Source organism: Hyperoodon ampullatus (assembly GCF_949752795.1).
Source record: "Hyperoodon ampullatus genome assembly, chromosome: 4".
In the NCBI taxonomy this organism is placed as follows: Eukaryota; Metazoa; Chordata; class Mammalia; order Artiodactyla; family Ziphiidae; genus Hyperoodon; species Hyperoodon ampullatus.
In genome coordinates, this window is record NC_136917.1 from 30,649,295 (window position 1) to 30,782,066 (window position 132,772).

General features: G+C 51.3%; 3 protein-coding genes across 3 annotated transcripts; 2 read left to right on the plus strand and 1 right to left on the minus strand.

The window, feature by feature from the left end:
• Nucleotides 1-5,566: 5,566 nt before the first annotated feature.
• On the plus strand, nt 5,567-97,115 carry ARHGEF18 (Rho/Rac guanine nucleotide exchange factor 18; the record flags this gene model as incomplete). Its single annotated transcript, XM_079703778.1, has 29 exons — nt 5,567-5,624; nt 21,079-21,200; nt 27,493-27,758; nt 28,677-28,827; nt 29,495-29,612; nt 30,279-30,336; nt 30,667-30,711; nt 31,216-31,293; nt 32,214-32,316; nt 32,461-32,602; nt 72,065-72,203; nt 73,716-73,828; nt 73,987-74,127; nt 75,491-75,741; nt 76,481-76,606; nt 78,500-78,617; nt 79,511-79,759; nt 81,517-81,593; nt 82,928-83,106; nt 83,896-83,987; nt 91,710-91,892; nt 92,982-93,110; nt 93,518-93,642; nt 94,392-94,448; nt 94,547-94,597; nt 94,719-95,198; nt 95,548-95,881; nt 96,664-96,780; nt 96,862-97,115. The coding sequence occupies 29 exons, from the start codon at nt 5,567-5,569 to the stop codon at nt 97,014-97,016; spliced, it is 4,257 nt and encodes a 1,418-aa protein (XP_079559904.1). The 3' UTR covers nt 97,017-97,115.
• A 4,068-nt stretch (nt 97,116-101,183) lies between these two features.
• PEX11G (peroxisomal biogenesis factor 11 gamma) lies at nt 101,184-108,678 on the minus strand (the record flags this gene model as incomplete). Its single annotated transcript, XM_079704076.1, has 5 exons — nt 101,184-101,490; nt 102,107-102,169; nt 104,564-104,742; nt 107,088-107,276; nt 108,619-108,678. 5 exons carry the CDS (start codon nt 108,676-108,678, stop codon nt 101,184-101,186), a joined length of 798 nt encoding a protein of 265 aa, XP_079560202.1.
• A 7,846-nt stretch (nt 108,679-116,524) lies between these two features.
• SAXO5 (stabilizer of axonemal microtubules 5) lies at nt 116,525-126,760 on the plus strand (the record flags this gene model as incomplete). Its single annotated transcript, XM_079701479.1, is given in 12 exon segments — nt 116,525-116,782; nt 116,785-117,097; nt 117,727-117,782; nt 118,120-118,206; nt 118,307-118,398; nt 118,659-118,782; nt 118,893-119,000; nt 119,347-119,467; nt 119,470-119,547; nt 120,135-120,220; nt 120,733-120,952; nt 126,723-126,760. Coding segments are annotated over 12 exon segments (1,578 nt in total). The 5' UTR covers nt 116,525-116,527.
• Nucleotides 126,761-132,772: the final 6,012 nt, after the last annotated feature.

Consider the following 132,772-nt stretch of genomic DNA (forward strand, 5'->3'; position numbering starts at 1 on the left):
GCCTTTGTCCCTGCAGTTCCTGCCACCCGGAATGCCCTTTCCCCAGACCTTCATTTATACGCCTGGCTCCTGGGCACTCAGGTGTCAGCTCCCATGGCCTTCCCTGACGCCCTTCCCCCTGTCCCCAGCTAAAGCAGCCACCACCCCCACCTAATCTCTGTCACATCATGATGTTTACTTCCTGTCACAGCAGTTAACACCATCTGAAGTTACGTTGTGGGTCTGTTTTCTGGTTCACAGTTTGCTTGCCCCAATGAACCGTGAGCTTCCCCAGAACAGGGGGTTGCTTCTGTCTTTTTCACCATAATCCCATGCCTACAAAAGTGCCCAGCATACAGTAGGTGCTCAATCAATGCGTGCTGCATTAAACAAATAATCAACTGGTTGCAGGATGTATCATGCGCGTGAATCTGTATTCCTTCGTGTCTCCTTGGTTCCGGGTGTATGTTGCATTTGCACGTTTCTGTGGACTGTCGTGTGTGGGTCCCAGAGGACGAGCACAGGGTTCTCGGTCAGCGAGGGTTTGTGTTGAAGGCCCCTGGGTCTGTGTACTTGTGGCTTTTGTGGGGGGGGGAGGGGGGGTTGTGTCACAAGACAACCAGTGTGTCCGTGTCTCCACGTGTGTTCTCACAGGTGCCCAGCATCTGCCCTTGTGTGCATGTATGTGTGTGTGAGTCATTATGTGGCCCCATGTACGTCCAGGGGTGTGCACTCTGTATGTATGTCCTCATGTCCATCCTGGGTGTCCACCTGATGGCACGTGCTCATGTGTGACCATGTGTGCATGAGCACAGTGGTCTGTGTTAGTATCTCCTTGCCTGCCCCCCTCTGGATGCATCTCTGCAGGTTCATGTTTCCAGGAGTCCAGGAGCCTGCTGTGCCTGTGTGTGTCTCTGGTGTCCTGTGGTGGGGAGGGGGGGCTCCTGCATTCATGTATGAGGTTTCACACGTGCAGGTGCAGTGGTGTGTTAGTAAATGGCGAACAGCTGGCTCTCAAGTGGAGGACGCTGATTTGCCCATTTGCATGGTGTAAATACCCTCACCATGATCAACTTCAAAGTACCAATGTGATGTCACCAAATACAGAATTGCAAAGATACAGTCCAGTATGTAAATATATATCTTGATAGATAGATGACAGATAGATCTATATAGATATATAGATATAGAATAGTATATAATGCCTTTATATACTATTTCCATCAAGCAGTTTCAGTAGATATAAATAACCTCAAGAGCATGAGTAAGATAACATAATAAAGGCCATATATGACAAACCCACAGCCAACATCGTTCTCAATGGTCAAAAACTGAAACCATTTCTTCTAAGATCAGGAAAAAGACAAGGCTGTCCACTCTCACCACTATTATTCAACATAGTTTTGGAAGTTTTAGCCACAACAGTCAGAGAGGAAAAAGAAATAAAAGGAATCCAAATCAGAAAAGAAGAAGTAAAACTGTCACCGTTTGCAGATGACATGATACTATACATAGAGAATCCTAAAGATGTTACCAGAAAACTACTAGAGCTAATCAGCGAATTTGGTAAAGTAGCAGGATACAAAATTAATGCACAGAAATCTCTTGCATTCCTATACACTAATGATGAAAAATCGAAGAGAAATTAAGGAAACACTCCCTTTTACCATTGCAACAAAAAGAATAAAATACCTAGTAATAAACCTACCTAAGGAGACAAAAGACCTGTATGCAGAAAACTATGACAAGGATGAAATAAATTAAAGATGATGCAAACAGATGGAGAGATATACCATGTTCTTGGATTGGAAGAATCAACATTGTGAAAATGACTATACTACCCAAAGCAATCTACAGATTCAATGCAATCCCTATCAAACTACCAATGGCATTTTTCACAGAACTAGAAAAAGAAATTTCACAATTTGTTTGGAAACACAAAAGACCCCGAATGGCCAAAGCAATCCTGAGAAAGAAAAACAGAGCTGGAGGATTCAGGCTCCTGGACTTCAGACTATACTACAAAGCTACAGTAATCAAGACAGTATGGTACTGGCACAAAAACAGAAATAGAGATCATTGGAACAGGATAGAAAGCCCAGAGATAAACCCACACACAAATGGTCACCTTATTTTTGATAAAGGAGACAAGAATATACAATGGAGAAAAGACATCCTCTTCAATAAGTGGTGCTGGGAAAACTGGAGAGCTACGTGTAAAAGAATGACATTAGAACACTCCCTAACACGGTACACAGAAGTAAACTCAAAATGGATTAAAGACCTAAATGTAAGGCCAGACATTATAAAACTCTCAGAGGAAAACATAGGCAGAACACTCTATGACATCAATCACAGCAAGATCCTTTTTGACCCACCTCCTAGAGAAATGGAAATAAAAACAAAAATAAACAAATGGGACCTAATGAAATTTAAAAGCTTTTGCACAGCAGAGGAAAACATAAACAAGACGAAAAGACAACCCTCAGAATGGGAGAAAATATTTGCAAATGAAGAAACTGACAGAGGATTAATCTCCAAAATTTACAAGCAGCTCATGCAGCTCAATATCAAAAAAACAAACAATCCAATCCAAAAATGGGCAGATGACCTAAATAGACATTTCTCCAAAGAAGACATACAGATGGCCAACAACACATGAAAGGATGCTCAACATCACTAATCATTAAAGAAATGCAAATCAAAACTACAATGTGGTGGGCTTCCCTGGTGGTGCAGTGGTTGAGAGTCCGCCTGCCCGATGCAGGGGACATGGGTTCGTGCCCTGGTCTGGGAAGATCCCACATGCTGCGGAGCGGCTAGGCCCGTGAGCCATGGCTGCTGAGCCTGCGCATCCGGAGCCTGTGCTCTGCAACAGGAGAGGCCACAACAGTGAGAGGCCTGCGTCCCGCAAAAAAAAAAAAAAAAAAAAAAAAACTACAATGAAGTATCACCTCACACCAGTCAGAATGGCCGTCATAAAAAAATCTACAAACAATAAATGCTGGAGAGGGCATGGAGAAAAGGGAACCCTCTTGCACTGTTGGTGGGAATGTAAATTGATACAGCCACTATGGAGAACAGTATGGAGGTTCCTTAAAAAACTAAAAATAGAACTACCATATGACCATATGACCCAGCAACCCCACTGCTGGGAATATACCCTGAGAAAACCATAATTCAAAAAGAGTCATGTACCACAATGTTAATTGCAGCACTATTTACAATAGCCAGGACATGGAAGCAACCTAAGTGTCCATCGACAGATGAATGGATAAAGAAGATGTGGTACATATATACAATGGTTGTAGTGAGGTGGATGGACCTAGAGTCTGCCATACGGAGTGAAGTAAGTCAGAAAGAGAAAAACAAATACCGTATAGCATACGGTATAGCATATATATGGAATCTAAGAAAAAAAAAAAAAGGTCATGAAGAACCTAGGGGTAAGACGGGAATAAGACACAGACCTACTAGAGCATGGACTTGAGGATATGGGGAGGGGGAAGGGTAAGCTGTGACAAAGTGAGAGAGTGGCATGGACATATATACACTACCAAACGTAAAATAGATAGCTAGTGGAAAGTAGCCACATAAAACAGGGAGGTCAGCTAGGTGGTTTGTGACCACCTAGAGGGGTGGGATAGGGAGAGTGGGAGGGAGGGAGATGCAAGAGGGAAGAGATATGGGAACATATGTATATGTATAACTGATTCACTTTGTTATAAAGCAGAAACTAACACACCATTGTAAAGCAATTATACTCCAATAAGATGTTAAAAAAAAGATGTGGTACATATATACAATGGAATATTACTCAGCCATAAAAAGAAACAAAACTGAGTTATTTGTAGTGAGGTGGATGGACCTAGAGTCTGTCATACAGAGTGAAGTAAGTCAGAAAGAGAAAAACAAGTACTGTATGCTAACACATATATATGGAATCTTAAAAAAAAAAGGTTCTGAAGAACCTAGGGGCAGGACAGGAATAAAGATGCAGATGTAGAGAATGGACTTGAGGACACAGGGAGGGGGAAGGGTAAGCTGGGACGAAGTGAGAGAGTGGCATGGACATATATACACTATCAAATGCAAAACAGATAGCTAGTGGGAAGTAGTCGCATAGCACAGGAAGATCAGCTCGGTGCATTGTGACCACCTAGAGGGGTGGGATAAGGAGGGTGGGTGGGAGGGAGACGCAACAGGGAGGGGATATGGGGATATATATGTACATATAGCTGATCACTTTGTTGTACAGTAGAAACTAACACAACATTGTAAAGCGATTATACTCCAATAAAGATGTTAAAAAAAAGAGAGAGCATGAGTAAGAGGAAAATGTAGCAAAATAATTAGGAAGTGATGAGTTTTTATTTTATTGTGGTAAAATGTCGTGACACAAAATGTACCACTTTAACCATTTTGAAGCATGCAGTTCAGTGGCATTAAGTACGAGGTGATGGATTTAAGTGGTTATTACTTTTGTCCTGAACAGAATTTATTTAACCATAAATTCATATCATTAAATTTTTATGATGCCTGCCTTTAAAAACTAGCTAGCAAAATTCCTAAACATTTAAGAACGGGCTCCTGTGAGCCGGGACAGCTGGCCCTGCCTGTCTTCATGTCCCGTCACAGGCTCCTTCTAGCCTCAGCATCCAGGTGTCTGTCCCCACGTGAGTGGTTCCCGGACTCTCCATGACTATGTTGTGTGCGCCTATGCACCCACATGTCTCTGAGTGCAAAAGAGCCTAGGTGTGCCTTTCACGCACCCAGGTGTGTCTGCAGGCAGACCGCTCTGTCTGCACACCTCCATGTCTTCGAGACCCACAGTTATCTACACACGTGCGAGCTTGTGGCCCGTGTTACTCCAAGAGAATCCACTTGCCCGGGTACCCACTCTAGTGGCGTGCGGGAGGCAAGTCTGAGCATCTTTTCGTAACCCCACACCAAACAACATCAGGTTGGCAGTTGAAATCAGCCATGATGGGAGTATTTACACCACAGGAATCTGCAAATGCTCACATCATGGCCCTTTTTTTTTTTTTTCTTGTGGTCAAGAGAGGTGGTTGTTAACCCTTTACCAACACACCATGGGGACCCATGTGCCCCATGTAACCTTGTGTGTGCCCACATGCCAGTGCATGTTCATGGGTGTGCATGAGTGCCTGTGCCTCCGTGGATACGCATGACTGGTGTGTCCCCGTGCATCTCTGTGTGTGTACCCACGTGCTCGGGTGAGGCCCCAGCACCCCATACCTCTTCGGCAGTTGGTTCCGCAGGAAGTTGCCTGGGTCGGGGGAGGGTGCTGAGGTTCCCCCCATCCCCTAACCCCAGCTCCTCAAGACACCTGCATGCACAGGTCTGAGCGAAAGAGGAGGGCTCCCTCTTCTAAAACCCAGTCCTGTGCTGTACTCAGACCCCTGCCTCAGCCCCTGTCTGGGAGTGGAGGCGCCAGCCAGGCAGGCGGCAATTGTGGAAGAGGAAGTTAGGGCAGAGTTGGGTCACCCTGCGGTTTACCCTGGGCTCTGGCCCACAGATGCTTCCCCCCAGGCAGGCTCAAAGCCCAAGCCATGGGTCCTGGGGGATGCAGGAGCTTGTAGCCAAGCTGGATACCCACAGCAGCGAGGACAAGGCTTCATCTGGTGAGTGACCATCACTGGGGAGTGGGGGACAGATGGACCAACAGGGACAGAGCGGCAGTGGGGTCTGCGGGGGAGGCCTGAGGGGCAGCAGACAGACCATCCACAATTTCTGTCCACCTTCTGGTCAGCCCACTTCCCGAGTGGGTGGGGGGAGGCTGCTTGTTCTTCTGCAAAAGTCTGTGGTCGCAAGAACTTATACCTCAGGGGGCTGGGGTCCATGATGGGCGACAAAGCCAGACAGAAAGATGGAGCCCCTTGTAGCCAAAGACCGCACAGGGAACAAGGGACAGGGGATGAATGGTGTGTGTGTGGGGGGCGGGGTGGATTAGGCTCCCTGTGACAGAGTCGCCAGGGATGCTTTGCTTCTTAAACTAGAGATTTGGGGTGAAGAGAGAGATCACAGACCTCCCTGAAACAGAATCCGAAGAGTGGCGCTGGGGAGTCTGACATTCAAAACAAATTCCCGCTTAAGACTGAGGTCTGAGAGCCAGTCCCGAGGACAGCCTCACCCTGATCTTCCAAGGTCATCCAAGAAGGAGGACCCTCCACCCGGGCAGCCCTCCAGGTTGGAGCCCTCCCGGTGGCCCACCGAGGGGAGCCTCACTCACCCGGTTGCCTAGGGTGGGGTGAGGTGGGGTGGGGAAGGCTGTGGTTTCTGCAGGGCACACCCAGGCCTGCAGCTTCCTCCCTGCCCTGGTTGCCAACAAGGCCATCAGGCAGGTTTCAGGCACTCTGGGGCCAGGGACGATGGAGCTGGTGGGGTTAGGCTAGGGGGAACATCGGGGAAGGCCCTGAAGGCCGCACTCAGAGAGTAGACTCTCCATGGAGAATTCCACTGGCTGGGTCACCCGCGGTTCTAAGGAAAGGGTTTGACAACCAGTGACAACAAAGGGAATGCTGTCCCTACTACCAGCCACCTTTGAGCTCCCTGGCCACCACCGCAAGTGAGTCCCTGTGGGAAGGCTTCCTGGCAGAGGCAAGCTTTTCACTGGACCTTGAAGCACCAGTGGAATGTCAACCACAAACCCATTAGTGTATCTAGTCTGGGACATTCCCCACATGCGCCCTGGCCCCCCAGCCCCTGACACAGGGCTGGACACCTGCCAGCGGTCAATACTGTTGTGGATGAGACGATGACTGTGTCAGCCAGTTGTGGGTTCAAATCCCTGCTCCCCTGCCTCTGTGTGGCTGTCTGCAAGTGACTTCACCACTCTGGGCTTCCGTTTGCTCCTCTGTAAAAGGGTCGTCGTAGACCTTGCATGTGAAATCATGGCACAGTGCCTGGCATGCCGTAGGTGCTCTGAAACATCGTCAGCCTTGCCTGTTCTCTCTTATTCTGTCCGTGTCCCCAAACCTGGCTCCCCTGAGCAATCCCTGCCCATGCCACAAGCGTGCAACCTCAGAAACTTTCTGTGCCACACCTAGAAAGAGGGACTAATGGTGAGTCTCAATCTCTATCAAGTATGTAGGGTAAACTTGTAAAAAACATGGCAACCACCTCCTTGGACTCTGCTTGAGGTGGGCTCTTCCTCAAGAGGGGTGGGGTTTTAGCATCCACAGAAGCATCGGAACACAGCAGTGAGGTTCATTTTAGAAGCTCCCTTGGGACCACACCCCCATGGAGAAGCAACTGGGTGGAAGGGGATATCCTGGGGGTAGGGAGACCCTCTCAGGAGATGAAAGTGGCTGGACCAGGTCAGGGCAAGAAGGATACAGATGCAGGAGGAGGACCGGGGACAGGACTTGGGGACCATTTGGTGGCTCTAGATAGGGTTCAGGCTGAGAGGGAATCCAGGACAAGGTGCTGATTTCCACTTGAATGAGGGGATGGAGGTGATTTGAGGAGAAGCTGTGTTTAAGATGTTTGTTACTTACCTTCCTTGTGTCTCAGTTTCCTCATTTGTACAATGGGAGTGATGGAAGTGTCACTACTATCATCCCACCGTAGAGTGGCTGAGAAGACTAAATGAGCTATTGCTGTAAAACCTTTGGACTGGGGCCTGGCACAACATAAGCTCTTGTTAAATGTTGGCTTGGGTTGCTATTACTTCATCCCTGGCCTTTAGGCTGGCATGACCCACACAGCTGGCCCCCTAGTTGGCACCCCCTCCCAAAGCCCATCATCTTAACCTGTCCCTACACCTGCCCACATGGACTCCAGGCCCACATACTCTCCCAGAATCTCACCTCTCCACATCAAGAGGTGGAATCAAGGTGGAGTCCCTTGTGCCTGGACTTGGGCAGACCTTCATGGGTCCCTCAACTAATAAAGTCTAGCAGAAGCAATGTGAGATCATAAAAGACAAGGCCACTTATACCGGGCTATAGCTCTCTCTCTCTCTCTCTCTCTCTCTCTCTCTCTCTCTCTCTCTTCTTGGGAGCCCTGAGCCTCCAAGTGAGAAATCTGGCTTCCCTGAGGATGACATGCAGGAGAGACTATGAGAAAAGACCACATAGAGATGAAAAGAGATGCCCATGGAACGCCAGCTCTTTGAGTTTTCCCAACTGTGTGAGCAAAGATGCCTTCTTGATGGCCTAGCCCCAGCCCATGTCTGGCTAGGATCTCATGGGTGACCCCACACCAAAACCACCCAGTCAGGCCACTTACTTCCAAATTCCTGTTTCATGGAAACCTTGAGAAATAATAAATGATTGTTGTTTTAATCCACTAGGTTTGGGGGTGATTGGTTATGCAACAGGGAATAATCAGAGCACCCTGCATTGCACCCCCAAAACATAGTAGCTTCAAACAATAGCAACTTATTTAGCTCATGGTTTTTTTTCATTTTTGGGTTTTTTGCCATGCCATGCAGCTTGTGGGATCTCAGTTCCCCGACCAGGGATTGAACCCTGGGCCACCGCAGTGAAAGCCTGGAATCCTAACCACTAAGCCATGAGGGAACTCCCAAGTTCCTGATTTTTTTTCTTCCAGTTTTATTGAGACATAATTAACATACAGCCCTGTCTATATTTAAGATGTACAGCATAATGATTTGAGTTACATACATTATGAAATTCTTTTCACAATACGTTTAGTGAACATCCATCATCTCGTACAAATACAAAGTTAAAGAAATAGAAAAATAATTTTTTTGTGATGAGAATGCTTAGGATTTACTCTCTTGACAGCTTTCATGTATAACATACAACAGTGTTCATCATATTTATCATGTTGTACATTACATCCCTAGTAGTACTGATTTATCTTACAGCTGAAGTTTGTATCTTTTTGACTGCCTTCATCCAGTTGTTTAGCTCATGATTTGTTGGGTCAGCTGGGTAGTTCTTCTTGCCTCAGCCAATCTCTGCTGGGTTCACTAATGGATTCATGGGACACTGTCATGGAGGCTTCCCTGGAATCTGCCCTTTCTAGGGGTCAGGACACCGTTGTGTCAAGAAAGTACCCTTACCAAGGGTACCCTTACCAAGATGGCAGTCACCATCAACAAGATGGTAAAAGACCTCACTAAAATGGCGGAGACTCTCACCAAGATGATAGATGCCCTCACCAATATGGAGGCTATCCTTGCCAAGATGGCACATACTTCTATCAAGATGGAACACATTCTGGGACTTCCCTGGTGACCTAGTGGTTAAGACTTCGCCTTCCAATGCAGGGTGGGGTATGGGTTCTATTCCCTGGTCAGGATCTGAGATCCCACATACCTCATGGCCAAAAAGCCAAAAACATAGAACAGAAGAAATATTGTAGCAAATTCAATAAAGACTTTAAAAAAAAATGGTCCAGGGACTTCCCTGATGGCGCAATGGTTAAGAATCTGCCTGCCAATGCAGAGGACACGGGTTTGATCTTTGGTCCAGGAAGATCTCACATGCCGCAGAGCAGCTAAGCCCATGTGCCACAACTACTGAAGCCCACACACCTAGAGCCCGTTCTCCTCAACAAGAGAAGCCACCGCAATGAGAAGCCCGCGCACCACAACAAAGAGTAGCCCTTGCTCACCGCAACGAGAGAAAGCCCGCATGCAGCAACGAAGACCCAATGAGGCCAAAAATAAATAAAATAAATTTTAAAATACTACTAATAATAAAATTTTTAAAAATTAGAAAATTGTCCACATCAAAAAAAGAATCTTTAAGAAAAAAGATGGAACACATTCCATACCCTGCACCTCCATTCAAACTCTCCACTAGCTCTTTCTACTATTACCATCCAGGACCAGAAGACCACCCTTTGGCAGGCCAAGGGGCTATTTAAAACTCACAGTAACTAGCATCAGGTTAGAGGAGGCAATCCAAGTGGTAAATGCCATCAGAGCCTCCTTCTGGCACAGACACACAATAAAATCAGAACACTTTAACCTGAGACATTCAAGGTCACTTGGCCCTCTGCCTCCAATGACTCCCACCCATGCAAATCCACCCAGCCTTCCTCCTCTCCCCACAGCATCACAATCAGCTCGACAGCTCAAGGTGGGAACCACTGGTTCCTAACCTAGTACTCAAGCAACACCATGGTCAACTATGGCCCTGGTGAAAGAAGAGAAATTGGGGGGTTAACCACAGTAGAAGTCACCTCCCACTTCTACTCACTACATAGTCAACCCTCCGTATCTACAGGTTCTGCATCTGTGGATTCAGTTAACTGTGGATCATGTGCTGTGTTTATGATCTGCAGTTGGTTGAATCCATAGATGCAGAGGGCCAGCTATGGGACTTGAACATCTGAGGATTTTCGTATTCACCGCAGGTCCTGGAACCAATCCCACGCAGGTACCAAGGGATGGCTGTATATCAGAACTTTCCACTAAGTGGGTACCCTTGACACTGCCCATGGAGAGGATACCTGGAAATATCCCTTCCCCGTGATGTTTTACACCAGACCAACCCATCCCTGTGTCACATTCTGCTGTACTTTTCACCGCAGTATCTGTATCTTCTGTGGCTCTGTCGCTATTGTCAGTTTTTCTTCTGGTTTTAGGTAACGAGATTCTATCTTCTGTTGTGCTTCAATTTTGATTGAATGCCTGATATTGTTTATGAAAAACTGTAGATATCATTGGTGGTTCTTCATGGTGTTATTTTCCTCCAGAGAGGTTTTACTTTTGCTTCTGGAAGATAGTGAAAGTAAAGGCAGGTGACTTTAGTCTAATCAGAGATTAAGCTGACTTGAATCTGGATTTTGGTCTGGGTGAAGGTTGGTCCATTTCTGGTCTCCCCTTGCTCCTAGGGTACAGTCTTTGGTGACCCCAGCTCTCTCCTCTTTGTGAGCCCTGACTTCCAATGTCTATTCCTCCAGCCCCAGAAGACTGCCAGAAGCTACACTCAGTTTCTCAGCCCCTTTCTGGTCTGCTTCACACTTAAGAACTGCATTTATATCAACAATTTGCTTGTGAGGAAAAAAAACACCCAGCATTGCATTATGTCTACCTCGCCTCTCTAGGATTCTGACACCTCAAACCTTGGCTACCAACGCCTTCAAATTGAGAGTGTTTATTTTTCTTCTGATTTTATCCAGATTTTTTAGCTGGATTTACCCTGGTGGAAAGGTAAATCTGCAATAAGGTAGCCTGCCACCATTAGAAATAGTTATCCCTGTTGTATTTTTAACACAAGATTTTTATCAAGCCTCCATTGCTAACTGTGCTTGACTCACTGTGTTTCTGTTTCTGGGCTCCTGGGTCCCTGTCTTTGTTGCCATCAGTTTGATGGAGGTCCCTCCTGGCTTCTCACTGCTTTTAATTTCCCTGAAGTTCTCATATCTGCTCTCCACCCAAAGGTCTGGAATATCCAAGAGGCATTTGTAGTCTGTCCAGGAAAAAGTATGTGGTGGGAGATGAGGAATTAAAACCTGGAACACAGCAGAGTAAGTGATTTTTTAAATCTCCCTGAACTGTTATCTGGATTTCTATGTATATAACTGGCTGTTTGCATATAATTGTGTGTGTGTGATCATATGTCTGACTATTTGCGTGTGTATGTTTGCCATTGTCTACATGCACTGGGAAGTGTATTGGGTGGTGTTGGTGTATAGAGTGTGTGTTTTTATATCTTTTTGTGAGTGAAAGATATGGAGGCCACCTACTCATAATACGATAGCAGAAGTGATCTAAGGACAGAGCCCTGAGAACACAGAGTGGCTAAGGACAGAGCCCTGGGAACACAGAGTTTAAAGGTCAGGCAGAGAAAGGAAGAGGAGCAGAGTCAGGAAGGGAGACTGAGAAGGAGCAGACAGAAGAAGAAAAGGCATGAGAGGAATGGATTTCAAGAAGAAAGTGGTCATACTTGTCCAGTAAAGGTGAAACTGAAAAGCACCCAATAGATTTAGCCCCAGAGAGAGCTAGAAGACTGGCGGGGATGGAAATAAGACTTCAGTGGATGATGGAGTCGAGTAGTATGTGTAGGTAAAGACAGACTTGTGGCTAACCCTTTGAGAAGGGAGGGTGGAGGCTGAGAGGTCACTGAACAGAGAAGGGACAGCCAGGAATTTTTCAGACATTAGTGAAAATGCAAGTAAGGAGGCTTCCACCACCAGGGGGCAGCACTTGTACAGACAGGCGCTGGCTGGCACCCACACAGATGCACACAGAGATAAAGACACAAAAGTAGACACAAAGAAACCCAGGCAGACACAAGCGCCCCCCCCCACAAATACCAGATGCAGATCTCCCCAAGTCCTAGATGAGTCATGTAGATCCAACCCCACAGATACTGATGGGCATTCAGATACACACACACACACACACACACACACACACACAGGGGATCACAGAGATTTTTTAAATTGCGTGGATAATATTATTCAGCCATAAAAAAAGGAAGGGAATCTTGCCATTTGTAACAACATGGATAGACTTTGAGGGCATTATGCTAAGTGAAATAAGTCAGACAGAGAAAGACAAATACTGTGTGATCTCATTTAGATGTGGAATTAAAAAAAAAAAAACCACCACCAGGGACTTCCCTGGTGGCACAGTGGTTAAGAATCCACCTGCCAAGGCAGGGACATGGGTTCGAGCCCTGATCTGGGAAGATCCCACATGCCACGGAGCAACCAAGCCCGTGGGCCACAACTACTGAGCCTGCGCTCTAGAGCCCACGAGCCACAACTACTGAGCCCGTGCGCCACAACTACTGAAGCCCGTGCACCTACAGCCCGTGCTCCGCAACAAGAGAAGCCACCGCAATGAGAAGCCCACGCACCGCAACGAAGAGTAACCCCCGCTCGCCACAACTAGAGAAAGCCCGCGCACAGCAACAAAGACCCAACACAGCCAAAAGTAAATAAATAAACAAATTAATTAATTAAAATTAAAAAACACCACCAAACTCATAGAAAAAGAGATCAGATTTGTGGTTATCAGAGGCAGGGGGTGGGGGTGGGGGAATTGGATAAAGAGGGTCAAAATGTACCAACTTCTAGTTATAAGATAAATAAGTCCTGAGGACGTAATGTACAGCATGGTGACTATAGTTAACACTGCTGCATGGTGTGTTTGAAAGTTGCTAAGACAGTAAATCCTAAGAGTTCTCCTCAGAACAACACAACATTATTTTCTCTCTCTTTTTTTTTTTTTGGTATCTGTATGAGATGACGGAAGTTAACTAAACTTACTGTAGTAATCATCTCACCATATATGTAGGTCAAGTCATTATGCTGTACACCTTCAACTTGTACGGTGCTGTATGTCAATTACATCGCAATGAAACTGGGAAAAAAAAACCTAAAATGCTTATATACACCCCCCCATAGACAAGTTGACACTCAAGACTTGAAAACACACACTCTGTGCTAACACACAAATTCACTGTCAAAAGCACAGAGACAATGAAACACACACACACACAAACACTCAGACATTCATGCATACCCAGGTCCACCTCAGGACCCAGTCTATACCTGTTTTCTGAGGACCCCTCACTGCACCCTTCAGCTCCTCCTGGGAATGTCTTGTCCAGCCAGGGTGAAAAGCCTATAAGGCAGGGGAGGTGGGGGGTGGTGCTAAGGACTTGGCCTCTCCCAAGGCTGGAGTCCCCGGGGCCCCCCCTGCCCCAGCCCCAAGCTCCCATCAGCTGATGCATCTGGCAGCCCCTGCAGACAGTCTCCGCCCCTCTTGCTGGCAGCCCCGTCCTGGCAGATATTCCCAGCCGATTGCCTTCTTCATCCTGCTGTTCACTCACATGCTCGCACACACGGCCCCCATGGCTAGCTCAGCACTCAACCACTCCTGGCCGGTCCTCTCCAAGCTCTGGCTGAAGCGGTGGGCCTTCAAGAGAGGTAAGGGGGCAGGCAGTGAGCAGTGGGTACCGACCATCCAGGCAGGGCTCCCTGGACAGCCTGCCCACCATCCCACCCCAAGCCTTTCCTCAGCCCAGGGGCACAGAGTCTGCCTGAGCCAGCCCCAAATTTCTTGATCTCTGGTTCCCTGGGACCCCAACAGAACATCACAGACTTGTGGGGTCCCTCTTGTCTCAGAGGAAACGTCTCCCCAGGCTCATCCAGGAACTCGTCTCCTGTAGAAGGAGAATCCACCCTAGAACTGGGGTAGCCTGGTGGCTTCCTGGGGGCTCCTGATGTGATATGTTCCCGGATGGCTGCAGGACAGAGGTTCAGAGAGGCAGCAAAAGGAAGGAGGTTTGAGACTTCCAGAAATTCTGGTAGAGACCTCCCTAGAACACACACACACACACACACACACACATTGGCTGGTAGCCCCCTGGGTCCCAGGACTTCAGTTTACTATGTGGGGGCTGGAGAGACCCTTGTATCATATCCCCCAGGGTCTGGGTGAATTGCTTTTGCAAAAAGGCATTTCTTAAATCTCGGCAGGAGTTTAGTCCTGGAAGATAGCCAGATGGTGTCCAAGGCCATGGGGCATGGGGGATAGTGTGATAGGAGCCCCCTGTACCCCCTGCATAAGCCGAGTACTTGTTCATGAATGAGATTCCATGCAGGAGAGAAGTCAAAAAGAAGATTCATTAGCTTGTTCATTACATACACTCTGGTTGAGGACCTGTCGTGTGCCAGGCACTGTGCTGGAGGAGACTGGAATATCGAGAATATCGGGGGACCTGGAGGCTGGGGCTGGGGAGGGAGACGGTGGTGTGCGGACTGAGATGCAACAGAAGAGCAGTCATAATGGTGGAAATTGCTGCCAGATATTGACCCCTTGTGAGGTTCAGCTCAGAAAGAGGAAGTGATGATCTCAGGGTCACACAGCACGTACATGCTGAAGGAGCCTGGATTTGGAACCAGGTCTGTCTCAAGGCTAGGTCTGTGGTGTGTTCTGACCAGTGAGCAAAGCTACCAGCGTGGGCAGCTGGAGGGCTTGGGGAGGGTTTTTAAATCCACCAGTGGATGGTAATGTTAGAGAATTAGGGTATCAGCCATGGATCCCACCTGGGACCCAGATCCTTATGAAGCTCTACCCACTCTTGGCAGCCCAGACCACCCTGTCTCCCCGCCCGGGAAGGTTGAAGCTGTGACTTATAGGTCGACAGGTTGGGGAGTGAGCTGTGGGAGCCAGTGGTAACTCTTAAACCCTTTTATGGCTGGTGCTGCAGGAGCTGCTGTTGGAAGAGGCTGCCTAGAACTTGAATACAGGCTGAGAGGCGGCTCTTTGGCGAGAAGCATAGGGGTGGGGCGAAGAGAGGGACTCTCTAACCAAGTCCTTCCATTCTTGCGCCTTTCTGTGCCCTTCTTTTTTTTAAAATATTTATTTTATTTATTTATATACTTGGGCTGCGCTGGGTCTTCGTTGCAGCACGCGGGATCTTTCAGTCGTGCCATGAGGGCTCATAGTTGCAGCATGCCAACTCTTAGTTGCAGCATGTGGGATCTAGTTCCCTGATCAGGGATTGAACCCTGGGCCCCTGCATTGGGAGCGTGGTTTCTTACCCACCGGACCACCAGGGAAGTCCCCCTCTGTGCCCTTCTTAAGCTCTGTAACTGGCTGTCTGGGCACCAGATGGGACCTCCTCGGAAAATAATGGAGTGGATTTGGAGAGGCAGACAAGACTATGGAAGCGGGGTTGGGACCTGCAGGAAGTTCCCTGGGGCAGAGCCCCACTGGCCCTTCCCCTCAGTTGCTCAGTTACCCATTTCGGCCATACTTTTTCACTCATTCCCTAGTACATAATAAGTGTATATATAATGTGTGCATTCTGTGTCTCAACTTGGTTTCCTTCTTGCCTGGCTTCTCTGTCACAATTCTGCCTCTTTCTATCTATGTTTCCCCCGTCCTCATCCCTTCAGAATATCATCTCCTGAACGTAATGCATCACTGCCACTGGACACTGACACAACACTTATCCCAACTATCCACCCATTCATCCATCCCTGCATCCACACATACATACATCCATTCGTCCATCTAACCATCTACTCATCCATCCATCCAACCACCTACGCATTCATCCGTTCAACCAGACAGACAGTCAACTATCCATCCATGCATCCACATATCCATGCATCCATCCATCCACCCATCCATCCATCTAACCACCCAACTATTCATGCATCTAAATATCTACTCATCCATCCATCCAACCAGCCAGCCAGACAACTTTCCCTTCAGCCAGGCAGCCAGCTAGCCAACTATCCAACCACTCATCCATGTATTCAACAATTCATTCATTCATCCATACAACCATCCACGCTTCCATCCAACCATATATTCACCCATCTATCCATTCATCTGCTCACCACAGGATAGTTTTGTGGTTGTGAGCCCTTGCTTTGGAGCAAGAAATACCTGGGTTCACGTCCCAACTCTGCCTCTTGCCAGTCAAGTATGACCTTGGATGAGTCAGTACATCTCTCTGAGCCTCGGTTTGCCCTTCCATAATGTGGGGACTCAGAGGGTTGTTGTGAGGATAGAAGAATGCAAAGAACATGACAGGCTTAGCACAAGGCAAGGCATATTGGAACTGATCAACACACATAAGATTTTACCACTTGGGGGTGTAAAAGTGGGTTGGATACAGAACTTGCCTCACAATCTGGAGCGGGGGACAGCAAACTTTTTCTGTAGAAGGCCAGAGAGTAAGTGTCTTCAGATTTGCAGGTCATATGATCTCTGATACAACTACTGAACTCTACAGTTGTAGCATGAAAGCAGTCAGACAATGTACACGAATGGGTGTGGCCATGTGCTACTAAAACTTTATTTACAAAATCAGGTGTTGAGTCAGGTTTGGCCTGTGAAACTCCTGGTCTAGAAGCGAACAAGTAAGCCAGTTAAAGTACAACAGGGAGTAGAAAAGGGGTGCAGACGAATCCAAAGTCCTCTGGCTAAGACGGTCTACAGAGGATCAGAGAAAGTCCTTGGTTGCCAAGGCAGGAAGAGTGGGAAAGGGTGGTGGGAACAGCACAGAGGCACACAGGAGAATAGTGAGTTAGGGGCTCAGGTGTGTGTGGGGAGTTGAGAGGGTAGACTGAAGAGGGTTCGAATGTCGTTCTAAGGGGAGTCTAGGGGTGAGGACCAGAGGAAGGGGGGTGACTCTCTGAAATGTCATGCCAAGAAGACATACCAGCTACTGGGACAGAAGAAGCCAATTGTGGTTGCCAATTGTTTGTGCAGGAAAATCGAAACAAGAGCTGTGGTTGTGTAGCAGGAGCTATAATGGAGGCTGACATTAAGATAGTAGCAGAGGCAAAAAGAAAAGAGGATGGAGTAGAGAAATGTCGTGGCGGTGAAATTGACAGGGCTTGGTGTCCTGAGGGGTCGTAAGGAGGCAAGGCTCATCTCCGGGTCTCTGGCAGGGTCACTGGGAAGACAGTGCAGTCACACTGATATGGGGACACAGAAGGAGGAAGGAAAACAAGGAGTTTGGCCTTGACAGCCTGAGATTGGAGTGCGGGTGGGAATATCAGGCAGTCACCACTGGAGACAAAGGCAGAGGCCATTGGAGACAAAGTCTGGAGCTTGGAGGAGATAATCTGTCACCAGAACGAAGGCTCAGTCTGTACCTGGGGTCAGGGCTCAGCACATGATGAGGGTTGGGGTTCAGATTGTGGCTCTAGGATGGGAACTCAGTCTATGACACCAGGATCAGGGCTCAGTCCATGACGCCAGGATCAGGGCTCAGTCCATGACACCAGGATCAGGAGTCAGTCCATGACACCAGGATCAGGGCTCAGTCCATGACACCAGGATCAGGGCTCAGTCCATGACACCAGGATCAGGGCTCAGTCAGTGACACCAGGTTGAGGTTCAGTCTATGACACTGGGTTAGGGGCTCAGTCTGTGACACAAAGTTTGAGGCTCAACATGTGACACTGGGATCAGAATGGAGTATGTCTTCAGGGTCAAGCTCGGCCTGTTCCTGGGTCAGAAGCTTCCATGCAAAGAATAAACTCAGCCCTGGCCTTTCACCTTTAGTCTTTGGATCCCAGACTTTTAGGGTCACAGATGCAAGGCATAAGGTTCGGCCTTTGGCCTCTACAGGCTGCAGGAGGCCTCAGGCCTCTGTGAGGCCCCTGCCCAGGAAAGCAGGTAGAACCTGCATCCTCTCCTGAGGCCCCCTGGGGCCTTGGCTGAGGGATGGGATGGCCCCTCCAGGCGGCTCCCCTTCCCCTTCCAAGCTCCCATCAGCCTCCAGGACCCAACCCCACATCTGGCTTTTCTCGTCCTTCACAGCCTGCTTGCTGTGTTCCTACATTTCCCTGAGTCATAGAAGCTGCCTCACGGGAGATGCAAGGTTGAATGAGGGCAGCAGAACAGAGGCCCTCAACCAGGTTGGGAGAGTAGCTGGGAAAGTAGTGATGGTTTCTAGAATATTTGCAGTGATGGGAATTCCCTGGCGGTTCAGTGGTTAGGACTTGGTGCTTTCCCTTTCACTGCCAGGTCCGGGTTCAATCCCTGGTCAGGGAACTAAGATCCCACAAGCCGTGTGTTGTGCAGCCATCACCACAATCAATTTTAGAACATTTTCATCACCCCCAAAAGAAATCTGTATCCTTTATTCATACCCCAAAGTTTCCCATTTCTCTCCAGCCTTAGACAATCACTAATCTACTTTCTGCCTCTATGGATTCACCTATTCTGAACATTTCATATAAATGGCATCACATAGCATGTGGTCTTTTGTGACTGACTTCTGTGATGTCACATCATGTCTTTAAGGTTCATTCATGGTATAGCAGGTGTCAGAACTCCATTCCTTCTTTTTTTTCTTTTTTTTTTTTTGCTGTGCTGTGCGGCTTGTGGGATCTTAGTTCCCCAACCAGAGATTGAACCCCAGGCCTTTGGCAGTGAAAGTGCAAGTCCTAACCACTGGACAGCCAGGGAACTCCCAGAACTCCATTCCTTATTATGACTGAATAATATTCCATTGTATGGATGGACCACATTTTATGTATCCATTCATCTGTTTATGGACATTTGGGTTGTTTCCACCTTTTGGCGATTGAGAATAATACTGCCGTGAACTGTCATGTACAAGTTTTTGGGTGGATCTATGTTTTCCATTCTCTTGGGTATAGACCTAGGAGTGGAATGGCTGGGTTGTATGGCAACTCTATGCTTAATTTTTTGAAGAATTGCCAAAATGTTTTCCAGACTCCTTGAGTTTTTTATGTCCATGTGATACCTTTTCATTCATCTGTTTATGAAATGTGTTTATTTCTGCCTTAGCTATTTTCTGCTGTTCTTGCTACCTTCCAAAAAGCCCCAGCAATTTTGCATTCACAATTTTGTATTCGTTTTCTTAAAGAAGGCTCCCCAAATTATACAACTGTCAGCACCCCCAAAACCTGGGGCAGTGTTTGTACTTACACAGCTGGGAGGAGAAGGAACATAAGTGGGTACAGACAGCTCACCCCATGTTGGGATAGAAAAGGACAGCATCACCCCTTCCCCTCTGCCAGCTGCAATGGTTATAGGCCGAGTGGCCCCAAAATAGATCACCCCACCTGTACCCTTTGGAGGGTGAAAGTGGGCTAGTGTTAAACATTACTTGACTCAGTAGCATAAACCAGGACTTCCCCAGCAAGCTGAGACATGGGGTCACCCAGCCACAGGGGACCCAAGCTAAGGAATGGATGAGGACCTAACTGCCACTGTCCAAAGGCATCGCAATCCCGCTCCCCACCCCCACCTTGGCCCTTCCTGAAGCTGCTACCGCTCTTACCGCAAACGTGCGGGTCAGTCTATCTGGGTATCACCTCCATTGGACTCCTCACCTCCACCTTCACCCATGATCCTCCAGCCTCACCTCCAGGCACTCTCCCCTCAGCTCCCTGGTTGCAGCAGGACCCAGGATGTTTTTGCAGGGGGTGTGGAGGAGTGAAGGGAGTCCAGATGCCAAGGCAATGCAGTGCAGTGCAGTGCAGTACAACACAATGCAGTGCAATGCAATGCACAGGAGAGGCACCGTAGATGGGGGGGTGGACAAAGATTTCTGGATGGAATAGGATGAGGTCTTTAGGCAGGCGGCCCTACAACAGGAATGGGGGGCTCTTAGGCAGTGGGTCCTGCAGCGGCAGGGACAAGGCACAGAAGGAAGATCCTGGTGAACACCAGTGGCTGGACCAAGACATTTGACCTTCTTCCTGCAGGCGGTGGGTAACCTCCGTGGGGCTTCGGATATGCAGGGGTGACGGGCTCTAGCTGCAGTGTAAGGGGCAGGGGGAGAGAGTCGGGAGTGCCTGTTTCTCCAACGGCAAAAGGCTCCATCCAACACCCAAGATCAAGCCAGGGCACCCTCCTGACCTGAAGGGCAAGGAAGGTGACCAAGCACCCCAGGATCGGGCCCTGAAAGGTGGGCACCATCACACCCACCTTCCAGGTGAGGAAACTGAGGCTCAGAGAGGTGACTTCCTCAAAGGTGTGCAGCCATTAGGGACAGGTCCAGGCAAGGACACAGTCTGGTTGACCCCAAACCCCTTGTTTTCTCCTCTATACCATGCCACCCAGGGGTCCCTGGAACTCAAAGTTACAATATAGGGGCAGAGACAGCCTGAAGTTCTACCATTAGAGACCCTCTAAATGTGGGCACTGGGTACTTGCATTTGGTCTTAGGGACCCATTCTAGCAAATGAGGGCTTTTTGCTAGAGCAGGCATGACTAATCGATTTCATCTCATGAGCTAATTCGGATCAGCTGGAGATGGCTTCCAAAAATGATGCAGTGGGAAGCATTCTGAGGGGACCATGGCTCAGGAAGAAAGAGCCCTGGGATTGAATAGAAATATCTGTCCCAGGCTCAGCATGAGTGGTGTTGTGTATGTTGGCTTAAAGAGGGAATTCCCTGGCGGTCCAGTGGTTAGGACTCACTCTTTCACTGCCGAGGGCCTGGATTCGATCCCTGGTCAGGGAACTAAGAGCCCACAAGCCACAGGGTGTGGCCAAAAAAAAAAAGATCATTGGGACCATCCTCCCCTGCCATCCCATTTTACAGATAAGAAAACTGAGGCCCAGATGTAGCACTCAGGCCCTGACTCTTCAGGCCTCCCACTCAGCCGTGACACCTTGTCCCTCCTTTCCCCACAGGCTCTGAGCCCAAGCCATATGTCCAGCCCTTTGACTCTGGAGCTGCAGACTCAGCCACAAAGAGCAGCGGTGGACCCTGGAGGCCTGAGGACCCAGACTTCTCCGCCATGGAGGATGAGCAGGCATGTGTCTGACTGCTGAGACGGGCAGGAGATGATGACGCCTGTGGCAGCAAGTACACTTTTTTAGCACCTGCAGGAACTTTGTGTGCATTATTTCAGGGAACTCTCATCAAAATATGGCAGAGTAGTTATTATCCCATTCTACAGATGAGAAAATGAATCCTTTCTGGAACAAGAAGAGGGAGGGTGGGATGAGTAGAGGGGAGGGTTGATGGATGGATGGATGGAAGGAAGGAAGGACTGACAAAAGAGATGGATGGATGGGTGGATGGATGGATGGATGAAAGAATGGAGGGAAGGGAGGGAGGGAGGAGGAAAGGGTGGCTAGATGGGTGCATGGGTGGGTAGAGCAATCAATGAAAAAGGAAGAAAAAGCTCCCATGGGGACCTCTGAGCTAGAACAGCCCTGCAGAGTGGTCCTAAATCAGGCTGAGATGGCCAAGCCATTATGTCCCCACATCAATCAGTCGTGGCCTGTGGACTGCCCAGGAAGGGATGTGATTTCCCAGAAGGAGACTGACAGCTGACAGCCATCTGCTGGCAGCCCTCCCCCAGCATCTGGGGCAGCACATCCTCACTGAAGGGGGGGGTCTGGGTGGCATTTTATAACACCCACCACACTAAGGAAGGAGGGTCCATTACAGTCAAACCATATGTAGGAAATTCTGTGTATCTGCCCCTGTCAATTTATAGAAGAGCATACTGGGGTCCAGGCAGGGAAAGAATTGGCCTAGGTGTCAGGGAGAATCCAGGGTAAATGAAGATGGGACCAGGACTCAAGTTCAGTTCTGGATCCTTCCAGGGCTCTGGACCTCTTGGACTGCAGGCAGTTGGGCAGATAGGATGGCAATGGAGGAAGCGTGTACCTGGAGAAGCAGGGAGCTCTGGGTATATACGGGGAGGCTCTACCCCACCACCACCAAATAAGCCCTGCCACCCGCATCCGTGTCCTTATCTAGTTGGTCACCAGAGCTGGAAGCAGCAGAAGGCAACATCTGCCCTTCCCTCCCCAAGCCCTGTGCACACTACACCTGTACAACCCTCAATTCTGTCCATGTCTCTCCTTCCTTCTCCACTGCCCTGGTGGAGGCCACTGTAATTGCTCACCCAGGTGATTTGCACAGGTGTCTTCACTGCTCCAACAGCCCTGCCCCTGTCCAAGCCTATCTGGGCTCTGCATCTTGCATAATCTTTCTGAAGGCAAATCACAGCCCCCCTGGCCTCCATAACACCATTGTTTGGAACTTAGAGATTAAATCCTTCCTTGGCCTACCAGGCCTGCTGATCCAACCCCATTCCCTCCCCCACACAAACCCCTTCAGCCATAAGGAAATCTTGCCAGTTTGTGGGGGAAGCACCGTGAGCTCTCAAACCAACAGGCTTCTGAACATCCTGTTCTCTTAATGTCTGGAACGCCCTCACCCAGAGCCTCTACCTAGCTAACTCCTACTCATTCCTCAGGGCTTCCCTCACTATCACTTCCTCCAGGAAGCCCTCCCTGATTTCTTCCTTCCTTCCTTCCTTTCTTCCCTTCTTCTTCCTTTCTTTCTTTCTTTTTCTTTTTCTTTCTTTCTTTTCATTGAAAAAGATATATATACTGATAAGATGTAAATTATTTTAAAATATATGCAACTTGACCTATATAGCCAGCTCAAGAAATCATTTACATGTCACATAGACACTATTTTATGTGGTTGGAAGTAGGGTTTGGGGGTTTTATTTTGTTACGGAAACTGTCTAAAGATGGTCTAACCTGTCCTAGTTGAGTTGTCCTTAGTAGATTTTGCACACCAATGATTACCCCAGGGTTTTTCCTTTTTTAAAAAAGGAATTCTTTATATGATCTGGCTTAGAATAAATCTTATTTTTCAAACTTAAAAAAAATTAAATTTAAGTTTAAAATAATAATAACAAAAAAGGGATTTTCTAAGTAGAACTCCAAACCAGAATTCCTGTCCCTTCAAACAGGGTCAGCTGGCCCCCCTTCAGTTCTTCTCCAGCCCATTTTCTAGAACATTCGCTCATCCTTGATTATAATCACTGGATTTAGTTGTCAGTCTACTCCAATTAGCTCCATCTGGCAGGGTCATCAATTTGCCCAAAGGGCCCTGACTCCTGAAGTATAAAAACAACAACCATGGTTGCAACAACCAATATCTGCTTCCATTGATCGAGGGCTTGCAATGTGTAAGCCTCATCTCATTTTACCTGCCCAGCAATCCTACAAAAAGGCAACATCATGCCCATTTTAGAGATGAGAAGACTGAGGCCCAGAGAGGGTTAGAAACTTGCCTAAGGTCACACTGAGCTAATAAAAGACACGTGAGGGATGCAAACCTTGACTAAGGCCTTTCTATCATTCCAGCCATCCAAAAACTGTCTGTACCTGTTATTTATTTGCTCTTTTGTTTGAAATCAATTCCCTTTTTACACGATGAAATGGAACCAGAGAAATGATATGCTTGAAATTGCCTTGGTGTGCTATTTTTTCTTAATATACAAGGAGATAAATAACTATTTACATTTTTTATAAACGTTGATCCATGTACTATCTCAATCTGCACACAGCAAGCCCTTTGGTAGAGTGGAATTCCTGGGACATCTCGTCTCTGGGTCTGCCATTGAGGGGGGATCCATCCCTCAAGGTTCCCCAGGGTTCTGGGAGCAGGAACCTGGATTTACTGTATCATCTCTGGGGCATCAGGGTCAGCATACAAATGTTTAGGGAGATGCCTGGGAAGGCCCTCAGTGGGCCGGCTCCCATTTCTGACCCAGGAAATGTTAGAGGAAAGATACAAGTTCCCCAGCAAAGGACAAAGCCCCCTCCCTCCCCCTCCATCTCTGTACCTGCCACAACTGCCCACCATCCCCTTCCACCCAAAGCTCTGGCGGGGTTCCCACTTCTGCCTCCTGTGAGGGAGCCCAGATGTAGGAGAGGGAGTGGGGAGGGCCCGGCCCAGGCCAAGAGGCTGTCCTGATGTATTTATATTTACAGGAGGATGAAAACCAGAGAGGCAAGGAAACTTTTGGGGCCATGGCAGAGGAGACAGGAGTTGGCAGAGGTTACCGAGGCACCAGGGATGGGATTGGAGTGATCTCGGGAAGGCTGCCGCTGAAGTCATAGGAGAACCAGGGGAACCTGGACCAGCCAGGGCCAGAGATGTGGATTTTTTGAACGGAGACTGAAGAAGAGGGACCCTGGTATATGAAAGATACAGGGAGGAAGCAGCAGGCAGAGAAGAAGCAGCCAGGGAGGTGGGGGGAAGCAAGATCAGTGGGTGCAGACACTTCCCTGGCAGTGCAGTGGTTAAGACTCTGCACTTCCATTGCAGGGGGCATGGGTTCGATCCCTGGTCAGGGAACTAAGATCCCACATGCCACGCAGTGCAGCCCCCCCCCAAAAAAGGTCAGTGGGTGCAAAGGAAAGATTCAAGACCATGGAAAACAGTATGGCCGGGGCTCAAAAAGCCAATCACAGAATTGCCGTACGATCCAGCAACCCCACTTCTGCAGATCTACCCAAAAGAGGTGAAAGCAGGGACTCAGACAGACATTGTACATCCATGTTCATAGCAGCATAATCCACAAGAACCAAAAGGTGGAAGCAACCCAAATGTCCATCAAAGACTGAATGGATAAGCAAAATGTAGTTTTGTTTATATCCATACAATATGGTCCATCCATACAATGGAATGTTAGCCTTTAAAAGGAAGGAAATTCTGACCCATGCTAAAATACGGATGAGCTTGAAAACATTATGCTAAGTGAAATAAACTAGACACAAGAGGACAAATATTGTACGATTCCACTTATACGAAGTCCCTAGAATAGGCAAATTCAATAAGACACAGTAGAGTTGAGGTGACCAGGGGCTCAAGGAGGTGAGAATGGGGAGTTACTGTTTAATGGGTACAAACCTTCTTTGGAGGAAGATGAAAAAAAGTTCTGGAGATGGACAGTGGTGACGATTGCACAATAGTGTAAATGTACTTAATGCCACTGAGTTGTATATTTAAAAATGGTTAAAATGGTGAAGTCCATGTTATGTATACTTTACTACGATTTTTAAAAAGAAGGAAGGTGTCAAAACTGTAGAAAGCTCCAAGTGGGGGAGGTGAGAGAAAAATCCAGACCCTGCATAGCTCTTCCACCCTCATTCCACGGCAGGTGTGGACACTGCCACCTGCGTCCTGCCAGGCAAGATCCGCAGTGACCAAGAGCGTGGCTCTTGGCTGGCAGGTGTTTTCCACTTTCAATTAGCTGCTTCTCTGAAAATTCCGCACACCAAGTGTTAGCAGGGACCTTCCTGTTACCCCTCCCCTAGTAAAGGCTGGCCATGACCGGCCAAATGGTCCAGGGATAAATAGGGTTGCAATATTGAGCAGATAAAATTAAAGGATGTGCAGTTAGACTTGAATATTGTAATGTTTGGAATCTACTTACACTAGAAAAAAAATTCGTTGTTTATATGAAATTGGAATTTCACTGGGCGTCCTGCATTTTATCTGGCAGTCCTATCCTGGGGCCTCTTATAGAGCTCATGAAGGGGGCCATGTCTCCTCAGTGGGCCCTTCAGGCCACCAATTGGGACAGTCCATCAAGGGCTGCCTGAGCTCACATAGATGTCTGGGGTCACATCTCAGGGTTGGTTTTGCATGGAGCACTGGTAGAGGACTCCCCACCTACCCACAAAACCCTGTCTGAGGACAGTGCTAACAAAGGCCTGGAAAAGGACAGTTCCTGTCCTGCAGATCCTGACAGCCCAAAGGAGGGATACCTTATTTAGACTGGAGGAGTCAGGAAGGCAGCCTGGAGGGCATGCCCAAGCTGGGTTTTGACGGGTGAATAGGAGTTCACCAGGCTGCCTCTGGGGGACTTGGGAGAAGAGATTCTCCAAGGAGAGGAAAAAGCAGGTGCTCTGGCTGGGGAAAAAAAATGACAAATAGAATGACTGGGAGGGAGAGAGAGGAAAAAGAAATAGAAGAGTAACAAGGGTAAGAAAGAGGATAGAGCTTTGGATCCAGACAGATCTGAGTTTGGGTCTGGCTCTGCGGTTTACTGACTGTGTGGCCCAGGACTGTGTGGTCCTTTCTCCTCCCTGAGCCTGTCTCCTGATCTGGAAAGTGGGACAACAACGCCCCCTGGTGGAGCTGAGGTGGGATTAGGGCTAACACCCGTGTAGTTCTGGGTGCAGATTGGTTGCTGCTTTGGTGGATGTGACAATCATCGTCTACCCCTGTGTATCTTCCGTGTCTAACAGCGCCTAGCACATCGATGCCTCATGGGTGGGTTGCAACGTGAGGCTGCAGACGGGCCAGAAGCGGGAGGCAGCCGACCCTGGAGCCCTCTGCACTGTGCTCACGAGCTCAGGCTTCTGCTGTCCGGGAGCGGAAGTTATTGCAGGGGATTTAGGAGCGCAGAGGTTCCAGGCTACCCTCTGGTAGGATGCAGCAGGGCCGGAAATAGGGGGAGGCAAGCGAGGTGCGGGGTCCGAAACTGTCATGTCTTAACATTTTGATAATTTGCTCATCATGGACCTCTTTGCACTGTATTGAGTTCTTTTTAAAAATATTATATTAAAGTATGATTTTCTTTATTCCTGAGTTTTGGGGCACCCCCTACAATTTTGTGTCCAAGGTGAGTGCCTCACTTGCCTCACCCTAGGCCTGGGAGGGAGACTTAGGGTACAGAAGACCCATGAGTGCACACCCTAAGCATCCCCGGGAAAAGACTAGCAGCCCCTTGGGACTTCCCTGGTAGTTCAGTGGTTAAGACTCCGCGCTTCCACTTCAGGGGCTGTGGGTCCGATTCCGGGTGGGGGAATGAAGATAGCGCATGCTGCGCAGTGCGGCCAAAAAAAAAAAAAAAGAAAGAAAGACTACGAGCCCTGACACTGCCTGAAATTCCACCAGTAGCAGTAGCACCGAGGATAATTTACCTCCGTGCAGCGCTTTTACAAACTGCATTCATAAGCATGATCTTACCTGAGGCTTAAAACAAGCTGGGTGAGTCGACAGGACAGGTTATTTTGTCTGTTTCATAAGACCGTCAGACAGAAATTCAGTAAGGGAGGTGGAATCAGGTCTGCCAGCCCAGATTTCTGGCCCCTTTTGGGGGAATAAAGCCTTGAAGGACTGCGTTAGACATTACACTGAGGGGACCACCCCCATTCTACCCCACCTGCCACTAGATGGGCGCTGAACCCAGGTTGGACGAGAGGGGGATGGGCAGCGTCTGCGAGTTGGGGGCCTCTGCTGCCCTCGGTCAATGCCTTTTCCCCATCCGTCTCCAGGAGGATGGAATTCCAGGGCTGCTTGGCAATGGCGAGAGCTCAGAGGACTTCAGCCTGGACTTGGGGGAGCTTCAGGGCAGTGAGTATATCCAGGACCTGGGCCTTGAGGTCCCTTCACAAAGCCAGCCTAGAGGGGCCAGGGGCAATGGGCCCCCTAGCGAAGAAGCCGGAGAAGACTCGCCCTTCTCCAGCCTGGCAGGGTCCCAGGGCCTGCCTCGAAGACGCAGCTGGGAGAGGTCGCGGAGCTGCTCTGAGACCTGGCAGAGGTCAGTCGCCCCACCTGCTAACGCCTTCCGGGACACACCCCCAGGGAGACCAGGCCACGCTGCCCCCCTGCCTCTCTGTCATCTAGCTCAAGGGCCACCAGAGGTGTCTGCACTGTCAGAAGGCAGCCCCAAAGGCCCTCTCTGGAGATGCAGGCCTGCACACAGAGCCCATGTGGGCACATGAATCTGTGTGCATGGGTAAGCACGCACACGCTGAAGGAGCGTGCACCAGCCCAGACTGGAACTGCGTGAACCCGGCAGGCAGGCTCAGACCTAGATGTGCACACCCGCCCGTGCACCCTGGGTGTACACGCCCACGCTCAACATGCAGGCGTGCACCCTCCCCCTGCTCAAACCCAGGGAGGCATAAACATGTCACTTGCACATGCGTGCACAAAGCCACAGATGCACTTGTGATCAAAACAGATGCGTGCTCAGTGCCACCCACAAACCACAGTAGTAGCCCCAAACAGTAGAGAGGGGTGCTTTAGCTGCCCCCTCCACCCCTCACAGGTCCCCCCAGATAGAAATCCAGTCTGTGTAAAAAAAAAACAGTGGGAGGGAGGACTTCCCTGGTGGTCCAGTGGTTAAGACTCCGAGCTTCCAATCCAGGGACATGGGTTTGATCCCTGTAGGGGAACTAAGTTAATACCACATGCTGCTGGGCCAAAAAAAAAAGGTAAAAAAACCCAAAACACAAAAAAGAGTGGGCCCGCGATGCAAATGGAACTTCAGCATAAAATTCCCCAGCCAGACTCCCCACCCACCTCTCTGGTACTGGGAGAGCTGGACCCCTCTCTGTGCCCTGTCCCCACAAAGGGCTACCCATGGGTTCCCTCCAGGCCCCCATGCCTCACATGCTGGAGCTGGGGCAGCAACCATGTGGAAGAGACCCGACTCCCTCCCTTCCTCCACCAGGCTCAGCCTCGAAGCCTCAGCTGCAAATGAGGGGCCCTGTCTCCCTCGGACACTGGCCAGCCTTGCTCTGAACCTGCCAGGAGAGGGCCTGCAGGCCTGGACCAAAGGGTGTCTGTCTGGGGGTGGAACCCCCCCAGAGGCACCAAACAAGGTGGGTGCAACCTGCAGCCACCCCGGATGATAACACACCTGTGGGCCCAGGAACTGTCTCTGCAGGTTCCAAGGAGTGCCTTGCCCATAGCTGGGGGGACTGCTTTATCATGGCAGGTAGAGCCCGTGACTGGGGAGTCGCTGGGTCCTGAGATTACAGCCCAGACCTGAAGGTCCTTTACTGGGCTGGGATCCTTGGCCATAAGTGCACCCCTGGGCTGGGGAGCAGGGGCATGTCTCTGCATCTTTGCAGCTGGAAGAAGGTGCTGCCTGTGACTGGAGTTTGGAAGTAGGGAGGGCTCGTCTGGGATTTTAGCCCAAACCTGGGGAATGCATGCTCGGAGCTGTTGCCTCTGCCTGGAGCATCTTTGCCCATGACCATGACCTGGGGGGAAATTACTGGCCATAGCTGGAATTTGTGGCTCAGAATTCCAGAGCTCCAGCCCACAGCTGGGGCGGGGAGTTGGTGGTCCTTTGCAGGACTGCAGCCCATGGCTGGGGAGGGTATGGCTCCAGCCCTCAGCTGCTATGGAGTCCCAACTCTGTGCTCATGCCACATGGCTGGGGGCAGCCCCTGTCTGCAGCTGAAGGCTGGGGACCCTCGACCCGGCGAGCCTGCCTGCAGCCTGGGCTGTCTCCAGGCTTAGCGAGATGCTTATTCCCTGCAGGAATGTGACAGCCCCGAAAAAAGAGTGAGGTCACGGTCAGTCCCCGTGTCCTTCGATGAGATCAGCTCCCTGGAAATCTTTCCGGCTTTGGAAGTGCCCGCTCCAGCGGCGGTTCAAGGTAGCCCAGCCTGGGGGTTTCCTTCATTTAAAACAAGTGGAGTAGGGGGTTTCTGCTGGAGGGTCCCCTGGATGGGGCTGGTGGAGGGGGCTTAGGGTCCCCTGGACAAGAACTGGGCAGAATGCTGAGGGGGTGGGGGGGATTCCTGCATCATCTGCCCTTCCCCCCCCACCCCCAGGGATCCTCCAGCCAAGGTGGACACAACACTGCAATGACCCGCAGGGCTCCCCCTTCTCCCTCTGACTCTGTCTCTTTCTTTATCTCCTTCTTTGTCTCTGAATCTCTATCTGAAGAGCTTGTGTCCCTCTGTTGTCAGACAGACCTACAGGCCAAACCGGAATCTACCACTTTCTAGCAAGTTTCTAAGCCTCCTTAGCTTTCTCGCGGAGAATGAGACAATTACTGTATCTCCTTAGGGTCACTTGGAGGGTTCACTGACCGCATATGTGTAAAGCGTTTAGCCAGTCGTAAGCAGTCATGACATGCCGAGGACACTTCCATCCCTGGCTCTCTGCCCTCTTTTCACCTCTCCTCCCCAAGAGTGGCAAGCCACATCTGGACAGTCTCCATTTCTGCAGGGGTGGGTTTAGGGGGCGCCATGCCGGGCTGGTCCTGCCCCAGGGCCCCCTTCATGCCTGTGCCTCTTGGGGTGGGGGCTGATTCCAGGCCTGGATCCACCGGTGCTGGAGTGCATGGAAAAGGACCACGTAGAGCCAGATCATGTGTGAGTGTCCGCCCCTGGCTCAGGGAGGGACCCCCTGGACAGCCAAGGAGTCAAGGCTTGGGGAGGAGGGACGCAGGGTGTAGCATCACTGGCTGTAAGTGACCAGCCACTGTCCCCCTAAAATAATCTCGATTTTCTCTACCACACCATCCTTCTCCCAGGAGAGGGACCCAGTCCCCTCAGAAAGGCTCTCGACAGCATGGGGGAGGGGCTGGGGATCCAGTTTAGGGGCTGCATCAGGACCCGGGACCGGGTAGGATAATCACAGCTCACCTTGGGGAATGTCTGTCATGTGGGGCAACTGTGGGCTGTTTTTATCTGCCATTGCAGGCTGATTGCCCAGCAGGTGCTTCAAGAACTCCGACAGTACCATGGGTAAGTGGAAAGGGGGCTAGGTGTGAGGCAACAGGTATGTGAGGGCAGATGCGGAGGACAGGTGTAGGGGGAAATTGTAGGGGGACAGGTATAGGAGTGAACAGGCATGGTGTGAAGACAAGGAGAAATGGGAGGAAAACGGTGACAGGAGAGGTGGGAGGACGTCCAGGTGTGGGAAAGGACAGGGTGCAGAAGCAAGCCATCAGCAGTCCATGCCCTACCTTTGTCCAAATGGGAAAAGGTACCTCTTTACCAAAATACTGCCATCTGTTAGAAAAACTTCCTGACATGCTGATTTTGTTTGACCAAGTCCTGTTATCACCCTCTGCTGGAAAACCCATCTCAATGACCACGTATACAAGCCCACACATAGAGGGATGGTGTGATCTCAGACATGGCACGGGGGGCACACCTATCCACAGGAGCCCAGAGGGAGGGGGGCACGAGAGGGGCACCTGCGGGAGGAAGGAAGGGCTGCTGTGTCTGTCCCCTCTGGTCCTGCAGGGCCTGGCAGAGGGCTTCCTTGTCCGTCAGCCCCGGAGGAGCCCACTCAAACCTCACCTGGTTTGAGTTCCTGTCCGAGTGAGTACGCAGAGCTGTTGGCGGGCCGCCACTGGATTCCCACAAGAGGTTACTGTGGGCCCTGAGCTGGGGGCCCCGTCCTCTCACTGGAACCGCCAGGGCAATGGTGGGGGTGGTAGCGGGGCTCCTCATATGCCCTGGTAGGGCAGAGGAGGGCTTCTTGGAGGAGGTGACAGCTTGAGCTGGGTTCCGACGGAACAGTAGGAGTTCACCAATACGAAGAAATGAGGATGGGGAAAAGAAATCGGTGCCTTCCTCAGGAACGGTGTCGGGATGGGGCTGGGAGGAGGGGAGGGAGGCGGGAGTCAGCAGAGGCCAGATCACACCTGGGAAGCAAAGGAGCACAGCTCTGTGGTGAGCGATGATGGTGAGCAATGAAGGGTACAGACTGGAGGTACGGAATCTCCCTCCAGGGACTAGATTCTGTGGGGGCTGGGTTTCTTTGTCCAATGACTTAATACATATTTATTAAATGAGGGTGTGCCGGTCATCCAGGAGAGGCACGATCTGGGGCTGCAGCATTGGATGGGAAGAGGGAAGCCGGGTTTGACAGATATCCCACAGGAAGAATGGGCAGGATTTTAGGCTGATGAGATAGGAAGGGGGCATGAATCAGAGGGAGGAGGCTGAGATGGACAAGGCCCATCAAGGGACCTCAAGTTGGAGACCATGTCACCTTCCCCTCTGCAAACCTGGTCCCCAAGGTTCCTGAAATTTGCAAACCTCTGTAAATATTTGTTCAGCGAATGAGTGAGTGAGAGAAGGAGGGAGAGACTTAGGGACCACAGCAGGGGTGAAACAGGATGAAGGGGCCTCAGGGAGACAGACTCCAGGTGGATCCCAGAAGCGACCTGCAGGACTGGCTCAGAAGGGCCTTCTGGGTCTGCTGCGCTCTCCTCACCAAATTTTCTGCCCCTCAGGAGCGGGGACAGAGCGGGGAAGATGGAGAGAAGTGACAGGAGTGCCAGGGTGAAGCGCAGACTGAGTTCCCTCCGATGTCGAGTCACCAGGCAGAAGGAGAAGGTCAGGGGGCCGGGCCAGGGGTAGGGGGGGCAATCCCCCTCTGCCTTCTGCAGCTTGTCAGGGTGCCCCTGGCTCCAGATCTCTATGATTCGAGACGAGACTGGATGCACAGGGCATTCTAAGGCCCACCTCTGTCCCCAACAGGGGAAGAGCCCAGTGCTTCTGAAAGACAAAGGTCAGGATGCTCGAGAGTGGAAAGAATGTGTCAACGGGCACCAGCTGGCTCAAGGAACCTACTCTGGACACTCCAGCTGCCCGCTGTGTGGCAAAACTTTTCTGAGCTCTGGTAAGTCTGGTGGCCCAGCCCATCCCCTCGATGGCAGCCACTTCCTCTCCTTCACTTCCCCTAAATCGTTCTCATGGCCTCCTTCGCTCTTTGCATCCTCGTCCTATTTCACCCTTTCTAAGCTCGGACCAACCCTGGCTTCCTGGATGTCACCAGGGATCCATCCCTAAGAGCAGGGACCATTTGGTTAGCTTGCCCCCCCACCAAATTCCCTTTAAGTCTCAGCTTTCGTCGTTGCAAAAATCCTTTGGCAAAATCCAGACTTGGGCAGTATATTAGTTAGCTAGGGCTGCGTAACAAAGTAACACCATCTGGTTGGCTTAAACCACAGAAATGCATTGTCTCACAGTTCTCAAGAAGTTTGACATCAAGGTGTCAGCAGGGCCAGGCTCCCTCTGAAGGTGCTAGGGAAGGGTCCACCCCAGGTGTCTCTCCTGGCTTCTGGAAGTCCAGTGGCTTGTGCCAGCAGAACTATAATCTTCATATGGCATTGTCCCTGTATGCTTGTCTACGTCTGAAATTCCCCTTTTCCTAAGGATGCCAGTCACATTGTTTTAGGGGCCGACCCTACCATAGTATGACCTCATTGAACTAAATAAAATGGCAATGACCCTATTTCCAAATAAGGCCACCTTCTGATGTACTGAGGGGGATTAGGACTGTAACATATGAATTGGGGTTGGTGGGGGGAGGCACGATCAGCCCATAACAGGCAATTTCCTGCCTCCCGGGGCTGTCTGGGGGGCAATGGTGTCTGCTCAGGAAAAAGTACTGGGTTCCAGAGGCCTTGGAGGGAGATGACTCTGGCCTTTTCTGAGATTTAGCATATCACCTTTTTGAAAACAAATTGGGCTTTGTAAGGGAGAGAGAGGAGGCACCAGCAACTGCATGTTAGTTGCAAATTCAGGCTAATTCAGGGTTCCTCAACCTTGGCCCTATTGCTATTTGAGGCCTAGTAATCCTTTGTTGGGGGAAGGGGGAACTATTTTGTGCTTTGGAGGATGTTGACCAGCATCCCTGGTCTCCACCTACTAGATACCTATTAACTCCCATCCCATGAGTCATGACAACCAAAAATGTCTCTAGATGCGGCCAAATGTCCCCTGGGGGCTAGTATTGCCCCAGTGAGAATCACTGGGGAGTGCAGTAGAGAACTGACCCCAGGATGGGCTGCGCCGTGAGAGCTGTCCCTCCACCTGCAGGGCAGGTGCCTCCCTGTGACCTGAGCCGCAGGTTTTGCATTTCCTCCTTGCCTGGCCCCACACGTGGGCATCTTCCTTCTTCCTGATTCCTCCCTCTTTCCAGAGCACTGTTTTTGCTGGTGGTGGGACTGTTGGCTGCTCTTGTCAGGGGTGTCCCCTTCGGAGCTTTCTCTGCATTGGAAGATTTCCAACCCGTTTTCTGACACATGGCCTCAGTTTTCAGCTGAGGCCACCTGGGCTTTGCAAAGTCTTCAGCATCTTAAAGTCCTTTTAAGCAGCAGGTGACTTCCTGTTTCTGTTGACTTCCTAATCTCTTCTTCTGGGGGTCGGAGGTGAGGTCTGCTGGATACAGGGACGTCCCTGGAGGGCCAGGATCAAGCCCCAAGGAGCTGTATCTCAGGCATCAAATTCAAGGGGCAAGTGGGAGGTTGGCAGGAGGAAGAATGAGGTCAAAGATCCGGGACTGGGCCATGGACAGTACAGAAATGCATCCACGCTATAATGGCAGGGTTGAGTATTTTGCAGCATGCTCGCAAAGCTGAAAATATTTACCTTATGGCTCTTTATAGCCAAAGTTTGCCGATCCCCGAGCTAGCTTTCCCAGCAGCAAGGAAGACCCAGGGAAGTGACTTACAGTAGCCAACAGATCAATGAACCCCTTACACATCTGACCTTGAACATGAGGGTTCCAATAGGGATTAATTTCCTGAAGGTCACTTTACAATCACAGAAGACTTTGTACAAATAGTTAGAGAGTAATATTACTATGCTGAGCAGATACAATATCCCAAACACCAAGTCCTTTAAACAGATTTCCTCATTAATCTTCACAACTCTGTAAGATAGGCACTAGTATTCCCCCTTTCTACAGATGAGGAATCTGAGGCCCAGAGGAGTTAAGTTCTTGCCAAAGGTCACAGAGCAGGGTCTGAACTCAGAGCCTGAGCCCCTAATCACCAATCTACTGCCACATGACACCATTTAATTTTTTTTTAACTTTTTTTTTGATGTGGACCGTTTTTAAAGTTTTATTGAATTTGTTACAATGTTGCTTCTGTTTTATGTTTTGGTTTTTTGGTCACGAGGCATGTGGGATCTTAGCTCCCCGACCAGGGATCAACCCCGCACCCCCTGCAATGGAAGAGGAAGTCTTAACCACTGGACCGCCAGAGAAGTCCCTATTTTTTGTTTAATAAAATTAACTTTTAATTCTTTTAGTTGTACCAAAGGCAAAATTTTATAGTTTAAAAGAAAATTAAATTACAGATACATGAAAACCAAAAGTTTAATATACCAAAGACACTCTGTTGTTTGACGTGCTTAATGTCAATATTTGGGGCAATTTTTAAGGTTTTCCCACCAAAAAAAGGCATTAATAATAGCTCTGTACAATAATATTTAGAATAATAGGAAGATGAAAACACTTTCATATTTTTGCCAGCTGTTCTAAAGACAGCAAACATGTGCTCAGCTGGTTTTCCTTCGCTTTGAAATAAGCTACCGGAAATCCTAAACCAAGCAAAAATATATTGTTCCTGGATGGAATACAAGTGGTCATCCTTGCAAAAATGTTTTGCAATGAGTCTTTGGCTTCTATGAAAGCCCTAAAATAGTAAATGAGAGACTAGAGTTTATTTTCAGATTCTGTGACTGGCTTCCAATAATTTTTTTTTTTTTTTTTTTTTTTTGGCGGTACGCGGGCCTCTCACTGTTGTGGCCTCTCCTGTTGCGGAGCACAGGCTCCGGACACGCAGGCTCAGCGGCCATGGCTCACGGGCCCAGCTGCTATGCGGCATGTGGGATCTTCCTGGACCAGGGCACGAACCCGCATCCCCTGCATCGGCAGGCGGACTCTCAACCACTGCACCACCAGGGAAGCCCTCCAATAATCTTTTATCAGTAGACTTACAGGCAAAATACCAGGTACTAAGGATCAGATTCCATTCTTTGGTATAAGCATGAAGCTGTTGTGGATTGCTGTCCGTGGCTAGCATAAACCAATGAATTACCACGCGTAGAATGCAATGCAAGGCAGGCAGGAGGGATAACTTAAGTGTTTTGTTTGTTACTTCAAAAAGACCAGACCTGGGACTTGTAAGTGGAATCTTTTGCTGCATTTTGGCATTATACCCTAACTTAGAGTATACAACTATCTATCTGAGGACTCTCCTAACCCTCCAGTGGGCAGCAGATCCCTTTTCTCCCCAAAATTTTTCATTTTATTTCTAAACTTTTTTTATTTTTCTTAATTTTTTTTTTGTTTTGTTTTTTGGCTGCGCTGGGTCTTCATTGCTGCATGCGGGGTTTCTCTAGTTGCAGTGAGCAGGGGCTACTCTTCGGTGCGGTGCGCGGGCTTCATTGCGGTGGCTTCTCTTGTTGTGGAGCACGGGCTCTAGAGCGTGTGGGCTTCCGTAATTGTGGCTCGTGGGCTCTAGAGCGCAGGCTCAGTAGTTGTGGCGCTCGGGCTTAGTTGCTCCGTGGCATGTGGGATCTTCTCGGACCAGGGCTTGAACCTGTGTCCCCTGCATTGGCAGGCGGATTCTTAACCACTGCACCACCAGGGAAGTACTTTCATTTTAGATTTACAGAAAAGTGCAGAGAGAGCCCCCTTACATCATTCACCTAGCTTCCCCTCATGTTAATATCTTATATGACCACAATATGTTTGTCACAATTTAGGAACCAACATTGGTACAGTACTATTAACCAAACTCCAGACTTAATTCAGATTTCACCAGTTTTTTTTTTGCCCATTAGTGTTCTCCTTCTGTTTCAGGATCCAATTCAGATACTACATTATCTTCAACCACCCTGTCTTCCCAGTCTCTCTGGTCTTTGAGGGTTTCTCCGTCTCTTCTTATTGTTCATGACCTTGACAGTCTTGAGAAATATTATCCAGGTGTCTTGTACAATGTCCTTTAATCTGGGTTTGTCTGAGGTTTTCTTATAATTAGAAAGGGGTTATGGGTTTGGGGAACCTTCCTGGCTCATCAGATCGGGGGGACGTGCTATTGACATGACATCCGTGAAGATGTTAACCTTTAACACCTGGTTAAGGTAACATCTGCCAGGTTACTATTTTCCCATTTCCCTACTCTCTTCTTTGGAAGCAAGTCCCTCAATCCAGCCTACTCTCAGGATAGCAGGAGTCAAGTTCCACCTCCTGGAAGCATCATTTGACTTTCGGGACAACCCTTTGAGGTCAGGGAAGATTGGAGTTCGTGTCACAGAAATGATGTGGCTAGCACTCAGCGTGGTGCCTGGTACTTACAGGCAATGGTAGCACCTACTGACACCATCATTATTTCTTGTTGTTGAGGAGGCAAAGCTAGCATCTAAATCACAGACCCTAACCCTGGGCTCTGACCACAGCCCCACACCTGTCTAAGGAAGCATGTGAGGCCAGAACAGCTGTGTCTCGCTCCCAGCAGGCTGAGGGCAGGCACTGCCCAGGTATAACTCGTCACAAGCCTACCTCCCATCGCAGGTATTCAAAGCCAGATGTTACTGACTTAAGGAAACAGCCCCACAGTAAGTTAAACAGAACAGTGAATGAGTCACGCTCCAGGTAATTACAGAAGGTGCGTCTCCAGGGTAAAGCTGAGGTGCTTTCCTAGAGACCAGCCCCGCTGATGGAACACCATTCCAGACAGTCCTGTTCCTGGCCTTGACCTCTGAGGTCCCTCCGTGGTCTGACCCCACCTACCCCTCCACCCTTCTCTCCCACTACTCAGCCACCGGGATTGCCCGGCGCCGCCACCCTGAAGTATTGTGGCTGCCTGTGCCCATCACCTGCACCTTGCTCATTCAGCGCTGTTCCTGGAACTGCCTCTGCCACATAACTTACTCACTCTCTAAAACAAAGCGAAGGGCCACCTCCCCAGGAAGCCGGCATTAGGTGACTGTAAGTTCTGAGCGTCTCTGAGGCCAACTGCTGTCAGCCAAGGGCCATTTTGTCCCCCCAAAGAATATTTGGCCATATCTGGAGACATTACTGGTTGTCAGGACTAGGAGTGCTACTTGCATCTAATGGGAAGAGACCACGGATGTTATTCAATATCCTCTGATGCACAGAAGCCCCTGACGACAGAGAATTATCCAGCCCCAATTGTCATTAGTACCAAGACTGGGAAATGCAGCTATAGACATATAGCTCCTTAGCTCTTAGCAGAGTCCCTGGCCCATGATAAGGACTCAATAAAATGCAGGAAATGGTTGGATGGATAAAAGGAAGACAAGAGATACCTCTCCTTCCTGACAGGCCCCTTGAAAAGGTTTTAGGGGAGAACTTTGTCAACCTGAAGGTTTCTATAACCAAGGGGGCTATAGAAATAAGGATCATGCCATTCTTCCTGCTTAGAATCTTCAATGGCTCCCCAGTGCCTTTGGGATAAAGTCCAAAAGTCATAGCAATTCAGAGAGTGAACATTTACAGATCCATCGAGACCTCAAAATACCTGTGTCTGGGCTTCTGACCTCAATTGGGGTGGGGTATCTGATGGCCTCAACTGGGGTGGGGTTCTTGCACTTCTGGACCCTCCAACTCCCTGGACATGCTCCCTCTCTTGATCATGAAGCCTAAACTTAAAGTGAAGGCAGGTCACTTGGGGACTTTGCCACCCAGTTTCTGAACTGAGCGCTCTCAACCACAGATTGTGTGTGTTTTGAGGTGAGTTTGGTTTGGGGCGACCTTGACCTGGTTGAACAACTTGGGCCTTAGGTGAAAGGTGCTTGGCTTCTCTCCTGGTTCCTGCCCACCCCCTCCACTTATGGGGGACCTGGGTTAGACAAGAAGCCTCAGGACCCGGATGGCTGATGGCACCTGAGGGGTGCTGACACTTGGAGAGACATCTGGCATGGCTATAGATGTCTAAAAACATCTGTGTGGGGGTGTCTGGCATGTGTTTCAGACTCTGAACACCTGTTTGGGGGTATCTGATAGCATCTGTGTTGGAGGGTGTCTGAAAGTGTCCATGTGGGGTCTCTGGTATGTTTCTGGGTGTCTGAAAGCCTGTTTGGGGGTATCTGATGGCTCCTGGATGAAGGTGTCCGGTACTTTTGAGATATTTGGCATGTTTTTCAGATTTTGAATAGTTTGGGGGCATTTAACAGACCTATGTGGGTGTCTGACCTATTTGCGGGTGCCTGAAAGCGAGTATCTGATGGCATCTGCCTGGGTGTCTGGTATGTGTTTGGGGTATCTGGTGGTACCTATGCTGGGGTGTCTGGGACCACCTGAGAGATATATGACACATTTTTCCAAGACCCGTAATCTTCATTTCCTGTAATCTATGCTGCCACTTCTTCACAGGAGACAGACCTGTTCTCTCCATTTCTTGTACTCTCCCCTCTCAAACTTCTCGCCCCCGGACTCATCCCCCGTAGATGTCCCCAGGCTTCCACTGTACCCCAACTCCCGCCTCCAGACACCCCCAATTCCCCAAGTCGCCCCCCCAGCACCGCTATCTTCTCCCAGGAAACCCCTCTCGGTCCCGCTAATCACCCAGGCCCCCGTTGACCCCACAAAACGCCCCCTAATCCCGCTGATCTCTCCTTAGGATGCCCTCTAAGCGCCCCCCAGTCCCACAGATACCCCAGCGCCCCACTGACCCCCTCCCCAAAAAAGCCCCCCACCCCGCGGATTTCCCCTCAGGATCGCCCGTAGGCGCCCCCCTGCTCCACTAACCCGCCCCTCAAGGATCACTCTCACCCTCCTCTCAAATACTCTTCAGTCCCCTCGCCCCGCGTAAACCCGAGAGAACGACCCCTGCCTGAGACCCCAGGTTCAGCTTCAACCCAAGTCCTTAGTTACCGGGACCCACCGATCCTCGCGGCCACGCCCCCTTCCGGGCCCACACCCTCTAGTCCACCCTCCGGGGCGGAGCGGCGCGTGCGCACCTCGCCCGCGCGGCTTCCCGCTTCCGGCTCCGGGCTGAGGGCGGCAGTGGATCCCGGGAGGCCGGGCGGCAGGGGAGGCCGGGACGCTAAGGAAGCTGCGGGCGGCGAGTGACCTGCGGGGGACCGAGGTGAGGCCGGCGGGGCGGGGCTGAGGAGAACGGGGCTCGGGCCCCGGGGAGGCGCCGTCGGGGCCCGGGGGCGGCCTCGGGCGCTGGACCCCCGGGACTGCCTGGGCTTCGGGCCCGGCCCCCATGGGCTCGTCCAAACTGGCGGGCGGGCTCTGCAGTGCCGGCTGCCCCTTTCGTGCATGTGGGCTGTGTTTGGCGAATGAAGAGTGCAGACGATGCCCGCCGGTTCTGTCCGAGCCCCGGCGCTTGGGCGGTGCAACCTCCGTGGTTCAGCCGGGAAAGGACACGGGTTCCAGGTTCTGGAGCTCCCCGGGGCAGGACCTGGGATGTGGCGATAACCATAACAATACCCAGCACCGGGGGACTTGAAGCCTCCGAGCGGCACTTATTCCGCGGAGCAGACGTCCTCCTGACAATTGATCGTTGGGGTAACAAAGACATACGAAGTGTGTGTGCTTTGGATCTTTCTTAGTTCTCTCTCTAGTTTCTCTCTTGTGGGAGAATTTAGATGGTGCGGTGCAGGAATGAGAGGCCCTTGGTCCTTGCACGGTTTGTGGTAGCTGTCTTCTCCTTGTCTTCTCTACCTGGTGCTCCGTTGAGATCGAAGCGGTAGAAGAGATGGCTGGCCCAAGGGGTCAAAAGTGTTCGCGAAGTTTTACCACAGAAGGGAAGAACACAGCTTTTCCCCCTTTTGCCTCCGTTCGGGGGAGAGTGGAACTCCAGCCTGGAGCGAGGAAGGGCGGGTCCCTTCTTGTTGACTAGAGTTCAGGACAGGTGAACAGCCCTATGGCCAAGGGCGATCTGGGGATGATTTTGCAGGTATCCGGGTGAATGAGTAATTCTGGAGCTGTACGGAGAAGTGTCCAGAGCCCAGGCTTGAGTGTCAGATCAGATCTGGGTTCTGGTGCCAGTTTCCACCACCAAGGCTCAGTCTCCCCACCTTTAAACCGGGAATAAGGGTTGGTTGGGGATTTGATGGGATCATATGTGTAAGGTGCATGACACAGCGCCTAGCATATGGTGAATGCTCAATAAATGTTATATACTCCGTGCATATGGTATGCCCCCAGGCCTGTATTTTAATTTTAATTGTTTTTGAAGTACAGTTGATTTACAAAGTTGTGTTAGTTTCAAGTGTACAGCAGAGTGATTCAGTTATATATATTCTTTTTCAGATTCTTTTCCATTATAGGTTATTACAAGATATTGAGTATAGTTCCCTGTGCTATACAGTAAGTCCTTGTTGTTTACCTGCTTTATATATAAACAGGTAAACAACAGGTGTGTATATGTTAATCCCAAATTCCTGGTTTATCCCCCACCCCGCCATCCCCTTTGGTAACCATAAGTTTGTTTCCTATGTCTGTGAGTCTATTTCTGCTTCATAGATAAGTTCATTTGTATCATTTTTTTTAGATTCCACATATAAGTGATATGTGATATTTGTCTTTTTTTATAGATAAGATTTTTTAATGTTTATTTTATTTATTATTTATTTTTGGCTGCGTTGGGTCTTCGTTGCTGCGCACGGGCTTTCTCTAGTTGCGGTGAGCGGGCGCTACTCCTCGTTGCAGTGCGCGGGCTTCATTGTGGTGGCTTCTCTTGTTGCAGAGCATGGACTCTAGGCGCGCGGGCTCAGTAGTTGTGGCGCACGGGCTTAGTTGCTCAGCGGCATGTGGGATCTTCCCGGACCAGGGCTCGAACCCGTGTCCCCTGCATTGGCAGGTGGATTCTTAACCACTGTGCCACCAGGGAAGCCCTGTCTTTCTCTTTCTGACTTACTTCGCTTAATATGATATTCTCTAGATCCATCCATGTTGCTGCAAATGGCATTATTTCTTCCTTCCTTCCTTCCTTCCTTCCTTCCTTCCTTCCTTCCTCCTTCCTTTCTTCCATCCCAGGCCTGTATTTTTAAGTTGACATTCCAAGTAATAAAGAGTCTGGAAAGTTTGAGCATCTCGGTTGTTTGGACTGGGTCAGAGTTTTATGCTTTACCAATAGCTTGCTAGTTCTATGGGTCAAGCCCTTTTGAGTGGGAAAGAAAGAAAAAAAAAAGGTTGCTCTAAATCCAGTAAGAGCATACAGCCGGCGGGCATACTAAATTTAATTATTGTAAATGTAACTTGTTTGGGGTTTGTATCACTTATGTCCCTTTTCAATGGCATACCTGAGGGAAAGGAGAAAGGGATTCTTTGATTCCTTTCTTTCTCTTTTTTCCTTCAGTTGACTTGAGAATGCCCCTACGCTGAAAGTTGTGGTGGCACGTACGTTGTTCCTGGCAGAAACTGTGGTCTAATTTTCATTCTTGTCACACAGTAACGATTACAGCTGGCTGCAGGGCCCGTTGCCCATGTCACCAGTGCCCGGGACTAGGGCTGTGGTCACCAGCTGTGCCTCCCTGGGTGTTTACCTTCCACGTGTTTAGCATATTTCTGATCCTTGTGTCAAGGTCTCCTTCATTTTTCTTCACTCATCCTGGGTCCTGTTTCCATTTCCTCAAATTCCATCGATGACTTTTTAAACACTTTCATCTAAACATTTTCATCCGGGCACTCATAAGTCATTTTAAGCCCAGAGGTCTTTGTTACCTCCAGCCCAATCACTGTTTCTTTGTTATTTGTTAGTTAAACTTTACTTTTCCCCTGAAAGTAGCGAAGAGCCGCTCTGTTTTGAAAACCCTCTCTCCAGGTGCAAAACAATTCCAGTCACAGTTCTGGAGCGGCCGCTAGGAATTTTTTTGGAGGAGGAATGTGGCTGACGGGGGAAGGGCAGAGTAATTAAAATAATGTCCTTGTGGAGGTCTCAGGGAAAGGACCCCTGCAGCTATGCTCATTTTTTGTGTGGTTAAAATTGCCTTGGGTGTAAACTAAATTCAACTGGCGTTTCTTTGCTTTTGTTCTTAGGTAGATTCATAGTTTCCACCGAGGTTAAAGTAGTGTTTGCTTACGTTCAAAGTAGCAAATACACAGCCGATTTGCCATCGCATCTTGAAAAAATAATATTCTAAAGGTTTAATTTAGAGTATATAGGGTTAACGCATTGTGGGTGGTTACATTTTATTTTATTTTGTTTTTATTTTTTTTAATGGCTGCGTTTGTTGCCCCGCGGGAGCTTTCTCTAGTTGCAGCGAGCAGAGGCTACTCATCGCGGTGGCTTCTCGTGTTGCGGATCACGGGCTCTAGGCGCACCGGCTTCAGTAGTTGCAGCACGCAGGCTCAGTTGTTGCGCTGCATGGGCTCAGTAGTTGTGGCGCATGGGCCTAGTTGCTCCGCGGCATGTGAGATTTTCCCAGAGCAGGGATCAAACCCGTGTCCCCTGCATTGACAGGCGGATTCTTAACCACTGTGCCACCAGGGAAACCCTTGACCTGTTTTAGACTTCGGACCTCTAGAACCGAAAGAGAATAGATTTGTGTTGTTCTCAGCCAGCGTTTGTGGTAGTTTGTTACAGAAGCAATAGGAAACTCGTGCACCTGGTTTTCCTTCTCATTTGACTTGGGAGCCTCCTATGCACACCCCTGCGCCATCTCATTTCCCTTTCCGTCTGTCCTTCTACCACGGAAGCTTCTAACATTCCAGGCTTTTTAACATTCCCCAGCAAGCCGCTGTCACCCCACCTTCGCTGACCTGCCCTGCAGCCCCTTCTCTGCACACATAGCCGTGAGCACCGTGAACACAGAGGCGGCAGCAGGGAGCTCAGGTCTGCTTTCGTGATATTGGAGATGCAACTAAAACTCTCTAAACCTCAGTTTCCTGTCTATCAAATTAGAAACATAATACCACTCCTTATTTCCTAGGGTTGTCATTGCGTGTGGAGTGCTCCTGCAGTGTTTGGGGGTGTTCGTTCATTCCTTCATTAATTCATTCAGCAGATTATTACCTGGCACCCTCTGTGAACCAGGTCCTAGGGTTACAACAGTGAACACAACTTTGCTTTTTTTTTTAAAAATAACTTCTTTCAAAACAAATACATATCTACATACATATAGGTTTTTTCTTAAACGAAGTACAGCCACAGGGATCTACTCCAGAAATCCAAGGCCCAATTATAAGTCATACCTGGTAAATCAGTGCTTCTAAATTTGTCACCAGGTTCCCCCTGCACCCCCGCCCCGCGTATGATCAGGAAGCTAAAACCTTCCTTGTGGTGTTTCTCCCTCTTCTAGAATATTCCCAGAGCTCTGATCAAAGGGGAAGGCCCCCACCTTCCCCACCTGCTGGGGAGAGCTCTGCCATCCACAGGGTCAACCATTCTGCTGCTGCTTTTTTTAATTGGGATATTATAATTCATATACCATAGCATTCACCCTTTTAAAGTATATGAATCAGTGGTTTTTACTATAGTCACAGAGTTGTGCAACCATCGCCACTAATTCCAGAACATTCTCATCACCAGAAAAGGAAATCTCCTACTCATTAGCAGTCACCCCCCATTTCCCTGTCCCCAGGCACAAATCTATTTCCTGTCTCTATGGATTTTGCCTGGACAACTGATCTCTAGTCAAGAAGCAGAGAGAATTCTCTGGCGGTCCAGTGGTTAAGACTCCGCGCTTCCATTGCAGGGGGCCGCGGGTTCCATCCCTGGTCGGGAACTAAGATCCCACATGCCGCAAGGCAAGCCCAAAAGATAAACAAACAAACAAACAAAAAGCAGAAACGGAGTTAAGGTGAAATCTGAAGGCCTTCTAGATGGTAAAACTAAACACTGCCCCCAGAGATTTTTAAAAACTGGGGTTGCTTTCCGTTGGTCTAGAAGGTTCGCCTTGTAGATGGGCCTGGATATGGGGGCTTCTGGGACACTATTGTGTGTTTGGTTTTGACCACAATCATAATGAAAACTACCATTTTACACAGTGATGCCATAAGCATGTGCACACATGCACAGACACACAGACACACACAGACACACACACACACATGGGATCCAAAGTTTTACTCTGGTAGTTTCTATTCTATTTTATTATAAGCTGTCTTCCCAACTCATGAATGGGCCTGGTCCTCAACTGGTCCTCCATGTCAGAATGCCACGCCGGGGTCCCAGTGCACCAGATGGTAAAAGAATGTTTAGAAAAGGATGAAGCACTTGGTGACACAATAACTCTGACTTTTGAGGAACTGTATTAGTTTCCTAGGGTTACTGTAACAAATGACTACAAAATGGGTGGTTTAAAATGACAGAAATATATTCTTTCATGGTTCTGGAGGCCAGAAGTCTGAAATCAAGGTGTATGCAGGGCCGTTCTTCTTCAGAAGGCTTTAGGGAAGGATCCTTCCTTGTGATAGACTCTTTCAGCTTCTAGAGGTGGCCAGAGGCGATCTTTGGCTTTGGCCATCTTTTTTTTTTTTTTTAATTGAAATATAGTTGATTTACAATGTTGTATTAATTTCTACTGTACAGGAAAGTGATTCAGTTATACACATATATACATTCTTTTTCATATTCTTTTCCATTATGGTTTATCACAGGATATTGAATATAGTTCCCTGTGCTCTACAGTAGGACCTTGTTGTTTATCCATCCTTCTGCCTCCATCTTTTTTTAAATAAATTTATTTTATTTATTTTTATTTTGGGCTGTGTTGGGTCTTCGATGCTGCGTGCGGTTTTTCTCTAGTTGCGGCGAGCAGGGGCTACTCTTCGTTGCGGTGCGCGGGTTTCTCATTGCGGTGGCTTCTCTTGTTGCAGAGCACAGGCTCTAGGCACATGGGCTCAGTAGTTGTGAAACGCAGGCTCAGTAGTTGTGGCATGTGGGCTCAGTAGTTGTGGCTCACAGGCTCTAGAGCGCAGGCTCAGTAGTTGTGGCACCCGGACTTATTTGCTCTGCAGCATATGGAATCTTCCTGGACCAGGGCTCGAACCCGTGTCCCCTGCATTGGCAGGCGGATTCTTAACCACTGTGCCACCAGGGAAGCCCCTGCCTCCATCTTCACATGACCTTCTCCTCTCTATGTGTCTGTCTGTCTCTGTATCGGTGTGTCTCTGCGTCCAAATCTCCCTCTTCTTTCCCTTATAAAGACACCATCCTTTGGATCTAGGAGGGCCCACCCTAAATCCAGGATGATCTCACCTTGAGATCATTGACTTGATTACATCTGCAAAGACCCCGTTTCCAAATAAGGCCACATTCTGAGGTTCCGGGTGGACATGAATCTGGGGGGGACCCTATTCCACCCCCCTCAGGAACTTTCTATTTCCAGTGACTTGTAAATGAGAACAAGTTTACAGGGGTTGTTAGTATTTCATTCTTACATTCTTTAGAACACATTGTAATTTTCAGGTATTTTAAAGCTAAGTGTTGAACTTCGGCTCACTCTCAGGAACCCAGTAAGTAAGAAGAGGAAAGAGGAGATCTTCAGGAAAACTAGTTCCTTGCTTGGAAGCTTCTAAATCTGAATCCGCTGTGAATATAATTTGCTACAAAGTATAAATAGGTGCCTAATATATTACAGTGGGTCAAAATGTTTGACTATTTGCCTGTACTCTGAATAATCTCCTCCTTCTCCGTGCGTTCAAATACCACCCTCATCAAATACACAACTCTTGTACCTTAGAGAGGGAAAAAAATGTTCCATCTGCCTAGCCCTGCACCTAGCTTACATAAGTACATGAAAGTGTTTTCTTCCTGACCTTGAGACATGAGATATATTAAAATATATTCAAGCTCACACCGTTGCAGCACTAAAAGGAATACTAATGAAGGTTTTGCAAGGTTCTGGAATTTTCCTAATATAGGAGCTGGTTAGAGCTGGCATTCTTAGGACGGTGAGGATCTTGAGATGCTCAGAAACCCACCTCATACCTGTATGCTGCCAGCATGGGCTATTTCAGGGCTCTGGATTCAGTAATGACTCCAAACAGTTAAGCCACTTTGCTGCTTCCTTTATTCCATTCCCTTGTGTGTGTCAGGATTAAAAATGGGAGCTTCCCATGCCCCATGAGCCCTGCTGGGTGCATCTTGATTGTTAGGAATAGGCCCTCGTTTCCAAAACAAACCAATTAGATACAGTAGACCAGGGCTCAGCAGACTTTTTCTGTAAAGAGCCCGATAGTATATACTATAGTCTCTGCAGGTCACACAGCCTCGGTCACAGCTACCCAACTTGCTAAAGCAGCCCCAGACTACGCAGAAACAAGTGGGCATGGCTGGGAGTCAGTAAAACTTTATTTACAAAAACAGGTGGCTGGCCCACAGGCCAGAGTCTGCCACCCCCTACAATAGACTCATGACTTTTCCTGTTCTCTTTCTAGGCCCATGACTCTGATCTTGTAAATTTGATGAGGGACACAGGTGCAGGGGGGACAGGAGTTCCTCGCAGGTGTGAGTTTGCACTGGGAACTCCCCATGGAGGGTCTTGCTAAGCCTCACCTACCCCTCACACCATTTTGGTTGTCTTTTGACAGAAATGCAGTGCCCTTGAATAATTTCCCAGGCCATTGCAAGCAAACAGGTTTTTTTTTTTTTTTCCTGGCATGGTAGGTGCAAGTTTTTCTTTCCTCCCTTCCGCCTTTAACAGAATGCTTTTTATCTGCTGAAAGAGAAATCCACTGGCCTCTGTCAAGTGTTTGATTTCCTCTGCCCTCCTTCCAGCCACCTCTGCTAACATTTGCTCTGTGTTTCCTGCATTAAAGGTTTTTAAAATAGTAATAATATATAATAAGGCCAGTTGGGGTTTTCTGGAAGATTTCAGATGTGTAGTAGCTACACCTGAATTAATCTTTTCAAAATCATCTGTTTTCATTGAAATGCTTTTCAATCATGTCATTTTGATTTCTGGACAGTCAGTTGAATTAACATAATTGTTTAAAACACGCCAGTGACGAAAAGCCAGCTGCCCTTCCTGGCGGGGCCTAAGGGGGTGGAATGGTTTTGCTGGGGCCAGTACAAGCATCTGGCCTTGTACTCAGAGGGACGAGAAATACTTACCCACCAGGCATATGCTTTCTTAGGGTCTGAACTCCCTGTGGATGAGACTGAAGGTGCCTCCTTCCTGACACCAGAAAGTAGTGTGAAATGGAGCAAAGGGGAGCGGATAAGCTCTGGGACAAGCCTGGACAGTGCAGGGGTGTCTTCCTCATGTTCTTTCCCAGCTGTGTTCATACCGAAGTGTCAAGGTCATACCTCTGTCCTCCCGACCAGATTTGCCCTTTTTCAACCTCATGTTGGAAGGCCATTTCCGTTGGTGGTCAATGTCATCCTTTAGTGATTCTTACTAGTTTACTCTTTTTTTTTTTTTTTTAATCACTATAGAATTTCTTTTTAATTGAAGTATAGTTAATTTACAATATTGTGCTAGCTCCAGGTGTACAGCAAAGTGATTCAGAAATATATATGTGTGTGTGTGTGTGTGTGTGTATATTCTTTTTCAGATTCTTTTCCATTATGGATTATTACAAGATATCGAGTATAGTTCCCAGTGCTATACAGTAGGTCCTTGTTGTTTACCTGGTTTACATATAGTAGTGTGTATATGTTAATCCCAAACTCCTAATTTATCTCTCCTTGCCCCCCACTCTCCCTTTGGTAACCATAAGTTTGTTTTCTATGTCTGTGAGTCTATTTCTGTTTTGTAAATTAGATCACTTGTATCATTTTTTTAGATTCCACATATAAGTGATATCGTATGATATTTGTCTTCTCTGTCTGGCTTATTTCACTTAGTATGATAATCTCTAGGTCCATCCATGTTGCTGCAAATGGCATTATTTCATTCTTTTTTATGACTGAGTAATATTCTATTTCATATGTGTGTGTGTGTGTATATATATATCTCACATCTTCTTTATCCATTCATCTGTTGATGTGCACTTGGGTTGCTTCCATATCCTGGCTATTTGTAAATAGTGCTGCTGTGAACATTGGGATGTATGTATCTTTTCGAATTAGACTTTTCTCTGGATCTGTGCCCAGGAGTGGGATTACTGGATCATATGGTAACTACTAGTTTACTCTTGGTAAAAAGTTCCAGGGACACCCCCGCCTCCCCACTCCCCCCCATGCAGTGGTGAAACTTGTTCATCAGAATGACTCACAACAGTAAATGGAGCATTTTTTTCCCCCTTATTTCCATGAACCATCCTTGTCAAATGCTAAGGGAGCTCTGAGGAGTGAGCACCACAGGGCGCCTTCCAGGCCACTTACACTGTGGGGGTCCCTGGGTGTCAGAACCAGTTCCTCAACAAAGCTCTCAGGGTCCCATCCATCACGCAGGACAGCTGTCAGTAGAGAAGGAGGAATGAGGTTCTTAAGTGCTGTTTGAGTCTGTCTTCTGCCCTGGAGACGTCAGGTTCATGGGAGGAAGTTGAAATCCACGATGGTTGAGCAGCAGATGCTCGCTCCGCAGGTCAAGTCTCCTACAGCTCTAGTTGTGCTTTCTTTTTTTTAAGAAAACATTTTAACCATTTTTAAGTATAGATTCACATTGCTGTACATCCATCCCCTCTGCCCATCTCCTGGACTTTCTCATCTTCCCAAATTCTGTCCCCATTAAACACTGACTCCCCAGCCCCCTGCCCCCCACCATTCTACTTTCTGCCTCTAAGAATTTGACTACACTAAGTCCCTCGTATACGTAAAATCATGCAGTATTTGTCCTTTTGTGACTGGCTTGTTTCACGGAGCATGATGTCCTCACCCAGGTGTAGCAGGTGTGAGAATTTCCTTCCCTTTTAAGGCTGGATAATACTCCATTTTACGGATATATCGCATTTTGTTTATCCATTCATCTGTCAGTGGACACTTGGGTTGCTTCCACCTTTTGAGTATTGTGAATCATGCTGCTATGAACATGGGTGTGCAAATATCTATTTGAGTCCCTGCTTTCAGTTCTTTTGGGTCCATACCCAGAAGTGGAATTGTTGGATCAAATGGTAATTCTATGTTTGAGTTTTCTGAGGAACTGCCACACTTTTCCATAGCAGCCGCACCATTTTGCATTCCCACCAGCAACATATGAGGATTCTAGTTCCTCTACATCCTCACCAACCCTTGTTACTTTCCATTGGACCATCCTAGTGGGTGTGAAGCGGCATCTCATTGTGGTTTTGATTTGCATTTTCCTAGCAGTAAGGATGTTGAGCATCTTTTCACGTGCTTATTGGCCATGTCTGTATCTTCTTTAGAGAAATGTCTATTCACGCGCTTTGCCCATTTTTGAATCAGATTGTTTGTTTTTTAATCGTTAAATGGTAAGACATCTCTACACTCATTGCATCTGACACCAGAGGGTTGTAAGAACTTAAAAACAAGTCTTAGATACCCATGACCTCTGACATCTCCAGGCATTCCACCAGAAGACTGGTGTCTGGTAAGTATGGTCCCAGGCCTGGAAAGGAAGCAGAAGAATTGGCCCAGGGCAGTCTCCCAACTAGAGACCAGCCAACCCACTGTCATACCCCTGTCCCCCAGAAGAGTGTGTTATCAAAGCTGAAGTCATGAGCCTGAAAGCCAGCATGAATCATTAGGAAGAAATGGTGTCACATCAGCCTCATTTCCTCTTCTGGCAGGTGACCGTCTAGTCAGTAGACCAGGAAAACGGGGTGGAACGTAGGGAGATGGGAAGCATCAGATCCGGGTCCTGGACATCATTCTTGGGGGCGGAAGTGAGAAGCACACAGAGATGTTAAGATAATTCTGAGCTAATCACCATTTAGCCAGGCTTATAACTAGTTGGATGAAAGTTCCCAAACGGCGTTAATTAGTGAGTTAATTAGAGGGAGGTCGTTCCCCCCCCCCCCGAGTTCCATCCTCTGCTCTGTCCACCAGTCATTTACCATGTAATTTTTTTTTTTAATTTATTTTGGCTGTGTCTGGTCTTCGTTGCGGCATGCGGGCTTTTAGTTCCCTGACCAGGGATCGAACCCACGTCCCCTGCATTGGAAGGCAGATTCTTTACCACTGGACCACCAGGGAAGTCCCTACCATGTCATTTAGAAAAGCAAAGATGTGGAAAATTTGCTTATCAAAGCTGGAGGGGTGGCCTCCATCTCTGTGTCGTAGAATCAGGGCCCCCAAATCTCAGCGACTGAAATAGTTAGCTGAAGCCAGCAAGGTGGGCTTCGGGGCAAGGAATGTTTCAATTCCCATGCCTGGATCTAACTTGGCATTTCCTAGCCTGGATGCCGTGGACATTTGGGGCCAGCTGATTCTCCGTGGTTGGGATGCCGAGCGGCATCCTTGGTGGTGACCCACTCGATGTCAGGAGCGCCCCCCCATAACCCCTGGTAGTAATGATCAGAAATGTGTCCAGGGCTTCCCTGGTGGCGCAGTGGTTGAGAGTCCGCCTGCCGATGCAGGGGACACGGGTTTGTGCCCCGGTCCGGGAAGATCCCATGTGCCGTGGAGCGGCTGGGCCCACGAGCCATGGCCGCTGGGCCTACGCTTCCGGAGCCTGTGCTCTGCAACGGGAGAGGCCACAACAGTGAGAGGCCCGCGTACCGCAAAAAAAAAAAAAAAAAAATGTGTCTAGATGCTGCCAAATGTCTCCCAGGGATCTGAATCAACCACTGGTCTAAATAAGCAACTATGGAAATATAGGATGGGAAAATAGGACTGAATGACAGCCTGTGAGGAAACAACCTAGAGATTTCAGTTGATAATAATAATAATAGTTTGAATCAGTGGTTCTGAGTTGAACTACTCCTCGCCCCCCTTTCCTGTTCCGGTACTACTTGCAACAAAGCAGGGCCCCTCAGGGCTGTCATTTCCGTGTCTTGTCCCATTCAGTCCCCAGGCAGCTCTGCAAAGCAGTCTCCCTAGCCCTGGAATCTCGTAAACTCCTTGGCTTCGGGTACCGTCCTCTGCCCAAATCTCCATCCCTCTTCTAGACCTGTCTCCTGAGCGCCCCACTCCTGTGTCTAGCTGCCACCTGCCATCACCCCGAGTCCTCCCAAGCAGCTTGGGTCAAACCCGCCACCGCTCCCCCCAACCCCGGCCCCAAGTCTGCCCTGCCTGTCCCCCACCCCCGGGTCAGTGGTCCTGGCACCCTCCACCCTCGGCCCCTTCCAGTCTGCTGCCTGGTCGCATCCGCTACTTCCAGAGGCAAATCTGAACTAATAACCTCATGCATAAACCTTTCTGTGGCTTCAGTTTCAAGGATAAAGTATAACCCCCAGGGGCCCCCTAAGGCCCACCACAGAACCGTTGCACACAAGGCATCCCCTTCCCCACTGCCCCTCCACCCCACTTTGTTTCTCCTCGTTTCTCCTCTTCTAAACCGCAGACCAAGCACCTCCCTTACTTCCCTGCCTCTCTCTCTCTCCCCTGAACAAATATTTATTGGGCATCCACCCTGCACCAGGCCCTGTGCCCATAACCGACAACACAGAGATCCCCACCTGCGTGGAGTTTCCTAAGTAAAACATGAAAATGCAGTACCCTCCTCATTAGTTGTGGATTCTGTATTCACGAATTCGCCTACTGGCTAAAGTTTATCTGTAATCCCCCAAGTCAATGCTCACAGAGCTTTCTCCGCCATTCAACAGCGCGTTCCTGGCCCTGGCTGAGGTTGAACTGCACACTCCGCCTTCCCGCCTTCCCCTTCCCGCCTTCCCCCGTCTCAGCTTGTTCTGTAAACAAGCATCCTTTTTGTGGTGTATTTAGTGCCACATTTTCTGCATTCTTGTGCTTTCTGTTGGCAATTTCGCTGTTTTGAAAATGGCCCCCAAGCCTAGGGCTGAAGCGCTGTCTAGCGTCCTAAGCCCAGGGAGGCTGCAATGCTCCCTCTTGGGGAAAACACGTGTGTCCCATGAACTCTGTGAGTTACAGAGCTGTTGGCCACGAGTTCAGTGTTCATGAGTCAGCGATATATATTCAGTAAGCTGCCTTTCAACAGAAACACACATCACACAAGGTTCTGTATTAATGGGTTGATGAAAATATGACCAGAGGCTCTTGGAATCTGACCCCAGATTTGCCCTAGAAGCAACGGCTCGGTAACCACTAACTCAGTGTTCGCAACAACTTTATAGACGTAGCTAGTGCACGAGTGGGTGCAGAAACCTCCCAGATTGGGCCTCCTTGACCTTCCCCTTCACCTCTGCCCTGCAGGTATGTCTTCTCTCCAACCACGTTTGTCCCCTGCACCCCAGGGGCATCTGCAGCCTGGGATCCCCAGCCACTGTGCAGGGAACTCCTCATCCCAACCTGTCTCAGGAGCACACCCTTGCCCTGAATTGGAGGCCCTGCCATGCCTTGTGCTGGACAGGCATCTGTCTCCGAGTCTTACTCTCCCGACCCTTGCTCCTCCAAGCCCCTTTTCACTCAGGACTCCTCATTCCAAGGAGCCACCCCAGCTTCTCCCCATGCTCTGGACAAGCCAGCTGGAGGAGGACAGGTTCTCGTGGGACATGAGTGAGTCACACGGGAGATCTGGGGCAGAGGCTGCCCTGGTGGTCCTTATCTTGTCCATACGGGTTTTCTGAACTCCACACACTGCACGATAGGTGACTGCCCGCGGGAGGACCGAGCCCAGCCCAAGGCCTCACCTCCAGCCTGTGAGCACTCAGAGATGATCAACTCATCACAAAAGGCCAGCATTTATTTTTAAAAGTCATATGCCTTCAGTAGTTAGCTTAAAGTAGATAAATGTACTTTTATTTGCCTGTCTTTTGGTGTAGATCCAACAGCCTTTCCACCGATGGAAATTTGTCATGTTTCTTGAAACCAGACCTATGGTAGAGACTCTGCTCTCTAATTTCCATTTAATCTGAAATTGAAAGAAACCTCCGGCCATCCAACTACTGAATCCTTTGAAATAATTTTAGATTTACGAAGGGTTAAAAAAAAAAAGATCATGCAGGTATTCCCTGGCAGTCCAGTGGTTGGGACTTGATGCTTTCACTGCTGGGAGCCAGGTTCGATCCCTGGTCAGGGAACTAGGATCCTGTAAGCCACGTGGCGCAGCCAAAAAGAAAAAAGATCGTGCAGAGAGTTCCCACATACCCTGCACCCAGCTTCCTAGCGTTAACTTTTTTTTTTTTAATTATAAATGTCATATGACCATTGCAGAAAATTTGGAAAATAGAAAAATGGGGGAAAACACCCAAAATCCCTTGCAACTACAGTTAGTTGTCATTTTGTTGTATCACCCCCCAGGATTTTCTTTCTTTACCCCTGTTTTCCTGCAGGGTTGTCCTTGTCGGTACAGTCATTTGAAAAAGCAGTTTGGTGATGCATATCTAAAATCATAAAGCATTTCTAACCTTTGCCTCCACAATTCTGTCCCTTTGAGACGTGTGTGTGTGTGTGTGTGTGATTGGAATGCATACATCTGACATCTGACAACAGGGAAATGACTAAAGCAGTACTTACAAAGACCATAGCAGCATGCAAAACGTGGAACGTTGGTATATTCACCGTGATGACAACTGTCATCGTATACACCCAGGCAGATAAAGATCGGGGCACAGGGACATTTGTAAATGATGGCAAGAATGTTGGCCGATTTTCATTTTCTTTTAATTTTTCCTTTAAAAAAGTTTTTAAGTTAACTCCTGTACTATTGAGGGATCAAATTCAGGTAACAGTGACATAGGTGACATTTTTTCATGAGCCCTTACCAGTGTTTCATGAGGGCCGTTTCTTATCAGCCAGGAATCTTTGCAGGTGAAGAGTTCGTGCCACATTTGTTCTTCAGGACCATAATATGCAGCCGGCTGGATTTATGCCCAAGAATGTTCTGCTTTGTTCTTTTTTTTTTGCCCCTCAGATGACTCACCACTAGCAGTTTGCCTCAGTTAGTTCTTATCTTTATTAAAGAAGAATAATTTTTTTTAAAATGCCATCTTGGCATTAGATATTAATCAGAGATGTGCCTTATTTATCGATGGACTAATTAAGCCAGTGCCCGCCACCCCCCCCAAAAAAAAACCTTTGAGGTTAAGGTTTATTAAGAACGCTCGCTAAGGGCTTCCCTGGTGGCACAGTGGTTGGGAGTCCGCCTGCCAGTGTGGGGGACATGGGTTCGAGCCCTGGTCCGGGAAGATCCCACATGCCACGGAGCAACTGAGCCCGTGCGCCACAGCTACTGAGCCTGCTCGCCTAGAGCCCGCGAGCCACAACTACTGAGCCTGCGCTCTACAGCCCTCAGGCCACAGCTTCTGAGGCCCATGCGGCTGGAGCCCAAGCTCTGCAGCGGGAGAGGCCACCGCAGTGAGAGGCCCATGCACTGCGGTGAGGAGTGGCCCCTACTCGCCTCAGCTAGAGAAAGCCACATGCAGCAGCAAAGACCCAATGCAGCCAAAAATAAATAATAAATAAATAAATAAATTTATTTTTTTTAAAAAGAACATTCACTAAGAATTCACTCCTAGGCAGTACACCAGCTACTTAATTGACATCTAGTGATTTGGGCACTAAAACCTAGCTCTCTGCCTGACTGTCCCATGCCAACCTCATTTTTTCCCTTATGCAAAATCAGAGTAATATTTTTCTACACATCGTGTCACCGAAATTATGCTAGACTGCTTGAGGTATCATGGGGACAGATTGGCGCATTTCTGCCAGGATAAAGGTCTCACATGAATAGTTCCAGTTAGCGTATATTTTGTGCCATGAAGTGTCCCTGACTCTTAGATGTTCCGGAAGAAAAAGCAGCTTTGAACAGTTTTCATGGAGGGGTGCGGTTTCTCCCCACGCACCTGAGTTTTTCCTTAGTGTGCCATCAGAACTTTTTAATCAGAGGTCACCTCGCAGTGTGGAAAGGTTCTGAAGGGCCTTGTGCATCTCTCAGAATTCTGGGGCTGGAGGAGCCCGAGGGAGACCGGGTCCTGATCTGGGGGTTAGAGATGAGACCACCCACGGCCCCGCCCTCATCTTTCCCCTGACAAGCTAGAGGCCACCTGGCCCATCACCCCGCTTCCAGACGGGTAGTGGGGTTCCGTCTGGCCTGCTTGCAGACACAGAACTTTAAAACCTGCCAGGAGGGAATTCCCTGGCAGTCCAGTGGCTAGGACTCTGAGCTTTCACTGCCGAGGGCCCGGGGTTGATCCCTGGTTGGGGAACTAAGATCCCACAAGCCACACAGTGTGGCCTAAATAAATAAATAAAAATAAAAATAAATAAACTCTGCCAGGAAAGCCCACCCTCTGGGGCCAAGGGCAGTTGTGTCTGCCCAGTTCCCAAGGGTGGGAGTGTCTCTGGGTGCCGTGCAGAGGAGGAGAGCTGTCCTCATTGAAGTCAGCCAGGGTAGCAAGAGGGCCACGGAGACCCCAGGAGAAGAGTGGGCTTGGGCAGGGGGAGGTCAACTTTCAGGGGGCACAGGACGGGACAGGTCCTGTCGGGGTGACGCTGGCTCAGTAAACGACAGGTCTGGGGGTGAGAAAGTGCATAAGGTCCTGGGGCGGGGGGCACGGTGGGCAGGGAGTTCATCAAGAGAGGAGCCGTGAGGGTTGACAGACCCTCATTTCGTTCCCCCACCTTCCAGCAGAGCCCAGTCTGTTCCATGGAGATTTTTTTTGTTTCTTAAGTGGAAAGGTGACAAGCTGTCTTTAAAGTGAAATAGCCAAGGACGGGCTCGCACCCGACCCCTGTAGCCCTCACCCTTGGGTATCTGCCCTTGGCCTTCCTGGCAGGGACCAGGTCTTGCTGTGTACCTGTGCCATGAGCACAGAGATGGCCGGTGATGTCACTCAGAGATGAGTGACACCTGACCCTCACCCTGATGAGGTCAAGGTTTGATGGGGCCTGAGGCAATGAGATGAAAGCAGTGCGTGTAGGGGGGTGGGGGGCAGGTAACAGAAGCGCACCGGAAGGCCTAGACCACAGGGGTGGGGAGCAGGGCAGGGCAACCCAAAGGGGCACCTGGGCCGGGGCTCCCAGGGACTCCAGGGCTCCCCAGTGCTGCATGACAGCACAGTTGGGTACAGGGTGCAGTTGGTGGCAAGAGGTGAGGCCTGGGAGGGGCCTGAACCCTGGAAAGTCCAGCACAAGCAGGTCAGGGAGTTAGGACTTTATACCAAAGCCATGGGGACGCCGATCAGGTGTGTGGGAAGCCGCACAGGCAGCAGGTGGGGAGGGACCGGGGTGGCAAGTCTGGATGGGCAGTCAGCCAAGGAGGTCACAGCCTTGGCTCATCAGCCAGGACTTGTCCCGCTGGCACGGAGGGAGGGCCCTGCACAGAGGGGAGGAGGCTCCCTGAAGAGCACAGGGAGGGGCCCCGGGGACAATGCAGGGAGAGAATGAGTGTGGGCGGAGGGGAAGCCACCTCTCCTGGGAAGTGTGTCAAGTCCAAGTTCCCTGGTGGGGGGAGGCCGCGTGCTCCCAGCTCACCACAGTGCTCAGCAGAGCTCTTTTTTTTTTTAATTTTTAAATTTTTATTAGAGTAGAGTTGATTTACAGCATTGTGTTAGTTTCTGCTCTACAGCAAAGTGAGTCAGTTATACATATACCTATATCCACTCTTTTTTAGATTGTTTTCCCATATGGGTCATTACAGAGTACTGAGCAGAGTTCCCTGTGCTATACAGTAGGTCCTTATTAGCTTTCTATTTTATATATAGTAGTGTGTCTATGTCAATCCCAATCTCCCAATTTACCCCTTCCCCCTGCCCCCCGAAGAGCTCTTTTGAGTGGATCTAAAGTATCTGAGAATCCAGACCCTCGACCCTGCTTGCAGAGTGCAACCCACTAAGCTCCCCAGCAGCTGGGGGTACAGTGCTCGACCAGACAGCGGCCGGCTCTCAGGAAGCTTCCAGACGGTCTGCGCTATGGTGGGGGAAGATGGACTGTGGAAACAAGGGGTGGGGGACCCAACTGCTAAGAATTTATCCCAGGAGAGTATCCACTGCTGATGAAGTATGTCACGCAGATGTCCATCACAGTTTAATTTACAACCACGGGAAACATTGGAAATACCCCCAAGAACACGAAGTTAGAGGAATGGTCGTGTTTAATAAGTGATTTTACAGCCATTGCAAAAGATTTCCATAGGAAAGCTGTTGTAAAAGCTTTACACAGTATATTTGACAGGCTGGCAGAATGTTTATGACACATCTTAAGCAGAAAGGCAGGATGTAAAGTTAAGTTTGGGCAGGAGCTCACCCATGTATTAGGTCAAACCGTGGGAAATGGTCGTTTTTTGTAGGTCAGAAATGGTTGACGGTTGGCGACCGTGTGACCTCATTGAAATGAACAGAAATAAGAATGGAAAGGAATGTGCTAAAACAGGAGCAGTGGTTCTGTCTGGTTTGTGAAATCCCAGGCGGTTGCTATTTAATTATTATGGAAAACTAGAAATCCCACGTCTGCGTTAACGTCACCTGTTACATAGGGGAGCCCCCCAGGAGAGCCCACTTCCGAGCCAGCCATTCACGGGGACCGCCATCCTGGACTTCCTTTCCTCCAAGCATCACCCCCATCCTTTGGCCCCTTCCTCTCAAGTCACGGCTGGGACCCCTCGGTAGTTCTATAAACTCTCCAGGGCATACCCCACTCAGCCCAAGTTGGCCCTCATGGGGGCCTCAGTCCACCTACATCCCACCCTCCATGGTACTTACTAGAACACAGCTTTCTAGGTGCCACTTCCGGCCAGTGAACTCACTGAACTTGGCCCAGGCCCTAGATAAACTCCAGGGCAGGCTTGGCCGGCCAGCAGTTTGGCCCTCCTAGCTCTGGTTATTGCACTGATACTGCTGTGACCTAAGATGACCCAGCCCTGTGTGCACCACACTGTTGGTTTATTGAGCCTGCCTACAGGCACCAAAAACCCCTTTGGTTTTCTCACCTGTGCTGCTGCTACAGGTGGGAACCTCCCATGCCCCCCATCGTTGCTGAATCTCTTGATATTTCCTCCACAGTAGCCTATCAAGATGGTTTTGTGTTTGGGACTTCCCTGGCGGTCCGGTGGTTAGGACTCGGCACTTCCACCGCAGGGGGCCTAGGTTCGATCAGTGGTCGGGGATCCCGCATACCACATGGGGTGGCCCCCCCCCAAAAAAAAGCTTTGTGTTAATTCATCTCTCTATCTTTATTTCCAAACAAAATCTGGGGCAGCTTCTCTGCTCCATGTCATCTGGGAATTTGATAAGCGAGCCTCCTATGGTCTCATCTCAGGCAAGACCGAGGACAGAGCCCTTTGGCATTCCACTAGAGACCCTCTTTCTACGTAAGATCGGTCCATTACCAAGCTTGAGTGTGGATGCCCAGTAAAATTTAAAGTCGCCCAACCTGCACTCATCAGTTCTTAATACTCCCTGGAATTTACAAGGGTGTCATGAGGGATTCAGCCAGCACCCAGCTGATACCCCAGGGGCCCGTATCCACTCTGTCTCCCCACTGTGTCCAGAGCCACGAGGATTAGCGACCCATTTGCTGTAGTGGCTGTAAACACCTTCTCTCTGTCTACTCTCCTGTAGGGCTGCAAAGCACACCTCTCAGAGTTTAGTCTTGATTTGTTCCAGGAAACGGGAAACCCAGGATTCACGGCCTATTTCCCATCCCCACAGCCCGTAAGCCATTTTTTGCCAGAGATCAACATCGAGTTTGTACGATTAACTTCCTTCCTCTTTTCCAATCAGGATCGCTTTGCCCTTCTGTTGTTTTCTGTCACCCTGCCCTCCCCGGCTCCCCAAAGGCACTCCACACAGGCTCAGCCAACTGTCTCCGTGTCTGACGCAAACGTTGTCCGATCTGGCGACTTTAGTTGCTGCCATCTGTGTCCCTGGACAGCCATGTGCCAGGTACTGAGGAGTTGAGGTCAGCTACACGTCCCTCGTCCTGCATTGAGCTTCAACGCCATTCTCAACGTGTTTTCTCTAATCCTTTCTGGTCCAAGTGCCATCTCACCAACAGAGGAGACAAAAGGAAGCCACGGTTAAGGAGTCTCATTTTAGGGAGTTCCCTGGTGGCCTAGTGGTTAGGATCCCGGGCTTTCACTGCTGTGGCCTGGGTTCAGTCCCTGAACTGGGATCCCACAAGCCACGTGGTGTGGCCCAAAAAAATGGGGGGGAGGGGGAAGTCTCATTTCTTCTCTGTCAGGTGGTATTATATGGTATTATGTGCAAATATTTTCTCCCAGTTCGTAGGTTGTCTTTTCGTTTTCTTTATGGTTTCCTTTGCTGTGCAAAAGCTTTATCATCTTAACCATCGTAAGTGCACAGCCCGGTGGCATTAAGCACATTCACATTGTTGGGCAACCATCCCCACCATCATCTCCAGAACTTTCCCATCTTCCCAAACTGAAACTCTGTCCCCATGAAACACTGACTCCTCATACCCCACCCCCAGCTCCTGATACCCACCATCTACTTCCTGTCTCTGTGGATGTGACTCATTTAGGGACCTCACATGAGTGGAATCATACAGTATTTGTACTTTTGTGTCTGACTTCATTCACTGAACATCATGTCCTCAAGGTTCATCCCTGTTGTAGCAGGTGTCAGACTCTCCTTCCTTTTTAGGGCTGAATAATATTCCAATGTTAGGAAAGGACCACATTTTGTTTATCCATTCATCCATCGATAGACACTTGGGTTGCTTCCACCTCAGCATCATTGTGAATAATGCTGCTGTGAACATGGGTGTCCCTAAATATTTTCGATTACTTGTCACTTCCCTCCCTCTGTCCCAAGAGGGGCCTGGCCCATTCCTGCCCTTTTGAAACATAACTCGGAGCACCTGCACACACATACCTTTTCAAATGTTATTCTTTTGTTTTTAACCAGGCTCAGTTCCTCCTGAACTTAACTTTTTATTTAAAATAAAGGAAACTTTCATTTGAGAATAGTTTTCAGTTTATAAAAAACTTGCAAAGAGAGTATGGAGTTTCCTTATACCCCCCCCACGTAGTTTCCCCTGATGTTCACATTACTGTTGACTAAACTCTGTACTTTATTCAGGTTTCACCAGGTTTTCTGTGCCAAGATCCAGCCCAGGGGCCCACATTACGCTTAGTGGATTTCACTGTTGAGCTACTTCCCTATGTTGTCACCCTTTGCAGTTAAGCATCATCCAGTTCTAATAACCAGCCTTTGAAAATCTGAACTTGGTGGTCTTCCATGGCAGCCCCTCATCCTCCTCCTTCAGATCCTGCCCCCTTTCCTTACTCCTCATGATCCTTCATCAAATCATTTTCCAAATTTTTTATTTTATCGAAGTATAGTTGATTGGCAACGTTGTGTTAATTTTTGCTGTACCGCAAAGTGACTCAGTTATCTATATATATTCTTTTTATATTCTTTTCCATTATGGTTTATTAGGGTATTGAATATAGTTCCCTGTGCTACACAGTAGGACCTTGTTTATCCATCCTGTATATACTAGTTTGCATCTGCTAATCCCAAACCCCCAATCCATCCCTCCCCCACCCCCACCCCCCAGTCTGTTCTCTATGTCTGGGAGTCTGTTTTTGTTTCATAGGTATGTTCATTTGTGTCGTATTTTAGATTCCACCTATAAGTGATATCATATGGTATTTGTCTTTCTCTGTCTGACTTACTTCACTTAGTATGATAATCTCTAGGTCCATCCATGTTGCTGCAAATGGCATTATGTCATTCTTTTTTTATGGCTGAGTAATATTCCATGTACCACATGTGGTACCATGTACCACATCTTCTTTATCCATTCCTCTGTCAATGGACATGTAGGTTGCTTCCATGTCTTGGCTGTTGTGAACAGTGCTGCTGCAAATATTGGGGTGCATGTATCTTTTTGAATTATAGTTTTGTCTGGGTTCATTTTCCAAATTTTTAAGACCCCCCTTCCCCCTTTAATCTCAGATATCAGGTCTTTGAAATAAACCCCTCTTTTCTTCTTCTTCTCAAAAGTAAACTCTTAACACAAAACCAAACAAAGGAGGAATTATCTATAATCACAGTAGGCAGGCATCTACTCATTATAAAACATCACTGCAAAAAAAAAAAATCACTGCATTTTGGTACCAACATATTCATTGATGTCATTGGAGAAAAGGAAAATGCTATTCAGGTCATGAACCTCCAGGTTATCTGCCAACCAACCCACTTCAGAGAGAGGAGCCTCCTTGGCCATTCATTTTTGTTATTGTTTGTTTTTGTTTTAATTTTAAGGTACATATGCTTCCTAAGTTGCAGGCCCTGTTCGGTAACATAACATTCACAAATGTCAGGTGTACCCAGCGAAATGTCATTTCAGACCTGAGCTTTCCAAAAATCTTTTACTCAGATTAATTTTCAGCAAGATACATATGCATAAGAGATCACGCAAAAAAAAAAAAAAAAAAGATCACGCAGTTCCCTTTTCTCTAGACACAGGCAGACAGTTCCTTAGCTAAGCAGACAAGGTACAGTTGCCCCCACCCCATGTCCACAGGTTCCACATCCTTGATTCAGCCAAGCAAGGATCAAAAATACTCCAGAAACTTCCAGAAAGCAAAACTTGAACTTGCTGCACTCACAGCCAACTATTTACCTAGCATTTACATTGTATTAGGTATGATAAGTAACCTTGAGATGATTTAAAGTATACCTGAGGGTGTGCATAGGTTCTATGCAGATCCAGCTGACCCCTGAACAGTGCGAGGGGGTGGGGTAGGGGCGCTGACCCTCTGTGCAGTCGAAAATCTGAGTATAACTTTATAGTTGGCCTTTTATATCTGTGGCTCCACATCCTCAGATTCAATCAACCACGGATTGTATAGAACTATAGCACATATTTAGTGGGAAAAAAAATCCACTCTAAGTGGACCTGCACAGTTCAAGCCCGTGTTGTTCAAGGGTCAACTGTATTGATACTTTGCCATTTCATGTGAGGGACTTGAGCATCCTGGGATTTGGGATTTTGGCATCCTTAGAGGCCCTGGAACCAATCCCCTCCGGATACCGAGGGATGACGGTATTTAACATTCATGCTAATAACAAAGAATATTTTTCTTTTTTTTTTTAATTTATTTTATTTTATTTATTTATTTATTTTTGGCTGCGTTGGGTCTACATTGCTGCGTGCGGGCTTTCTCTAGTTGAGGTGAGCAGGGGCTGCTCTTCATTGCGGGGCACAGTTTTCTCATTATGGTGGCTTCTCTTGTTGCGGGGCACAGGCTCTAGGTGTGTGGACTTCAGTAGTTGTGGCACGTGGGTGCAGTAGTTGTGGCTCGCGGGCTCAGTCGTTGTGGTTCGCAGGCTCTAGAGCACAGGCTCAGTAGTTATGGTGCACGGGCTTAGTTGCTCCACAGCATGTGGGAACTTCCCAGACCAGGGCTTGAACCCATGTGCCCTGCATTGGCAGGCGGATTCTTAACCACTGCGCCACCAGGGAAGTCCCCAAATAAATTTTTTTGTGCCTTGCAGTGATGTTGGGAATTTACTCATTAAGGGCAGATTCTCCCATGAGGTCGGGGACAGGCAGGGATGGCTGGCCTAGGCCGTCTGGCAGCTCTCTCAGCCAGGTATCATTTCTTACCATCCACACCTTTGCGCATTTCTCTTTTACATGGTGGCCCCTGGCAGAGGCTTCTGCACGAAGTCCCCAGGTTTCTAGCCAGGACAAAGTCTTGCGTTCGGCCACTCTCAGTGGAGCAGCCCCACATCCCGTTGGGTGGCTCTTTTTTTTTTTTTTTTTTTTTTGGGCCGCACTGCGAAGCTTGTGGGATCTTAGTCCCCAACCAGGCATCAAACCCATGCCCCCTGCAGTGGAAGCACCGAGTCCTCACCGCTGGACCACCAGGGAAGTCCCTCTCATTACTTTTTATACTCTCACAGTCTCTTCTCCCAAATTATGGTGACTCTCCATGAGGTCCTCGGGCATTTCTCATTTTCATTGTAACCCTCTCTGAATGTCTCCAAGCCTGCTTTCTTTTTTTTGTGGTACGCGGGCCTCTCACTGTTGTGGCCTCTCCCGTTGTGGAGCACAGGCTCCGGACGCACAGGCTCAGTGGCCATGGCTCACGGGCCTAGCCGCTCCACGGCATGTGGGATCTTCCTGGACCGGGGCACGAACCCGTGTCCCCTGCATCGGCAGGCGGACTCTCAACCACTGCGCCACCAGGGAAGCCCAAGCCTGCTTTCTTATAAAGCACTATTCCCAGACCCTCCTCCTTGGCCATCAGAACTGCTCTCTGAGGTCTCAGTTGAGTGTCCATCACCGTCTGCAGGAATTCTTCTTAAGAGACTGTGCCTTTGGCCTTCCCTCTAAGAGATGAAGGGAGGGAAGAAAGAGGAAGGCTGCTTGTTCTTTCTGCTGAGGTGTCCAGTGAGTGATAAGAGAAGCTCTGGAATTAAATGAGTTCGCAGGAAACACGGCTTTATTCACTGTGTTCTGGTCTGAATTGTGTTCCCCCCAAATTCCCATGTTGCATCCCTAAGCCCCCAGCGTGATGGTAATAGGAGGTGGATCATCTTTGCAAGATGATTGGAGTAGATGAGGTCATGAGGGTGGGGCCCCCATGACGGGATTAGTGCCCTTATAAGAAAAAACCCTAGATAGCTTGTGCTCACTCTCTCTACCATGTAAGGACCCAGCAAGAAGGTGGCCGTCTGAAGCCAGGAAGCAAGCCCTCAGCAAAGGCTGAATCTACTGGCACCTTAGTCTTGGACTTCCCAGCCTCCAGGACTGTAAGACATAAATTTCTATTGTTTAAACCACCCAATCTGTTTTTTTATTATGGCAGCCGGAGCTGTTTACGACTTTGGGCATGAGTGTTCTTTCTTTTTTTTTGTTGGTGGTGATGCTTTTGTTTGTTTCACACTTTTTCTTTTGAAATCATTACAAATTCACAGGAAATTGCAAAGGTGGTACAGAGAGGTCACGTGTACCCCTCACGCAGTTTCCCCCACTGGTTACTTCTTTGTAACTACAATATAATAGGATGTCAAAATGAGGAAATTGTCATCTGGACAATATGTGAGTCTGGTCCAATGCCATTTTATTACATGTGTAGATTCCCACAGCCACCACTTCCCTCAAGATCCAGGACTGTTCCATCACCACAGATGGCCCTTGACCTTCTGCGTTATATTCTCACCCACTCTTCACGCGCCCACCCCGCCCTCACTGATAACTCCAGCAACCACAAATCTTTTCTCTATCTCTATAATTTTGTCATTTCAAGAAAGCTACATAGGGAATTCCCTGGTGGTCCAGTGGTTAGGACTCCGCACTTCCCTTGTTGGGGGCTTGGATTTGATCCCTGGTTGGAGAACTAAGATCCCACAACCACTCGGTGCAGCCAAAAAAAAGAATGTTACATAAATGGAATCATACAGTGACCTTTTGAGATTGTCTTTTATCTCAGTATAACGCCCGTGAGATCTACCCAGGTTGCTGTGTGTTATCAACAGTTCCTTTTCCTTGCCGAGTAGTATTCCGTGGCATGGATGGACCGCAGTTTGTCTGACCGTTTACTCAGTGAAGGACATCTGTGTTGTTTCCTGTTTTGGCCTCAAAGCAGCTGCGAACAGTCATGTAAAGGTTTTTGTCTGGACCGGAGTTTTGCATTTCTCTGAGATAAATACACAAGAATGCAATTGTTTAGTTTTCTTTACAAACCACCCAACTGTTTTCCAGAGTGGCTGCACCCTTTTACATTCCCACCAGCAATGTATGAGTGATCCAGTTCTCCACATCCTCACCAGCATTTAGCATCATCACCGTTTTTTTATTTTAGCCGTTCTGGTAGTGATGGCTCACGGTGGTTTTGCATTTCTCTGATGGCTAAATGATTTTGAACATCATTTCACGTGCTTTTTTACCATCTGTATATCTTCTTCGGTGAAATGTAGTCTTCATCTCTTATGCTCATTTTCTGAATGGGTTGTTTGTATTTTTACTGTTGGATTTTGAGAGTGCGTCATATATTCTAAATGCTAGTCCTTCGTCAGATAGGCAGTTTGCAAAATATTTCCTCCCACTCTGTAGCCTGTCTTTTCATCCTTTTTAACAGATCTTCCGCAAGCAAATGTTTTTAATTATGACAAAGTCAGTTTAAAGATATATTTTTCTTTTGTGGATCAGGCTTCTGGTGTCATAGCAAAGAACTCTTTCACCCATCCAAGCTCCAGTTCCTGAAGATTTTCTCCTATGTTAGCTCTGAAAAGTCTTATAGTTCTACATTTTCTGTTTAAATCTGTGGTCCATTTTGAGTTCTTGTTTGTGAAAAGCATGAAGTTTAAGTTGAGGTTCATTTTTATGCCCATGGACATGGCCATTGGTCCTTTCTGCGTTAACTTCCGGAATTATCCATAGAGTTATACAAACTATTTTGTAGAATAGTGATTTGCAAGCGTATCGCTTGATGGTATAACCCACATGTCCTGCATGATATTTACACCAAAAATATATATTTGCTGCCATATTATCCTTTTGCTATACATGAGGGATTTTTCAACACAGATCTCTAGATCACTCATTATTAAACATTAATTCTCAACTTATAAATCTTCATTCCAGAAGCAATTAACTGAGTGGTAGCAGTACAGGTTATTTCTACTTCTATACTGTTTTGTGATTTTTAAGTCTTCTGCACACACAGCCAAGAAGATCCCACAATTCTTTTTTAAGTGGTGTTTGCTGGGTTTGACGTAATTTGGGAGGTGGCGGGGGGCTTGTGTATTTTTTTAATTTCAGGTTCACAAAGAGTATTCTTTCTGGCTCATACTTCTAAGCCCCAATATGCCTTTTTTTTTTTTTCCTTTTTTCTTTTTTTTTTTCTCTTCTCTCTTTGTCCTCTGAGGCATGGGGTTAAGGTCTGGGGTTGGGGGGGGGTTCCCCCTCCTGTATTTTTCTTTTTTATGCTGTCTTGCTTTTGTAACATCCAACTGAAGCAGGGCAGAGAAATCAATGAGTTGTCTCGGCATTGATTTAGTCTATTCCCAGGTGGCTGCCAAGCCGGGAACTGTGAACTGAAAACTTCATTTGGTATCAGATTTTCTTAATTGTTTCTCGAACACTCGCCCGCAGCCCGTGCTTGCTAGAACTCTCCAGAGACAGGTGGCACTCGCAGCCTGAGAGAAAAGTCTTCGAAGACACAAAGAATGGGGGCAGGGAGAGGGGCCTAGGACCTCACCAAATATGAGAAAATGGGCAGCTGTTTCGAAGCCAAGCCTTTGAAACTGCCGGGCGGCTGGTGGTTTTTTTGTTTGTTTTTTTGTTTTTAATATTTATTTATTTGTTTGTTTGTTTATTTTGGCTGCTCCGGCTCTTAGTTGCGGCATGCGGACTTCTTAGTTGTGGCATGCGGGATCTTTAGTTGCGGCATGTGGGATCTAGTTCCCCAACCAGGGATCAAACCCAGGCCACCTGCATTGGGAGCACAGAGTCTTACCCACTGGACCACCAGTGAAGTCCCCTGCATGGCCTTTTGCAGAAAACTGCAGGGACCTCTGTGCCCGGGCCCAGCTGCCTCCCAAAGATGTTTCCAGTTACTTTCCCATCAAGTAGCAGGAGGAATCTGCCATTTAGAATACAGAATTCTTTTTTTTTTTTGCGGTATGCGGGCCTCTCACTGTTGTGGCCTCTCCCGTTGTGGAGCACAGGCTCCGGGCGCGCAGGCTCAGTGGCCATGGCTCACGGGCCTAGCTGCTCCGCGGCATGTGGGATCTTCCCGGACCGGGGCACGAACCTGTGTCCCCTGCATCAGCAGGTGGACTCTCAACCACTGCACCACCAGGGAAGCCTAGAATTCTTTTTTTTTAATTGAAGTATAGTTGATTGACAGTGTTGTGTTAGTTTCAGGTGTACAGCAAAGTGATTCAGTTATACATATATATATCTATATATTCTTTTTCAGATTTTTTTCCATTACTGGTTATTATAAGATATTGAGTATAGTTCCCTGTGCTATACAGTAGGTCCTTGTTGGTTAGAATATAAAATTCTTGCTTGGAAGTTGGTGTTTCTAGAAGCCAGTATGCTTCTAGATTATAAAGGACAGTTTAAGCCCAATTAAGATAGTCACTTGATATGTCATAATGAGTTTCCTTGAAAAATGACTTTCAACAGGTTCTTAACTATCGAGTCTTGTTCATGGACTTCCCTCGAGGGTCCTTACGTTCCCCCAAGGGCTGATGGGGTTGTGCTTGTGTATCAGAGGATTTATAGACTGCAGGTCACTCGGGAGCCTAAGTACGCTAGAAATGAGCCCCTATTAACCTGAACTTTGTGGCGTGGGGTCTGTTGTCCAAGTAAAATCCCAAAGTGGGATCATCGTAGCTGTCACACCAGCTTAGTCGTCTGATTTGCTCACAGAGACCACTCTTCAAGAAACCGAGGCAAAACAGGTTTAAAAAAAAAAAAAAATCATGAGAACAGGCTGCTGTTTGTGGCTAAGAACGGGTGTGTTTTTTCCTCCGGGCCAAGAACTTATTCCATTTTCACCGTTCACTTCTCATTGTCATTCCTGGCTCTCCTCTGGGTCCCCTCTGTGGTGGACCGGTTGTCGCAGCGGGCCAGGAGCATGCCGATCGATGGCACCTCTCAGCGGTGGGCAGACGGTGCTAATTAAGCTCCGAATCAGGTTCGATGGCTGTGCCGACAGCACAGCCCAGATCCCAGTGACCCACCACCCCCTGTCTGCCTCACCATGGCTGTCTGGTTTAGGAAAACATGAGGGCAGGATGAATACAGATTCCTGTCTGTCTCAGAGCCAGGGGCAGCATGACTAAGTCATACTGGGTGTGAAACCTACAAAGCACTGGGCTTGTTCTGCAGAAAGGTAACCCTTCTTCACAGGAGTTTATCCGCTGAACAGCTTTAACTGAGATATAATTCACGTATCATACAATGCACCCATTTCAGTGTACAGTGCAGTGGCTTTTAGTGTATTCAGAGTCACTGCAATCAATTTATTTTATTTTGTTTTATTTTATTTTATTTATTTTTGGCCATGCTGCACAGCTTGGGGGATCTTAGTTCCCCAACCAGGGGTCGCACCCAGGCCCTCAGCAGTGAGAGCGCTGAATCCTAACCACTGGACTGCCAGGGAATTCCCCCTTTTTTTTTTCCACAATCAATTTTAGAACCCCCAAGAGAAACCCCATACCCATTAGCTGTCACCCTCCAATGTCCCCAAGTCCTAGGCACCTACCTATTGATCTACTTTCCGTCATTGTGGATTTACCTATTCTGCATGTTTCCTATAGATGGAATCCTACACTGCGTAAGAGGTCTTGTGTGCCCGACCACTTTCACTCAGCAGGATATTTCCCGGGTCCATCCACATCGGAGCATGTTTCAGCATCTCATTTCTTCTTTAGATGAATGCTGTTCCATTGTATGGATGCAGGATTCTGTCTTTGCAAATTCACCTACTGGCTAAAATGTATTTGTAACCCTCCAATCAGTACTTGTGGGGTGTTTTCACAGTCACATGCAGAGACACTTGCGGTGAAAAATGTGAGTCACTAAGGCGCACGTTCCCAGCTGAGGTTGAACAGGCCGTGCCCTGCATTCTTGCTTCAATTCATACTGCAAACACGTGTCCTTTTTTTTTTTTTTTTTTTTTTTTGCGGTACGCGGGCCTCTCAGTGTTGTGGCCTCTCCCGTTGAGGAGCACAGGCTCCGGACGTGCAGGCTCAGTGGCCATGGCTCACGGGCCCAGCCGCTCCACGGCATGTGGGATCTTCCTGGACCGGGGCACGAACCCGTGGCCCCTGCATCGGCAGGCGGACTCTTAACCACTGCGCCACCAGGGAAACCCCAGAATTTCATTCTTTTTATGGCTAAATAAAACCCCGTGAAACAGTGATTTCTTGGCACCTGTTTTGTGGGAGGCACTGTCCTCCATTCTACTGGGGAGACAGACAGTGATTAGAATAAGTAAATTATATCATACGTTTAGGGGGCTAGTTCATCATTCTTTTAGCTGGAATTCTACCCCTTGTATCCTTCTGAGTCCAGTTGTACCTGGGGCCCCTAATCATGACCCCCAAGACACGAAAACCTCAAAGTGTCTTCTTAATCATCCAAGGAAGATCTAATTCCATTTATCGTAGATTTAGCATTACCGATCATTTTCTAAAACTTCTCTGGAGCCAGTGATTCTTAGAGGGTGTTTAGGGTGACTTTTCCTCCCGTGGGCTGTTTGATTAAAGCAGAATCCATCTGACTTCAGGCAGGACCTCGGATCACAGGAACAATCTGTCAGCCACACCAGGATGCCGGGCAAAGTCTTCATTTTAGCATTTGTCCCATATTTGTACATCCAGATCATAATTGCCTGGGTGGAGTTCACTGGACGTAGAAATGCCAGGAAGTGCCTGCCCTGGACCGTGGAGGCCTCCATTTATGATTTTCACCATAGCAAACGAGTGTTGGTATGTGAACGAACAGCCTTGTCACCTTTGTCTACTATGATAATAGCCATTGTTAGCTATTTATGATCACAACATCAGGATGTTTGAGGTCACCGACCAAATGGCATCACGTAGTCTCCATGCTGCTCAGAACCAGAGTCCCAACTACTTTCCTTGTGTGACATAGAGAAACTGGTGGGTGGGTGCATTGGGGACCCAGGAGCCGTGTCAGGAAGGCCACTGGACAGATTTCTTCTTTTTTTCTTTTTTCTTTTTTCTTTTTTTTTGGCCATGCTGCTCAGCATACGGGATCTTAGTTCCCTGACCAGGGATGGAACCCGTGTCCCCTGCATTGGGAGCGTGGAGTCTTAACCACTGGACCACCAGGGAAGTCCCCAGATTTCTTTTCAAGGCTGCTGTTTGTCTTAGAGCAAAGCTTTCAAATGTGGCTTTCACCCTGAGAATAAGTAAATTAGCCAAGCGGCCCGTCGCAACTAGGCTTGACTTAAATGGTCGACTTGTCAAATAGGAGGAGGAAAAGAAAAAACAGCTTCATTAATGACAGCCTGGCTTTCCAAGAGCTGCATCTTTCCATCGATGGGGAAGGATCAGTGGGTACAATACATCTGAACATTCCAACTCTTTTTTTTCTCTTCACTACATATTTTTTAATTTGAAAAGGTAAAAATTACATTCACATTCTTTAAACACTTATTCTAATATCACATTATTTTTTTAAATAATTTGACTCTTTGTCTCTTACTTGTGTTCAACATCCTTTCTATTCAATATCCAATCTGATGCTAGATTTCTGTTTTTGTTGTTGTTTGTTTTTGTTTTTGTTATGTGTGTGTATGTATGTGTTTGGGTGTATGTGTCCAAAATCCAGTACAAAAATCATGTACTTCAAGTATAATTATAATAGATCAATACTTGTCTGTAGATTATGACCTTAATAGAATATACAAATTCTTGCTAGTACCGAGTATGAAAAAACTTGCAGATTTGAATCAGGTAGTCCTGTGAGTGAGGTCATGGGCTTTCATTTATCAAATATAAGTGGCACTGGACATTGTACATATCTTCTTAATTCTCACTGTCCTTATTTATCAAGGGGAAGATAAGATTGCATACCTTGATACTTATTGAGAGGATCGAATGAATTAACATAGAACATATGGGAAGAACATATTCAAGTATATGATCTACTGGAGGTAGTTGGCATCAACAGTAATATCCCAACTCTTAACGAGCAGATGAGGGCAGACAACCCTTCGGGGCCCCTGTTGTGTGTTAGGTTGGTTTACGATCGCCTTATAATATAGGATCAGGGCCTCTCATCAACCTTGGGAGTCAAATTCTATCAGAGCAATTACGAACAGTGGCGCGTGCGGCCAAACACCAGAGACCCCATGGTCTCTGCGTCTCAGCATCATCCTGACAGCCGGTCTCAGATTAATTACAATCGGAGATGTGTGTGATGTCGGCACAAGCTCCCAATCCGTGATCTTAAGACTCTTTGCGGTGGATGTAAACTGCTCTTTGCTTTTTATCCCCTACCAAGACGGAGGGGTATGGGGTGGAGGAGTTGTCGTGTTGTTCTTATTTTCCCTGCGGAGAAAATACTGTGCAATTTCCACACTAAACGGTCACAGCGGGGACCAACTTCCTGCCCTCCATACCCAAGGCTTCAGCCAATACAGTAAGAGAAGCAGCTTTCCATTTCTAGAAGGATCACCCCCAGGGCTATAAAAACGGTCACAGCCCGGCCGGGTCTCAGCGCCCCCAGCGTGACCATGGGGAACACCCACTCCAAGAGCAGCGAGGGGGCCAGCTCGCTCCACGGCCGCCCCGAGCTCTCGTTCTACAGCTCTTTTCCCAGGAAGTGGAGCGAGAACGTCTTTCTGGATAACGAGCTGCTGACCTCCAAGATTCTGTCCGTGCTGCAGCCCCAGTCGGAGCGGGGCCTCCGGACGGGCCACCTCCGCTACCCTGCCCACTTCCTCAGCACCAGCTCTGTCTTTGCCTCCGTCGCAGCCTCCCTGAAGGAGCACCCGAGGGCCACCCTCCTGTCCGATGGCAGCCCGGGCCTGGCCAGGAATGTCGGCATGACGGTCTCGCAGAAGGGGGGTCCACAGCCAGCACCCAGCCCGGCGGGAACGGGGACGAGACTTGGGTGAGTCGGGTAGCCCCTCTGCCACAGGGGCTGGCGAAGGGAGGGAGCAGGGGTGGCGTTCCTCAGGGACCCCGAGGGCAGCCTCTCCGGAAGGAGACCCTCGGTGGGGGCAGTAGTGGGGGTTGGGGAGAGCCCCACCAAGCGGCAAGATTGCTGTTAACACCTGCTTTGGAGATTCACTCCTTTTCCTTTTTCAAAAATGATGTGTTCTGGGGGTCCTCGGCCATTTGGAGCCAGTTTGCTTCCTGCTCTTGAAGGGCCCTTGGACAGGGCTCCTCTGTGTCCTCCAGACGAGGCTGGAAGCCCACTGAGGTTGCCGCGAAGTTTGTGTCCTGTTATTCATGCCTTAATCCGATTTTCCTAGGACTTTGAGGTGGTTCTTGTAATATTGCATTCAGCAGCGTTCAGGTAGAAAACCTCATGTAAAAAAAAAAAAGTCACTGCAGTGATCCTTGGATGAGTCGGTGGGGAAAGGAGCTGATTTTCTTTTTCCTCTAGAAAGGATTCTCCCTCCAATCTCAAGTGGGAGTGAGGCTGTGTCCACCCTACTCTGGCCAGAAAGAATTCCAGGGGTTCCTGAGGGCTCCGGTGGCCAGGAAAGGAAGCATATAATGAATGCACCCTTAGAATGTACTTGAACATTAAATTGAAGTTAGTTTGGATGGCAGATATAGGGAACAAACTAGTGGTTGCCAGTGGGGAGAGGGAAGGGGAGAGGGGCAAGACAGGGGCAGGGGATTAAGAGGCACAAACTACTATGTATAAAATAGATAGGGCTTCCCTGGTGGCGCAGTGGTTAAGAATCTGCCTGCCAGTGCAGGGGACGTGGGACATGGGTTCGAGCCCTGGTCCGGGAAGATTCCTCATGCTGTGGAGCAACTGAGCCCGTGCGCCACAACTACTGAGCCTAGAGCCCACGAGCCACAACTGCTGAGCCCGCGTGCCACAATTACTGAAACCCGCATGTCTAGAGCCCGTGCTTCGCAACAGAGAAGCCACCACAATGAGAAGCCCAAGCACTGCAACAAAGAGTAGCCCCCGCTCGCCGCAACTAGAGAAAGCCCGCGCGCAGCAACAGACTCAACGCAGCCATAAATAAATTTATTAAAAAAAAATAAAATAGATAAACTAAACAGGTATATTATACAACACAGGGAATATCGCCAGTGTTTTTTAATAAGTATAAATGGAGTATAACCTTTAAAAATTGTGAATCACTATGTTATACACCTGTAACTAATATATTGTACATCAACTGTATTCCCCCACCAAAAAAGGGCAGTTTTGATGGAAGAAGACCTGATGTCACACTGACAGATAGTCTCCTAATTTTCAAAATGTTCTGTGAGTTAAGGCTTATGTTGATAGCCAGAAAGTTCTCAAATAGTATCTAATCAGATTGAGTAATAACGTGATTTGCCTTTGTAGAATGTGTGTGCGTGTGTGTGTGTGTGTGTGTGTGTGTGTGTAATGCAATTTTTTTAAATGACTGGTTTTATGATTTCCATTTAGACCAGTCACAGGAGAGATGGATGAAACCGACACAGTGTCTCTGAAGTTCAAGCAGGCAGCCGATGACTCTCTTTCACTTACATCTTTGAACACTGACTCCATCTTTATAGAAGGTACCGTCACCTCGATTCTTTCTCGGGTGTCAGGTGGTCTCCATTCACTGGGAGGCACCGGGACCCACATCCGGGCATCCAGGCGGCACAGACAGGGGCAGCCCCAAGCCTGCCAAGGCCCCGGGCCCCTGAGCAGCGGCCTCCTATCCTTCCCTCAGACCCCTACACTGCCTCGCTGAGGCGTGAGATCGAAGCAGATGCCCACGAGTTCGAGGCTGAGTCCTGGAGCCTCTCCGTGGACCCCGCATATGTGAAGAAACAGAAGAGGGAGGTGGTGAAAAGGCAGGATGTGCTCTATGGTAAGGAGGCCTGCCACGCCAGCCCTTCCATTCCTCCCCCTCCCCCTTCTTCTTTGTCTTTTTCTCCTCCCCCTCCCCCTCCCTCTTCTTCTTGATTTTTTTTTTTTAATTTATTAATTCCATCTGGGAGCCAGGGCTCCACTGCTAACCCTCCCTGAGACTGTGTGGCCCACTCCACCTACTGCCCCAGGGTAGCCCTGCCTTCCGGGCCGGGAAGGAGGTGGCCGGACGGTGCTTTGTGAGAACCAGTCCCCAAGGACAGGAATGACCGAATGCCCAGTCCTGACTCGTCCTTACCTTGCTGGTGACCCCGGGAGAGAAGACCGCCTGGGCCCATCCCAGTCATCCCTGGTGACCACAGACAGTCCCGGGCCTGGTGGAGGTTTTGGAGGCAGGTCCCTCTCTGCATGTGACTGTAGCACTGCTCCGGGGTGGGCGCCCCTTCCCACCGGCTGTTGGAAAACCTGGCCGTGGGCAGCCGCTGTCCTTATATGGGATGTTGCAGTCGCCGTGGAAACCACATCTCCCAGGCACCGCTCATCCCTGGGCTGGGTGCCCCCCGTGGGCCCCTCCAGGCCCCCAACACTGCTCAGTGGTTTCCACTCACCAGTGGACACTCACTTCCTTCCACGTTTTGCACACTGAGCTCCCTGCCAGGGCCAGAGCAGGTTGGGGTGTGGGTGGGGAGGAGAGCCTGAGCCCGGCCAGGAGTCCTGCCTGGGGGGGGTGGGCAGTGCAGTCCGTCGCTTCCCTCTGGGCAGCCCTGTGTCACGCTGTCTCCGCTGCTGGGCAAGCGCAGAGTCCTTCCAAGCCCTGTGGCTGGCGACCCTGGCCCCGGCCAGCGCCACTGACTTCTGTTTCATCTCTAACAACTTCAAGGCCTTGACTTAAATGGCAGAGGAACTCCATCACAAAATCGAATCTTTCTTTGCCTTTAACAGTGAATTAAAGTCCTCCCTGGAGCTCCCCTTTCCCCATCAGTTATAGTCTGGGGCAGGTCTCTGACATGCAAGTTTCACATCCCAGGGCGGGGTGTTGGTCAGAACAGTCTTCTTGTTTCAAACAGCCTGGAAACATCTTCGGTTGACATTAGGCAGGAACCCCTCCTGTGCATCTGAGGTCCCAGCGCACATCCCGGTCCTGTCTTTCCTGATGTGCTTCCACCCCTCGCTGCCCCCTTAAGCTGGGCCCCCAGCACTGCTGGGCCGGGGAAGACAGGAAGCCTGGCCCCTGGGCTGTCAGACCACCAGGGCGAGGGCTTCGCGGAAACCTGAGAAGCCAGCCTGGCCCGTCGCGGGACAAGGGAGGGCCAAGCCGGGGCGTTGGCCCCGCACCACTAAGTCCCGCGTCCCTGTCCGGGCAGAGCTGATGCAGACGGAGGCCCACCACGTGCGGACGCTCAAGATCATGCTGAAGGTCTACTCCAAGGCCCTGCGGGAGGAGCTGCAGTTCAGCCCCAAGACCGTCAGCCTCCTCTTCCCGGGCGCAGACGACCTGCTGGAGGTGCACGGCCACTTCCTGTCTCGGCTGAAGGAGCGCCGTCAGGAGTCCCTGGAGGAGGGCAGTGACCGCAACTACATCGTCCAGAAGATCGGGGACCTCCTGGTACAGCAGGTAGGCGTGGCCAGGGCGGCTCAGGGCCTGGACCAGCCCCTACCCCGTCTCTTTCCTTCCAATGCAGAAAGAACATGCCCCCCATTGACTGAGAGCCCCAGCCCCCAAGGACTGAAGTCCCGGCTCCTTAACAGCCACGCATCGTGCCACCAGCCTAGAAACAGAGACCTAAATGGCGAACGCACTCGTCTAGACACTATCCAGTGGGTGTTCTGGGCTTTTGTTTGGTTGGCTGGCTTTTATTTTTTTTGGTCTTGACGGCTGTTTGGTTTTTGGACCAGAGCCATCCATGGTAGGGCCGTTGACCCTGAGCTGACTTCTGAGTGGACTTCTGGGCCGAGACCGAGATTGACAGAGGGGGCCCAGGACCCTTCGTCTGCCCTCGGAGCGCCCAGAGCATCCCAAGTCAGCTAGCTAGGATTCACGAGAAGAAGATGCCGTTCGCTTTTGAATTTTTCTAACATTCTTCCACTTAAATTTATTTTTCTTTCTCGGATTTCGGGATGTTTTACAAGCACCTGTGACTTGTAGACGTTTTCTCCTTTTCCCTTTCGGTACCTTGTGCTGAGACGCCACGTACTGAAGCATTTCTCTGTTTGGGTGCCAGTGAGCCAGATAAGAAAGTGAAATCCCAAGTCAAGTCAATCTGCGTTTTAGCAGAGTCAGGCGAATGAGGTGAAAACGTTCCCTGGCAGTTTTTGTGTTTCCTTCTAGTAACGCCTCCACGGCCTCTCTTCAGTTTTCAGGTGAAAACGGGGAGAGAATGAAAGAAAAATACGGTGTCTTTTGTAGCGGCCACAACGAAGCCGTCAGTCACTACAAGTTGCTGCTGCAGCAAAACAAGAAATTTCAAAACTTGATCAAGGTAAAAAAAAAAAAAAGTATTTATTTTTAATTAAAAACATATCCTCAGGACTTCCCCGGCAGTCCAGTGGTTAAGAACCCGCGCTTCCAATGCAGGTGGCACGGATTTGATCCCTGATCAGGGAACTGAGATCCCGCGTGCTGCACGGTGTGGCCAAAAATTTTTTTTTTTTTTTGCGGTACGCGGGCCTCTCACTGCTGTGGCCTCTCCCGTTAAGGAACACAGGCTCTGGACGCGCAGGCTCAGCGACCATGGCTCACGGGCCCAGCCGCTCCGCGGCATGTGGGATCTTCCCAGACCGGGTCACGAACCCACGTCCCCTGCATCGGCAGGCGGACTCCCAACCACTGCGCCACCAGGGAAGCCCCCAAAATTTTTTTAATTTAAAAAAAAAAGAAGTATCCTCTTTGCAATAGGTTGTTCCCCGTCCCCTCCCCCGCCCCCAGAACTGTAGGCTTTTGGAGAGCTTGGGATTATAAACAACTTGTTATAAGGCAGTGATTTTTCAAGGTTCTGTCTCATTTTTAACCACAAACTCATTCAGAACACAGTGGTGAAAGCTCTGGAGAATCCCCGGGTGTAAAGCAAAGCAGGCCTAGGGTTTTGTTCCTGCCGCAGCAGGGTGGCCCCTGAGATGCCCCTCAGTGGATGACCATGGGTCCTCAGACCGTTGAGGGGACATGAGTGTCCTCGCAAGGGGCCGCCCTGCCCCGGGAACCGGCCCTCCAGAGCCACCCGCTCTGCCTCGGATGCTCTGGCAGATGCAAGGCCTGCCTTCCTCTAAGCCTTTGTCCTTTCATCACCTCCTCCCCTGTCTGGTCCCCATGCATCCCCCGCAGCCCGTGGAATGACCCACACCTGTCTTCTTTCTGCCCAGCAGTGTGCAAGTGCTCAGGGCCCAGGAGCTGAGCCAGTAGTCGGGCAAGACCCCCCCGCCCCCCGCATCCTGGGAGGCACTCCTGGGTCAGGGCTGCTGGGCGCCTGGTCAGCATGTGCCCTGAGGCAGCCCCGGCCCACTGCACCCCACAACAGCTCCACACCTGCAGCCTGTACCCCAAGGACTCTACCCTGAAGTGATATCCAGCAACTAAAGGTCTAGAGTTAAGGATGCAGGGTTGTTAAATTTCACCCCAGGGAACTTCCCTGGCGGTCCAGTGGTTAAGACCCCGTGCTTCCACTGCAGGGGGCACAGGTTTGATCCCTGGTCGGGGAACGAAGATCCTGCACGCCATGAGGTGTGGCCAAAAAAAAAAAAAAATTCTAAAAAGCTTTCACTCCATTATCCTGGCAGTGGGTAGACGTGAAAAGGAGAGGGTCGTTTGGGGGCCTGAGTCCAGTGGTTACGAACTTGGCACTTACACTGCCGCGGGCCCAGGTTCAATCCCTGGTCAGGGAACTAAGATCCCGCAAGCCACATGATGTGGCTGGGAAACAAAGTGACTTCAGGTGACCACTTCTTAGGCTCGTAGCCAGAAGCGTGCACCAGCAGCAGCCAGGGAGCCAGTTCAGAGAGCACCGGCCCAGCCGCGTCTGGAGGGTCCCGATGGCCATCAGCAGGGTTAGGGTCTGCGCGTGTGCGTGTGCAGATGGACAGCTCTCCAGGCGATTCCCATAACCACCCCCCACTCACTTCCCCACCCCCCGGCTGGTTTCTTCCTAATGGGTTCTGCGGGGGCCCACATTTTATAGCAGGTGAGGCCGCCTCTGCCTTTGTGGCCTTTCTGTATACAGCAGGCAGTCCCTGCTTTCAAGTACCTGCAAAGCGGCAAGGAAAAGGTCCCCATAAGCCGAAGAGGGACCGTGAACTGGATATCACTCGATATCCGACCATGAACTGATGTGGCGGGAGATTAGACACCCTCGCAGCATGGCTTTGTTTTCTCCGTTTCATAGAGAATTGGCAACTTCTCCATCGTGAGGCGGCTCGGCGTGCAGGAGTGTATCCTTCTGGTCACCCAGCGCATAACCAAGTACCCCGTGCTGGTGGAGCGTATTATTCAGAACACGGAAGGTACGGTAGCTCTCCTGTCTTGCCCTTAGGTGCTTGGTGGGGAGGAGGGTCTCTGTCTCCCCACCCCCTATTCTAATAGTGGGTTAGATAATCCACTCTGCCATCTGTCCCTGGTTCTCCGGATTCAGCTGGGCTCAGCAGTCACTAACTGAGCTGCCACCTTGCAGAATCCACTGTGCTGGGTGCTAGGGTTTCCAACCAGGGTGCCTGGTCTCGCCTGCCATTACCCGCCCCAGTCCCCGCACAGTCTGGGCTGGAGCAGCCCTCAGTCAGTATTGGAGAGTGGATGAAAAGACACAGGTAGTGCCCTTGCTAAGGTCACCCCTGGGTGACCCACACAGGCCCAGAGGTGACCTCCGTGTCACATACCTGGTGCCATGGAGGGCAGAGAGGAAGGGCATGTAGCCCAGCCGGGGGTTCCCGGAGGCCAGGCCAGTGCTGACCGCACCTCCCTTATCTCCAGGGGATTTGGGTGGTGGGAAAATGCACAAAGTTCCCCTGCCATGAAAGCAGAGCCCTTGGAGTGGGAGGAGCCAGCCCTTGGTAATGGCCGGAGGTGGAGGGAGTCTTTTATGGAGAGCTGGAGGGCAGGGGGGAGTCTGTTTACCGAGGAATGGCCAGCGGAGTTATGCAGGGGCTGTTTTTGCCGCTTAATTTGCACCTCAGCTTCTGCATTCGACAGAAGCTCTGTCTTGGTGAAAACCAAACACTGGGCTGTCACATTTACTTTGGAGAAGGGTTTACATCTCAGGAAATTCGAGTTGGAAGGTGATTCTCAAGGGTCCTCTGGGCAGTGGCCTTGGGACACACCTCCTCGACCCCGTAGCCTGTCCGCCTCCATCGTGTTCGTGGACGCAGACCAAGGAAAGCACTAACTCTGCTGTGTGTGGCAGCTGACTCCGAGGACCACAAAGACCTGACCCAGGCCCTGAACCTCATCAAAGGCATCATCTCGCAAGTGGACGCCAGGGTCAGCGAGTGTGAGAAAGGCCAGCGCCTCAGGGAGATCGCGGGGAAGATGGACCTCAAGTCCTCCAGCAAGCTCAAGAACGGGCTGACCTTCCGCAAGGAGGACATGCTGCAGCGGCAGCTCCACCTGGAGGGCATGCTGTGCTGGAAGACCACGTCCGGGCGCCTAAAAGGTAAAGTCCCGCTCCAGTCACCTCTGCTGGATGCCATCCTGGGTTGGTGGGCGCCATCTTGGATCAGTGGCACCATCTTGGAGTGGTAGACACCATTTGGGATTAGTAGCACCACCTTGGAGTGGTGGACGCCGTCCTGGGCTGGTGGCACCATCTTGGAGTGGTGGGTGCCATCCTGGGTTGATGGCACCACCATGGAGTGGTGGATGTCATCTTGGGTCAGTGGCACCACCTTGAAGCGGTGGGTGCCATCCTGGGTTGGTGGGTGCCATCTTGGATCAGTGGCACCATCTTGGAGTGGTAGACATCATTTGGGATTGGTAGCACCACCTTGGAGTGGTGGATGCCATCCTGGGCTGGTGGCACCATCTTGGAGTGGTAGACATCATTTGGGATTGGTAGCACCACCTTGGAGTGGTGGATGCCATCCTGGGCTGGTGGCACCATCTTGGAGTGGTGGGTGCCATCCTGGGTTGGTGGCACCATCTCAGAGTGGTGGATGCCATTTTGGATCAGTGGCACCACGTTGGAGTGGTGGACACCATCCTGGGTCAGTGGCACCACCTTGGAGTCTTGGGTACCTTCTTGGATGAGTGAGCACTATTTTGGATTGATGGGCACCAGCTGGCACAGAGCCACTGCAGCCTGGCTGCGTCGCGGCTGAAGAGAGGTTACCTGCTGAGTCAGGTTAAGCGCAGAAGTAGAGCAGGAACGAGGTGGAGGTGGTCGTACCAGCACCCTGTGTGTCCAGTGGTTGAGATGGTGTGGTGCACACAGGGAAAGCCACCGGGTGAAGAGGGCACACCGAGTCATTGACTCCTGAACAGAAACCCGGGGTATCAGGACACCCCAGATTTAGCAGAGGCCCCAAGATTCTAAACAACAGTCACAGGCCCCAGTGGGGGTAGAGGATGCCACCTGGGCCACGGACCTCCGTGGCCCCCAGCATCCCACCTGCTGTTTGGGGTGAGCTCCACGCCCTACTTTCAAGATCCGTGGTGTGGTTCCAGACCAGAGAGCACCCGGGGCTCATCCCTGAGTTTCCTGTCCATTTCATGAGCCTCTAGAAACATCCTAACCTGTCCACTGGCATCAGCCTCTTTAAAGATCTTTGGGGGGTGTCGCAGGTAGCCAAACGACAGGATGTACTTGTTCTTAATTTGAGCAGGTGAGTAGCCAAAAGATACAGTTTACAGTTGAGCACCCCCTGCATGCCAGGCACCGAGGCGGGTGGCAGAGGCCCCTGCCCACGTGGGGCTCCAGTCGGTGGGCAGAAGGAGAGAAGTAAACACAAAAACAGTGAAAAGCACAGTAAGTGCTTTAGAGGAACCCAGCAGGCTGCAGCGCGAGAGAGTTCCGTGAGGAGAGGGTGTCTCATTGGGATGGGTGTCTGAACAAGCTCCGCGAGGAGGCGGTATTTTCGTTTCCCGCAGCGCTAGCGCTCCCGTTGGAAACACAGCTCAGGATTTGCACCCACATGCACCAGCTCTGCCGGGTGGGTCACCGCACCATGTCCCTACAGGGACAAGGCTCCGAGCCTGCCGCCACCAGGAAGCTCGGGCATGCGGGCACCAGAGTTTTGCTACGGCAGGAAGCAGGACGCCAGCGTCCAGGGGCTTGGCGTTAAAAGCTGAAACCAGGAGGGTGATGGGGTGGGGTCAGGTTGAAGGGCGCCCGCGGGCTGTGGCACCGGCCTGGGATTCCACGTCTGCCCGGCGGGACCCTGTAAGATGTTTCCTTCTGCGTTCTCCCCTTAGATGTCCTTGCTGTCCTGTTGACGGACGTGCTTCTGCTGCTACAAGAAAAGGATCAAAAATACGTCTTTGCTTCCGTGGTACGTGTCCCGTCCCTTCGCAGAAAGGGCTGCTCGAAAGCTGCCTGCACAGGCCGGGGAAGGGGGTACTGAATGGGCTCCTGTCCAGTGGCCTGAGGCGGCTTCAGGGTCACGCCAACATCTTGCCCAGTTCTGCCCGGGCTCTGTGCCTCCGTGGCCCTTCCCCTCACGGGCGCCCGGGCTCTCACAGGCCTGGGCAACCTCGCCGGGAGAGCCTGTCCCTCCTTCCCGGGGAGCTAGCGCATCGCTGAGGATGCACACTCAGGCAGCCACTGCCCTGGGAGCTATGACCACGTCGGCCCCACGGCATGCTGGTCCCAGCACAGCCGCGTCACGGGAGCCAAGCTGGCCGGGAGCTCCGTGCGCACGGAGGACTCGGGGTCAGGCTGGGATTCCGCCCATCCCACCTGGCCCACGTCCACCGGGGATGCGGCCTCCGCCCCAGCTCACCTGGTTGACCTGTGGGTGCCTGCCATGGAGGGGCTCAGCAAACCCGTTTGCCTCTGGGTTCACCTGGAGAGGAAGGTGGCCTTTGTCACTCAACTCCAGAGTCTCGCCCCTTTCCCAGGGACTTAAACTAGCTTCTCAAGAAGTTTCCAGAAATAGGTCACGCTGTCTTGCCAAACGGTGGTCTCGCCCTGACGCCAACCCACCTCGTGTGTGCTGTGTGTTCGCTCACAAGGGTGATGCGACATCTATGATCTGCTGTGCCGTCCGCTCCCCATGGCCTCCCCTGCTCGCCCTCTGTGTGTGTGTGTGTCCTGATTGCCTCTCCTCAGAAAGACACCAGTCCTGTTGGGTCAGGGCCCACCCTCCTCTTTAAAGACCCTGTCTCCAAATACTGTCACATTCTGAGGTTAGGACCTCGGCATCTGGATTTAGTGGGGAATGGGGGAAAATTCAGTATAGCCCATAACAACCAGTTAAAATTGCACATTTTACTGCTCGGTCAGAGCATTATCTCTTGTCGGACACACCACAGATTGGGAATACTGGCTGGCTCTAGGTGTTTGGGGCACAGGGTTGGGAGGAAGATTTATTTGTCATCACAGCCTGCCTGCTCTTGTATCTTCTGAGATTTATACAGTGTACGTGCGTTAGCAATTATAAAACATCTTTTAAGCACGTTGAACAAGCACATGAAAAGGATGTGAGGATATCATCACGATAGTGTCCGTTTCCCCCAGGTGGCAAAACCTTTCTGCTTTGAATTGTTGGAGGATAAGCAGGGTGCACGCCTCCCCCGCTCCCCCCCAAGTCCCCTTCCCCGCCGGCTCATGGCTCCACGGCTGTGGGGCAGGTACAGGGTGACCCTCCCCGCCCCACCTCTGTAGGACTCCAAGCGCCCCATCATCTCGCTGCAAAAGCTCATCGTGAGGGAGGTGGCCAACGAGGAGAAAGCCATGTTTCTGATCAGCGCCTCCCTGCGCGGGCCCGAGATGTACGAGATCTACACCAGCTCCAAGGAGGACAGGAACACCTGGATGGCTCACATCCGAAGGGCCGTGGAGAGGTGAGAGGGGCCCAGGTGGGCCTTCCCTCCACCGACGGCTGTGCCCCTGGCTTTGGTGGCTGGCAAATCAGCAGAGACCTTGGAGCACCTGCGAGGGTGCCGAGGGTCGCAGGCGGAAGACCCCTTCGCTTTTCCCCTCCCTGTCGTTCCACCTCGGTGCTCTGTCTGTCCCCTCATCTAAGGGCAGACAGAAGACGCCATTCAGCCCCTTCCGACAATGGCTAAAAAGGCCCAGATGTCTGTGGCTGGAGGATGCGGGGCCCGCAGCTCTGTATTAGTGGGCTGTCCCACTGACACTGGGGGCTGTCCTTCCTCCTCGGGCCAGGGGACCGCTCAGGACCCCAGCCCTGTGGCTTTGAGTGATGCCTGGCTCCTGGTCCACCGACAGACGGTGGTCTGGTCCCCATGCCCAGCCTGCTGCTCCCTCCCTTTATGCCCAGAAGCTTCTCAAAGCTTTCGTCTTCTTCGAGCCCCCTCAGTACTCGACTTCGGCTCTGCTGGCTTTGCGGCGTCGTGTCGCTGGGAGGTCCCCAGGGAACGAACTGCTCTGTCTCCTCCTCCCCCCACCCACTGCAAGTTTGCCAGACATTTAAAACCTGTGGCCGGTTACGTCCTGACACTTTGAGACTGGATGCTTGCCGACGGCTGTGTTTCTGTCCTGCGCGGTTGACCACTAACAAACGAAAACTCTCAGCACATCAGAGCTGCTCTGTGCAGCCGGGCCTGCAGGCAGACCTCAGTGCTGTTTCAGAGGCAGCCAGTCCGCCCATCTGTCCCCTCTCCCTGCAGCTGCCCGGACGAGGAGGAGGGCCCCTACAGCGAGGCCGAGGAGGAGAGGAAGGTGGTTGAGGCCCGCGCCATGAGGCTGAGGGACTTCCAAGGTAAGGACAGGGTGTGGGGGGCATGGGGTCAGTGTGACCTCGTCTGGTGACTTGGCCCCGAGAGCTCTCCTGGGCCCGGCTGTGGCCTTTCTGTTCTATCCCATCAGAACTGGCCATGGAGCGAACCGCCGCCCAGGTGACCAGGAGTTTGGCTGTGGGCTGTCCCATGTCCTGCGGTTCTGTGGGCCGTTTGCCCTGGGGTAGCGCTCTTCCAGAGGGCGTGTGGGAAAGGGGGGTGGGGCGCTAGGGTTGCTCCCTCGGTCCTCGCGCAAGAAGGGCTCAATAATTCACATACCTTACCAGTCACCCATTTAAAGTGTGCCATGCAGTGGCTTTTAGTGTATACCAAAAGGATGTGCAACCATCACAGTCAATTTTAGGCTGTTTTCATCACCCCAGAAAGAAACCCCATCCCCATTAGCAGTCACTCCCGTTCTTTCCCCATCTCTAGCAGCTGGGAACTTCTGTCCTACTGTCTATCTGTCTATGAATTTACTTATTCCAGACACCTCGTATAAATGGGGATATTTGTCGCTTTGTGACTGGCTTATTTCACCAAGCATGATGTTTTCAAGTTTCATCCCTGCGGCAGAATCTCTTTCCTTTTTAAGGCTGAATAATATTCCATTGTATGGATGGACCACATCGTGCTTATTCTGCTCCCCGGTTTTAACAGATTCCTGTGAGATTTCGGCGAGGTCATTGCCAAGAATCCATCTCAGTACTTTGTGGTCTCAGTCAACTCCCCTCCTCTCTCTCACTCACTGTGATATTTATGTTTAACATAAGTAACATTTGAGCAGTAAGCGCATAAAATTAGGCGGTATGTATTTTATTTCTTTTTGTGGGGAGAGGTGCAAGTTTGAGGGTATTAAGGAATAAAAATGTCCAAAAGAAATCAGGGAGAGAAATCCCACTGACCCCTGAAAGTATAATGTTAACATAGTATATTCATTTCATCCTGTTCTAAATTTTTTTTTAACATCTTCATTGGAGTATAATTGCTTTACAATGTTGTGTTAGTTTCTGCTGTACAACAAAGTGAATCAGCTCTATGTATACATATATCCCCATATCCCCTCCCTCTTGCGTCTCCCTCCCACCCTCCCTATCCCACCCCTCTAGGTGGTCACAAAGCACCGAGCTGATCTCCCTGTGCTATGCACCTGCTTCCTACTAGCTATCCATTTTATATTTGGTAGTTTTATATATGTCAATGCCACTCTCTCACTTCGTCCCAGCTTACCCTTCCCCCTCCCCGTGTCCTCAAGTCCATTCTGTGCGTCTGCATCTTTATTCCTGTCCTGCCCCTAGGTTCATCAGAACCCTTTTTTTTTTTTAGATTCCATATGTATGTGTTAGCATACGGTATTTGTTTTCCTCTTTCTGACTTACTTCACTCTGTACGACAGACTCTAGGTCCATCCACCTAACTACAAATAACTCAATTTCATTTCTTTTTATGGCTGAGTAATATTCCATTGTATATATGTGCCACATCTTCTTCATCCATTCATCTGTCGATGGACACTTAGGTTGCTTCCATGTCCTGGCTATTGTAAATAGAGCTGCAGTGAACATTGGGGTACATGACTCTTTGTGAACTATGGTTTTCTCAGGGTATATGCCCAGTAGTGGGATTGCTGGGTCATATGGTAGTTCTATTTTTAGCTTTTTAAGGAACCTCCATACTGTTCTCCATAGTGGCTGTATCAATTTACATTCCCACCAACAGTGCAAGAGGGTTCCCTTTTCTCCACACCCTCTCCAGCATTTATTGTTTGTAGATTTTTTGATGTTGGCCATTCTGACCGGTGTGAGGTGATACCTCATTGTAGTTTTGATTTGCATTTCTTTAATGATTAGTGATGTTGAGCATCCTTTCATGTATTTATTGGCAATCTGTATATCTTCTTTGGAGAAATGTCTGTTTAGGTCTTCTGCCCATTTTTGGATTGGGTTGTTTGGGTTTTTTTGATATTGAGCTGCACAACCTGCTTGTATATTTTGGAGATTAATCCTTTCTCAGTTGCTTCGTTTGCAAATATTTTCTTCCATTCTGAGGGTTGTCTTTTCGTCTTGTTTATGGTTTCCTTTGCTGTGCAAAAGCTTTTAAGTTTCATTAGGTCCCATTTGTTTATTTTTGTTTTTGTTTCCATTACTCTAGGAGGTGGGTCAAAAAGGATCTTGCTGTGATTTATGTCATAGAGTGTTCTGCTTATGTTTTCCTCTAAGAGTTTTATAATGTCTGGCCTTACATTTAGGTCTGTAATCCATTTTGTGTTTATTTTTGTATATGGTGTTAGGAAGTGTTCTAATTTCATTCTTTTACATGTAGCTGTCCAGTTTTCCCAGCACCACTTATTGAAGAGGCTGTCTTTTCTCCACTGTATATTCTTGCCTCCTTTATCAAAAATAAGGTGACCATTTGTGTGTGGGTTTATCTCTGGGCTTTCTATCCTGTTCCATTGACCTATAGTTCTGTTTTTGTGCCAGTACCATACTGTATTGATTACTGTAACTTTGTAGTATAGTCTGAAGTCAGGGAGCCTGATTCCTCTAGCTCCGTTTTTCTTTCTCAAGATTACTTTGGCTATTCGGGGTCTTTTGTGTTTCCATACAAATTGTGAAATTTTTTGTTCTAGTTCTGTGAAAAATGCCGTTGGTAGTTTGATAGGGATTGCATTGAATCTGTAGATTGCTTTGGGTAGTATAGTCATTTTCACAATGTTGATTCTTCCAGTCCAAGAACATGGTGTGTCTCTCCATCTGTTTGTGTCGTCTTTAATGTCTTTCATCAGTGTCTTATAGTTTTCTGCATACAGGTCTTTTGTCTCCTTAGGTAGGTTTATTCCTAGGTATTTTATTCTGTTTGCTGCAATGGTAAATGGGAGTGTTTCCTTAATTTCTCTTTCGGATTTTTCATCATTAGTGTATAGGAATGCAAGAGATTTCTGTGCATTAATTTTGTATCCTGCTACTTTACCAAATTCATTGGTTAGCTCTAGTAGTTTTCTGGTAGCATCTTTAGGATTCTCTATGTATAGTATCATGTCAGCGGCAAACAGTGACAGTTTTACTTCTCCTTTTCCGATTTGGATTCTTTTTATTTCTTTTTCTTTGATTGCTGTGGCTAAAACTTCCAAAACTACATTGAATAATAGTCATGAAAGTGGGCAACCTTGTCTTGTTCCTGATCTTAGTGGAAATGGTTTCAGTTTTTCACCATTGAGAACGATGTTGGCTGTGGGTTTGTCATATATGGCCTTTATTATTTTGAGGTAGGTTCCCTCTGTGCCTACTTTATGGAGAGTTTTTATCATAAATGGGTACTGAATTTTGTCGAAAGCTTTTTCTGCATCTATTGAGATGACCATATGATTTTTATCCTTCAGTTTGTTAATCTGGTGTATCACAATGATTGTTTTGCATATATTGAAGAATTCTTGCATTCCTGGGATAAATCCCACTTGATCATGATTTAATGTGCTGTTGGACTCTGTTTGCTAGTATTTTGTTGAGGGTTTTTGCATCTATGTTCATCAGTGATATTGGCCTGTAGTTTTCTTTTTTTTGTGACATCTTTGTCTGGTTTTGGTATCAGGGTGATGGTGGCCTCGTAGAATGAGTTTGGGAGTGTTCCTCCCTCTGCTGTATTTTGGAAGAGTTTGAGAAGGACAGGCGTTAGCTCTTCTCTAAATGTTTGATAGAATCTGCCTGTGAAGCCATCTGGTCCTGGGCTTTTTTTTGTTGGAAGATTTTTAATCAGAGTTTCAATTTCAGTGCTTGTGATTAGTCTGTTTATATTTTCTATTTCTTCCTGGTTCAGTCTGGAGGGTTGTGCTTTTCTAAGAATTTGTCCGTTTCTTCCAGGTTGTGCATTTTATTTGCATATAGTTGCTTGTAGTAATCTCTCATGATCCTTTGTATTTCTGCAGTGTCAGTTGTTACTTGTCCTTTTTCATTTCTAATTCTATTGATTTGAGTCTTCTTTTTTTTCTTGATAAATCTGGCTAATGGTTTGTCAATTTTGTTTATCTTCTCAAAGAACCAGCTTTTAGTTTTATTGATCTTTGCTATCGTTTCCTTAATTTCTTTTTCATTTATTTCCTATCTGATCTTTATGATTTCTTTCCTTCTGCTAACTTTGGGGTTTTTTTGTTCTTCTTTCTCTAATTGCTTTAGGTGTAAGGTTAGGTTGTTTATTTGAGATTTTTCTTGTTTCTTGAGGTAGGATTGTATTGCTAGAAACTTCCCTCTTAGAACTGCTTTTGCTGTGTCCCATAGGTTTTGGGTCATCATATTTTCATTGTCATTTGTTTCTAGGTATTTTTTTATTTCCTCTTTGATTTCTTCAGTGATCTCTTGGTTATTTAGTAGTGTATTGTTTAGCCTCCATGTGTTTGTATTTTTTTAGAGTTTTTTTCCTGTAATTGATATCTAGTCTCATAGCGTTGTGGTTGGAAAAGATACCTGATACAATTTAATTTTCTTAAATTTACCAAGGCTTGATTTGTGACCCAAGATATGATCTATCCTGGAGAATGTTCCATAAGCACTTGAGAAGAAAGTGTATTCTGTTGTTTTTGGATGGAATGTCCTATAAATATCAATTAAGTTCATCTTGTCTAATGTGTCATTATTAAAACATCTTGTGTTTCCTTATTTATTTTCATTTTGGATGATCTGTCCATTGGTGAAAGTGAGATGTTAAAGTCCCCTACTATTATTGTGTTACTGTCAATTTCCCTTTTTATGGCTGTTAGTATTTGCCTTATGTATTGACGTGCTCCTATGTTGGGTGCCTAAATATTTACAGTTGTTATATTTTCTTCTTGGATTGATCCCTTGATCATTATGTAGTGTCCTTCTTTGTCTCTTGTAATAGTCCTTATTTTAAAGTCTACTTTGTCTGACATGAGAATTGCTACTCCAGCTTTCTTTTGGTTTCCATTTGCATGGAATATCTTTTTCCATCCCCTCATTTTCAGTCTGTATGTGTCCCTAGGTCTGAAGTGGGTCTCTTGTAGACAGCATATATACAGGTCTTGTTTTTGTATCCATTCAGCCAGTCTGTGTCTTTTGGTTGGCACATTTAATCCATTCACATTTAAGGTAATTATCGATATGTATGTTCCTATTACCATTTTCTTAATTGTTTTGGGTTTGTTTTTGTAGGTCTTTTCCTTCTCTTATGTTTCCTGCCTAGAGAAGTTCCTTTAGCATTTGTTGTAAAGCTGGTTTGGTGGTGCTGAATTCTCTTAACTTTTGCTTGTCTGTAAAGGTTTTAATTTCTCCGTCGAATCTGAATGAGATCCTTGCTGGGTAGAGTAATCTTGGTTGCAGGTTTTTCCCTTTCATCACTTTAAATATGTCCTGCCACTCCCTTCTGGCTTGCAGAGTTTCTGCTGAAAGATCAGCTGTTAACCTTATGGGGATTCCCTTGTATGTTGTTGCTTTTCCCTTGCTGCTTTTAATATTTTTTCTTTGTATTTAATTTTTGATAGTTTGATTAATATGTGTCTTGGCATGTTTCTCCTTGGATTTATCCTGTATGGGACTCTCTGTGCTTCCTGGACTTGATTGACTATTTCCTTTCCCATGTTAGGGAAGTTTTGAACTATAATCTCTTCAAATATTTTCTCAGTCCCTTTTTTTCTCTTCTTCTTCTGGGACTCCTATAATTCGAATGTTGTTGTGTTTAATGTTGTCCCAGAGGTGTCTCAGATTGTCCTCAATTCTTTTCATTCTTTTTTGTTTATTCTTCTCTGTGGTAGTTATTTCCACTATTTTATCTTCCAGGTCATTTATCCTTTCTTCTGCCTCAGTTATTCTGCTATTGATTCCTTCTAGAGTATTTTTAATTTCATTTATTGTGTTGTTCATCATTGTTTGTTTGCTCTTTAGTCCTTCTAGGTCCTTGTTAAACTTTTGTTGTATTTTCTTCATTCTGTTTCCAAGATTTTGGATCATCTTTACTATCATTACTCCGAATTCTTTTTCAGGTAGACTGCCTATTTCCTCTTCATTTGTTTGGTCTGGTGGGTTTTTATCTTGCTCCTTCATCTGCTGTGTGTTTCTCTGTCTTCTCATTTTGCTTAACTTACTGTGTTTGGGGTCTCCTTCTCACAGGCTGCAGGTTCGTAGTTCCCGTTGTTTTTGGTGTCTGCCCCCAGTGGGTGAGGTTGTTTCACTGGCTTGTTTAGGCTTCCTGGTGGAGGGGACTGGTGCCTGTGTTCTGGTGGGTGGGGCTGGATCTTGTCTTTCTGGTGGGCAGGGCCGCATCTGGTGGTGTGTGTTGGGGTGTCTGTCAACTTAGTATGATTTTTGAACAGCCTCTCTGCTAATGGGTGGGGTTGTGTTCCTGTCTTGCTAGTTGTTTGGCATGGGGCGTCCAGCACTGGAGCTTGCTGGCCATTGGGTGGAGCTGGGTCTTAGCGTTGAGACGGAGATCTCTGGGAGAGCTCTCGCCAATTGTAATTACATGGAGCCGGGAGGTCTCTGGTGGACCAATGTCCTGAACTCGGCTCTCCCACCTCGGAGGCTCAGGCCTGACACCAGGCTGGAGCACCAAGACCCTGTCAGCCACACGGCAAATAGTGGTAGGAGGCCAACATCTAGAAAGTAGGGGCCCATCCACTCAGCCTCAGGGCTGTTCCAATGTTGTCGGGGCTCTGCCAGTCCCTCGGGGCTGGTTCACCTCTTCCCCAGTGTGTCCTGTTCTAACTCTTATTTCTGCCGGAGGGTAATAAAATACATGCCCTGCACAGATGCATCTCCATGGATACCACAGAATCATACAGGAACGTCTCCTCATCACCCTTTCCTGACAAGAGTCTTAGTGAATTAGAAATAGATGTTTCCTTCACCAAGATCTCCTTTATTGTCTTGGACCAAAAGCCAATCTCATCCTTCACACTGGACCATCAGGGACACTCCCATCAAAATCAGGAGCGAGGCAGGGCCCCCCACTCCCCACCCCCCACTCTCACCATTAGTATCTTCCTCCTGGACGTTCCAGCCAGGGTAGTAAGGGAAGAAGCGGAAGTAAGAGATCACAACTGGTAGGGAGGTGGCAGAATTATTTTTTGCAGGTGACATGATTATCTGCCTAGGAGATCCTGTAGAATCAACTGGAAAACTATTTGAAATGTAAGAGAGCTCAATAATTTAGCCGAACGGGACGTGTATATTTATACTAGCAATCACCAGTGAGAAAGTCTAATAAAATAAGTCGTAGTCATGGCAGCAAAAAAAAGGTATAGGGACTTCCCTGGTGGTCCAGTGGTTAAGACTCCACGCTTCCATTGCAGGTGGTCCGGGTTCAACCCCTGGTCAGGGAACTAAGATCCCGCATGCCTCGTGGTGCGGCCAAAAAAAAAAAAAGTATAAAACCCAGAGACTTGTAAGAAGATTAGAAAACTAAGTCTTAGAAGGCTCTCAATTTGTCCCAAACTAATAAAAATCAGCCCGTTATGGTCCTCCCCCATACCCCCCCACCGTGTTTGATTTTTATAATTGAGGGAAACAAGCTGGAGACAGGGCCACACCCTTGCCTGCTTGTTGGGAATGTTGGACAAAGGGAGAGGTCCAGCTCCAGACAGGGCGTGGATCAGCAGGGTTCCCAGAGGCCCACCTGGCCCTGTGAGGCATCCTTACACCAGCTCCTGGGGGAAACTACCCCGGAGGAGGCCGACCGCCACGCCCATTGCCACTTTGCAGAGCGACTTAACATTAAAGACCAGCAGATCGCCCAGAGCCTCAGCGAGAAGCAGCACATCTACCTGGAGATGGCTGAGATGAGCGGCCTTGAGGACCTCGCCCCTGCTCGGCTCCTCTTCCGGGGAGGGGACCCCCCCGAGAACCTGCAGGGGGAGCTGCTTCTCAAGTCGGCCATGAGTGAGAGTAAGTAGCCACCAGCCCTCGCTGAGCGCCGGCCCGCCCTCCCTGTGCTGCCTGGTGGGCTCCTGGGAGACCCCAGGCTGGGCACACAGCCCCGTGCGGCCCACAGGCCACCCTATCTGGGCACGATTCTGTCTGCTTCTATTCTGCTTAGAGCTGGAAGGTCCTTGGACCCAGTTGGGTGCAGACCCCTCGCTGCAGATTTAAAGTACCATCTCCTATTCACTCAACAAACACTCCCGGTGCTGGACCTGGGGGTCTCAAATTGACTGAGATGGTTCCTCTTCTCTGATGAGTGGGTCACTGATGCTGTCCCCAGAAAAATACACACATACACATTTGGTGGGTCGTTTCAGGGGCTCCTGGCCGCACAGCCATGGGAGGGCGCTGGCCGGTAAGCGGCCCGCTTCCGGAGCTGATAGGGTCCTTGCGGAGCTCCTGGAAACTTCCACGCAGCTGCTGAGCCCCATGCTAGGCCAGGACATGTGCTCCTGCTGGGCAGTCAGGCAGGAGGGCCAGCACTGTTCTTTCAACGGCAGACGAGACAGACACAGCCCTGCCCTCCAGAATTTTCCATCAGAGTGAAAAGGCCAGAGGGCTCCCGCTTGGACTGTGCTCCTGCTCAGCCTTGCTCCCTCCGGCCATGCCTCCCATGTCTCCAGTCACCACTGTCCTTGGGCTCCCGAGACCCTCTCATGTCCTGTGCCTCGGCCTAGAATAGTCTCCCCACCTTCTCACCTGGCCAAAGCCCGTCTGTCCTCGAGCACCTTGTGTGACCAGCCTTGCTCCCCCAAGGCCACCTCCCATGGCCCCTGACCTTCTGTATGACTGTCAGCACACAGACAGTGGCCACACCGAGTTCCCTCCTAGGCCCAGCGCAGCCCCAGGCCCAGGACCTGGAGCGCCCCGAGGTCCGGCCTCGTGTAGATACAGATTGGCACATCCTAGGTGCAGTACCTGTGTAGGGGGTGCACAGAGTCAGAGGGGGTGACCGGACACCCTGCGAGGCCGTGGCCCAGGTCCCTGCACCCTGCTCTGATGCCCACGACAGGGCCGCAGGGTGACTTGGTTCCCCTCCATCTCCTTCCACAGTCGAGGACATCCAGAGCCTGATCTGCAGGCGGCTGGGCAGCGCCAACGGCCAGGTGGATGACGGGGGCGGATCCTCGTCCCCAGCTCGGAGGGTGGAGGCCTCCGGGGGCTACGACAGCCCCGGCAAGAGTGAGTGGCGCCGCCTCCTCTCGGGGCTGGGGCTTCTCGGGACCCCAGGAGGTCGGCGGGTGCAGGAGGATGTGCAGTTTCTTAAAACGTTCCCTTCACAAAGCATCCTTGGCAAAGCCCAGGCGTTTGCTGTTCAGCATCTCTGCTGCTGATTCCCCTCAACCTTCTATAAACTCTCTGGGGTCAGGGTTCTGGAACTTTCCAGGGGTGGTGAGTCACGTTCTGACAGCAGCACCCAGGCCAGTTCCTGCTGCTAGTCTCTGTGCCCCAGATGCCACCCTTTCTGCCCAGGTCGGAAGGCAGCAGCCTGGCCACGATTCCTACCCAGGCTGGGGGCAGGGTGGGGAACAGGGCATGCAGACCCCTCGGGACCCGCAGCATCTCATGCACCTGGCTTGGGGTTTCAGATGGCAGTTTTCAGAAGAACGTCTGCAGCAGCAACCCCAGCCTCCGAGACTGGCAGGGCGCCGCGGGCAGCCCGGACTCGAGGCTCGGCGACACCCCAGGGGCCTCTGAGGAAGCATCGCAGGCGGTACGCTGCCTCCTTGGGATGTTCCCGAGCTCCATACAGAGGGCCCCAGTGCTTTTAATTATCGTCAGTGAGGGTGAACAGCCTGTGCTTGGCTTGTCTGGTTTTTCCGTCTCAGGGCAAATAGTGAGCAGCGTCGTCCCGGTTGACGGTGACTAGTAGTTAATGTGCAGATTGACATGTGGCCAGGGGACCCTCCTGGTTCCTCCTGCAGGCCCGGGCAAGGGCGGGGTGGGAGGCAGGGGAGGGGCGGGCTCAGGGCGGCGGCCTCAGTAACAGGTGAGAGCCACCATGCGGGGACCACGAGCTTTCAGTCTGCACAGGTGTCCTGCCCCGCCCTGCCAGCCGGATGCCGAGGTCACTGGCTGTTCCCTCCTCTTTGACTCAGAAGTCCCACACTTGCCAAGCGCTGGGGTCAGAGTTGGAGGCCGGCTGCCTCTGGCCACCTCTGAGGTCTGAGGCCTGGGCTCCTCCGACAACCACCCGCTGCCAGCCCACCCCCGCAGCCAGGCTCAGAGCCTCCCACACAGCGGGCCCAGCCCGCCCGCCGCCCACCGCCCTCGCACCTCCCGGAGGCCACCCTGCACCCACCCTGCGCCCTCAGTTTCCAGACACCAAGGCTGGCACACGTCAGACGAGCAGGCGGGGGCCTGTCCCATGCTAAGGGGATGCCTTAGTGATAATACGCGGGTCCCGCTCGAGCTGGATTGGCCCTTAGAAGCTCTCTGAGCTGTGATGCCGTGTTTCCACAGGCGGAGGCACCAGGTGCTGAGCCCAGCCCCCGGCTGCCCGCCCTCCTGGAGTCGGAGGTAAGCGTGGGCTTGTGCGTCCCCCCCGCCCCCCGGGGCCGCCACGGACGCCTGGCGGGGCTTCCTGCAGAGCGCCAACGTCCCTCTCCCTCTCTCAGCAGCTCGTCCGGCGGATCCAGACACTGTCCCAGCTGCTCCTCAGCCTCCAGGTACGTGGCTTTCGGGGAGCGTGGCAGGCCGCATGTGCCCTTCTCCGGGTTGAGGCTGTGGTCTGGGGGAAGACCGGGCTCTTCCTGAAGCCGGCCGCTCACCGGCCCTCTCCTCCCCCAGGCGGTCATCGCCCAGCAGGACAGCTACGTGGAGACGCAGAGGGCGGCCCTCCAGGAGCGCGAGAAGCAGTTCCGGCTGCAGTCGACGCGCGGGAACCTGCTGCTGGAGCAGGAGCGGCAGCGCAACTTCGAGAAGCAGCGGGAGGAGCTGGCGGGCGTGCAGAAGCTGCAGGGCCAGCTGCGGCTGGAGCAGCAGCGCTGGGAGCGCGAGCGGGAGCGCGAGCGCCAGGAGCTGGGCCTGGCCTCGGCGCTGCTGCGGCAGCGCGAGAGCGAGGCACTGCGGCTGCAGGAGCAGCTGAGCCAGGAGCGCGAGGAGCTGGAGCGCCAGCGCCAGGCCTACCAGCACGACCTGGAGCGGCTGCGCGAAGCCCAGCGCGCCGTGGAGCGGGAACGCGAGCGGCTGGAGCTGCTGCGCAGAGTGAAGAAGCAGAACACGGTGCCCGGGGCGGCCGGGGCGCTGCCGCCCGAGGTGCTTGCGGAGGTGAGTGCCGGGGGTGTGTCCTGGGCCCGCGCGGGCGCGTCTGTGGGTTGTGAGTGCATGAGCACATGCGTGAGTGTGTATGTGTTTTGGGGACAGGCGGTAAATGGCAGCTCCGTCGGGCCAGCGTCAGCCTCTGCCCAGATCTGACCCTCCCAGCTAAGAAGCTTCCGTTAAGCCACCCCTGACACGGGAGCTGGGCGGGCAGGCAGGCCAGGTCCATCCATCTCCAAAAACCCCGCCCTACCCGGGAGCCGCGGCGCCATGCAAATCTGCGGGGCGTGGCCCCTTGTCGGGACACGGAAGGGCTGCCCGCAGGAGCCAGCGTTGGTGTCTTCTGTCGCTCTTTCAGGCCCAGCCCCCCAGCCACACTCCCAGCTTCAACGGGGAAGGGCTGGAAGGGCCCGCGGCCCTGACTAAAGCGCCACGGCCCCGGGTGAGCTCGCTGCTGTCTGGTGCGGGGCCTGAGTACGCAGAGCGCCCCGAGGTGACCCGCAGGGACAGCACCCCGGCTGAGGGTCGGCCAGCCAAGAGCGATGTGCCCATCCAGCTGCTCAGCGCCACTAATCAGATCCAGAGGCAGGCGGCCGTGCAGCAGCAGATCCCCACCAAGCTGGCCGCCTCCACCAAGGGCGGCAAGGACAAGGGCGCCAAGAGCCGGGGCTCCCACCGCTCGGAGAGCTCAGGTGAGTCGGGGCCTCTTGGCAGCCCCCTCCCTACCTTGCCCAGGGCCCGCCTGGCCCCTCGCCTTTGGAGGGGGCATTGGGAGGAAACCCCAAGGCACAGCTGGTGAGGCAGCTGAGGCTGCCCCCTGCCCCCCCCACCACGTGGAGGTCTTTTCATCTCAAAGAGCAAAAAAATGGAAACATCAAACCTCAGCTCTGTTCCCGCCTTGGCCCTCAAACTGGGATCAGGGACAAGGGAACGTGCTGGTGATTCAGAAACGAGCCTTGAAAACCTTTGCGCAGTTAGTCGCCCAGGGCGGGAAGTCGGGCAGGAGGTTGCACAGTGATCGCTGCTACCGCTCCCCCACCGAGCCCCGCCCTGCACTGGTCCAGGTGCTGCCAGCTCTGCTGATGTCCTTGCTCCACCAATGGCACACGCAGCCCTTGCACCAGAGCACCCTGCAGCCAGTTGGCCCTGGTAGGGAAGGCCCATGGGGAGAGTCCCTGGGACATTCCTGGGGAGCAGGGCCTGTGTCCCAGGACCACTGGGCAGCCAGGGTCACAGGGCCTCTCATCCAAAGGTTGAATGACTCCAGGGCCTTCTGTGGTCGGGCAGGGGTGTCTGCCCTGGATTTTGTCACTGAATTTGGGGCCTAATGTCTGAGTGGGGTCTATCCCTGGGAACGGGCGCTGGGGAAAGTGTGGGCGAGAAGTGGGATGAGGCCCTGGCCCAGGTCCGCAGAGCGCTCCTGTGCCTGGAGCGAGGCTGAGCACCCCAGCCGGCACCTTCCTCCCGCTTCCAGCCTCATTTGACCTGAAGCAGCCGCTGCTTCTCAACAAGTTCATGGGCAAAGAGGAGAACGCCTCTCGGAGCCGCCGCTCGCTGAGTCCCGTCCTGCGCAGCTCCACACCCCCCCCAGGTGAGCCGGCCTGCACCCCACCCCCTGGCACCCACGGTGCCTGGCAGCTGCTGACACCCACAACCCCCTCTCCTCTTCCAGACTCCTGCCTCCCAGCCCCGACCCCAGTCCCGGCTGATGTCCCCAACGAGTACTTCGCCCTCAAGGCCTGGGGGGCATCCTTCCCACCCGTGGCCCTGTTCTCCACACCACTCGACAAGGAAGAAGCCAGCAAGGAAGATGTCATCTTCTTCTAGGGGGCGTGGCTCGGGGTGCAGACCCTTCCCTGTGCCTCCACCGTCCGTGCTCTCTGGGGACGCGCCCCCCGGCCCTCTCCCCTTCCCAAGTAGGCCTCTGCCAACCACCACCAGGCCGGGGCAGCGCTGGCCTGCCATCTTGAGGCTCTGTAGGATTAGCAGTGGTGCCTGGGCAACTTTGTAAACTTATTTTTTCTAATACAAAAAGGAGAGTTTTTAATGGAAGGTTGAACCAAAGCTAACCCACGGAGCTGTCATCGTAGCGCCCCATTTGGGTAGAGGAGAGACCAGCTCCAGGCTGTGTTTGCAAGGTAGTGACCAACTGTGGTGGTTCCACCTAGAGCATGACAACAGGCCAGACCCTGGCCTGAGGAGATGCTGGCCCAGGCTGGGCTCCATGGCCACCAGGAGACCCTGGAGCGAGTCATTATGGCACCAGAAGGGGCCCAGTGGTGTTGGCTCTGTCCACAGAATCACGCAGAATTGACTTCCATGAATGGGTTCATGGGGAACCTCCAGGCCAAGACGTGAGCCCAGCCAGGGGTGGCACACAGCTCTCCCGGGACAGGGCCACAGGGCTGGGCAGCCAGAGAGGTTGGCTGATGGCTTGCCTGGCGGGTCCTACAGGTGCAGAAACTCGTCCTGAAAGGGGCTGACCTGGAAGGGACTGACCGTAGCTCATTTTAATATGGTGGAGGTTTTTAAAACCTGCTCTTGTCAAACTCGGTGCTTTCCCAAGGCGCCTCACCAAGGCAGCATGGTTCTGTGGGCCTCTCGAACACCAGGCGCCCAGGAAGCCAAGTCCAGAGCTTCAGCCAGGGCTGGCACACACCTGAGGGTCCCAGCTGCAGGTGGAGGGTCCTCCACCCCCATGAGATGGGCCAGTTGTTCCAGGGCTGCCAGGGAGTAGCCCCTAGGGCTGGTGTCCCGAGCCGATGGGCAGATGCTGGGACAAAGGGCAGTGGGGCGGAGCGCTGGAGGGACCCATGTGGCCTGGGTGGTGACTGTTGCCAGCAAGCGCACAGACGGCCGCCTCGCGGGCACCTCACGTCCAGTGAGCTGTCGCAGCTTATTGTCAACAAACACCCAGGAGGAGGGAGGGCCACCGGTCCAGCCTCGAGGCGAGGCTGTAGGTGTCGGGGATGGCGTCGCATGTCCATGAACAGTCCCAGGGTGGTAACTGGGTCAGACCCACGTTCCAGCTCTGGCCAAGTGCAGGCTTGGGTGCCAGGCGGGGCGGCGGGGCATTCCAGCCTTTTCCTGCACCCCAGGCTCCCCAGTGGAACCCACAGCCCAGTACCTCCCGAAGCATTGGCGGGAAGACTGAGTCCTGGCGGAACAGGCGCCCAGGCACCCGGGGTGAGGTGACACAGCAGTGACAAGGAACTGACAGTGGTTCCGGACCGCTCCTGAGCTGTTTCCTGCCCCTCTGGGGACCTCCCCCACCTCGCACTTGCCCAAGGGCCTGCGGCATCAGCGAGCAGCGGCCTCCCTGCCCCAGGACACGTGCCATGTCGGTAATCAGTGTTTGTGTTTTGTACTGAGACGCATCAGAGCACTTTAGAAAAGTTGTCTTTTAAGTTCCTGTCCTGTTGTGAAGAGGACATTGCTGGGCCGTGAGCCCCACCCACAGATCCGCTGTGACCCTCCCAGAGGATTCCTTGGGCGGTCAGCAGCTCGAGGCCACGTGGATATCAGCAGCCGAGGAGATTTCTGGGTGGTGCCAGCAGCGGGGGCAGCACCGTGGGCACATCTCACCAGGACCCCAAGGTCACTCCCGGGTAGAGTCCAGTCTTACTTGTAAAGTTAGGGGTCGAGCAGATGTTCCTATTTCTGTGGGATCTGTGCCCGTTAATCGTGACCATGACCTTAGTCCACCCAACAATTATTTTTACAATGACAGCAGCATTTCCTCACTGTGATGTATGTCGGAACCGCCCTAGAACTTAAGACCTGATTCTAGCAATAAACGTGTCTGAGATGAGCTGAGCGGAGTGGTGGTTCTTTGGAGTTTTGTTTTAGGATCACCTGCCCAAAGGTCGGTGCTGCAGTGTGCTTTCGGGGTGGGGGGGCGGGGAGGAGCGGAGCCTCGGACCCTCTGCTGCACTAGGCCTGAACACCAGGCCCAGGGCCTGCCTGTGATGCCCTGTCCCTCCCATGTGGGCCCCGGACGCCACAGCAGTGCTCTCTGCCGCTGTCACCTCTCCTGCTGGGTGCACTGCTCCCCGTGCCCCGAGGCTGGGGTGGGGAATGTAGGGAGGCGGGGACACCTCCCAAGCAAGTGACAGCACCTTCCCCCCGCTGGGCACCAGCTCAGACCAGTGGTTGGATGGACTGCACAGACAGCCCAGGCCAGGTAGCCTTCTCTGTTCCCGGTGAGGACGCCCCAGACAGTGATTCCATCTGGACAAAGTTGGAGGCAGTGCCAGTGCCAAGGTGGCTACGGTGGCCCCCAGGGGGAGCGCTGACGAAGCCAGGGTGCGGAGAACGCCGCCAGGTCCTCCCGCCCTGGCCGGTCCCCTCCCACTTAGGCCGCCCCTGTGGTCCTGGGGCGTCATCCTCCTCGACAAGGCGGGGCCCCTCAGCCTCCCTGCTCCCTGACAGAGCACGTGCTCCCTGAGTCCCGCCCCGGGGCCGGTCCCCTGGAATTGTCTTGCTTCACCCCAACCTGCAGCCGAGCTGCCAGCCCAGGGAAGGGCACGGGGCAGGAGGTGTGGCCACATGACAGTTGGAGCCGGCTCCTCGTCGTCAGCCCACCCAGCTGTGCCTGAGGCCGTGCAGCTGCGTCCTCGCCCCGCTGCCCAGGCTGCCCAGGCCCGGGGGGGACGCCAGCCTCCTGGGGCACCTGTGACCTGCCGTGTTACACATCCAGGTGTTCACGTGGTCCCCTGACAAACACGCTGCCTTCCAGGTGTTAATTCACCGAGTCTCCCGACAGGTAGGCAGGTGCTGCTCTGACCCCCACCCTAATGTCGCTGGTGTCTCTGGGTGCTGGGAAGGCAGAGCGTGCCCCCCTTTACCAGAGGGAAGAGGGACCCCCTCCCTCCTCTTCTCCCTTCCCCTAGCCCAGAGGGAGCGCCCCCGTTGGATGGGGCCAGGTGGGGTCCCTGCACCCACCCCAGCTCTTCCTGGCCACGTACCTTTGTAAAAGAACAAAATGTGGTTGAAAGCACATGAGGCTTTAGGGACTGTAAACACCACCGGTCCCCGGTGCTTCTGAGTTGTGAGGGAGAGCGCCATTCCCTCCGCTTTCCCACCAGGACTCAGATGTGGAGGGTCACAGGCAAGAGCCAGGGGCAGATGTGGGCCGCCCGCCACCCACCAAGGCCACCCGAGGCCACATGCCTGTGGCCTCTCAAACGTCAGACTGGAAAACAAGCTCGTCCTGTCCTGCCTGCCGTGCTTTCCACGAGCTGGGAGACAGGAGCCTCGGGCGTCTCCAGAGATGCTCAGAGCCCACGAAATGCTCAGACCAGCCCTGAACGGACAACGGCAGCTCTGGGTCCAAGCGTTGGCTGTGAGATGCTTCGGCCATGACAGGCACCCCGTGACACCCAGGAGCATGAGACCCAGGCACAGCCTGGTGGAGGCAGCATCCACGGCCGGGGTGTCCGAGCCCGCGGGGAGGGAGGGCCGCCCTCCATGGCTGAGGGCCACTCAGGGTCAGCGGGCTGCACTTGGCAGCATCGGAGGGGACCACCGGCCAAGGATGCTCCAGAAGGCGGGCAGGGAAGTGTGGTTTCCCACTGCAGCTCCAGCCCGCGGGAGGCTGAACCCAGGCCCACAGGGGCACCTGCACACCCTCCCTAAAATAAGGCCCAGGGGCACCCCCGCCCGCCCGGGAGAGAGGGCGTGTGAGTGAGCGGACAGGAGGGACCGGGGCGTTAGGAATAAGCTATCACACCTGGCCTGGCACCAGCACCACCGCCTTTAATTGATTCTCATTTCACTTTCTTCAGGCCCACCTGGCGCTCGCCATCCCAACCCGGCTCCCCTACTCGCCTTTTGGATACAGGACTCCAGCCTGCAGGTGCCTGTTCCACTGCACCGAGTCTCTGGGTCTACCCACTCCGCCCACACACACCCGCCCCTTTGGGGGCTCATGCCCCAGGCTGCTCTGCGCATCCTCTGGCCGCGCCCCCCCACACCCGGCCTTGATCTGCTCAATTAAAGACCTGGCCCTTCCTGGGCGATCGCTGCTCCGTGGCAAGGGCTGCCATCAGGGTTCCGGCTCCCCAGTCCGTCAGGGGCGGCATAGGCCTGGCCGCCGGCCCCGACTGCCTGGTACATGCTGAGGAGCGAGGAGATGGTGCCCAGGAGGCCCACCAGCCACGGGGGGAAGCGGCCGGCCCACAGGATGCCCGGAGGCAGCCAGTGCACCGCGTTGGCCAGGTCAGCCAGGTTGCTCAGGAGGGTCAGCGCCTCCGACCGGATCTGGGCCTCCACGGCCCTCCGCTTGCCCTGGGGCAGCCGGCTGTGGGAGCAGAGTTGGGGGGTGCTCAGGGAAGGCCCGGGCACCCCCCGCCCACCCGCAGGGGCAGGGCAAGGAGTGCTGGGGAGGGAGGAGGACTGGCAGGGCTGCGTCCAGGTCACACTCGCCAGAGGTTGCCCACGGCGGGAGCGAGAGTCTCAGGTCTACACCTCCGTCCTCCTGAACCCGTGGAGCTGGGCAGGGATGTGGGCAGCTTGTGGGCCTGTGCTGGGCGTGGCCCTACCCCGTGTTCTCTCCCAGGATGAGATAGTGACTGACCTTGGTCCTCAGCAAACGGACTCCATCTCCCATCATCCTCCCTGATGGGGGCACGGCCGTGAAGGCTCAGCCCTGGAGTCCTGGCTCTGCCATTTCCTGCCTAGGGGGCCTCCAGCTAGCCTCAGTTTCCCCATCTGTAAAAGTGCTACATCCACCCAGAGGCAGCAGCGAGGCCCCTCAACGTGGCACACATCATGCCCCCCCAACAACGGGGCCTGCACAGGGCGGGGCTGATCGCTGGTGACTCTGAGCACCTCCCTGGCTTGGGGAGACCCTCTGGGGTACCCAGCCTGCAGGAAGAAGTTGGCCTGTCTCCTGGGCGAAACCCCGGACGTTGTACCTGGTGAGGGCTGCCCAGGGGCTCCTCAGCCTCTGTCTCAGCTTCAGGACCATCCACAGGGACCTGCAACACCACAGAGGATGGGGTTGGAGAAGCCGGGTGGGGTGCACAGGGGCCTGAGAGGAGGCTCCCGCCTGCCACCGTGGCCACAGGTTCCCTGTAAAGTTTGCCAGCCTCGCCAGTGGGTGGCTCCATCTGTCCTGCGCCCTTCTGGAGCCCCAGAGCAGCCGTGCCTCGGAAGCTCCTGGGGACTCATCCCTAAGGCAGGCCCCCCACCTATTTGGGTTGCAGGTTTGGGAGCGTCCAGGGCTTCTGACCTGGCCAGTCAGGCTCCAGCCCAGCCTCTGTGGACCATTGGCCCCAGGACCACAGCTCAAAAGAACATTGTGCCACGTGCAGGGTTGATGGCCCAGCCGGGATCCACCCCTCTGTGGATGAGAACACCGAGGCTGGCCCACAGCTGGCCTGGGAAAGCTGTTCCCCTCCCTGCGCCTTGGCTGGCTCACCAGGGAAATGGGGTCCAGATGGGCGCCAGGCCTGTCCCCTCCCCACACACACGCACCCTGGACACTGGCCAGACCTGTCTGAGGTGAAACTAGATGACCTTCTGGGCCCCGAGGGCTGGCGTCTGCAGACTGAGGAAGCGGCCATCAGATGGGCATCCTCTAGTGCTCCCTGGGGACTCTGGGGCCCTTGTGGTGTCCAACCAGGCTGCTCTGCACAGCTCTTGCACCCTGCAGCCTGGGCTGTGGGCCGTGCAGGGATGTGAATGTGCCGACTCCCACAAGTTGGAAGGCTGACCTCAGCCAGACTTCCTGACTCAGAGGTCCGTCCAGCGCCTGATCACATCTTCCCAGCCACTGTGTACCCATCCAGGTGACATGTCCCCTGAGGGGACGGGACAGAGGGCAGCACCTGCAGTGGGGTCAGTGGCTCTGCATCAGAGCCACCAGGGGGGACTCAGGCAAAATGATGCTTCTTGGGCCCCCAGACCTGAAGAATCAGAACCTCTGGGAGCCTGGACCAGGCACCTACATTTCAACAACCTCCCACATGACTCTCCGGCACCCTGGGGTCTTAGGAACCCCTGGTCATGATGAGCACCCACTAAATGCTTCCCAAGCCCCACACCCTTGCTCACATCACATACAGAGAAATGAGGGGAAAACTAGAAGCTCTAAAAATGAATGGAATAACAGGCAGAGCATATTCACCCTAAAAATGGGATTTTTAGGGCAGTGAAAATGTTCTGTATGATACTTCACCGGTGGATACATGTCATTATACATTTGTCCAAACTCATAGAGCAGGCAACACAGGGAGTGAACCCTGATGTAAACCATGGACGTGGGGTGATTATGCTGTGCCAGCGTCGGTTCATCAATTGTAACAAATGTGCTCTGGTGCCGTGTGGATGGTAGGGGAGGCTGTGTGTGTGTAGGGGGTACGTACATGGGAACTCTCTACTGCCGGCTCCGTTTTGCTGTGAACCTAAAACTGCCCCCCAAAAAAAGTCTAGTAAAAACAAGGGAACCAAGGCTGCCCCTTAAGCAAGAATAGGAAGTCTCTTGGGGCCGGAGGTCACAAGACGCCCTGAGGAGACGCTGCAGCCTCAGAGCAGCCATAGCCCAGCCCAGGCAGCCCAATCACGCGGGGAAGGCCAATGCACAGATAGACGGGCCAGCTCCACGACAGCCACTGTGGCTGCGAGGGGAGCTTACATCAAAAAGGAGCTGCAGGCTTCCCTGGTGGCGCAGTGGTTAAGAATCCACCTGCCAATGCAGGGGGCACGGGTTCGAGCCCTGGTCCGGGAAGATCCCACAGGCCCCGAGGCAACTAAGCCTGTGTGCCACAACTGCTGAGCCTGTGCTCTAGAGCCCGCGATCCACAACTACTGAAGCCTGCACGCCTAGAGCCCGAGCTCCGCAACAAGAGAAGCCACCGCAATGAGAAGCCCATGCACCGCAACGAAGAGTAGGCCCCGCTCGCTGCAACTAGAGAAAGCCCGCGCACAGCAACAAAGACCCAATGCAGCCACATATATACATACATACATACATACATAAATAAAATTTTAAAAACAAAATACAGATGGAGGATGGGACCACGAGCCAAGGACTGCAGGCAGCCTCTAGAAGCTGGAAAAGGCCAGGAAACAGGTTCCCCCCTGGAGCCTCCAGAAAGGAACTCAGCCCTGCCCACACCTTGATTTTAGCCCAGTGAGACCCATTTTGGACTTCCGACCTCCAGAACTGTTAAGATGATCAATTTGTGTTGCTTAAAGCCGCCGAGTTTGTGGAAATCTGTTTCAGCAGCAACAGGGGACGGATACAGTGAGGTGGTGAGGAGGAAAAGCAGAGGAGGCAAAGACCCCCACGCCTCCAGCCTGTCTTCCCGTCAGCCTGGGGATCTCAGGTGTTCCCTTCCAGCCCCCTGGCGGGCGGCAGCGCTGCTTACCTAGCAATCCCCAGGAGCAGGGAGAGGCCCCAGAGGGCTGTGCTCAGTGTCCACCATGGCGCAGACTCCACGTGGAGGATTTTGGCGTCGGCAGCCCAGGCGACGTGCTCACAGGGGTAGTAGAGCTGGTCAGCCAGGTTGCCCAGGACAGACACGCAGCGGACAAAGATGGCCTCATCCTGAGGGACCGGGAGAGATGGGGGGATGGGCCTGGGATCAGACCTACCCACTGCCCATGTTAGGCGCCCAGGCCATGCCAGGTGGCAGTCACAGGGCAATGTCCAGGCCTGGCAGGCTGACCTGTAGCTAGCACTGCAGGAGAAGAAAGGCCTGATTTCTCAGCAGTGTGGTCAACATTGCCCAGTGGAGTGGCGAGTCTCAAGTCAGCCGCTCAGTGGAATCCCCCAGGGAGTTTCAAAAACGCCACACCCAGCCCCCAGCCCCAGGGATTCTGCCTCACCGAGGAATTTTTTTTAAGTCCCCGGGTGATTCCCGTGTAGGACAACTTGGGACACCCTGCATCAGAGCCTTCCTAGCTCCTGTGCGTGGGTGTCTGGTACAGGACCCTGAGAGGGGAGCAGGGGGGGCAGCCCCACAGGGACCCCTGAGCAGGCAGATCAGGGTAGCCAGGTGGGCTGCCACACACCCGGTGCCAACTTCCAGCAGGCACTACGCTGCAAGGCTTGGGTCACCTCCCCCAAAGCAGAAAGGGGTCACCACCCCTGCAAACAGGCAAACTGAGGCTCTTAGAGGAAGCTGCCAGCTGCCCCATCTCATACAGGGATGGGCCTCAGGCTGTTGAGTTGCAAATCCCATGCCCTCCAACCCCGAGTCCTGAGCCCCTGCCTGCACCCAGCGAGGCAGGGCCAGTTGAGGCTGCCGGAGCCTCTACCCTGGGCTCCGCCCCTCAGGGTCCGGCCCCCTCAAGGCCTCCAAGCTGGTCGGGTCGCCAGCCAAGTCCTTCACTTCTCTCCCTTTAACCTCGTCATCCTCACTGCCTGCCATACCCTCTGCCTCTTCTCTGTCGTCCCAGGAACCCCGCCCTTCCAGCCAAGGCCCCACCAATGCTCGCTGCCCGCCTCCTTCCTACTGGCCAGCTGTGATCCTGCCTCCCTCTGGGTTCTTAATCCCACTCCAGCTCCGCCATCCTGTCTGGGGCCTTCTGGGGTGTTCTGGCACACTTCACCCCTCCGTGAGGACGGGGCCTCCCATCCCCACCCCAACGTGCTCATTCCGCTGGTGTTTCCTGAGAAGCAGCAAGGTCCGGGCCCTATGCTGGGGAGGAGATTCTCACCGGGGCAGGAGGTAGGAGCCGGGGGGACCAACAAAAGAGGTTCTTGTTCTGGCCAAGGGACATAGGAGGTGCAGGGAGCCCCCCACCCCTTGCCTAGGGACTCAGGGGAGTCCTCACAGAGGAGATGGGGGGATGCACAGGAAGCTGAAGAGATGGGTGTCAAAGCAGGAGGAAAGTCCAGGGAAACACTTGAGATTGGGGATGATCAGGCCACGGGCACTGGGGCAGAATGGGGGAGCATCTGAGTAAGTGAGTCAGAGAGGGGCAGGGCAGCCCAGGAAGGGGGCATGACTCAGCCAGGCTGGCCCAGGGCAGCTTCTCAGCCCATCCCCTGGGGGGCACAAGATCGTACCACCACCCAGGCCGGATGAGGAACACTGCTCTAGACCCACTGGTGAAATGATGAGGTTCTGTTGTAACAGCAAGATGTAACTAATCTACATGTCCAACAGGGGATCAGTTAAATAAATCACCATCGGGCTATATATGTGTACTATACTATGTGGCCATAACGAAGGAAGAAGCTTCTTTTGTTTTTTGTTTTTTGTTTTTGTTTTTGACTGCACCATGGGGCTTGCTAGGATCTCAGTTCCCCGACCAGGGATGGAACCTGGGCCCTCAGCAGTGAAAGCATGGAGTCCTAACCACTGGAATGCCAGGGAATTCCTGGAAGGAGCTTCTTTTGGATTGATATGGAATGACCTCCAAGTTGTACTGTTACGTGAAAAAAGCAAGTGGCAGAAGAGTGTAAATGGCATGCAACTATTTATGTAAGCAATGTGTATTTGCCTGTGCAGGTGCAGGAGATCTCATAAAGGAAACACAAGAAGCTGACAACAGTGGCTGCCTCTGAGGAGGAAAATTGGCGGCCAGAGGGTCAGGAAGGAGAGAGACTTTTTAATTATGTAGTCTTTAGGGATGTGCAAACGTATGAGCTAATTTTTTTAATTAAAATTGAAATGAGAACATCTGATTGTCTCCAAAAGAAGTAAAATTGGGGACTTCCCTGGCGGTCCAGTGGTCAAGACTCCACACTTCCAATGCAGGGGGCGCAGGTTCCATCCCTGGTCAGGGAGCTAAGATCCCACATGCTGTGCAGTGTGGCCAAAAAAAGTAAAATTGAGAAAAGTAATAAACTGCCCACATGATTGCCTTTATAAAGACCAGTCCATAAGACGCTGACTTCCCGGGATCCACGCCCCCTCCCTTCAGCCCAATGCGCCCTGTTACCTCTGCCCCAAGGCCGTACTGCTTAGTGTAGACAAACATGGCCACGTCATCAAAGAGTCGCAGGACGGTCCTGCAGTGGCTGAGTTGGGAGGACAGTGCCAGCAGGCGTGTCCCCACTTCTGACCTGGCAGGACATTGTTCCACCAGGACCCCGCCCACCAGCTGGCAGCAGTACCCCAGCGTTCGGATCTGTGGGAAACCAGAAGCAGTCAGCATGGCCCTGCTGCAGGACTGAGCTGGATCCCCCCTGACCTGGCCATGGACCCCATAAGATCAAGTGGGAGGACGAGTCTCAATCAACAAACTTCCAGTAAAAGCCAAAAGTTGAAAAGGAAGCTTGTAGATGGGATAAATGGAGACACATGATGTCATTGTCCTAAAGGCCCTGGGAAACTAACAGAGTATTGGCTCATGTCACTGAATGGCACAGTCTTTGGAGACATATGTGATGGGGACAAGAAGAAGAAACCCCCATTTCCCACCTCCTGGATCCTCCTTTTCCCAGCATGTAGGAGGGCTAGGTGGAAATGTATTGAATATATTTGCATCTACCTGGCTGCACCAGATTCTGTGACTGGGCTGTGGATTGGGAAGGTGACCAGGCCTCAACCCAGTGGACAAAAGGATAATTTGTTTTTATTACTTTAGTGAGAAAGAACCCAGTGGCGATTTGGGGCATGGTGAACTCGGTCTGCATCACCACCCTTATATCTTTATTTCATCTGCTTTTCAGAAGATACTTTTTCCTGTTGTTTTATATATTATTTTTACTTGTAATTCCTTTTCAGCACCTTTGTAATGGCAAAAACGCTGCAATTTAAATGTCCAGCTTGGGGGCATTTGTTAAAACCTGAACACCCAATCATATGGGATTTGGTTGGAACCTGAATGCCCAGCTACTGGTACACTCCCTAGTACAACCTGAATGCCTACCTGTAAGAGACTGATTGGGACAAGCTCAGAATCTGACCTCAGGGGCCTGGAAGGAACAATCTAAATACCCAACCAGAGGGGATGTGGTCAGATCCTAAACATCCAGCCATAGGGAAAGCCCTGCAAAATCTTAAATCCCCATATGAGATTGTTTGGGACAACTCAGGGACCAACTACAGTGGCCTAGTCCGATCCTACATGTCCAGACATGGATTTGTTTGGCGTGGAAATGTCCAGCCAGGTTGAATTGGCCAGAACAACCTAAGTGCCCAACTATAGGGGATTTTTCAGGATCCAAATGTCCTGCCAGAGGGGACCCTGCAACATCCTAAATCCTCATACGATATTGTTTGGGACACAAGGACCAGCTACAGTGATCTGGCCGGATCCCAATGTGCAAACGTGAGGATCTGGTTGGTACTGTAAATGTCCAGTCACGAGGGGGTGGCCGGAACAACCTACATGTCCACTACTCGGGGACAGGGCCTCTGCCGTGGGGGATCGTGAGTGACCCCGCTCCCTCTCTGGGCTCAGTGTCCGGGTCTCGGGGCTTTGGCCCGATTCCGAGACCTCTGGCCGCGCTCCACCCCAGCCTCACCAGGCGGTCGCGGCCCCTATAGGACTCCAGCTCCGACGCCAGACCGCTCATGGCCTCCATGGCGACTCCGCCGTAACGTCACCGTGACGTCAGCGCGCCGCGCCAGGGGGCGGGCCCGGCACCAGGCTGTGCGCTCCCGGGAACGTTCTGCGCAGGCGCGGCCGCAACTGTTTGTCGGCTCCCTGCCTGTTTGTCTGCTGCTGGGAGGGAGAGAGTTTGCAGCCTTGGGGCCGCCACGTGTGCGCTCCCCAGGGCCTGTGCACCCAGGTGGACCCTCGGAGTTAGCTACCCGTGTTTTCAAAGGTAACCAAAAATATTCCAAGCAAAAGCACCAACCTGTTTGCCGTGGTCCAAGAAGGGAGTTCTCTAATTTTCCTGCTTCACCCTTTCTGTATTGTCTACTTGTCTGTAGGGAGCATGGATGGCTGTTGTCATATCATGTAAGGCATTTTTAGAAAGTCAAGGAAACTTTGGGGAATTCCCTGGCGGTCCAGTGGTTAGGACGCTGTGCTTCCACTGCAGGGGGCGAAGGTTCAGTCCCTGGGACTAAGATCATGCATGCATGCATGCATCGTCTTAACCACGGTGTGCAGAGTCTTAACCACGGTGCCACCAGGGAAGTCACTGAGTTGTATATCTTAAAATGGTGAACTTTTTGTTATGTGAATTTCACCTCAATTAAAAAAAAAAAAAGGAAACAGGCTATGCCAACTTTTTGAGAAAATGTCTTTTATTTTTTTGACCGGCTAGTCCATGCAGACTGAACAAAATTCAAAAACTACAAAACAGTGCAAAGGTGAACATTTTAATCTCTTCCCAATGACAACCAAAGAATGTTGCTCACTGTCTGGCTCTACAAGGACTGAGTCATTGGCAACTGCAGTCACTGACCTTCATCACACCGACGGGAGTTCAGGGCCGAAGATCAGGAATGAGGCTCTTTCTGCTCGGGGGAAACTGGCAGGACTTCAGATAGATATTTTCAGGACAAATTTTTTATGAGCCTGGATTCTTGCATCTTTCCAAACTAAGAAAAGCACTAAAATCATTAACTGCGGTATTTGTTCCTTGTGACCAGAAGCCACCTTCTCCTGAGATGTGTGATTACACATACCCTTCTCCAAAATCACACCTATACTGACCTTCCCCCCACCTTTTCCTCAGAGCTGTCTGAGGCTGTGTCTAGGGCTACAGTCCTCAGTAAATCCCTCAATAAAATGGAAACTCGGGCTTCCCTGGTGGCGCAGTGGTTAAGAATCCGCCTGCCAATGCAGGGGACACGGGTCCGAGCCCTGGTCCGGGAAGATCCCACATGCTGCGGAGCAACTAAGCCCGTGCGCCACAACTACTGAGCCTGCGCTTTAGAGCCCGCAAGCCGCAACTACTGAAGCCCGTGCGCCTAGAGCCCGTGCTCCGCAACAAGAGAAGCCACCACAGTGAGAATCCTGCGCACAACAAAGAGTAGCCCCGGCTCTCAGCAACTAGAGAAAACCCGCGTGAAGCAGCAAAGACCCAATGCAGCCAAAAATTAAATAAATGAATAAATAAATAAATTTATTTTTAAAAAAAAGACTCCGCACTCCCAATGCAGGGGGCCCAGTTTCAATCCCTGGTCAGGGAACTAGATCCCATATGCATGCTGCAACTAAGAGTTCACATGCCACAACTAAGGAGCCTGCAAGCCGCAACTAAGGAGCCCGCCTGCTGCAACTAAGACCCAGAGCCACCAAATAAAAATAAATAAATATTTTTTTAAAAAAGATGTACAATTCAGTGGCATTTAGTACACTTGCGTGTTGTACAGACATCCCACCTTTAGAGTTTTAAAATGTTTTCATCACCCTCAAAGGAAACTCTGTCACTCTTTCGAGCAGTCACTCTATTCCTCCCCTCCTTAACCCCTAGCAACCACCATCTGCTTTCTGTGTCTATGGACTTACCTATTCTGGATATTTCATATCAATAGAATCATACCATATGTGAACATTTGTGTCTGGCTTCTTTCACTGACCCTGTTTTCGAGGTTCATCCACGTTGTGCATGTCTCAGTACTTCATTCCTTTTGTGGCTGAATAATATTCCATGCTCTGGCTCTGTCACATTTTGTTTATCTGCTCATCGGTTGATGGACACTTGGGTTGTTTCTACCTTTTGACTCTTGTGAATAGTGCTGCTATGAACGTGGTGTACGTGTACTTGTTCTAGTTCCTGCTTTCGATTCCTTTGGGCATATACCTAAGAGCAGAATTGCTGGATTATACGGTAACAATGTTTGACTTTTTGAGAAGCCACCAGACTGTTTTCCACAGTGGCTCCACCATTTTACATTCCCACCAGCAATGCATAAGTGTTCCAATTTCTCCACATTCATGCCAACACTTGGACTATTCATTTTAATAATACGTTTTAACCCAGCATATCCAAAAATATTGTCATGCCAGCATGGGATCAGTCCGGACTAACGTACGTACGTTTTACCACCTACTCCCCCCACCTCCATCCTCTTCTCATAGTGCATCAGCTTTCTTCTTCCTCTTCTTAGTCAGCTGAGGAAATGCCTCTACATACTTTCCTCCTTTGAAAGATTGCGTCTGCTCTCCTATTTTTCCTGAGCCTAAAATAATCAATAGAGTTCAGGGAAAGATAAGCTGGTTTACCAGTAAGGAGACACAGATGGCACATCTCCTACTAGCTGGGAAGTGGTATCTCACTGTGGTTTTGCTTTGCATGTCCCTAATCACTAATGATGTTGACTGATTTCCTTTAAAAAAACAAAAATTTCCTCTTGATTTCGACTCCTATTACTCTCCCAGCCTCATTCACTCCTATCCAACCACATTGCCCTCCTCCTGTTCCTTGAAGTTGAAGCCCATACCTGACTCAGGACCTCTGCATGTGCTGTTTGCTCTGCCTGGAAGGCTCTCCCTCCAGATACCCACATGGCTCCCTCCCTCACCTCCTCCTCATGTTTACTCAAATGTCATCCTCTCATGGGACCTCCCCTGCACACCCTCCTGGGCACTTCCTGCCCACATTTCTTGCTGCCTTATTTTTCTTCTTAGTTGGTAACACTACCTGACATAACTGTCTATGTTGCTACTTAATCTAGTCATTTAGTTATTTGTCTGGTTGTCTAGTTATTTTTCTCTCCTCAACAGAATGTGAACTCCACCAGGGCAGGGCTTTGGATGTGTCTTGGTCACAGCTAGATCCCCACAGCGTGGCACAAAATAGGTTCTCAGTAAGCGGTGTTGCCTGTGGGGCTCAACGCCCTGTCAAAAGCTCACTGTTTCTGCTCCATCCACACTGTCCTGGGAGATCCTATCCACTCCCACGATTTCCCTAGCCACCTCTTTGCTGGCCTCTCCCCCCATCTCTCTCCAATCCTGCCCTGTCTACTGCTCCCACCTGCCCCCTGGACAGTTCCTCTGCAAATCCTACAAGCCCCCTCACACTCAGCTACTCCCAGACTGACATCAGACTGACATCAGCATCATCTTGCTCTTCTGTAGTCCCATCTCGATGCTCCCCTGCCCATCACCCAGGCACAGACCTGGATATCACTCTCACCTCTTTACCTCAGTACGCCCCTCCCATGTCCCAACAGCCACCAAAATATCCCTGGAATCCATCCACTTTTTCCCAGCCCACAGCCTCCTCCATAGGCAGCCCCCATTCTCTCTCACCTGGACCCCAAGCCCCAGCCTCCTCCCGAGGGCCTGACTTCCCCAAGACATCCAAGAGACTCTTTAATCCTCACATTCGACCACAGCCCTCCTTGCTTAAGACTTGGGTGCAGGGGTCTGTATGCTCCCCAACCCCCTAACTGGGGACACTGCTCCATCAGCAGAAAAAATCCAGGGACTTCCCTGGTGGTCCAATGGTTAGGACTCCACGCTTCCACTGCAGGGGGCCCGGGTTCGATCCCTGGTCGAGGAACTAAGATCCCGCAAGTCGCATGGTACAGCCAAAAAAAATTAAAACAAAAACAAAAACTATATACACACACAAAAAAAAAGAAAAAGTCCAAGCCAAGCCCAAGGCCCACAGAGGGAAGGGGGCCCTTGGGCTGTGGAGCGGCTCCATGAGTGACTGGATCCCTTCTCTTGAGCCTGTACTGTCCCCATGGACCTTGTAAAAACACAAGGCATTTCTCTGATGCCTACTGTGCGCCAGGCTCCATTCTAGGCACCAAGGAGACAGCGGTGAGTCTTGTGGGCAGGGCCCCGCCCTCCCAGTGTCTGCCACCATTGGGTTGAGGCTGAGCTTGACCTTTGGGGAAGAGACAGGAACTGGCCTGGCATTCACAGCTGGCCTTGTGGTTGCTAGGGCCTGGCCTGGTGATCACAGCTAGGCGCTGGTGTTCTCCTGCTGGACACAAATAATTTCGCAGAACGCCCACATTGGACAAGGCCACTCTGTGACCGTGGTGGAACAAGACAAAACAAGCCCACTTCATCATGATGTCTGAACACAGACAAAACATGAACATTGTCAGATCACAACAGCGACCAGACATTTCCTGGCTAATCTAAATGACTTCTGTGTCTTTGCCAATCGCTGCTTTAATCTTAACTTCATTCCTTAGACTTCGTGATCAAAATTATTGTTTTTCTGTAAGAGTGTTACCTCTCTCCCTTGCTTCCTGACAGCATCCAGGATCTACACCCTCCTGGGTCCTCCTTTTCCCAGCAGGCAGGGAAAATGTATATTTACATCAACCTGGCTGGGCCAAAGCCCTCAGCAGAGCCCTGGGCTAGGGAGCAGGTAATGGGACCTCAACCCAGTGGACAAAACAACATTTTGCTTGAATTTAGTGAAAAGGAACCCACTGAGTACATAAGTCCTGGAGCTCAAATTCAAAGTACAGGGACGACAGACCAGAAGACTCTATTATAAACATTAAACCCGCCAAGAGATCAGATGTTAATTGTTTCAGACCTAGAAAAAAGTGATAGTTATGTGACACCATAGAGGTGTTGGCTAAGGCTACAATAGCAACCATGTTGCAATAGAAATGTATCAAAAATCGGTATGTTGTATACCTTAAACTCACACAGTGTTATGTCAACTATATGGAAAGGAAAGAAGAAAGAGAGAGAGAGAGGGAGAGAGGAAAGAAGGAAGGGAGGGAGGAAAGAAGGGAGAGGAGAGGGATGGTGGGAGGGAGGGAGGAAGGAGGGGAAGATCCCATTCAGTAGGTGATTTAAGGCATCATGAACTGGGACAGGTTCACCACCCTTACGTTTTTATTTCATCTGTTTGTTAGTTGTTGTTGGTTTTTTTTAAGAAATTGCTTTCTCCTTTTTTTTTTTTTTTTTTTTTTTGCGGTACGCGGGCCTCTCACTGTTGTGGCCTCTCCCGTTGCAGAGCACAGACTCCGGACACGCAGGCTCAGCAGCCATGGCTCATGGGCCCAGCCGCTCCGCGCGCATGTGGGATCCTCCCAGACCGGGGCACAAACCAGTGTCCCCTGCATCAGCAGGCGGACTCTCAACCACTGCGCCACCAGGGAAGCCCTGCTTTCTCCTTTAAAAAATTTTTTTTGTATTGTGGTAAAATATACATAAAACTGACCATTTTAAACATCTTTAAGTGCTCAGTGGCATTAAGCACAGTCACACTGTCGGGCAACCATCCCTACCATCATCTCCAGAACTCTCTCATCTTCCCAAACTGAAACTCTGTCCCCATTAAGCATCAGCTTCTCATCTCCCCACCCCCACTTCCCTGTCCTGATGTTTTTATATATTATCTTTATTTGTCGGAACATCTCAAAAAAAGGAAGTCAAATTTCCGACCGGTAAAAGCAGCCAACACAGAGCAAAGCCCCGCTTACTGAAACCTCCCAGGAAGCACCTAAGACAAGCCCAAGTCTGATAGGTCCATAGAGTATGCCCTCCCCGCTGCAACAAGTAACAAGCCCTATGTGTTCAAATACATGTGTGTCCCTGGTGGTCTTGGGGCTGGAGGTGGAGAGCACAGATGTCTCTAAGGCTACATGGCAGGCATATGAGCCCTGGAGTGGCATTAAGCGGTACAGTGACTCAGACAGTTTGGCCTATCCTGTGCAGAAGAGTGTTAGAAAGCAGACAAGGAGGAAAACCTGGGGAAATGGGGATAATGGACATCAGTGGCCTCTGACATCAAATCCTCCACGCTGAAGTGGTTGCCGTTCCCAGCCCCGTTTTCCAGATGATAAAACTGAGTCTTCGAGAAGTCAAGTCACTGGCCAGGCTCCCTTGAGCTCTCAGGAGGCAAGATCCTCTGGCCTCACTCCTGATTTTCCTCCCGTGGCCCCCCCAGAGTTTCTGGGGGGCCACTGTGATAGGGTTGTCCCAGGCAGCTTATTGGGTCACAGTGGGCAGGGCTGGACCACATTTGGATGCAGACTCAGATGGAACATCTGAGCATCCTCTGGGAGACCGGGGACAGAGGGAGTCTCAAGGGTCAGGCCCATGCCAAGCGCATCTTCTAAGACTCATTAGCCCCCATGCCCCACCCCCTCGAGGTAAGTACAGTCTCCTCATCCCTGATCAGGAAACAAAATGAAGCTCACAGGAGCCCAGTTACTTATTCCAAGGTGACCCGGCTAGTCATTTCAGTTGTCAGGTTCTCCCACAGATTATCTGAAATCTTCTTGACCCTCAAGTATTTTATTTTAGGTGGTGAAATGATAGAAAAAAGAAAAAAAAACCCACTGTGGTTTCGTTAAAACCTTTGATATGTGTTTTCTAAAGAGATTGACATGAGCAAATAGCTGTGGGCTGAAATGATCCAGGAGGGCCTCCCACAGGAGGTGAGGATGAGTCAGGGGTGCTGCTGGCATCCAAGGGTCTGGTCTCTAAGGTGCAGAAAGGAGGGTGAGGGAGACACCTCAGCTCTGAGCAAAGACCAGAAAGTCACAGTCGGCTAAGTGGGGTGCTGGGAGCCTGGAGCTAAAAGCCCAGAGAAATGAGTAGGAGGTATGTAAACCTCAAACAGCTTGAGGACAGAAAGAATAGTCAGGACCTGGGACAACTGCAGAGGGCAGGAAAACCAGTGAGGGGGTGTGTGGCAGAGATGGGACAGTGGCCAGTGTTGGGCAGAGAGACAGAAGTGGGTTCCCAGACATGAAGGAGCGGAGAGCCATGGCCTTGAAAACTGACTGAGAGTGAGGAGAATGGATTCCGGCAGCAAACTGTCAAATGCAGTGGTTAATTCTACAGCTCTTCCTGTTTCTCTGCACCAGCCTCAGGGCCTTTGCACCTGCTGTTTCTTCTTCCCAGAATGCTCTTACCCCCAGATACCCAAATGCCCCATTGCCCCTCTTTCCAGTTCTTTGCTCAACTATCATCTCAGTGATGCCTCCCCTGACTATTTAAAACTACAACCCTTCCACCCGAAACCCCATCCTTCTACCCTGTGTGACATTTTTTCCCCACAGCACTTATCAGCTTGTAACTGACTCTGCAAGTGATGTGATTACATTTATACATTACTGTTTGTCCCCTCTGGGCCCCATTACCATCTCCACAAGAGCAAGGCTCTTGGTCTGTTAATGATGGACCCCCTCTAGGGGCCTAGAACCGTGCCTGGCACACTATAAGTGCCATATGAGTGATGACTTATAGCTCTACTTTCCCTGGGGGCAGGCAGAGGGGCTACACCTGTTTCTTTTTTTTCTTTTTTCCTTTTTTTGGCCATGCCAACCGGCTTCCGAGATCTCAGTTTCCTGACCAGGGACTGAACCCGAGCCCCACAGTGAAAGCCCAGAGTCCTAACCACTAGGCCACCAGGGAATCCCCTACACCTGTTTCTTATGATGTCCAGTGCCTGGCACAGAGAAAGGAGTAAAAGGCAGCACTGACCCCGCGGGCACCTGCTCAGTCCCTTCTCCGCGCCCTCACAGGTGACGCTGCGTCCCGCGATGGCCGCGGGACCCCTCCTGCCGTGCCCAATGTCCTGGCTGGAATTCTTCAAGGCCTCGCACTTTGCGCTGGGGCCCGACCCGCGGCTGCACGTGGACGCCAAGCAGTCCACGTCGCACTGGGACTTTCCTGCCTACCGGAACGTTACCCGTGGGCCGCTATGCCAGCCGCCGCCCCGCTCATCCCTCTTCCAACAGGACGCGCGCTGGGCCGGCCAGGAGCTCCTGTCGGAGACGCACTGCGCATATGCGCCACGTCACCGCTGCTGTCAAGGGAGCGGGAGCGGGAACTGGCACGGGAGCGCACGCTCGCCATGCAGGCCAGCAACCTGCACTCGCACGCGGACTCCCGCGCCCGCACCGGCCTCTCCACCGCGCGCGCCCACTTCGGCAGGCCGGCGCTTCCGGAGCGTGCCAGCGAGCAGATCCGCGGCGCGCGCCTCATCTTCGACCGCGACTCGGTGCCATCCCGCGACCGAGCCAAGCTGCCCATCCCGCCCAGCGTGGACCAGGATTTCTTCTCGCTCCACGACACTTGCCCGAAGCTCCGCGAGCCCTCCTGCCACTTCGGTGAGCGCGCGCCCGGGCACCCTAGGCAATTTACCCAACACAATGGTTCTCATGGCGAGCAGGGATTCTGTGCCCACCCCAGCGGACATTTGGCAATGCCTGGGACCATATTTTGGTCTTCACGACTGGACGTGGGGGTGGGGGGAGAAGGTGGTACCGTCAGGGAGCGGCTGGAAACCAGGGATGCTGCTAAACATCCTACCACGCACAGGAGAGCTTCCCACAGTAAAGAATTATCCAGCCCCAAATGTCAATAGTGCAGAGGCTGAGACACACTGGAAGCTCCTTGAGCCTCAGTTTCTGCATCCACACAATGGGCATGGCTCCCGAATCTCTCCAGGGTGCTGTGCGGTGGCCCTGTCATGAAAGCTGGTTTGGGGTCAGACAAATCTGCTAAGTGTCCCCCACCACCACCCAGCCCTGCGACCATAGTATTTGTGTGACTCTGAGCAAGTCGACCTCTCCCAGCCTCAGTTCACTCACCTGCAAAGTGGGTGCAACAACAGGGCCCCACTTTATAGTTACTGGTGAAGCCGAAAGAGCCCCGAGTGCAGAATATGCCTGTCAAATACTGAGCACTCAACAAAGGGTCGCTGTCATTCATATGATTTTCCAATTCTGTGATTCAGAGGACCTTCTGGTAGACATCACTAGTCAGAGACCCTCCAAGCTGGGTTCACGGATTGTCAGTTGGCTTTGACTCCAGCTGGTTCTGAAATTCTATTATTTCTGGCAGGTTATTTGACCTCTCCGAGCTTCAAGGAGGCTTCAGGTTGGGGGCGGGAATAATATCGGCCCCCCAAATGAGGTGCAAAGCACTTAACCTAGGTACTGGGCTCAAAACTTGGTAGCTATTCTTGTTGTCATTATTATTATTGTTATTGGCCACACTGCACGGCTTGTGGGATCTCAGTTCCCCGACCAGGGATTGAACCCGGGTCACAGCAGTGAAAGCCCAGAACCCTAACCACTGGGCCACAAAGGAACGCCCTTGTTCTCATTATTTTTTATTATTTTTGGAGTGGGAGCACAGGAGACAGGATGACAGCACCTCCTACCAGAGACAGTTCCAGGCTCTTCCAGGCCCACCTGCCTTGACATGTAAGAGGGTAAACTGAGGCTGGGCTGGTGCTGCTGGCGGGGGGTGGGGGGGAGGAGCAGAGGTGGACGCTGGGTGGTCTTGCCCTTCCCACCCCTGTCCTCCCACAGGCCTCCTCCAGCATAGAACTGGGAGACTTCAAGATTGGCTATAGGCCCATGTATGCAGAGCAGAAACAAGCCCAGGTTTTGCCCCCAGACAGGTACGAAGGGACCATGGCCTACTACTAAGATGGGGCAAACGGCTCTCAACGACATGTGGGATGTGTCACCTCAGGCTCTAGGGCCAATGCTGTGCCTTTGAATTCTCCAACACCCACAGGCAAGACCCATTATTATGCCACACTTCCCACGATTAGCACCCCACAGCTCGGCCATTAGAAAGCCTGTCCCTCTCTCCTTTTTCCTGGGAGTTGCAAGGGCCCAGATCAGATGGGTCCTCCTCCCACCTCCTTATCTGCAGGTATGACAAAGCCCAGGCCTCAGCCCACAACCACTGTGTGAATATTCGACCTGGAGATGGCCTCTTCCACGGCAGGACCACCAAGGGTGAACACTTCTATGCCCGGGAGGCAGGACCACCAAGGGTGAACACTTCTATGCCCGGGAGCCAGGTGAGAGCCTGCTGCCTGCCCCGCCCCTCGCTCCCACAGCAGCCTCTCAGAGCTGCTCAGGACCTACTCTGCCACTGGCAGAGCCTTTTGTTCTTCACCACGACCAGACTCCAGAGTCGCACATCCTGGAAGGAAATGGGTGCCCTGGTCCGGGCAGCCTCACCACCTCCATGCACTTCTTCCACGGCCAGGTCAGCAAAAAGGGGAAGAAGGCAGCAGGGCTCATCAGAGAAAAGGGCTTCCCAAGCAGAGTGAGTAATAGCAAGTGCAAAGGCCCTGAGGTGGGAGGGAGCTTGACATGTGTGCGGGGATCTCCTGGATCTGTTTGCGTGACATACGGTGAGTCGCTTAACCACTCCAAACCTCAGTGGTTCTGCCTGTAAACTGAGATAACAGCACCAACTCCCAGCGCCATCACGTGGGACCCAGAGAGAGTGTGAGCCGTCCAAGGTCACACAGCGCCCACTTCTGCCCTCCGTCCTGGCCATGGGACATCCCTGACACCGGGAGCTTCCCAGATGCCATGTGGTCCTACAGCCGCTGCCCGCGACCAAGCCACCCAGCCGCCACGTGCCTCATGAGAAATTGCAGAGTCACATAACCCTAGGGGAGCCGTCGCTGCTCGGACAGTTCTTCCAGACCTCCACGGGCACAGACTATTTACCCCTGGGATGCAGAAGCCGCCGAAAGCTCTCAACCTCCACTTGCTGCAGAGCAACCTGCCCCAGGGCACAGGCGGTGAGCGAGGCTCCACCTCGGAAGCCCCGCCCTTGCCACAGCTGTGGTCCCGCCCCCGGCCAATCCCGCCCCGCTCCCTGCCCGAGTCTGGCTCCGCCTCCTGAAGGGCTAGATCCCACCCCATGAGCCAAGATTACCAACTGTGACCCTGAACAACCCCACTCCCTCGTGATCGTGACTCCCAACGCCCCCCGCACCCCGTCATGGCCCCACCGCTACATGACTCCGCCCTCTGGTCTGGCCCCGCCCATCTCCATATCCGCCCTCTCCTGACTCTTACCCCTCCTCTTCTGCGACACTCTGGCTCCGCCCCCTGACCAGCTAGACTATTCTTCCTGCCCACCCCTCCCCCCCCAGCCCCCGACCCTCGCTAGTCTACCCTTGCCCCGCCCCTGGCGTCCTCAGCCCTGCCCTGGCTGCCCCATCCTCCCTGCCTCATATTCATCCTCCTCCCCTGACAACTTCAGCACTAGCCCAGGCATCGCCCTTGAACCCTTACCCCATCCTTAGTCTCTCATGTCCCTTCCCCCGGGCCCTGCCTTTCCTCCCTCAGCCCCTCAGCTCAGCCACCCCTCCCATATCTCCAGAAACAGATTTTTTAACCATGAACCAGAAGATGCTGAAGCCACATAGAATAGCTCCAGCCTCTATGACTGAGGAGATGCTACAGTGGGTGAGGGAGGCGGAAGGGGTATCTCTCTAACCAGGTAACCCCCGAAATCAGTGTAGAGTTATCTCAGGAAAATTATAACATCAAGTCAGACTCAGAGTTAGTGTCAAGTCCACTCAGGGTCACTCTAGGGTCACCCCAGGCTCAGGGTCATCTTAATGTCATCCCAGCCCCAGGTCATCTCTAGCTCAGCCCCACGGTCATGTCAGGGTCAGCTTCTATCACCAGCCACAGTTATACTCCAAGCCAAGGGTTAGCTCAGAGTCACCTAGGGTCAACCCAGCCCTGGGGTCATTCCAGGGGCCCACCTGCTTTCTCTCCAGCTTCTCATCCAGCTCCTGGGTCAGCCCAACCTGGGGTTCCCTTTTGCCCACCTCCCCAGGACCCAATCATCAGCCAAACTGCGCTGAGCCCTTCCCCACTCTTTGATGTTCCCAAGGTGGTGCGGGAACTACAGGGTGGCCAGCCATCCTCCAGGCTGCCCTGCCAGGCTCCCCACCCTGACTCCACAGTGAAAGTATAGCCACTTGGAGCCCCCGCTGGGTAGACAGCGCTTCTTCTCAACCCTAAACAAGGATGAGTTTGCTTTCAAGTACCAGGGCCCAGCAGTGCTGAGATGGGACGACCTCCAGGAGAGTCATGTGCCCCTGGGCTCCCCTCGCCAGTGGGGCTGTGGGGCTGGGAAGGTGGACCCTCGGGCCCCCCAGACCCCTACCTACCCATGCCGCAGCATGGGTACACCAGCAATAAACACCACTTTGGCAACATCCCACCACTTTCCATCAGTCAGCCATGAAAGAGGATAGGGTGCCTGTGGGGTTGGTGAGAGAATGTATGGCAGAGAATGACTCCATGGAGAAGCCCTGAACTTCTGCAGACCCTGGGTGTCATCCCACTCTGGGCAGGGAGGCCATCTCAGTTTGTGCAAAACCTTGGTGGTCCGACGCTTGTAACGTGTTCAGGTGATACCACAAGTTCTTTCTTTCTTTCTTTCTTTTTTTTTTTGGCTGTGCCACAGGGCTTGTGGGATCTTACTTCCTCAACCAGGGATTGAACCCAGGTCCACATCAGTGAAAGCGCCGAGTCTTAACCACTGGACCGCCAGGGAATTCTCGCTGCCAAAATTTCTGAATGGTGTGGGAGGATGGAGTTACACTGTTGAACGGAGGCAGCGTGGTGAGAGGTTGAGAATGTAGGCTCCTGGGGCTGAATGGACAGAGTGCAAATCCTGACTCCTCCATGTCCTGGAAAGTAGCCTTAGGCAAGTCATTTGACCCCTCTGAGCCTCTATTTGCTCATCTGTAAAATGGAAATAAATAACAGCTCTCTCTCATTAGATTGTTATAAATGAGAAATGTACACACTGGTTAGTGTGTGTGGCTGGGGGTCAAGAAGGGAGAGCTTCCTTTCCAAGGATGAAGGTAAGGAGGGTGTAGGATGGAGCTCAATCATTGAGAGACTGGGTGAGGCTCAGAGGGGGCATGAAAGGGTGGACATGCTGAGAATGGCCCAGCAATGTCCCCTATTGTGAGCAGAGCCTGGAAGCTGAATGGTGCACTGGCTGGCTGGGCAGCTGGACCCCCAGATCACAGCCGGGTCCAGGGGCAAATCAACAAAAGTCATCAGGATGTGATCAGGCCCAAGGGGGTAGGTGTTCAGCCAGAGACAGAATGAAAAGGGTGGAAAGGAGGAGTATGGGGTGGAGACTTGAAGCTGGTAAGTACGTCAAGGACATCAAGTATGTCAAGGACTAGTACCTTGGACAGCACCCCACCTTGAACTCTTGGGGTCTGATGAATCAGCACCAAGAAGCCAGATCTGTCTGGGATGATAAGATGGGCCTTGGTGGCCATGCTTGGGCCCTGCCTCTGCAGGCTGTTGAGAATCTGGTTTCAGGGCATGAACACGGCTCCCTGACCCTGTAGACAGACCTTTAAAGAGCAAGGCCCCCAATCCAGTGGGCCACTAATAGCCAACCCCAAGCCTGGCCAGGAGCCCTTTCCCCATGGGCAGCAAATCTGTGAGACCAGCTTGTCGTTTCCACAGGAAGGAGAGGAGTCCAGTTTTGGGTCCCACGGGGACAAGATGGACCTTTTGGCTGCAGTCATGGCATCCATGTTTTGACCATGAGAGGGTCTGCTAGAGGCAGAACACCTCTTCTGCTTGCTTCCACTAATGATGTAGATGACACTCATCTTCCACCAGTGATGTAGATGACACTCATCTGAATTACCGCATGATAAAACAAGCTTTCTCAATCTCGGCACTATTGACATTCTGGGTAGGATCATTCTTTGCGGTTGGAGGCTGTCTTGTGCATTGTAGGATGCTTGGCATCATCCCTGACCTCTACCCACTACCTGCCAGTAGCACATTCCTTCTCCCCCGCCCGGTTGTGACAACCAAAATTGTCTCCAGACATTGCCAAATGCCCCTTGGGGGGGAAAGTTGCCCCTGGTTGAGAACCACTGCAATAAACCCATCCTACAATGATTCCTAGGATCAAATTAGTCTCTCCTGGTAAAGCCGGTCTGCTTGTTGACCAGACTACATGTACAAAAAGCTTTTCCTTTTTGCCTTGCCTGCCAGGAAGCTCAGAAAGGTTGCTTTGATTCCATGTGGCTCCAGTTGCAGGATTATGTGTACTCCTGCATGGTTCTAGGAATGGTTTAAACAACCGAGACATCAGATGAGAAATAATGGGTAGGAGTTACAAGGAAACAGATTTCAGCACAACTTGAAGCATTTTCTAACAATGGAACTGACCAGCCCCAGGATGGGTTGCCAGGAAAAAACAGAAACTTTACTCAAGATGTCTTCAGTACAGAAAGACACTACATTATGATGATTCTGGATGTATTCTATGGATTTATGTCTATCCCTCCTATATCTCACTTACACCCCCAGAAAAGGCATTTCATATGAATGACAAAAACTAAAAAGGCTTATGAAATAAGATGAGTAAAATAGGATTGAACATGGGAAAACAGATTAATTTTTAAAGGAAAACATTTTATCAATGGTAATCATTGCTAAGCAGCAGACTTGTCTTTTTCTGTCCCTAGGCAAATGATTTCATGCTCTGACCCTCACTTTCCTCATCTGTAAAATGGGGATGGCAACAGTTCCTCCTTCATGGGGTGGTTACAAGGAGTAAATAAAATGTGCGTGTACCATTCTTTTATATATATATAAATTTATTTATTTATGTTATTTTGGCTGCATTGGGTCTTTGTTGCTGCGCGCAGGCTTTATCTAGTTGCAGCAAGCAGGGGCTACTCTTCATTGCAGTGTGCAGGCTTCTCATTGCAGTGGCTTCTCTTGTGGAGCACGGGCTCTAGGCGCGTGGGCTTCAGTAGTTGTGGCACGTGGACTCAGTAGTTGTGGCTCGCGGGCTCTAGAGCACAGGCTCAGTAGTTGTGGCGCATGGGCTTAGTTGCTCCACAGCATGTGGGATCTTCCTGGACCAGGGCTCAAACCCGTGTCCCCTGCATTGGCAGGCGGATTCTTTTCTTTCTTTTTCTTTCTTTTTTTTTTTTTTTGCTGTACATGGGCCTCTCACTGTTGTGGCCTCTCCCGTTGCGGAGCACAGGCTCCGGACACGCAGGCTCAGCGGCCATGGCTCACGGGCCCAGCCGCTCCGCGGCATGTGGGATCCTCCCGGACCGGGGCACGAACCCGTGTCTCCTGCATCGGCGGGCGGACTCTCAACCACTGCGCCACCAGGGAAGCCCGCATATACCATTCTTAAAACAGGGCCTCGCACTTGGCTGCAGCTCAATAAACAGTGCCTAAATTTTGTTAATGTCTTGGGTATTTTTGTTGCAAGTGTCAGAAACCCAGCTGTATCTGCTCAAGCAGAAAGGGATTTTATTGACTTAGAAACAAGAAAAGTCTGTAATTAGGTCTAACATCAAGCCTGCTAATTCCTCATCAGGCATGCTCTCTCCCTTGCCGCCTCTCAGTTCAAGCAGTGGCAAAAAACAAAAGCAAAAACAATACAAAACAAAACCCAAATCCTAATGATTAAAGCCCCAAAGGAAAGGGTGGAGGTCTTCCCTGCAACTCCTCACGTTAGAATTTAACAACCCTCCGACTGGCCCATTTGAGTCACATGCCCAGCTGTGAACCAATCACTGTGCCCAGAGGGATGGCATGCTGTGATTGGATGCCTGGGTGATTTGGTTCCCCAGACCTCACCAGGATCTTGGAGTCTGGAGCCCAATCTTGCTGGATCCTGTCTCCTAGCAACAGACCTGTGCCTGCCCAGCCCCATAGCATCTATCTTGCCCCAGGTTACAATCTAGAGGGCAGAAAGACTCAGCCAATAGGCTCTTCCCAATGAGGGTAATTGTGCCTAACAGACAGGCAGTGTTCAGTGTCCAATGCTTGAAAGGCTGAGGCATTAAGAAAGAGACCACCAGATCTCTGATAATCCCAATCTTATCTCCCCATCTCAGTACTAACTTCCTCTTTTAGCTTGGGGCAGAGAATTCAGCCCTAGCAATCTCACAAAATTGAGCAGGTGCTAGACTCTGCTTTAAGAAGGTGCTCATAGGGACTTCCCTGGTGGCACAGTGGTTAAGAAGCCGCCTGCCAATGCAGGGGACACGGGTTTGAGCCCTGGTCCAGGAAGATCCCACATGCTGTGGAGCAACTAAGCCCATGCGCCACAACTACTGAGCCTGTGCTCTAGAGCCCGCGAGCCACAGCTACTGAGTCCGCAAGCCACAACTACTGAAGCCTGCACATCTAGAGCTCGTGCTCCGCAACAAGAGAAGCCACTGCAGTGAGAAGCCCATGCACCGTGACAAAGAGTACTGCCCATGTGCAGCAGTAAAGACCCAGTGCAGCCAAATAAATAAATGTATTTTAAAAAGGAGCACATAGAGGTAGCTTGTGTCTATCTTATAAGACCTTGCCAAAGACTTCATGAAAGCTCCCACATATTCCAACATCCTGATATTTTCCTCCAAAACCGCTCGAGCCACAGTCTCAGGTGACACACAGAGTGCGAAGATAAAATGGGCAACAATTTAATCGGCTATTTTTCTTCAACATAACAGATTTCTGGTTTCCTGAGCAAGGCCCTTCTACAGGGCTGCCACATATATCTGGGGAGGCTGTGCACTGCACAAATCTTGAAGCCCTATTCACTTCATAATGAATATATATGTCAAGGTGGCCCTGGCCCTCCACTTCACCTTTGTTCAGCCAATTTCACATATTAAGTTATTTCCTTCAATACCCTTCCCTTTTCTAGAAATCATGTCTAAATTAGTCAAGACTGTCATGACTGCAAGAGACAGAAACCCACTAAACTAGCTCAAATACCCAGGAAATTTGTTGGCTCGTGATACTGTGGGCTTCCGGCTTCGGGTATGGCTATGTCCAAGAGCTCAACCAATATAGCTAGAGCTGTCTCTCTGTCTCTCACCTCTACATCCTGGTATAGATTGGCTTCAGTCTGCAGACTGTTCTTCCAGACAACTGAGGAATGTGGGTGCAGGCAGAATGAAGCCTATAAACAGCTCATGATCCCAAAGGAAGAAAGAGATTCTCCAACTTCATGGCTTCATCCCAGACCTCACTGTGGCCAGGGGGTGGGGTTCTTGGGTTGGTAAGTTTAGATCGCATGGTATGGGGGGGGCACGAGTTAGACACGGTTCCAGCTGGAGTAGTGGAGGGGGCTCCACAAAGGGAAAGCAAGGTGCTGAGAGACATAGTGGGCAGACTGAAGTGACAGCTGTCATTACAAGTATTATTTGTAATGGGATCATCCAGCAGGATGAAGAACAAGCAACATAATCCAATTGCAAGTCTCAAGTCTCTCAGATCTGCTGCTGGCTTCTCCACAGAGAGCTGGAAAGCAGGTCTCAGGCCACAAGTTCAGCCCAGATCTAGAAGGTCCTGGAAGGAAGAGCGAAGTCTCCTGGAGGCCTGATTTGCATGCAAGGGTAGGTGTTGTCCAAATTCACCAGTCAAAGACCATCAGAAGCACACCTGTAGTCAAAAAAATTTTTTTAGCTTGTGCAGCAAGGAAGATCCCATAGCGGGGAACCATGGGGCATCCTCAGAAGAGTTGGGGGACAGGAGGGCATCTTATAGGATTCAGGCTTGTGCTGGGTAATTTTAAGAAGAGGAGAGTAGAAGCAGTCCTAGCCTGGTGCTGTCAGCAAGCAGGGAGCAGATCGGCGACTGGGACTGGGTATTTTAGTGATTCTTATCTCAGAAGTGGGAGGATGGACATGCGGCAGTCATTGGGAAGAAGCGGCGGTCATCTGAGTTAGTTGGCGGGGGAGAGGAGGGGGTGTGTATTCATTTTTGTGGTTGTAGAGTGGCCTTGTGTCTATCTCGGCTCAGACGCGGTCACAGAGCGGCCTTGTGTGATCATTGTTTATATTCTGGGATCGTTGTTTATGTTCAGGGAAGAACATCACAGAGCCCAGCTGCCAGCTGCCGGGGCTGTATTTCACTCCCTCCTCACAGGGATCTGTGTCTCCAGGTAAAGTCTGCCCAGAGTGCTTCCCAGATCTGGTCTAGGCTTCAGAGCATCAGGCACGGGGAGTCCACCAGTGACAGCGGTGCGTGACCAGGGAGGAGGAGGAGGAAACACTCAGTATCCCCAACTCTTTTCCTTGGAGGAGGAGTCTTAGAGGGAAATGCTGGACTGAGCAAAGATACACAAGTTTGTAAATTCTCAGCGTCTTGACTATGCTGATGTGCGTTGCCAGTCTGCAAGACAGAGAGAGAATGTTCGGTGTTTCTTGAAACCAGAGAGAGTCAGAGACCTGGGCAGGAGGCAGAGACAGGGAGAGAGAAGAGGATAGAGACACAGAGGGACAGAGGCAGAAAAAGTGAGGGCAAGAGAGGCAAAGAGATTGAAATGGAGAGAGACATAGAAATAGAGGGACAGAGCGACAGAGAAGGAACAGAGAGAGACAGGAGGAGGCGGAGAGGGATCGAGAGCGGCTGAGAGAGACGCAGAAGAGGAGAGGCCGCGGCGGGGACAGTGCGGGCGGGGCGCGGCGCAGACAAAGGCGCGGCCGCGCGGCCGGGTGGCCGGGCCGGGACAAAGGCTGGCCCGGGGGGAGGCGGGGGCAGCGATGGCGACGGCCGAGGCGGACGCGGGCGAACTACAAGTCCCAGCAGCTCCCGCTGCGGCCCTCGGCCGGCCCCTCTCGCTCCCTGGGAGCTCTTGGCGGGGCCGCAGGGCCGAGGGGGCCGCCGGCGGGGCTGGCGGGCGGGGGGCTTCCTGCGGGCCCTGGGGGCGCCGGCGGGCGCGGCGGGCCGGGCTGGGGCGAGGGGCGCCGGGTGAGTGTCCCCGTGAGCTGGTCGGGCGGGCGGTGGCCGCGATGGGGCGGGGGTGAGGGGGGCGGGCGGGGGGCCCCGACGCGGGGCGCGGCCCTGGGCGACCTCTGTCCACCCCCCTCCCTAGCCTCGCGCGCCGCCAGCCCCGGCCCGGGAGAGCAGAGACGCCGGCGCGATGGGAGGGGGCCGCGCGACCCGCGGGCCTAGCGCGCCGGTTCCGCCTCTGCGGCCCCGGGGGAGGGCCCGGCCCGAGCTGGGCGCCGTCAATCGCGAGGTAGGGGGGTGGGGGGAGAACCCCTCAGTTGGGGTGGGGGCGGGAGTCCAGGACGTCCGCCTCCCCTGGAGGCGATCCAGACCCCCCACCCCAGGAACCCAGAAGTGGCCCCAGGTATTGTTCTCCTCACCCTTCAGCCTGGGGTAGGGAGTTCAGGAGGCCCATCCTCAAGAGGGGGATCCAGGGGTTCCCCCTCTCCCCCAGGACCCCAGTTATTGTTCCCTTCACTCTCCAGTCTTGGGGTCCAGAGTTCTGGAAGCCCCTTCCGCAGGAGGTGATCCAGGGTTCCACCTGCCCCCCAGGAACTCAGAGAAGGATCCCAGTTATTTCTCCTCCCAGCGTGCAGTTCAGAGATGGGAATTCCGGAGCGAATCTAAGGGTCCCCCTGCCCCCTGGGAATCCAGGAGGGGACTCAGCACTGTCCCCTGACCCTCCATCGTGGAATTTAAGGAGGTGAACTAGGAACTCAGCCCTCTCTGTTTGAGTACCCACTCCCAGCTCTGGGGTTGTGGCTCGGGAGGTCCCCCTCCCCAGAAGGAGAGCCAGAGGTCCTCCCCTGTCTCCCAGGAATAGATCTATTTGTTGTTTTCTCCCCAAGGCCTAGCCATGTGGTGGGCATCACCTCCCCTTCAGGTAATCCTGAGTTCCTCCTGCTCCCCTGAAGGGATCCCAGCTTGTTTCTCTGCCCCCCTTCCTACCTCTAGCCATGGAGCTAGAATTCAGGATCTTTCTTCCAAGAGGGGACCAGAGTTCCTGACGCCCATTCCCGTGCGTCGGTCGTGGGGTCAGTCACTCAGGAATCTCCCCTTCCTAGGAGATGGCCTAGGATCCCTCCAGTAACCCAAGAGGAGCCCCAGGTATTATTTTGCCCACCCCAGCTAGGGGTTAGAATTCAGGATCTTCTATCTACTTGGGCAAACAGGTACACCGACACCTGTCCCTACCCTCCTGGCTAATGGATCCATGGTCTCCCTGCTCCCTCCAGGGGTCCCACATATTATATCCCCACACTCACTCTAGCTTTAGAAATCTGCATTCAGGATCTTCTATCTAAGATAGAATACAGGTGTTTTGACTCAGTCCTACCCCAGAATTGTAAGGTTTGGAATTCACGTTGTCTCTTCCCCAGGAAGCAAGCCAGGGGTCTTTCTGTGCTCCCCCAGTGAGGAGTCCCAGTTGTTGTTTGCCCCCGCCCCACTCTTCCCCCAGATAGAGGCTTCAGAGGTCAGGATGCTTCTTCTCTAGGAGGTGAGCCAGCGGTCGCCCTCCCTACTAGGAACCCCCAAACATGCCACCCCCAACTATGGGACTGGAATTCAGGCCATGTACTTAGCAGAAAGTACAGGAACCCAGACACCTCCCCCCTTCCCCATGAAGGGGCCATGGTCAAGGGGATAGGTATCTAGACTCTCTCTCCTCCACAGGACCCAAGCTGCCCACGAGAGGAGGAGCCCAGGATGGAGAGAGGGGCAGAGCTATGGCGCTGGGTACTAGAGACCTCTAGTGCTGGGTCCCACGACTTCTATCCAGGTGTGGGGCTGAGAAGGGAGTCCCCCCACCCTCCCCGTGTCCCACCAGGGTCCCTCTTCTCCCTGCCCTGGCGGGGGCGAGTGCAAAATCTCCCTGCAGTACAAGAGAATGATCCATGTGTGTGCCCCGGAGTGGGACCTGGGGTATGGTCTGGCCCCCTCTTCCTTCCCTGCTCAGGTTCCAAAAGAGACCCCCGGTTCCCCAGAACCTACCTCCACTCACCTTCTGCCCTCACCCTGTAGATCCTGCTCCGGAAGCAGCCAGCACTTCCACACCCAGGATGCGGCGTTCGGTCTTAGTCAGGAACCCAGGCCACAAAGGCCCGAGGCCCAATTATGAAGAGCTTGACTCCGACTCAGAAGACCTAGACCCCAAGAGGGAAGAGCTGGACCCAGTTTCTGAAAACCCAGAGCCTGAGCCGGAAGACCTCAACACTGTCTCTGAAGATGTGGACCCCAGCTATGAAGATCTGGAGCCTGTCTCCGAGGATCTGGATCCCGATGTGGAAGCTCCGAGCTCCATCTCGGGGCTCCGTGACTCGGATCCCCAAGATCTCGACCCCATGTCTTCAAGTTTTGACGACCCAGACGTCATCGGCCCCGTCCCCCTGGTTCTCAACCCTAACAGCGACACCCTCAGTCCCGCTGCCACCCCAGACCTGGACCCCCTCTCGTCCGACCTCACTGCCACCCCCGAGGTCCTGGCTGCCGGCCCCGCGGTGCTCCCTGCACCTGCCAGCCCGCCCCGGCCCTTCTCCTGCCCGGATTGCGGGCGAGCCTTCCGCCGCAGCTCGGGTCTGAGCCAGCACCGCCGCACCCACAGCGGCGAGAAGCCTTACCGCTGCCCCGACTGCGGCAAGTCGTTCAGCCACGGCGCCACGCTGGCTCAGCACCGCGGCATCCACACAGGCGCGCGGCCCTACCAGTGCGCGGCGTGCGGCAAGGCCTTTGGCTGGCGCTCCACGCTGCTCAAGCACCGCAGCAGCCACAGCGGCGAGAAGCCGCACCACTGCCCCGTGTGCGGCAAAGCTTTCGGGCACGGTTCGCTGCTGGCGCAGCACCTGCGCACGCACGGCGGCCCGCGGCCGCACAAGTGCCCGGTGTGCGCCAAGGGCTTCGGGCAGGGCTCCGCGCTGCTTAAGCACCTGCGCACGCACACGGGTGAGCGGCCGTACCCGTGCCCGCAGTGCGGCAAGGCCTTCGGCCAGAGCTCCGCGCTGCTGCAGCACCAGCGCACACACACGGCCGAGCGCCCCTACCGCTGCCCCCACTGCGGCAAGGCCTTCGGCCAGAGTTCCAACCTGCAGCATCACCTGCGCATCCACACAGGCGAGCGGCCCTACGCCTGTCCCCACTGCTCCAAGGCCTTTGGGCAAAGTTCGGCGCTGCTGCAACACCTGCACGTGCATTCGGGCGAGCGCCCCTACCGCTGCCAGCTCTGCGGCAAGGCCTTCGGCCAAGCCTCCAGCCTCACCAAGCATAAGCGGGTGCATGAGGGCGCGGCCGCTGCAGCTGCTGCGGCTGCCGCCGGTTTGGGCCTCAGCCCCGCTTCGATGTTGAGGCCGGGGCAGATCTCCCTTCTGGGTCCTGATGCTGTCTCTGTGCTGGGTTCAGGCCTGGGCCTCAGCCCCGGCCCCAGCTCTAGCCTTGACCCTGACCCTGGCTCTGCGCTGGGCTCCCCCCCCAATCCCAGCCCCAAAGCCATCCCTGGCTCTGGATCTACCCCCACCCCTGATTCTGTCAAATCTTCTGACCCTGAGCCTGGGCACAATGCCAATTCCGACCTTGTGGCCAGCCCTGATCACAGATCTGGTCCCAGCCCCGACCCGGATCCTGTGCCCAGCCCTGACCCCAGCTCTGAGTCCCACCCTGACCCTGGCTCTCCCACCCATGACACTGTCAGCCCAGTCCTCCCTACCGGCGAGAGTCCCGAGTGGGTGCAGGAGCAAGGGGCATTGCTGGGGCCTGATGGCTGAAGGGCATGCTGGCACCCCCAGGGGCCTGGGAAAGTTGTGTGTTGTGCAGTTAGTAAAATCTTCCCACTGCCTCCTGGCTCTGTGTTGTGGTTCTCCTGTTGCTGTTTTTTCTCTAATGCACAGCCTCTTCTTCTGGAGATTGGAGGGTATGGCCAGAGCCAAACATACAAATAGAACGTCAATGTCCTGGCTCCCCCCACAATATCCTCCAGGCTTCCTAGCTTCCCCCACAAGGTCTCACACTGGTCCATCCCAGCAGTTGCCACTCTCTGCTTCCCCAGACCTGGCCACCCCAGTCAGGGGCAGACTTATCCTCTGGGTGGTCTAACTCCCTTCCTTTTGGAGTTGGCTTTCCCAGGAATGGTGGGATTTCTGGCATGTTGACCATCCAGCAGACTGATAGTGGAGGCTGATATGAAACCATGTGGGCGGCCCTGCCCCGTCTGCTCCCCTAACTTACCCCTTACCCTTCAAAGCCCACATTGCAGGTACACCATGGGACAAAGGAGGTCACTCATTTATGCATTCAACAAACATCTGTTGATTGCTTGGGTCTCAGCAGGGAGCAAGATAAGCATGGCCTTGGCCCTCACAGAGCTCAGACACCAAGTTTAGAAACATTTAAAAAGTAATTACAGAGTATGGTACATTCAACAAGAAGCATAACAAGACTTCTGATTTAGATGGCAGACAGCCTTCCCAAGGAAGGACTTTATAATCCCAATAACCTCTAATTTAATAATCAGTACTGTTTGCCCAGGCTTGTGCTATGCTCTAGCATTTTCTCATTTCATTCTCTCAGCAGCTCCATGAGGCAGGTAACTATGAGTATTCCCATTTTGCAAATAAGGACACTGAGGCACATGGAGTTTAAGGGACTTTTTGGAAGACCCAGAAGTGGTGGTTGGGAGCACCTAGATTTAAACCCAAATTGTCTGCCCTCCAGAGCCTAAGTTCTTAACCTTTATGCTGTAGGGCAAGATTGTGCAAAGGCCCTGGGGCCGTTGAGAGATGAGCTAGGGGAGGAGTTAGGCGGGGCCAGAACAGAAGGCCTTGGTAGACTGAAGTGGGGAGTTTGCTTGTCATCCCAGAGAAATGGGAAGCTACCAGCGGGTTCTGACTGATATGAATTATTTTTTGAAGATGCTTCTGGCTGCTGGATGGCGAGTGGAATGGAGGGGATCCGGAATGGGAGCCTAAGATCAGGGAGGTTGTTGCAGTGGTCCAGGCCATAGGGAATGTTGGGGGACTCCGGGTTTATAGTCATAGGAGTGGGGAAAAGTGGTCCTATTTGCGATGTAATTAGGAAATGAAGTAGGATTTCATGACAGTTCGGATGAGAGGGGGTTGAGAGTAACGCAGAGTTTCTGGGAGGATGGAACGGGGCAGCCTTGAGACAGGATCATCATCTGACACCGCGAAGGGAAAGGGGTCAAACACTGGACATGGAAATCAAGAGGTTAGC